Source organism: Lepisma saccharinum, chromosome 9 (genome assembly GCF_977018435.1).
Source record: "Lepisma saccharinum chromosome 9, izLepSacc3.1, whole genome shotgun sequence".
Taxonomy (NCBI): domain Eukaryota; kingdom Metazoa; phylum Arthropoda; class Insecta; order Zygentoma; family Lepismatidae; genus Lepisma; species Lepisma saccharinum.
Genome location: NC_139237.1, coordinates 83,346,322 through 83,490,500, shown reverse-complemented (window position 1 = coordinate 83,490,500; position 144,179 = coordinate 83,346,322). Strand labels below are relative to the sequence as shown.

The window sequence follows — 144,179 nt, the reverse complement described above, 5'->3', positions numbered from 1 at the left end:
TCTCTCTCTCCTCTCTCTTTTTTTTTTTTTGTAAAAGGCTATGGCAAAAGTACCAGTAGGTTGGCAACTTTGCTTTATGCACTGTAACGCAAGTCTCAAGCAAGGTTGCCAGCTCCTTGCTTTAGGTTAGGCTAGGTTAGACCTGGTTAGGTTAGGTTAGGCTAGGTTAGGTTAGGTTAGGTTAGGTTAGGTTAGAGTGGGTGTTGGCAGCTGTCGGTTGTTTAACTCTTCCCTCTCTCTCTCTCCTCTCTCTCTCTCTCCTCTCTCTCTCTCCTCTCTCTTTTTTGTAACAGGCTATGGCAAAAGTACCAGTAGGTTGGCAACCTTGCTTTATGCACTGTAAGGCAAGCCTCAAGCAAGGTTGCCAACTCCTTGCTTTGGGTTAGGTTAGACCAAGAAAAAAAAAAGCTGTAGGTAGACTGTCGGTTGTTTAACTCTTCTCTCTCTCTCTCCTCTCTCTTTTTTTTTTGTAAAAGGCCATGGTAAAAGTACCAGTAGGTTGGCAACCTTGCGTTATGCACTGTAAGGCAAGCTTCAAGCAAGATTGCCAGCTCTTTGCTTTAGGTTAGGTTAGACCAAAAACCTTGGTGATTTTTTTCGAGTGAGGAGTTGGCAACACTGCAAGCCCCACTTCCGGTTGCAGAACTCTCAAGCAAGGTTGCCAGCTCCTTGCTTTAGGTTAGGTTAGACCAAGAAAAACCTTGGTGATTTTTTTCGAGTGAGGAGTTGGCAACACTGCGAGCCCCACCGAGCCCCATTTTCTGACGTTGAACCGGCTAAACTGCACTACTCACCAATTGACGCGAGCGTCTTTTTGAGTTTTTGTCAAATTGTGTGGGATCCAACGAGAACATACCTTTCCCACAGCTAAATGATCATGTAATATTTTATATATGCTGGTGGAACTAATGCCTATGGTTGCCTCAATCTCACAGTATGTCACATGACGATCTTGCAGTATTAGGTTTTGCACAGCATCAATGTTTTCTTGAACAACAACTGATTTTGGACGACCTTCGCGAATCTCGTCGGTGAGTGAATGGCGGCCACGATTAAATTCGTTATACCAGCGTTTCACAGTGGCAAAGGATGGGGCTTCATCGCCAAATGTGGAAGTAAGTTGATCGATGCACTCTTGTCTTGATAATCCACGTCGAAAATCGTAAAAAATCATCGCACTAAAATGTTCACGAGTTAATTCCATTTTATTGTTGTCGCGCAATCTCCAAGGCAACAAAAACAACACAAATGAAGCTATTGACAAAACATTTGAAGTACGTTATGGTCAATAATGCCAGACGATTCCGTGCGAACGTAAAATCGCGCCTAACTTCAATCAGTGTTGCCAAGGCTCAAAATATAAATAGTGGCCCTCGTATTTGTTAAAGTAAGTAGAATGTTCAAGAAAAGCAATGAGATCTCCTGATCTTTCATACTGTATTATTGGTATTTTACCAACTAGGACGACGTTTACAAATACTGAAGTCAGTGACGGCTTGTACCCACACATTCGCACACATTATTAGCATTTTACCAACTAGGACGACGTTTACAAACAATGAAGTCAGTGGCGGCTTGTTTTCACACATTCGCGATTATCTCGAAAACGGCTTGTTTGCAGACCCATGTTTACTGAGACTTTTTTGCTTCTATTATCGTGTACTATTCTGTGTCAGTTTTGCGCTATTACTTATGAGACACCCCGTATATATTTGTGTGAGCGTATGTGTGTTTGTGTGAGAGAGAGAGATTAATATTTCAAATGAGTAATTACTGTTTGACAGAAAGAGTAGGGAAATGGGACAAAGACAAGAAGATCTACGTTTTAAAAAGTGGTGCCAGTTACGTAGAAATATGTATATACTGTATCTTGTATCTGTAATACACCTCATTTCAAATACAACGATACTCTGTCGTATTCAATGGCGTCTTAGTGAAAAGAATTAACTGTATTCAGATCATATGCGTAACTAGCGAAATGTCGTGAGTTCTGAACTCTTTTGACACACAACCGACCCTCTCTTTCCCTGTAAATTCTCACTGGACATTGGAAATCCTCCTTTCACACATACCTAAACAATTTGTACAAAAGGATCTCTCAGCTTGGACACTCCAATGATTCATGTTGACGTTAATTATGATGTAACTAGGAATTATCTTCACGGCAATCGTACTTAAATAAATATTTGATCAATCTTACACAAGAGATTACAAGTTGAGATGCTGAATTTACTTTATCGTGCAAGATAAGCTTTAGGAAACATGACACTGCGTGAATCAATTTTTCTGCGTAAGATATAATAGCGGACGTAATACACACCCAAAAAAATCATTGCATGTGAATTAATAGACAACAATATGTTCGAATACAATACCAGGATATGATTAATGATGGAAGTTTGTTGTTCATTCTTTGAAGCAACACATGATTGGAAGTGCCCTTCTTTCAGTTATTATGAATTGGCCTGAAAAGTTGTATAAAAAGGGTAGTCAATGGTAGAGGCAGTCAGTTAGCTTGAAAGATTTCACAGCTGAAGGGTAAGTATCCGAATTTGTTTTACAAAGTAAATTTTACAAGTTGTTATTCCACACATGGTTATTCTTTTCAAACAACGTATCACTCTATTTCTCTCTACTTTAAGAGTTTGTTTGTAAATCGAAATTCTGACCAAACCTACGGTTTGAAGCGGGATCCGAACAACTATGTACTTACACTGGGTATCGAACTCCGAGCCCCTTGAAGGAGACCACGTTACCACCGCGCCATCGGGGAGGTCCTTCCACTCTTATTTATTTTAACTTGACTCGTGTAATTGTTTGCAATTCATCTCATTTTTCTCAGAAATAATTTTTGTATAGTTCTCTATTCTGTATAGAGTATCAGTTAGACCATTTCTTAAATTAATATTTCAAAAGTAGGGTTTATCCATACAGTCCCTCGCATGCCCCCAAATTTGCTTAAGAAATAATATTACTAATAATAATATTGCAATATAAAACAGACCCTACACAGATGCAAAGAAATGCGTCTTTACTTGATGTCATCTGTAAAAATGGTCACAAATTCTCTATCTGCATCATTTATCACTCACTCTCTCCCATCTTGCTTACTTTTCCCATCTCTCTCTATCTCTCTCTCTCTCTCTTACTCACTCATTCTCTCTCTCTTGGTTGGTTAATGGCTAGCATACAGCATGAAAAACATTAGTACACCATGTTATGTTGTAGAGCAGAATTCAATTTCAACCAACCTTGTTAATACACCAAAACAATACTATTTTTCGATTATTTGCCTCATCTTCTTCTCTACTTCTTCAGGTTCATTACGATGAGAGGGATGAATAATGAACTGATGAAATAGTCCCTAGATTATATAGCAGATACATTGTGGCATTTAGATCTCTAACTTACGAACTTAGAATCATAGGGAGATATTCTAACAACAGAAATGTGTAGGAAATGCTATGTAAGAAGTAAAAGCATTTCTTATATTCACTTCTACTACACAAAATTCTATGTCAGCAGTACTAACAACAATGTATTTAATGTTAATTTATTTCTTCTCTTCCAGTGTATAAGTTTAGTAAACAACAAAATGGCATACAGGAGTAGCATTTGTATCTTGCTTCTACTCGCTTATCTTGTAAGTACACTGCCTAATGTATTTTGTAAGAATAAAAATTCGAAACCTTTACGTAGATACTAGTAATTATTTAACCTTCGTTTGTATTCAAACATTTCTTATTTGTGTTGGTGTTCTTCACTATTTTGTTATTGCTACTGTGTGATTTACAGTATTATTGCGGCAAGTATTTTAAAAATACAATTTCTCATTATATCCCAATCGAAATGTTTCAAGCAAAAGCAATAATCGAAAAAAAAGAGGAAGAGTCAATAAGCTGTGTCCTTGTACATTAGAAATTATTAACTGCATAAATACTGTAAAATACACATTTTGTGAAACGCTATAGTTTCTCATAACGTGGAAGTAGGCCTATGAAAATTGAGAAAAGCATTACATCTATTAAAATTGCGACCTATCATAGAAATATGAACAAATATATAGAAATAGTATAATAATATATAGAAATATCATATCTGAGTTATGGCAATTTTACCAATGAATATTTGAACTGTAATATTACGGTTTATCCACTGCTATGAGTATGATATTTCAATTTCGTATTGGATTCTCTACAGCTTGCTTATGTGGTTTGTTTGTTACGTCAGTGTTGACACTTCGCAGTTAGTTTTATTATCTGATTGGATAGAATTTTTCTTGATACGACCCACTCCCTTGTACTGAATATTACAGGTATCTGTCAAATTGTTCATCGCTGTTTTCATTCTTATTTAACTCACTATCTATACTTGTTTTCAGCGAATGAAATTGTGCTGAAGCTGGTGTAGAGGTTGACAACAATCTTCGAAACTATTATGTTTCTAGTCTTGAACCTTGCATTTAAAAAAACACGGAGGACAATTTGACAGAACATATTTACGATGTATATTCAAGAAGTTTCAGAAATCGTACATTTATGGGCGATAAATTGGGTGTTTCTTCCGGAATGCCTATTGGAAGTGTGACTACTAGCGTTTTGTTTTCGAGTTATATGCAATTAGTAGTTCCCCAACTCTTAAACTCAATCATTCTCAAGAAGCTAGAAACCTGTGATACATTATCCAGATGGTTCCCTTTAAATAATAATTTGAAGCTTGTTTTGATAGCCATTCCGCTAGACATCTTGCTTATAATGAACGCCTTCACTTAAGAAGTACTACCTGTCGCGACTACACGATGCCATCTCATCTCCAGAGCCTTACTTTAGATACGGAAAACTCACACAGGTCCCACACGGGAACCTTCTAGAATTTGCCTCTTCTCTAAATATCTTATACCCGACTTTTGCTTACTTGTATTTTCGTTTATGTTAATGCGGTCAATTTGAAGCCACCCTGGTTTACCTTTTTTTTAACAATAAGTTTTAAATTGCTCATTCTTATTTTAAACCAATTACTGGAATTAAATGCTTAACACAATATCATCCATTTATCACGGTTTATTTTTGATAATGACATTAATATCTGCAGATATTAACAGATTCTCTGAATGGTGTAAGCGATGGAAACTGTCCACAAACCCTTCTAAATGCTCTTACATAAAAATTTCATTGAAACAAAACATTCTTGAAGGTAATTATACACTCACCGACCTCCCTCTAGCAAAAGAAGCACAACACCGAGATCTAGGCATCCTCATAGATTCAAAACTAAATTTCGATAATCACATATCAACCAACCATCACAAAAAAGGCAATGCGTATGCTAGGCCTACTTTACAGATTCACCGAAATCATTAACCCGAAAGCACTTTCCATTTACTTCAAGACATTTGTATCCCCCATTCTAGAATATTGTTCGCCAATCTGGGACATGGCTGCCCATTCTCATACCTCCAAGATCGACAGTGTTCTCAGCTTTTTCCTTTCCATCGTTCGATATAGAATGCCGGTCCTGAGGCACCTGCCTAAGAGAGATCTGCTTGTACATCTGCAATATAGTGTTGTCCACGGGACGAGACGGGACAGGCATTTAAAAATTCGAGACGAGACGAGATTGACCATGTGTCATGAGACAGCATTTCCACGAGACTTCCACGAGACGAGACAAGCCAAAGTCTCGTCTCGTGGGCAACACTATCTGCATATTAATACTTCCAGAAACTCGTAGATACATTGCAGATATGAAATTGCTATATAAGATCATAAATGGAAACTTAAGATGCAGCATTCCACTCCACAAACTCTCACTCAGAGTGCCTAGACATAAAACACGGAGCAAGGAAACTTTCCACACTCCCAGGCTCTCACTCATACAACGTTCACTATTCCATAGGCTACCGAATCAGTTTAATATAATCTCAAACCAAATAGATATATTCACTTCATATTCAGTTTTTATCAGCAACATAGAAAAAATTGTACATAAGTAATGATTTTGTGAAACTGATCTATTTTCCTTGGTAATTTTTTGGCTTGTTTTATTTTTGTTTACTTTCTGTTATCCTTTCTTTTGTGTTTTTAATCTTAGTCTATTGTTTTACTGTTGTTTCTGGTTTGAAATGGCTTCTGCTGTACTGGAAATTTCAATAAATAAAAAAAATTTTAAAAAATAAACTGATTGAACATGCATCACGGATGTTACATCAGTTTCTTCATATATTAATATAATTACCAAATATTTTTGTTTTTTATTTTATTTATTTTACTTGGCCTTTCTGTCACTATTGGATAATCGCGAAGATGAGTATGATTGATGATATGAAATTCATGACGAAACACTCGCACTCCAGGCCGAGATTTGAACTCAGGACGCATGGTGACGCCACGGAAGTCGGCCGAATGGAACATGCTGATTAACGAAAAAATGTGTTAAGGCTATAAGTTCAGTTTAAACTAAGGGTGTGTCATTAAAAATGTATTCTAACACAAAGAGTGGTTATAAAACTACCATTCGGTATTTACTCTCATTTTCTATCTACTTAGTACGCGTTACTAATGCTGTGTTTATTTTATCTTCTCTAGCACAATACGTATGCAGAATTCGCCTTTCCTGCTGTTCATATCAAGAATGATGTTCGACCACCAACCCAAGCATCCACGAAAGAAGATATCAACATTAAATGTGTAATAACTTCGCATCCTGAAGGACAACTGTCAGAATCTACCAACTGTGAAATCGACGTAGTAGCCCATTCAGATGATACTAACCAGAATTACACCATCATGGAACAAATCTCAGTGCAATGCGAATCTAATGTCAGCGTCAGTGTTGGCGAGTTGGCATCCATGGCCAACGTTACAACCAGCTGTAATATTAACTCAACCGTTGTCATCAACGATTCTGGGGTAGTTGACACAACGACGGTGGCTTTAACCGCTAGCTGTTCAACAAATACTCTCACCAAACAAAATCTGAGCCACACACTTCTCTCCGAAACAATACTCGACAACACCAGATGCTACATAGAGTCAGTGGAAGATTCCGTAAAAGAGATTAGCGATTGTTATGTGGAGGAAATCATTCAAGCCGACTTAAGCTCTCAATCAGTCCACGCTGAAACATTCGAAACTTGTGCAACCATTGAGGAAACTAGTCAAACGAGCATAATAACTGACACCAAGTGCTCAGTAGACTCCATTACACAGAAACAATCTGAAATAAACTGCAGAGAACAAACTATTCTTCCAGACAGCACAGTTCATTGTGCCGTACAAGGGGAGGCCACTGTAAATATTGTAAACTCTACGGTGATAGAAGAACAGGAAGCTCTCACAGTCACCTGTCCGTCATCTTCGAAACGACATTTCTACGCTGCAAGTAACCCAGAATTCATAAAGAAGACAATTCACTTCCCTTCAGTTCGTTCAGCTAAGAAGCTCCAAAAAGACATTTTCGAACATTGAAGTGTAGACGTCATTGGAGGGGGGGGGAGTGCATCCTTTTGTTTGGAGAAGATCTCATAAAATATGATATAAGAATACTTTAAAACAATTTAGCTAATTCTTGCGATAAGTCGATAAGTCACAATGTTTACAGCAAACTGAAATAAACAGATAAAACTTACGAAACTGTGTATGATTTTTTTTTGCTCTATTGAATAAGTCACAATTGAATACAAAATAGCAGTACTGTAAACTTTTACTTTGAAAGAAGATAAACATTAATAAAGTTTCTTTAAGTATATTTTTGGTTTACTGAAGGACCTTAGTAAAATATCGAGTATTTCTAAATACTGAGTAATAGTTTCGAGTAGCTGGTAGCATTAAGAAACAAGAAGTTCTCAATTTAACGTGTTGAAATCTTTAGTTCAATGGGTGAAGAATTGCTGCTAAGTATTACTATTTACCTAGGTAATATCTCGTGTCTAAACTTGTAGCATACTTCATATTATTATATTTCATATTAGTAATATTAGACATTCTCTTCACTGGCTACCAAAAATTACATCTCTGTATATATTAATGGTGTATACATGCATCGGCGGATTTAGCGGGAGGGGCGCAATGTAAAAATCATTGTTAGCATTATATTACAAAGTTAAAAAGTGCTACAGGAATACTTTTCCAAATAGTAAAAGAATAATACAAAATCTAGCACAAATGCATTAATCTATTAGATTCAATAAGACAACACCGGAAATCGAATCCGAGATTTGTTGATTACAAGACAATACATTAACTAATGGCAAAAACAAGAGTATTAATTATAAGTAAAATATTTCTTTTTTGTGCCAGTTTCTCCTGAGAAAATAAAATCTCAAGTTTATCTCTATCTTTATGAAATCATTGATGATACAAATAATTTCTCAAGAATGTAATAACGCTATTACCTTATAATGATGGGTTACTAGGTTCGTTTCCTGGTGGAGGTATATTATTGTACTGTGGTTTGGATACCACTTTGATCAGCTTATCTGATTCCACAAATTGGGCATTTAGCACAGCGCACTACGATGCCAGGTGTCCCGGGTTTGAATCCCGGCCTGAGCATGTGTGTTCTTTCTAATTCACGCGGAAAGAAAATAACAAGTATGTTTTTCAGTCGATATCAATTTTAAATTCCAATCCCTTAGTGCTCAACTGGGTTTTTCTACTATATTTCACAACTTCCGTTGCAATTATTAAAACACAATTTAGACTTGTTCCTCTATTATCTTGTTACAAATGAAAAGTTGCATAAGTCTTTCTTCGTCTCTTGTTACTCAACAACAACGAATCTAAATGAACAATTTTAAAATGCTTTACATTTATGCAATGTTCTTGAGCAAAGAGTCCATGTTCATTTTACTTACGAACATAGCTAAACACGTCCAGTCATGAACACTTCTCGGTTGTAACTAGTGTTGGGCGATATATCGTCCAAACAATATATCGCGATATTGAAAAAATATCGTCCAGGCGATAACTACTAGACAATATATCGTCATGATATTTTAGCGATATATTTCGTGTCGGCAATATATCGTCACGATATTTTGGTGATATATATCGTCACGATATTTTGGTGATATATATCGTCACGATATTTTGGTGATATATATCGTCACGATATTTTGGCGATATATGCCGTGGAGACGATATCGCCGACATCACGATACAGAAAATTATAATATCGTATGGTATCCTGTGTGACGATATTTTCTTGACGATATGTCGCCATATGAAATTTCCGATATCGTCCATCTCAACTAGTTTCTTCCTTTTTGGTAAAATGGAGTTATTGTGTAAGTTCTTGTTTTAAGTCCACTTTATACACAGAAGGCTAATCGGGACTAACCCTACAGTTTAAAGTGGAATCCGAAACACCGGGTACCGTACCAGGAACTCAACCCCTTGATCACAAAGCGAAGACGTTACTAATACGTCATCGAAAAGACCAGACGTTAGCCAAAGTGGAAAACGATGGCAAGTTTTGGTTTCAAGAAACCTTGTTGAACCTGGTGGTCTTCTAGATTTCAGCCAATCAGGTTATGAAGGCAGTTTCAAGAATATTAGAATCTTAATCAAGTGTTCCCGAATTCGATACCTGGTGGAGGCATGTAGCGGTTCGGATCACACAGTAAACTGACCAGTCTATCTGTGTATAAGTGGGTATAAAGCAACAACTCAAATTCAATATTACAATCTTTAAAGGCGATGAAAGATGCTAAGCGTTATCATTTTAAGAAAATACAAAAAAAGTTTGAATTTATTATTGAAAAAGTGCTACAAACACAAATACTTGAACAAATGCATTTGGCATCTCAAGTTCTGAAATCAGAAAACATGGACTTGGAAAAAGTTTCGACCTTCTGAAAAGTGCTTCAATTTCGTTATCCGAATACACACATAATTTTCAGAAAGCATTGTCGTTGTCTCATGGGGAATTGAACTGAAATTGAAAAGAAGTAAAATAGTTCGACACGTAAAACGTCATTTTGATTAACTACATGTCTGGATAAAAGACCTATTTTAGAACAACAGTATTTAATGCTTGTTCTGACATGGTTATTGCTCAAAATCAGATTTGAGGGCGTCGATAAAACTTAATGAGGAGTTCGATTTCTGTAAAGAAGAGGTTAAGTGCGTAGTTGTTTTCTTCTTTTGAATTCACAAGTTTATGTCACATTTGTCATATCAAAACCACAAAAAAGCTACTGTTCGTACAACTAGAGATCTTTACACATACAGAGCATTCCCTGACATTCGCTACGAGACTCGGCAGCAAGCGGCCCGGTGTCAGAGCTTGTCTTTCCCGGTGAACGGGGTCCGCGACAGTCGGTAGAGTCGTCTATTAAAATTACATTTTTCATATTGTGTACTAACCTTGACTACAGAAGGTGTTGAAAATGATGTCCCTCTGCTGCAACACATTTCAGACATCTCCGAAGAAAATTGGCATTTACCCGTGCAAGTTCGTCTACTGTAATTCTCCCGATTTGTCGTACAATACTGTCTTTTAACTCACGGATGGTGTGAGGATTGTCTTTGTATACTTTATTTTTTATATTGTCAGCGATTATAAATGCTGTGTTTTTGAAACACCCGTTTCTTGTGAGAGGCGGATAGATTTCCGAGGAGACTGTTCTAACCTTTGTCCTATCTCATCGAGTTTTTCCTGAGTAAGGACACGTGAGTTTTTCCAATTTTTCCAATTTTATTCAGAATTGACCCTGTTACTCTAAACTTTTTTATGAGGTTTAATATAGTGGTCCTATGTGGAACGGGAACACCAGGAGATTTCGTTGCAAAACGTCGTCGCACTTCTCCACAATTCCTCTTTCCGAAGTAACACTCGACAAGATAAATTCTTTGTTGTAATGTAAACCTTTGTGGTGGTATATTAAGCCACAATCTTCAACACACGGACACGACACAACACAACTTCCGAAGGAGGATTATACTGGCGTCAGTCTGCAATGTCAACAGAAAGGGAAAGAGAGCGAAGGCAGGTAGAGCGAAAAAAACATACTGTAGCGTGCGACTGTCGCGGAACCAGTTCACCGGGAAAGACAAGCTCTGATGCCGGGCTGCTTGCCGCCGAGTCTCGTAGCGAATGTCAGGGAATGCTCTGTACTATATCGTTTCTTTAGTATCTTCACCCAACAAAGGTTTTCAATAGCTATCTAAAATTGTACAAGAACCCCTGATTTATCAGTATTCTTTTCGAAAATTTGTTTTCACAACTATCCAGTGGAGAAATTTCTGCATTAATTCACACGCAACAATATCAACATCATTATACTACGCTCATGCTAGTATATGATAGTGCTGTATTCCGCAAATTAACAATGCTTTCAAATTTCCATTAATGATCTAACCGGCACAATTGAACAGCCATGATAATTCTATGTTTGGAGAAAAATATACTTATAAATTAAATTGTACGTATAAGCAACGATTTTTATAATAAATAACATGTCTGTGAATGGGTAACATATTAGCATCACGACTGAAGTTCGGAACAATTTGGGTCAGGGGTTAAAAAGAGTGAACTATCCCAACTAAATCTGATAGCCTTTCATCAATACTCAAAGAACTTAAGTTACTAAATATGCAGACTGCATAGACTCATTGAGCCTGCCTCTCTCCAGGAACAACCCATTCATTTATGCAAGGACAAAACCGAAATTCTTGCCCCATCTGAAAAATTGTTATTTGGGAAAATGTCATAGTTTGGGGGTGGGAAAGGTATGCAGCATATGTATCCACTGGGGTTGGGTGGCAGAACAGCAGCTGGCTGAACCTCACCCTTTAATAAAGTATAATTGAATTGAATTGAATGTATGTAGGTATTATATGTGTGTGTGTTTGTGTGTACATATATATTTGCGTGTGTGTATGTGAGAAAGAGAGAGGGGAGAGACAGATATTAATATTTCAAAAGACTAATTTCTGTTTGACAGAAACAGTAGGGAAATGGGACAAACACAAGAAGATCTATGTTAGAAAAAAGTGGTGCCAGTTAGAAAAAAAAATATGTGTCTCGTATCCGTAACGCACCTCATTTGAAATACAAAGATACTCTGCCATACTAAATGGTGTATTTGTGAAAAGAATTTAGATCATAGGCGTAACTAGCGAAGAGTCGTGGGTTCCGAACTCCTTAGACTTATAAGCGATCCCGTTTCCCCTGAAATTCTCACTGGACATTGGAAATCCTCATTTCACACATACGTCAACAATCTGTACACAAGGATCTCTCTACTTGGACACTCCTCTGATTCAATTTGACGTTCATTATGATGTAACTAGGAACTGTCTGCACTGCTATCGTAGTTATATAGTCTTTGACAAATCTCATCCAAGATATTAAAAATTATGACGCTCAATTGATTTTATCGTGCAAGATAAACTTTGGGAAAGACGATACTGCGTGAATCAACTTTTCTGCGTAAGATATAATAACGCACGTAATACATAACAAAAAAAATAATCACACGTGAATCAACAAGCAACAATATATTCGAAAACAATACCAGGATATGATTAATAATGGAAGTTTTTGTTGTTAATTCTTTGAAGTGTCACATGATTCGAGTTGCCTTCCTTGCAATAATTCTGAAGTGGGCTACGAAGTTGTATAAAAACTGTGGTCAAACGTAGAGGCATTCAGTTAGCTAGAAAGTTTTCACAGCTGAAAGGTAAGTATCCAAATTTATATTACAGAGTATCCACACATCGTTATTCTCCAGTTTTCTTTTCAAACAATGTATCGCCTATTTTTCTCTATTTTAAGAGTTTGTTTTTACGTCGATTATACACACAGAGAGGTTTATCGAGACTGACACAACTGTTAAAAACGGAATTCGAACAACTGTACTTCCACCGGGTATCGAACCCAAGAACCCTTGGTTACAAGTCGACGACGTTACTACAGCGCCATAGGGGATACACTACTTCTGCCCAAGGCCGCTCACATGTTGTTGTTTTTTCTTCAGGGGGAAGCAATGCTTAAAGTGGGGAAAACGTAGAGTGATGCTTTCCCTCAGTTAAGAGAATTCTCATAAAGTATCCACAGCACTAGGACAATTTGCATACGCACGTAATCTGCTGTATTTCACGGCACTCCACGTTTATGTTTTCACGCCACAAAATTTCAAAATTTGAATTATATGAAGTCTCTAGATATCTCATGAGGAGAGGAGTGCCCTCCTTTGCTGCACCCTTGCCTTTGTCGCAAATTTTATTTTTCTACTTTTGGTACTTTCTGAGTTCAAACGAAAGATCAGGGACGACCATTGTTGCAATCAGTACTTTCTTTAATTTTGCTGATAAGGGCCCTCAAAATTATCTTAAATCACACAGACCAATACTTGCTTTCACAGGTGATGATATCTTATCTTCTATCCTATCGCTTCATTAGTACCCTCTCCCCCTACCTCTTTTGGAGTTGGTATATTTTGACCGATAACAAAGAACTCAACCTTTCAATCAAGCGACAAAGTTCTTCCTTTGTGCTTCATCGAATTTACGATTCCGTTCCAAGAGGCATACTTACCGTACGTAACAATCCCAAATCCATGTACAAATTTGCACCATTCGACAAAAATTCAATGTAATACACTCTGTCTCGGAAATTTGTGGGGCAAGGCCGCGCATAACGCTAGAGAACGCGAGAGGGAGTGGGAGGAGCAAAGCAGTGCACGCTGCTGCAAAAGCTGTTAGCTGCAGCTGCGTTTTCCCCTCCATGCACTCACTTTCCCTTTCACATGTTCATTGGTCGAACCCTCCGGAATCACTTCTTGCGCAAACGACTTGTTTTCATGAGCTTGCTCCAAAGAACCCCGGGACAGAATGAAGTGCCTCTGTGTGCTCGTCGTCTCAGAAAAGAATTTCGTGTGGGGAAAGGCATGTTCAAGATTTGTCTGTCTGCTTGACCTTGCAAGTTTAAGCTAATGTATGCACATGATCAATTTAAAGTCATTGTGAAATGAAATGGAATGGTTCATTACGATGAGCAAGATTCATGCTAAGCTGATGAAATAGATCATTGGACAGATACAAATAGAGATATTCTGTTAACAGAAATATGCATAAAATGCTATGTAAGAAGTAAAACTATTTCTTAAATTCATTGCTACTGCATAAATGCAATATCAACATTACTACCAATAAAATATATGTTTGTTCTCTTCCAGTGTACAAGTTTAGTAAACAGCAAAATGGCATTCAGGAGTAACATTTGTATCTTGCTTCTAGTTGCTTGTCTCGTAAGTATATTTTGGAGTGTCAATAATTAGGTAATAGATCCTATTACGTAAATAGGAGTAAATGCTTAAACTAAGCTTAACTTTAAAAAATCTTCTCTGTGTTGATGTTCTTCACCGTTTTCATATTGCATTACTGTATTGTATGATATACAGTATTATGTAATTTGTAAGAACTTTTTCCTTGTGATTATCACAAGTATTTTAAAAATAAAATTTCGTCGATTATTCATTTATTTCTCATTCGAAATGTTTTAATACGAACAATAATCGCATTAGAAATCACTAAATGTATTGCTAAAGTACACATTTAGTGAATGACTAGTATTATCACAATTATTAGCGGGAAGGTAGGTCTATAAACAACGTCGAAAAACATTATACTTCTTAAAATACATTACTAACTGTAATCTATTTAGTTTGAGACCACTATAGAAGATAATGAATTCTGTATGAAACAAAGAGCTTAAATACGCTCCTCGGTGTGAGGAACATATTGGTAATTCTACCGTAACCAACGGATATGTTAACTGTAACATTAGGGTACGCTTATCTGCTGATATGAGTACGTCTTTTAGCCCGACCCTGTGGCCGAGTGGTTAGCACATCGCGCTGCGACGCCAAGGGTCCCGGGTTCGAATCCCGGTCGGGTATGGTTGTTTGTGAATGTCCATTTTCATCCATTTCATCATTTCATCACTCATCCCCATCTTCGCAAATTAGCCAAGAGGCACAAAACGCGAAGTAAAATAAACTAAATCAATCAATCAATCAAAGAGTACGTCTTTTATTTCGTATTAGATATTCTGTAGCTTTCCTTGTGTGGTTTACTTATTACATCACTATTGAAACTTCGGATTAGTCTGAAAATTTAAGGTAAGAAAGAAAGGGTACTGATTATCACATAATGCATGTATTAATGAGAAGGAAAAATAACATCCCAACCATTCAGATGTGATTAATATACTTGCAAGAAAAAAACAAGATATTTGTACTATACAGTGACACTAAGAATGATCTCTATCCAAGTGGCTGGAAATTAACATCTTTCATTTTACCATTATCTGCTTGGGTAGCATTTACCTTCCTACTACTCACTCCCTTGTACTGTACGATTTATGAGTGTTATCAATCAAATTGTCATGTCGCCAATCGTTGCGGTAAAGAGAAACAAGAACATTATTGACAGTTTGGTATGGGGCTTACTCCATACTTCTAAATTTCAATTCATGTTATACCAAACTTCTGTATTGGTTTTGATAAAAAGGACCAGATCTCATATTACTCAAGGCCTGCACACAGAAACCAACCAAGCTAGCAAATAACGTGGATAGTGTATTCCTACCATCTCCCTTACTCAACATTATGTTCCCGATCAAGTGAAAGTTTCACTTAAGCAATGGCCAAATTACATAAATAAATATTAACGAAACGGTAATTGAAGGTACAGGCATAGTATCACAGGGTATACACTAACGAGTAAGATTACCCCTGGCTACACCCCTGCTAATGTACTCTATTTTTATATCTTCTCTAGCACAATACATATGCAGAATTTGCCTCTCCTGCTGTTCATATTAAGAATGATGTTCGACCACCACCAAGTCAGGCTGCATCCACGAAAGAAGATATCAACCTTAGATGTGTAATAACTTCGCATCCTGAAGGACAACTGTCCGAATCTACCAACTGTGAAATCGACGTAAGGGTCCAATCAGATGATGCTAACCAGAATTACACCATCATGGAACAAATCTCAGTGCAATGCGAATCTTCCATCAGCGCCAGTGGTGGCGAGTTAGCAATCATAGCCAACGTTACAACCAACTGTAATATTAATTCAACAGTTGTCGTCAACGATTCTGGGGTAGTTGACACAACGACGGTGACTTTAACCGCTAGCTGTTCAACAAATACTCTCACAAAACAAAACCTGACTGACACACATCTCTCCGAAACAGTACTCGACAACACCAGATGCTACATCGAGTCAGTGGAAGATTCCGTAAAAGAGATTAGCGATTGTTATGTGGAGGAAATCATTCAAGCCGACTTAAGCTCTCAATCAGTCCACGCTGAAACATTCGAAACTTGTGCAACCATTGAGGAAACTAGTCAAACGAGCATAATAACTGACACCAAGTGCTCAGTAGACTCCATAACACAGCAACAATCTGAAATAAACTGCAGCGAACAAACTATTCTTCCAGACAGCACAGTTCATTGTGCCGTACAAGGGGAGGCCACTGTAAATATTGTAAACTCTACGGTGATAGAAGAACAGGAAGCTCTCACAGTCACCTGTCCGCCATCTTCGAAACGACATTTCTACGCTGCAAGAAACCCAGAATTCATAAAGAAGACAATTCACTTTCCTTCAGTCCGTTCAGCTAAGAAGCTCCAAAAAGACATTTACGAACATTGAAGTGTAGATGTAATTGTGAAAAAAAGGTGCAGCCTTTTTGTTTGTTGAGCACCTTTATATCTTATCCAAATATGATGTAAGAATACTTTAAAACAATTTAATCCTTGTGTTGTGATAAGTCACAATGTTTAGAGAAAACTAAAATAAACAGATAACACATTACGAAAGTGTGTATGATTTTCTGCTACATTTGTTAAGTCACAATTGAATACATAATACTGTAATATATATGTACATATAGCCTACATGGGGCATTCCCTTTTGGGGTGGGGTGGGACACGTGGACTACGTTTGTTATATTAAATATTAAAGGAACCGTTCTACTGACTGTTAAGCAACATTTTTCTTACAGTTTCTGTGCAATGAGTTATGAAACTAAACACTGAAAAAAGTTAAAATAAACGAATAATACTTGAATTTTTATCCCAAAATACAACTTTAGATTGTTCACTTACAAGATATGATGAAGTTACAGCATTTCATTTATTTTTGTAAATTGAGGTTCAGGGGTACTTTCACATGGAATGCCGCACATACAAAACAGTGAGCTGTAATTATAAGTTTCATGATGAAATCTGAATCAATCCTGTAAGCACAAAAGTATTTGTCAATGTCGTCCTTGAAATGATATCCTATTACGCCACTGATGTAAATGAAATATTCGTATCGTACGTACATATCTCTCTCTATCTTTGGTCTTGTTCACCCTTAAGATTTGCCAGGAACAACTTATCCTTAAATTGCAGGCCAGTTTACATGTTACAAAAATTATGCAGAAAGTAAGTAAAAATTGCAAGGTTGGGACAATTTTAATAATGGTCACAATGCTCTCACAGTTACATTGCAACATTCATGACAGGGTCTGCACGTTTTATGTTCTTGAAAAGATAAAATGAACATTAAGACAAACGACACCTGAAAGTTATTAACCAATTGAGTGACAGGCTATCATTGCAACAAGACTGTAATTATTTATTTCTCAAAAAACTTCGCAACTGAGGTCATTAATTTTTGCCTGAGTTGTCAAGAGTTTGTTCTGCTTACCCAACATAGGTTCTTGCCACATTTGCTAGAAATATTAGCGGTAGATTCGATTAATCGGTATGGGTCAACAATTGTTATCCAGTGGCGTGCTAAATGAGGTGAGAGTTACCTAAAAAGAACACCAGATCCATCAAAAATATTTAAATTGTGATTCACTCTGCTTTTTAATGGGATTTCTACAGATGCCACAGGTCATGTCGGCGAGCCTGCCTACTCTATCAACATTGTGTGCTTTCCTATATCAAGTGAACTGAAGATTACACTTGCATAGTTAAATGAAAAGAAGTCAAACATGAAGATATTCATATTCAGAGTTCTAGTTCTGGATGCCTAAAGAATGGTTCATTTTGATAATTCAGTTCTGAGTCCACCTTACGCAGAGATAGACTAATCGGGACTGGGTCTGAAGTTTAAAGTGGGATCCGAACCATTGTGTACCTCCACTTGGAATCGAAACCCGGACTTGGAATACTTGAGTTCTGTTTCAAGTTCTCATTAAGCAAAGATGGGGTAATCGGGGCTGGAACTGCAATTTATAGTGGGATCAGAATCAGTGTGTGTGTGTCCACTGGATATTGTACCCAGAACCCCTTAATTGCAATTGTTGCGGCTACTCCATCGAGAGAACCTAATGCTGGATGTTTCCTTGCGTACATACATTCATCTGTATATTTCGCGGTTGGCCGGAAGACAGAAAAAATGACCAATATATTCGTTACACTCTGTCACAATTCTCATTTCGGAAAGTGGTGAATATTAAAATAAACAAGAAGTGTAAGGAAAGAAAATGATGAAACAGAAAAAAGAGCGTGTTGAAAATACCAAACTGAAACGTTGGGTGAAATTTACCCATGCAGTGTTTCTAGGGTCCTGCAAGAAACTAACTAAGAAACTAACAGTCGATTCAGGCTCCCGATACTCAGTAGGGTTCTCTGGAAAGGTACTGAGAAGGGTGGCCTTAGACACTCATCGAGAAATATATTTCAAAATCGGCAGGGTAATTTTTACCCATACGTGCATCGTTATGGGTTAATTTCAGTCCGTGTGTGTGTGCACGTTTGTCCAGTGTGAAAAGCCTCTTATAGATCACATACGTTACCAGTGTTCGTTTTTTCTGTGTAACTTCAGTGTGTGTTTAAAAGTTTGTGTGACCATTGAAATGCCAGCCGAAAAGTTCATGTTAGAACAAAGATTTTTTTTTATGTATGATACTTATGTGAAAACCGAATCAAGTCAGGATGTTTGTAGACAATTTTCACAATAATTTTCCTGTCGTTGCAGCTCCCGATAGATTTTGTTTTGATTTGGTGTTTTAAGTCCACTTTATGCACAGTAAGGCTAATCGGGACTGGACCTACAGTTTAAAGTGGGATCCGAACCACTATGTGCCTCCAGCGGGTATCGAACCCGGGACCCCTTGATTACAAGGCAACGACGCTACCACTGCGCCATCGGGGAGGCCCTAGCTCCCGATAGAGAAACAGGCAACTTCTTCTGAAATTTAAAGAAACTGGACCGTTAAACGCCAGAATTGCTAAGCGAAAACGAAAGATTCTAACACAGTGGTTTTCAATGTTTTTCAGCCCGGGACCCACCTTGAAGGATATTACACTTCAGGAGCTTATATTCTATGCTAGCTAGGATATCTGCGAAGCCTGAAGTCTAGAGAATTAAATGCAGGAGAAAAATCTATCAGAAATTGTAAATAAAATTATTCGTATCAGTGAGATGATGATGCTGATTCTGGAGTTGGCAACCTGATTTCTTGTGAGTTGGTAACCTGATTTCCTATGAGTTGGCAACCTGATTTCCTGAGTTGGCAACCTGATTTGTTACGAGTTGGCAACCTGATTTGTTACGAGTTGGCAACCTGATTTCTTAGGAGTTGCTAAACTTATTTCTATTCGTAGCCTAGGACCTTGTGTCATAGCCCAGACCTTTGACTCATTATACGCCACTGTTACACTTCATGGGACCCATAAGAATGGGCGCCGGCAGAATTACTTGTAAGGGTGTGCACCTAGTATATAATCACATTTTTGCTAACATCGAGTACTTTTTACGCTTGCTTAAACAAATTAAACATAGTTCATTCTATATAAAAAAAAAAAAAGAAAATATGTAATTTAAAGACTAATTTATTCTAGTCTAATATCTAACTAAGCACACGCGCTGAAATTGAAAACGTTCTCTTTTTACTCACTGAACTAATGTGACGGTTGGAGCTGCTTTCTCCTCATAAACTGAGGTATGTGGGTTCAATGGTGGCTATCTCAAGTCGTAAATCTGAGTGCGAGTCAAGTCTATTCCTGTATGCCGGTATAAAGAAATGGTAGAGCGCAAATAACAGAAATGTAGAGTTTAGACTACGTACAGCACGAGTTGAATTTAAATTGTTAAAACAATGTATCTTAGTACTTTAAATGTAATAAGTTTTTAAGACACAGTAAATACATTTTCGAGCCCGACCCACCAAATGCCCTCTCGGGACCCAGCAGTGGGTCGGGCCCCATAGGTTGAGAAACGATGTTCTAACGGATGAAAGACTCGATGTAATTGGAGCACCATTAGAACGCTCTCCAAATAAATCCCTACGTCGTGTTTCACAGGAAGTAGGCGTTTCGACATCAGCCCATACGGCTACTAAACTGTTGAAACTGAAACCTTACAGAGTCACTAGAGTGAAACAAATTACAGCCACGTGACAACTTATTTGTGGGGAACCCTAAAAAAATAAGTCTATAGAAACAATCTCCACTATAGTTGAACTGAAAGACAATATAAGAACAGCACTTACAAGAATTGAGTAAGAGGAATTTTTGCATGTCAATCAAAATTTCATCAAAAATGCCGGGAATGTGCGAACACAGTTGGCCACCACTTTGAACAAGTTTTATAACACAGGTTAATACTCGTTATGCAATATAAATATAATTGTCTGCATGCTAAAGATATGTGCGTGAAAATAAGCGGGACGTTATGGATCGAAAATGCCAGCATCTGGGCCATGCCTCGCCGTCTGCAGTCAGGCGCTTTCTCGGCCCCGAGCCAAAGTGAACGCACTGTATATTCCCCACCTTATACCCTGTCCCAGCTAACTATAGAGGAATTACGCGCATAGCGTCAGAGAAGCGAGGGAAATTGAGTGGCCAGAGCGAAGCAGCACACTCTGCTGGGAAGCCTGGTGACTGCAGTCGCTTTTCCCCTCCACGCAATCCCATTCCCTCTCACGTGTTCACGAGCCGACTCGCGTCACTACTTGCGCAGAGACTTGTTTTCGTTTGCCTGCTCCACAGTTAGCTGGGACAGAGTATAGTTCGAAGCTATGTAATATCTACCTTTACAATTCAAGCCCCTCCTACACAAAAAATCCTGCTTACGCCAGTGAAACTGCATTTCAAACTAAAGAACAAAAATACTCTATTTTTCGAGCCTATGAATACATTTTGCATTTATATTTGCGATATAGGCCCCGGCGTATATTGTATACCCCAGGCCTCACACCCACCAAGGACTGAATCTGAGTGAAAGAAAGGCAGAGAATAAGACAAGCGAAAAAAAAACACGCTTCAAGAACTTTCAGTCCCAATTGTCGACAAATTCATCTGCACGTGTTCATTGCTAGATAACGTAGATATGCAGGACAATGATATTCCTATTCCAGCAAACAACATATGCACGAAAGAACATCCTGTCATTCTAAAACTTGTGACTCGACCTCATCCAAGCCTTCAAAACCGTTCCTATCCTGCATTTTTTTTAGCAAATCCCCACCCTTTTTTTGTGTCGACGCATTTCACATGATTTTTTCAAGGACGTCCCGTCCAACTCATCGCATCAAAGGCTCCTGTTGTTGGACACAATTAACTCGGGTTAAAAAATAAATAAAAACGGACGCATTTTTCCTTGTGACGTAAGCAATCTCGTGACCACAGGAGGGGGAATCACCGTGTCAAAGAGTTCAGCAAGCTGTATATTATAGATCCACAGCACGACGCAATCATTCAGTGTAAACCTTCCGACATCAAGTGCAACATCCAGCAGCTTTCTATCAAGAGTGCAAATAGGTAAGAATACAGTAGTAAGATTGATCGTTAGTAACACGAAAACGGTATGCCGACTTAAGTGGCGGAGTGGTTAGCGCCAGGGATTCCAGCCTGGATATGGTTGTTCTATGCAAGTATATATTCATCAATTTAATCATATCGTCACTCATCCTCATCTTCGCGATTAGTCAAAATGGGCAGAAAAGCGACGTAAAATAAATGAAATTAATCAACAAAAACCGTACAGTGGTGGCTTTGCTAAAGTAGGGACTAGGAAGGGCTGCAGATTTCACGGAAAATTTGCTGGTGTGGATAATTTTAGAGCCAAAATCGTTTTGATATCTGTCATCACTTCAAGAAAATACTACCATAGACACGCTGAGTATTAACTTTTTGAACTTCAGGGAAAATGAAGCACGCACACACACACACACACAGGCATGCAAATTGAATTGGAGTTTTATGCTCAGATATTCAAATCGGGACTGGACCTACAGTTTAAAGTGGAACCCGGACCACTGAGCAATGTGGCTCCACCGGTCGAATCCAGGACTCCTTTATTACAATGTGACGACGTTAGAGTCGAATTACTTTCGGGACATCTCCAGCGGACTACGCGAGTCTGTCTAGCGAGCCTAGTGGGCGTGTACAGCCTGAGCAGGGGGCTTAGTGATAGGTTCTGGGTTGAGATGACGTCAGCGGCTCGCTTCGTTTATTGGCTGCTTTGAGAGTTGTGACTCGTTCCGAAGCTTCAAATGCATAACAGCCAAAGATGTTATGGAAATAATCCCCCTCTACCACTACGCAATCGAGGAGCTCCTTGCTCTGACCCCACCCCCATTCAGCTCCACCTATGAAAAAATATTGTACATATACTGAAGGTATTTATTTATATATTTGCATTATAAACCTTCATAGACAAATATAATTATTTCAATTATTCACTTTACTTGACACAAGAATGTTTGGGCCATCGATGGTGTAGCAATGACATCGTCACCTTGTAATCAAGGGTTCCCGGGATGAATACCCGGTGAAGGTAGGTGGTTCGGATTCCACTTTAAACTGTAGGTTCAGTTCCGATTAACCTATCTGTAACAAAAGAGACTTGAAAATAAAACTCAACACAATAATGTGTAGCAATCATATACAGTAAAACGTCGTTAATCCGGACCCAGATAACCCTGCTTCACTTAATCCGGACAAGCAAAAGGAAAAAAAGAAAAGATAAGAAGAATGCGAGGTTTTAAATGTGGCTAGAAGTCAACAAGAGAACTTTCCAAAGAAAAGGCAGTCAACCACTGATGAATTCTGTTTCCCGCAGACTCTGTACTGTACTAAATAGTGTATTTAAGCCTATGCCCTTTAAATACAACATAATAAACGTGTTTTGTCGCTATAAACGGAATTTTAATGCACTTTCTACTGTTCTTTTAGGTTATTTCAGTTAATCCGGACTTTCCTTAAACCGGTCAACTTATCCCCACCCATTAGTCCGGATTAACGAGGTTTTACTGTAATGTGCTGGTCGAAATGTTCGATGTTGTTGAGTGTTCAATTCAATATTGTCGCCGAAGTTCCAGGATTCAACACACGGAAATGGGTGTTCTTTGTAAGTGTTTCTTCCTCAATTTCATTACCACTCATCCTCATCGACGCGAAAGCAAAAAATGCAGAAGAGCGACGCTAAATATAAATAAAATACAAATACATTTGGCACTAAGTCAGTCTCATCTCGAGTTCACATACACATGTCTTGTTCTTTGTCTCGTCTTGCAGTCAACATCTTCTGCGAGAAGAAAAGGTTCTGATCTGATCTTCCTGTTCTACTGGCTCGCTCTGCTAAAACAAGTTCGCCGACGCTATCGTCAAAATTCTCTTCTCAAAGGGAAACAAAAATTGATTAACAGAGCAGGTGGCACCCTGATAGCTTGGTTCTTGGTTTGTTCAATCTGTTTGCACGCTTTGAATTATCGTGTTAGCAATGCTCTTACACAAGATTGTAGCGTTTTAGCCTCGAACCAGACTTTGCACGCAAGACAGAGGGTTGCATTCATCATCTTGCATTTCGTCAGTTGATGATTTTCAGGTAGGATGTGCATCATTCTTGCTACGCTTTTTTATTTACGTTGGAGCAGTGGCGGCTCGTGGTTCAGAATGTTGGTGGTTGTAGCAAATACTATATATATAATATATTTATATAACTTTAATTTGTATATATTTAGAATGTAATTATATGTATTTATAATTTTATATGTGAGTGACACGTGACACTTTCGAAGAGTACAATTAATAATCATCATACAAAATTTGAAGTTTCCATTTATTCGGCAGCAATATTATGCAGAATTTTGTTTTTTGTGATTACATAAGAAGTACTTTAATGTTCGGATCCCACTTTAAACTGTAGGTCCAGTCCCGATTAGTCTTTCTGTGCATAAAGTGGATTTAAAAAACAACAAATCGAATCAAATTGTTACACGTTTCAAGCATAATTTAAATTAGGTTAAGATTCTTCCCAAAATAAAATATTTATCTTTTGCCTAACGTGGACATTTTGTCTGTTGCTCTACGACACAGGACAGTGAGAACTTGACTGCTGTTCTCTAACGCTGTATGAAAGAACTAGCAATCAAGCGTTTCTTGTTGGTCCGTCCTCTTCTTCCCCCACCCGCCGGGGGATCCAAAATGGGTTTTGCTTTATGAAGCAATGAAGGGCAAAATTGTTTGTTTATGTATGTTCAATATATTTAATAGGAAAACAGATGAAAAAATATACTAACAAAAAGTGTGAAATTTTGTTGTAAAATATCCGGTCGTTGTGCAACACTGCAACAATATCAGTAACCGCCCCTGCGTTAGAGTATCACCAACCGCCAACTTGCCCTTAAAATCTTATCGTATTTCACACCATAATCGTCGCACCCTGTGTTTCAGTCCAAAAACTAGTTTAAAACCTTTCATCACGTAATCGTTCCATCGGTGCATCAGATAACAAGAGATTCAATTTTATAAGTTCGTATTTCGCAACACTGTAGTAAAGTTTCTCAAGTGTAGTCTTTCGACTATAATGCACAAATCAATAACAATTAATGCGTTTTTCAGGCCGGAAAAATGTTCGCTAAACTGTCAGAAGTGATGTGCGTTGATTTGGACTACTCCATTTTAACTTACTCATAACTAGGGCTAGGATTATCATGACTTAGCATTTTTTTTGGCAAGGGTGATGTGTTCCCTAAGAAGGAACTAATTAAATTAAGGCGCTTTTTAAGAGCATATTTAGGCATATTTGGCCATTTCTATGTGATAAAGGAGAAGTTCCCAAACTTTTCGTTTCACGGTGCCCTCAAGTGTTTCAAGATTTTTCCGCGGCACCCAAGTCAGAATGTAGGCCTATTTACCACTTACAACGCTCTGTTAGTGTGGTTTGGTTGCTTTCCTTAAGTTAAGAAATAAACACATATTTCAAATTCAGAAACATTTTACACATGTAAAAAGTACTAAATAAGCACATACTTCGAACAATCATATAATTGGTTGAATTTGCCACAAGTAGAGTAACAAGTAAGTGTAATTTCAGTGAAAATTTTGGAACATTTCGCGGCGCCTCTGTAAGCGCCCCCAGGGCGCCGAAGTGCACACTTTGGGAACCACTATGATAGAGCATAATTTGATAGATTTTCTGTCATATTCAGCTCTTTCAAGGAATATATACAGTCATTTTCGAAGTGGATTCTTCTACTCCCATGCTCATTCAAGTTGTTGAATTTTTGTGTACCATTGCAAAATGTTATAGGGAGAAAAAATTATCTCGATTCTACAGAACTTAAGCGGAATGACATTATTTGCTTAAAATATGTTCCTCTTATGTCAGCCGAAGTAGAAAGAGGCTTTTCTCGGTACAAGGCTTTGCTGGCTGACAATAGGTAATCATTTTATTTGAAAATTTACAGAAAGTATTTACGAGTATTGTACATTGCAACTCAAGACTCGAAAAGTGAACTAAAAATAGTATGTGAAAAAATGTCAGAATGTGTTAAATATTGATGTTTGAAACAGTTCAGTTCCAAGGACATATTTTTCAAATTATAGTCCATATTTTTAAAAAATTAGGTCACAAGAGCATTTTTTATTTTGCATATTTTAGTGCTTTTTACGTCATAAAAATTCTAACCCTATTCATGAGTATTTCGTGCATCTTATTAGGATCAAAGACAGTTCACCTATGTAATAAATAATTTTTAAGTATACCAGTAATGCGGTACAATTTTTCTTTAATATGAAAAAGTTTCACATGATAGTTGCACACACCTTTTTGCAAGAAAAAATGACAAAAGCTGCGACCAATATGCTTTGATATACTATAAATAGATTCTTTGGCCCTTAAATCGTAACAGCGCCAGATTTTTTAGTGCAAGAGCACTAGCATAGGTAAGTGTTTATTAGGGGGAAGAAAATTGTCATTTTTGCATCACTTAGACCGCAATAGTCACTGCATTTGCCTTTTGGTTATGTAACGTCACTTTTGTTTTTACATCTTATGGAGCTTCCAGATCGAAACAACACATAAGCGAGACGGGTGGCAAGAAACATGCGCCCTATCCAGTCTGTGCACCGTCTGCATTATCAACAGACCGAGGTGACACTTGCAGCTTGTATCACTTCAGTACGAAAGGTTGCATTCATTTCTGCAGGTTAGTTTCCAAGTGACACGTGTCGCTTCGATCTGAAAGCTATGTCGATTTTAAACACTTGAAGGATATCGAAATAAGTTATTAAATTATTAATATTTTTAATAATTATGATGGAACATGGGTTGTTTGAAATGGTGTGGAATTATCCTATTTTAAGTAGTTCCTCACCACTGCACACGCGTGCGCGTGAGCGAGCGTGCATGCACAAAATGTTGCCAGTATATATTTGATGCTCTATAGGTTTCCTGACAAGCAGCAGTCAGAAACAGTGTTGCCAGTGTAACATATTTTACAAAATATTATGGAACATGGAGAACATTTTTTAAAAAAATTCTCCCCAGTTACACACAAAAATATTGCAAGGTCTGATTGCACCTACTGCAAGTAGAGTAACCAAAGATTAATTTTTGTTATTTAGTTTCGCTTTTCTGACATTCTTGGCTAATTGCGACTATGAGTGATGATATGATGAAGTTAATGAAGGGACACTCACAAAGAACACCCATGCACAGGCTGGGATTCGAACTCGGGAGCCCTGGCTTCGTTGCGCGCTGTGCTAACCACTCCGTCACGGAGATCGGCGAAAGCTCTTTTATAATCGTGCGTTCGACTGGCGTGCGTGACTGATTTCAGGTGGCAATTTTAACTCCGCCTCTAATCCTTGAGGGTGGAAGCGTAATAGGCGACCGGAGCGTGGTACTGATCACATCACCTGTACAAATGAATTGTGAATGTGTGGAGCCCTACCGTACCCCTCTCTACACATCTACGACACGTTGCAATGTGCAGGAGGTAATTTTACCTTTGTAACTCTTAGGATTACTGACCACGACGAATGATGATTAATTGAATGAACTAGGCCATGCATTAGGCTGGGGTGGCGCAACATTCCGAACCATTTTAGAAAATTAATACTAGGTAGAACGAAATTTAATTTTTTCTTTTTCAAGTCTATGAGGGCTTGTTCAACATGTTTATAAGAATGATTTGTACTTCGCAAAAGTATATTTTCTAGGAGATACCAATCCCCGACTCCTTTGAATAAGTCCCATAGTTTAAGCTCAGTTCAAATTTACGTTGATGACTACTGACATAGTCAAACGTGTGAATTTGATTTGTTTGAAATAACCGTGCGTGATCTCAATTAATGCATCGTCCGGAACAGTAGTTGATAAAAGTACCATTTGATGGATTTCTGTGTGCACTTTAATACTAATGTGTTACTTTAATCAACATATTTGTGTTGACATATTGTGGAATGTGCGCAAGGCTTCGATTTGTACCTCTGGCGCTTATCAGAGATGACCATGACTTTGTAACTGCACCAAATAGCATGTCAGGTGAATTCACGTGGAAACTGATAACGCTGCTATAAAAACGTCCCTTCGTTTACGCTTAAAAGGAAATATACTTCTACAGTTGTGATAAATTATTGGCTGAATCCTTTGTAGCGGAACAGATGTGTGATTTGCTGTAGCAATGTCAAATATATCGCACGTTCAAAGACAATATGTCTGTGAAAGTTAAAGGGGGGAAGTGTACTACGTATAAATACAGAGTCACGAAGTGCTTGGGGATGTACTTATCAACGTTTTAAATCTTAAAGAACATGGTTGTAGTACCTCATGCCCAGCTTTGTCTGCTTTTACCTTTTTAGTTCAAGGGCAAAAAACATTTACTTGTAACTGGATGTTACTGCACTTCTACTCATAGTCTCATACCTCATAAGCTCAACAGCGATGGTGTTGATTCATCCAATTGATAATATAAATTGCACCATAAGGAAATGGGATAGTAGATCACAATTGGTATGAATGAATGAATTGTTGTTTTAAGTTCAATTTATGCAGAGAAAGGCTAATCGGGACTGGACCTACATTTTAATTTGGGATCCGAACCACTGTGCCATGTGCAACCACCGGGTATCGCCGGAACCCCTTGATTACAAGACGACGACGAATTGGTATACGATTACAATTATAAAGTAATATACAATTAGTACGAGTTAGCAATTATAAAAATACGAGAAGATATTAACATAGAAAATAGTAAAGATAATTATGACAGTTTAAGGTTACGAAATTACATTAATTAATGTCCTAATCTACGTAATGAAAACATGGGTATAAATGTACTTGCATGCACTATTTCCCTGAAAAAATGGAACACAAAATACAATTTCAGGAAACTATAAAGCACTTACGGAGGTATTTCTATGAGTTCAAAAAATCTTTCACACTGTGGAACAAATGTTTCATTAGCAATGACTCTCTGCCTATAGCTCAAACAAAAGAAAAAGATAGAATGAAATGATGAATTCATAAAGTGTTTCCAAAATAACTTTTGTATAACTGCTGATGTTTGTGTGCATCTGAAATCCAGTGACAAGACGTGACATCTTTACGTCATTGCAAGATTTCTCGAATATCAGGGTCGATCTTTCAGCCCGGAGGAGAGGGCGGTGGTGGCAATATTTGTCTGCAGTAAACGACAAGGTCATTGTCTCTTCATATGCAAAAGCTCAGTAGTAATACTATAATACGGACCTTACGAGTTACGACGACAAAATACAAATTATGCTATCCATGCGATGAGAATTATGAACTCTCATTAACTTATATTTCTCCTGTAATCAAATACAACAAATTGATATTATAAAGTACAAAGTAAAATAAAATAAAATAATTTAAAACGTCTTGCCTTATTTGTACGTAAAATCGAGCCTCCTTGTTTTCGTGGAGAATTTGTGAATGCCTTGTTTTTGCTTTAACGTAAACACATCTTGTTCCGGTTCTCCCACAGTACATGATATTTTTTACTGTTAATAACATTAACTTAATGTACTTCCTGTATAATGTAACACGAATAACTACACTAAACAACACTTTGAAGTCAGGACACATACACAAAAACACGTCAGTTCACTCCCGTTTTGGTTAACAACACTATCAGACACTACGGCGCCCAGTCGAAGGCTACCAAACACAGGTGATGACTTCGCCTGGATAGGGTGAGTTGGGCACAGGGAGTAGTATTAGGCTCTCATTTCGATGCGCTAAGCTTGGCAATTCCATTGCGTATTTTTAGCTGTTTTATGCTGTCGCTTACGTATCTAATTTCGCACAAATATGTGAATATTCTGACTTGGGAGCAAATTGATTTGTTGTGTCTATGAATAAAGAAGTAATAGAAATATACCCTCCCATTAAAAACGAGCTTATGACTAAGATTGAAGGTTCTGGATAAATTCCTTAAACACATGAAAAGAAAATGCCTACACAAACCCAGAGAAACCTAACTTCAGGCCAATGACTATTAATTCCACGTTATGAATCAACACCCTGCATAGAAAGATAGCTGTTAACCTGTCGGGAACATTTACATTTATTTATTTCATTACTGTTCTTTCATCAATTTAATCTAATCTTTATTCATCCTCGTCCTCACGATCAACCTGCATCGGCACAAAAGCGACGTAAAATAAGATAAAAGTACAAATCTCTCTCACTTTCTGCCGGACCCTGTGGCCGAATGGTTAGCACATCGCGCTGCGACGCCAAGTGTCCCGGGTTCGAATCCCGCTCGGGCTTGGTTGTTTGTGAATGCCCATTCATCAATTACATCACTCATCCCCATCTTCGCAAATTAGCCAAGAGGCACAAAACGCAAAGTAAAATAAACTAAATCAATCAATCTCTCACTTTCTGTCACACACAAAATGTTTCAACATATTCAAATTTAGCAAATTCTATTCAGAGCTGTACTCACTTAAGAGTCAAGGATTGTATATTTATATACACTGTATTTAATCTTCTCATCGGAGTTTTCATGTAGCTCTAAATAATTTTCTAACGGCGTCTAAATTAATAGCTGGCGATAACACTTCATCCTAGACAAATGTACACTATGTGGAAGAAAGTCATTGGACACCCCGGTTTCAACTCTGAAACGAACTCCTCATGGAAAAGAGAGTACAGACGGGTATATATACGGCAGCAGGAGGCTTCTCGGATCATTCGCTGATAAAATGACGGACAGGAAAGAGCTCAGCATGTTTGAAAGAGGGGTCATAGTAGGCTGCTCCATAGGAGGCATGAGTATACGTAGCATAGCTGATGCCCGAAAGGTCCCTAAATCAACTGTAGCCTTTGTCATCAAGAAGTGGAAGGAAAAGGGACACTTCAGCAATGCACCACGAAGCGGAAGACCCATGAAATGGGACGACCGGGACAGGAGAGTGCTGAAGAGGGAGATTCGGAAAAACAGGAGCCGTCCGATGCATTCCATTGCAGAAGAGTTTCAAAGTGCGACTAATTTGACTGTTTCGACGAAGACACTTCGCAAGGAGGCCCATCATGGTCGAGCCGCTGCCCACAAACCCCTGATAACAAAAAACAATAAGCGGCAGAGACTATGCTGGTGTAAAGAGCGGAGAAACTGAACGGTGGAGCAATGGCGGAAGGTCCTATGGAGCGATGAACCACGCTTCACACTGTTTCGATCAGATGGGAGAGTGTGGGTATGGCGATTACCTAGAGAACGTCTGTTACCCGAGTGTGTAGTGCCCACAGTGAAATATGGTGGTGGCGGCATCATGTTCTGGGGTTATTTCAGCTGGCATGGCGTGAGTCCACTGGTACCGGTGTATGGCCACATGACGTCTGCGTCCTACCGAGATATTCTCGACAAGTCCATGCTCCCCACATTGTGGAGTTTCCAAGGAAACGAAGAATGTGTGTTCCAGGACGATAATTCGACTTGTCATGTTTCCAGGGCTACCAGGGAGTAGTATGCAGAAAATAATGTCATCCGACTGGATTGGCCTGCTCAGACCCCTGACCTCAACCCTATCGAACATCTATGGGACGAACTGGAGCGCCAATTGAGGTCGCGATCGCCTTGTCCTTCTACAGTTCCAGGGTTGGTGACTGTACTGCAGGAGGAATGGCGGAATATCCCACTCAGTGTACTACAAGACTTTGTGGCCAGTTTACCACGACGAGTGGCTGCTGTTATCGCTGTCAAAGGCGGACCGACCTCCTATTGATTGCAAGAAAACTGATGGTATCCGCTGACATGTGGTGTCCAATGACTTTCTTCCACATAGTGTATGTGACCATTCTGTTAATCCATTATTGACATTTATTAAGTAATAAAAACATTTATTTTAAAAGTACCAAAGTAAGGTTCAAGAAACTCAGAGTTGCAATTATTCATTTTGAAATGAAACGTATTTTTTCCCGGAAATTGTAAAAAAATATGTAGTGCGTTAATTTTCTAGTCTTATTCGGTATTTAAAAAAGTAATTTGAAATATTTTTGTGTTACTTTAAAATGCTGACATTATTTGTATTCTTTTCTAGTGTCCAATTGAGAAGAATGTTGCCAAAAAGCCTTCTTTACACTTCGCTTTGCATCTTAAGTTTGGTAAGTTACATACATTAAGTGTCACAGTTCCTTAATACGAGGGTTATTTCAAAAGTTTTGCCACTGTACTACCTAGACGGCCCTGTCACATTAGTCGTCAGCTATACGTCAGAATGTTTGTCCTAGTGCAGTTCCAGCTACTGGGTGAACTGTTGAACTGCCATGTGTTGGAAGACCTTGGTAGCCATAACATGAGAGTGCTAGAGACAGCACAACCTTTGTTCTCTGCCAGCAAGAACTTGATCTCTCTTTGAGGGAAATTTGAAAGCTTGGTTGCCACACTAACAGCAGAGGTGAGGGGAAAGCAACGGACATAAAGAGAGCAGGTATGCCAGGTGAGGAAAAGAAATTGCTCTACAAGGGTTCCAATAACTCATTGATATTATTCGCTTGGCCAACAGCCTGAAAACGACAGACTAATTGGTGGCATGTACTGTACCAGGATAAACCTTCTGGCTTATAGACTAGATGGAATTGCTTCTGAAAAACTCTTGCCTTGGAATGGAAAACGAAAATGAGTAATTAAAAATGTAATTTGCCAAGGAAAAACTTGCAAAATTCATGCTTTGCTTGAAGTTTGTGGGGATTGTGTAATGGATCGTAGCAGAGTAAGCAACGAAGACAACCCAATGAGGAGTCAGACGTCGAATGCAACAAAGGCTTACAAGTATTTTTTGTAGTTTTTTATATATATATATATATTACTATGTATGTACAAAACTTGTGAATTATCCTCCTTCCTCAAAGATGAAAAACACTGTACATGTGAGGGCATGAGCAAAAAGAAAACTGACTTGCAGCATAAAGGGTGACCTTCTTCAGAGGCACCCAAAAGGCAACATCACTTGCACGCAGTGTACTCCGGTAACTGCCATGTTGCAGGCCACTGAGGCTCTGGTGCCAGGATTCACATCCAGTATAATCCTATGTGGGGCTTGCATTGTCTCATTGATGTACGTTCGTGACTGTCTCTGCATTCATTTCATCTTATTGCCATTCATCCCCATCATTTCAATTAGCCAAAATTGGCAGAAATGCGATGTTAAACTAAAATCAAATCAGACTACAGCAAATAATAATAATCGTATCCTTTGCATCAATTAGCAAACTCAAAGCACGAAGCAAATTACCACATTGAAGCAAAAGTCACTTCTTCACAACTATGGATATTTATATTTGACAAAGAATCCTACTTCAGTATTAATTTCCTGACATTGAATTTCAATTCCAAGATATTCTTCAACATTCCTTTCATCTTCTGTTGTTATATAGAACTCCACAATAAATGTCACAATCAAATACAAAAGAAAAAATATTTTATGAAGTCATTAAGGTACAACTAGCATTGTGACAATTTGTTTTGTGGTTTACTTCTGAGGATAGGGTGATTGAATCAAATTCATTTTTCAGTATTTTTATGTGTAATTATGATGATTAACAGTAATGTTAATATAATAACTTATAAAGTACTAGACTCTATATCAATATATCTGGGAATCTCTGGAGCAAGGCCTCACATAAGGGCAAAGGTGGGGAAAAAGTGAATTGGCAGAGCTGAAGCAGTACATGCTGCTGCAAAGGCTAGTAACTGCAGTCGCCTTCCCCCCACCCTACAATCCCGTTCCCTCGCACGTGTTTACTGGCTATCTCAAGTCACTACTTGCGCAGAGACTTGTTTTCATTCGCTTGGTCCAGAAATTCATGGGACAGAGTATAGACAAGAATTAGCGCTTGAAGTGGAAAAAATATTAGCTGGGGAGATGAATATATGGTATAACATTGTAACAATGAGACAGCTGAGGGGAGGGTGCTTTACAAAAACTTGGCTAGCTGGGGGGATACGCCCTATGTCCATGTTTAATTAATTGGAAGCAATTCTACATCACAGGGACAATTTAAGGTTCAGCATGATAATGGACATGCTCCAGTGACTCCATCTAAAAAAAAGATATATCATATGATCATCAAAAAATGATGATAACGTTTTATTTTTAACAGAAATAGATCTATTTAGATACCCCCACAGTTCATTTAGGAGAATCTTTAAATGGATTGCATATATTGACTAGATATTTGATAGTTTTGTGTTGTACTAAGTTACAATTGCATGTGCCTACACAATAGCAACTGCAAATCCAAATGAAAATTCTGCAGAATGTTTGGAAACAAATCTAGAGATTGAGAATATGGAATGGGAACCTTCAAAATTAGATACTTTTTTAAAATCTTAAAGCTGTGACAGACTCAACATAAGCAGAATATTACTGAAACTGTAAGGCAGATTTCATGTGACAAAATTTACTTGCAAATGAACGAATCAACAGCAACATTTCATGCTGTAGCAGCATGATAGTCCATACAAACCTGTATTTCATTGGTGAAAACCTCAAGCGACAGCCAATATATGTTGCTTGTCACTTTGCTGTGAATCTCCCTAAGTACTAGGGATGGGGCGATATGAAATTTTGGCTGATGCTGATAAAGTATAAAAGTTACTGATACCGATATTCTACAGATCTAATAGAAAATTCCAAATGGTTCATAAACTTCTTTAATAAATATATGTTAAATGATGCAAAAGAAGTTGCATATTTAGATACTTTTTAAAAATGTAGGGCATGGAGATGTTTATATTCATAAATGTTATAACAAAACGACAGAATACTGCACTAAATTATATGATAGTTATATAGATATTTTGGATCGGTAAAATTATTGGTAATTGTACTGGTGAATGGATACACTAATATGCCTATATTGGTTGACACCGATAGAGTACTGATTAATCTGTCCTGTCCATACTAAGTAGTAATGTCTAGTTTCATGATTTCCACATCAGAAACCATTAATTTCTTTCACTGGTAACAAAAATATCATTGTTCAGTTGACATCATTGACAAAAGGTTCCAGTGTAATTCAATATTATTGCTTTTTTTAAAAAAAAATATTTGGGTTCCTCGATATTTAGAAAAAAATATAGGTCACAATGCTACGTAAGGGCAAACAATGTTTACCACGAAACCATTCAAAAAATATACTTCGATTTCAATATTATGTGAAATAAAAAAAAAATAAAGCTATGGATTATCTCAATTGTAGTGTTAGATATTGGAACAGAAGAGCATGTAATTTTCTTCATCTCTAACAAAATGTTCCATATAGTCCACAAGAAAAAACTGTTGAATATAACATAGTACATTACATTGAAACAGTTGTAGACAAATTATTTCTGACTCAAGAATTTCAAACATTGAAATGTGGGATAAAAACCTGTTCCCAGGACTTTTATCACGACAACGGGACACCTAAATGAAAAATGGAATATTCTAGTATTTTACAGGATGTCTGGAATGCTAATTACTTCTCAAAACAATGACTGCGATACAGTAGCGGCTCGTGCCTAAAATAACAGGTGAAGAAGTATATTTATAGGCAATGAAAACAAATAGTAAGTGCCAGTGCCCCCCCCCCCAATTTAAAACGTCTTTTTTGTCTTCATCCGTCCATCTGGAAAATGGTGTCTGCAACAAATTACACACTAAGTCATTTACTGGGTTCATTGTAGAAACCACAGCTCAACACATGAACACAACACACGATAGGAAACGCGAAACACACACGCGGAACAAGATCTCGCGAGAACGCGAAGATTTTGCCACAAGCACTGGATGCGATGTTTTCTCCGACGAGAGAACTGATTCACGTAGAGGGCGACACCATGTTCAAGGCCAACGCTAGGTGACGTCACCGTTGCCATGACAACCGGCTAAGTCTTCCGCACCCTGGCGAGGTTTGCTCTTCGACGAACTCACGTGCGTAGCGCAGAGCGGCGTAATTTGAGTATTATCGCGTACGTTCTGCTGAGAAATAGTTTAATTTAACAAGCAAATGAAAAATGTCAATATTAATTTGAAAATTAGGTGAAAACATCTGCACTTGTTGCACTTGGCCAGCCGCCACTGCTGCGATACAACCCGGGCAGTTCTACTACCTATATAAATAAGTATTAAGGTTTTAACATTTTTGCAGCCAAGTGAAGAAAAAAATTAAATATGATTTCAGCTTATTTTCCTTGCAAGCAAAAAATTCTTAAAAAAATAATTTCCAGATTTTTTAATCATTTTTTCATCCTTGGCTTTTCCATCCTGTTGATGTCCCCAACTCTTCTCATTGGGACACCCGTGTTAGCTGTTATTCACATCTTTACTTATTTTAAGAAGATTCTCCATGGGATATCAACCAAATTAGTTCTAAAAAGGCTTCCAAGATCTAACATCACTCTAATCTTCATGGACTTAAAAATCACGTTAAACCTTGAAAGCTCGGAAACCTATCTGGAACTAATCTGGTTGATATCTCAAGAGAATCATTTCATTATTGGTAGGTAAACTTATATAATTGTCTAATTTATTTTACTATCATTGATGCCTTGAATGAGCAAATGTATGAAAAAAAAGATTAACACAATTTTTATGGTTTTGCCTCTTTTTCCCCTTAGATACTTCCGATAGTGGAGTTGCGGATTAACATTGAAGATGACGTCATAGGATTTATTGACCCAACTAATTCAGACGAGGTTATGGAAGCTAATATCAATACGGAATGTAAATCAACAATTAAACCCAAAACACAAGATACACTGGCTAATATTACCGTATTAGTGCTCACAGATTGCGTCATCAATGTAACAGCTACTATCAAAGGAAGGACGATTATGGAGAGAAGCACATTAACTTGCGAAACCCAAGACAATGTTGTCGGTGCACCTTCTCTAGCGATCATTAATGCAGCGACAAAGTGCTCAGCTCAGGGAACACTCACCGTTACAAGTACTGACAACACAAACACAAGTAATGAAATTGACGTTGACGTAACTTGCTCTGTAGATGCATTAAACCGTAGACTTTTCAACAACAAAACCACCGGGACTCTTTTGAGTACCAGATGTTCCACTGAAACACGAAGCCAAAACTCTACAAAGAAGCAACTGCTGACTTGTTTTGGGGATGACATCCTATCAGTTGACATCGAACAAAAATATGTGCATGGCAGAGTGAAGAGAACGTGTGCATCCATAGGCGATTCGACCCCAGCAGGCCAGCGTGTCACCAGCACCGAATGCAAGTTTCGTTCTTTAGGAGGTTTCTTACTGTACAAATTCAAATGTCACTCCGAAACTTCTTTGCCACCAAGCAACGCTACTGTTGGTTGTTCCATAAGGGGAACTTCAAAGCTCAACACCGTGAACAGCACATATATTGACAAGGAGGATCAATATGCAATTTCCTGTTCAGTGGAAGAAATGTTGAACCATGATATGAACACCATACCAGAGCTAATTAAACAGAAGGTGAACCTACCTTCTCCACAATCAATTAATACACAGTCAAAAGACATGTTGCAAGAGTACATGAAACAACGTTAAACCAGCTGATGACCAAAGTATGAAATGCCATATATAACACCAGGCATTATTGTTTTAAAATTGTGTAAGCTTTAAGTGTTATTTGAATAATATTTTTGCATTTACTTGTACAAACTTCAATGTTTTAACTGTTACAATTTTGTGTTAATCGAGATTTTTTTTCTCTACATTTTGTTTACATCTTATAGTCTACTTAATAGGCTTTTCAATAAATATTACAAAAAGAAAAGGTGTTCTTATATTCTCCAATTGAAATAACTTTAATGATTAGATACAAAGCCTAAGGTAAAATTCAAACACAATACATACCTTATAATCTTCAATATCAAGTTTTTCGAATATGTAAGAGAGAGAATTTAAATGATGAAACAGGAAGACACTACCATATTCACAAATAAACCAAAACAACAACACTGGCCCTTCAAAAATTTAACACCAGATGGCTCTGTAGTTGGAGGTCTAGTGATGTCACAAAGATAGCAACCAGCACTCTTCTTCTTTTATTAAGTAGTACAGAGGTTGTTCGCTTTATATCCGACCATTTTTGACGGGTACTCACCTTAAGAGATACCGTGCCGCCACCACCGATCATGTTCTATTGGGTCCCCAGCATTGTGGACTATCACCCAGCATCGCAGTTTCCATTGCAGCAAGCTCCGGCGCATGCGTTTTTGTTTTTTCATTGCAGGTGGCTTAAGGTTCGGCTGGGCCATTGTCAAACACGAGGGCAGCTTTTTACACACCATGGTTTTTGCTTTTGAACCTTTTGTTTTTCAATTAAATATATAGATGAGTTAATTATTATGAATATTTATGTTCACAACGTTTTGAAAGCAAATTTCATTCTAGATGAACAAAAACATTTGAATAATGTAAAATTACAATCGGCATCAAATGTGTCTGATGCTATAATCACTTGCATCTAGCCTTCAGCCTAAGGTAACAGAGGCAAGAGATACATTATTTCACATCTCCAGGCCCTAAAAACATCAGTAGTAGTTCATAAACAACAATCTTCATAAATCATACAAAATTTTTCACTTTCTAGAAGATTAAGTCATAGAAAATGCTGCTTTTTGTTTACATTTATGAATACACAGCATCTGGAGAAATTTTTGTTGCATATAGGAATTCTATAGGAAATGCCAAGACTAAGATCTATAAAAAAAGACGATAACCTCCTCTTCACAGTTTCTGATACTTATGATCACATTTGTCAATGTACTTTAGTTATCAATGAGATATCTGGACTACAAGTTTTACTTTGATATTCTTTCTAAAATATAGTATAAAAGAAAATGTATTACTGAAATTCGAAGGAACCGTAATTTTGCACAAGACTGAGAATCATAAGCACGAAAGGAACACATTTCTGAACTGCATCTTTTTTGAGCATGGAATCACAAGAACCGAATCCAGAAATGGAAATAACAGCTTGCTCCTTTTGCAACTTTTTCTCGTGCAGACTCCAAAATGCATGTAAATTCCAGACGATCTGCAAATTTACCTGACATTTCCCTGTTTTCCAGATGCGTAGCAACCTTGCAAAAGAATACATCTGCTTAGAATTTCATCTAGAGCATTCACACAAATCTTCTTGTGGTTTGCTTTCACTGTTGCCCAGATATTCTCAATAGTTTCGTCATTATGTAAGCCTATTAAACTATTGATAATATCTAGGCAATAGTGAAAGTAAACCACATGAATGCTCTAGAAGGAATTCTAAGCAATGTAATTTATTGGACTTTGAAGTATTATAGGTTTTTTTCAAAAGGAGAGGAATATTAGGAAAAAACTGCCCTCGCGTTGGCTAAATGTGTAGCTGAACCTTAACAAATGACGATGTTAACTGGACCCATTTCTCAAAATTTGTTAACTACTTTGGTAATCTGCTTGATATATTTAGTATGACCCAATCAAAGCAGTCTGCTCAAGTTTTCTTCAGTTAACATTGTCATCAATCAAGGCACTTGAAATTACAACTATTCACACATAAGGGCTGTTACATTAACATTGGGCTAACGTTACATTAACATTTGACACACAATTAAGTTTGACAATGTCCCATGTCCACCATTAATAGGGTTACCAGATCTCTGTAAGAGAAATGTAGGACAAAACATTCTCAATAAATAATACATATTTCTATAGAACACTTTAGAAAGTAGTTGAAAAGTTACACTTTTCAGTTTTCAAAAAATGAATTCTTAATGAATTTCTAAATGCAAAATTTCAAAACTTGCAATCATACTAATCAATAGGGATGGGACCGAGTAATCGGTACTCTATCGGTATCGGCCGATATAGGCATATCGGTAAAATTAACGATTATTTTACAAATCCGATATATCGATAAATATCTTATAATTTAGTGTAAAATTCTGCCATTTTGTTGTAATTTTTATGGATAATCTCCATGCCCTTCTTTCTAAAAAAAGTAAATGTCTAAATATTCAACTTCTTTTGCACTGTGGTCACCTCGAAACACACATTTGTTAAGGAGATCAATTAACATTTTATGTTCATCAAGGACCATTTCTTATTTTATATCGGATCGGTAAATTTTATATTGGTACTTTATCGGTATCGGCCAAAATTTCATATCGGCCCATCCCTACTAATCAACGCACCTCTCATTACATGATTTAAGCGGTACTTCTCAGAGGAGACAATTTTTATCAAAATTTCAGGTTTAGTCAAACTATATTTATGTTAGAGTGCAAATTATAGGCACCAGTACCAAACAAACATTTTACAGACTTCATGAATAAATAATTTCTCTCGTGATTCAGTTGTGCTGATGGTAATGAAAGTACGCTCTCAACATTTGAATTATGACCTGTAATGGCAAACAAATATTCAGCAGTTACCGTAATTGAAAATGGTACGAGAAGTTTCATCTTGAGTAGTGTCCAGGGTGTCTACCAAAATAACACATCCAGAATTCTTGACTTTTTCTGGACTTTTCTATACTTTTTTTCAGTTTTTCTTAATGTCTATTTATTCGACCCCTACTTAGGTAAAGTTGAAAATTAGTAATTAAGAAAATAAATATTTATTTAATGAAAAGCCCTACCACAGAGCCAGTTAAGATGAAAACGGAAGCTGAATTTAAGAAGAAAATTAGATCTGCTTTCTCGTATTAATGCATCCTGAACTGTGTTTGGCAGATAAGCGAGGCGTCTGGACTCGCAGCCAGTATAAACTTATGTGGGGCTTGTATCGGTTGTCCCTGTGTGTTTGTGACTGTCCCTCATCCTCATCCCTGCGATTAGCCAAAGGAACAGAAAAAAAGTGAAGTACAATAAACTAAATCAACCAATCAGTCATTATGATAGCAACAATTCTTGACCACAAGAATAATTTATTGCCTTTTTATTGACTCTTTGACCTACTTGTTCATTTCTTTACTTTTTCTTTACTACTACTACTTTCTTGACTGGCAGACACCCTGAATAACTTTGTTCTCTATACCCCTGCTTTACAATCAAATTATATTGAATCAGAATGGGCAAGACCTTGTTCCATCAGTATAAACCCTAAGGCAAGACATTCTGCTCAGGCATTGAACAGCGACGTTATCAGAAAGTGGTCCCAAAACTTTGTTCATTATACCTGCCGCAAAATTAGTTTGGTATTGACGCTTGGGAAGCACGTGTTGAAATCGGGTCTACGGCACTGCGGGAGGGTGGGTTGCTGGCATGCGAGCCAATCAAAATCTTCCCAGTGCTTCACCCAAGCCCTGGTTACCTAGCAACAGACGTTTATCTCAGTGTTGCCGCTTATCGGGCGATTCTTCCTGCGATCAGATTTCATGTTGTTGGGAGAGGACGTGTTGTTTGTTTGTTGCGTTGCTGTGATATTTTAACCGGTCCGTTGTTTAGTGTTTATTGAATTTAGAGTATTCTTTGTTGTATATAGCGTGTTGTTTTAGTTGTTATTTTTTGTACATAATTTTCTGTTTTCTTGAGTGTGTCGTGAGCTTGTGTGAAGAATGTCAAGCACAGGAGGCAATACTCGAGATGACAATGTACCAAAGAGGCCATGCACTAAAAGAAAAAGGAATTCTTCTCAAAGGACAAACGCGGGAGATGGTTTGTTCTGAGCGCAAATAATTTGAGCAAGAGAAAAACAATGGGGCTCCAATCATTTCTGTAAATAAAGTTCTGGACAGGACTGCTGCTGCTTTCGGCGTGTCTAAGAACACTATTGTTACCATAGGAAAGAAAAATATAATGTGGTAGAAATAAATAAATAAATGCGAGGCTTCAAAATTGGAAACCCCAGGAAAGAAGAGGAATATCAATAAACGCGTGACAAATTTAGATACCTTTCAGCAAGATGCTATTCGTCGCCATATTTACTCTTATTATAGGAGGAAAGATTATCCCACTGTTAGGAAACTGCGAGTTTCGTTGAAAGATTCGGCATTTTTTCAAGGTGGGGAAACATCTTTAAGGACAGTCATAAAATATCTGGGATTCTCATACAAAAAAAAAAATAATGGGCGCAAAATAAAGTAAAGTATGTAGGCATATGGGGATGTGGAGGTAAAGCTCCACACATTCTCGACCTCGACCTAGGCCATATTATGGAGGTGATGTGGTTCACCAACCGCCATTACCGCAGGTTTGCTCCAGGTACTCACTTGGGCTGAGTCGACCCCGGAGCCGCTCGGGATATTTGAAAAAGTTCCACAAACCACCGCGGGTCTCACACGTGAAAGTCAGATGCCCCACCAACTCAGTTGCGGTATAATTGAAAGATGGGCAGACTTTAACAGGGACTTCGGAAAGAAATGATTATTGAAAGTGTATATACAGAATGGATTGAAAAGGTAACCTGTAAACAATGCTCGTTTCGTTAATTCGTTCATGTTGTAAGGGAGATGGAAATGAAGAGAGAAAACAATAGCACATTTCATCATTGTTCCTTTTCATAACACGTTTTCCTCGACACAGCGTCAGACGGCTGCACTGCGTACCGTACCGCATGATATGGCAACACCGTGACGCGTGTTCCTTCAGCTCTCAATACCAAACTAATTTTGCGGCAGGTATAAGTGCTTCCGTTTTACTGTTTGTTTAATAGCAGGACAAACTTTTTCTTTTTGGGCAATGACTCAATGACTGAATAAAAATAAATTTCACTATTGAGTTTAGAACCGTAGTAAATAGACTTGTAACTTGCATGATTTCTTCTGTTACCTATTTTCCTAATCAATATTATGAGACTCTCAAAATGTAGGACATGTCCGGGAAAAACCGGACGTCTGGTAACCCTAACCATTCACACTTTTAAATAATGATCACAAACATGTTGGTAACATTTACACAAAATGTTCCACGATTTCTACACTTGTGCATCTCCTTGTATAGTCAATGTACAATGACACAAGTTCTATCACTTGTTAACTCTATATGTGCACGATTTCTACACTTGTGCATCTCCTTGTATAGTCAATGTACAATGACACAAGTTCTATCACTTGTTAACTCTATATGTGCACTATTTACAGTTCTAGACATCAAACTGGAATTCCATAGTGAAGGCAGGTCAGGAACTAGACTTTTTTGTGATGCACATCTTACAGAACCCCAAAATAATCCAAACATGTACATTAAGATTGCATGGTGCCCACCTTCTCTAAATATTGCCATTCCTGGGAATAACTTTTGGTTCATATTTTTGCAATCTCTGCATATGGAAGGACTTTGTTCTGTAGGCACTCGGCATTCTTACTCTGCGAAAATGCACATGTTCCATGGCACATCTGCCAGTATTGCTATCTGGTGGATGTGTAAACTTTAATATCTGCCAATTGACTTACATTAATAGGTTACAGCAATTTTTACATTGTACAAGGGTCATTCAACGTTGACCGATACTTTTATTCCTACAAAAAAAAAATTGAAAGTCCTACAAGCACCAGTGTGTAAGGTCCTTTCACATAATACAGCCCAGAAACTGCAATGCTGCAGGCGTTTGGACCTGCAGCCAGTATAGTCCTTTGTAAGGCATCTGTTGTGTTGTCTATACAGTGTCCCTTCATCCATTTCAGCTTATCACCAATCATCTCATTGTCACAATTAGCCAAAAATGGCAGAAATGTGATGTAACACAAACCAAATAAATAATAAAAATAATAATACTACAAGCACCAAATTATGTCAGTTTTTCAAAGTATTCGCTCCTGAGCATTCAGGCACCACTGCCATTATTGTGGTAGTTCTCCCGATTCCTTTTGTATAGAATGAAGATGGCTGCTGTTGTAACCTCATCAGGACATCATGCTGTAATGCTGCATTTATGTCAAATTCCTACTCTTCTGGATGGTCTTTAAGGGGACAAAACAAGTGGTTATCACTGGTGGCTCAGTCCAGACTGAAAAGGGAACAAGGCAAAACCTCCCAGCGCATGTGGGTTAGAGTGGCCAGTGTCAAAATGGCCGAGTGCAGTTGGGCATTGCATGTAGAAGAATACTTTTCTCACCTGCATGATCCCCGAGCAAGTTCTCAAGGAACTAATTTTCGTTGCATATTGACCTCTGTCTACTTTATCATGCATTGGCATGGAAAGATGGTGAGAATTTCAGTCGCAGTGATTATACGTTCAAGGACACCTGTATTTATTCCAGCTATCAGAAAATTCTCGTCTAACCGTCAAGTTATGTGCAAACATGGCATTCTGTACACTCCTGTTTTCATAGTGGCACTCTCTACATGGTGTGGCACTTTATCTGAACAGGAGTGTACATAAAAACAGCATTGTTAAAGGTCCAGGAATTTTAAATAAATTCAATTCCAGTCCAGTCCAGGAGAGAAAATCGGCAGTAAAATATTTCAGTTCGGTCCACGAACCATCTTTCGGGATCAATTTAAATCCAGTGCAGGTTTATTTTTCAGATCAATTTAAAGATGGTCCAAGAACCTTTTTCCACATCAATTTAAATATCATCCAGGAACCTTTCTTCCTGGATTAGTTTAAATACGGTACAAGTTCCGTATTGAAATGAAACAATATGCAAATTGGACCGAATTTAAATTGTGCGAGAAAATGTGTTCTGGTCCTGTTGAGGAACCCAATAGAAACAAATAGAATTTATGGGTAAAAAAAGGTAAAGTGTTCCCCTGTGCTTAGCACCACGCCATGAAGGCGTATAGGGGGTGTGGGGGTAACGCCCCACACTTTCTTGATCCGGTCGTGAGTGAGGGTGATGTGATCAGCATCACGCACCTGACCGCCTTTACCCCCCAGAGTTTCCCCCAGGTACCCATGTTATTCGACGCTGGGTGGGCACCGGGCCCCCTTCCAACGTTAGAAAAGTTTCCGGATTTGAACCGACCGGGGATCGAACCTGGGACCTTGAGCATGGTAGTCACATGCGTTACCGACTGAGCCACCGCGGCCACAATAGAATTTATGGGTTCATGGACCTTTAATAACCCTGCATAAAAATACTTTTAATTAGGGATGGGACCGATTAATCGGTACTCTATCGGTATCGGCCGATATAGGCATATCGGTAAAATTACCAATTACTTTACCGATCCGATATATCGATAAATATCTGATAATTTAGTGCAAAATTCTTGCCATTTTGGTGTAATTTTTATGGATAATCTCCATGCCCTATTTCTAAAAAAGTAAATGTCTAAATATTCAACTCCTTTTGCACTGCAGTCACCTTGAAACTCACATTTATTAAGGAGGTCAATGAACCTTTCAGGTTCTTCAAGGACCATTTCTAATTTTATATTGAATCGGTAGAATATTGGTTATCAGTAGGGGCATGCATATTTCGTTTTTAACGAAAAAAACAAAATTTGAAAAGCGAAATTAACTCTTAAACACGAAATTCAGGGTTTATTCACCGACGCGACACCTTCTGAGGTGTCCTGAGAGTTATGCAATTCCCGGAAAATTGATTAATTCTGCCATTAATATTGGAGAAGCAAAAATGGACTCCTTTACACAGAAATAACCTTAATACTATGATAACTACATAAATGTGCTATTAGAAGTGAAATGTTAATTCTGTGGAATAAGTGTAGTTTTTAAATCAAATTTAGGATTATATTCACAATTTTGAAACCAACATGTCTTTCTATATACCACTTTTCATCCATTTTTTCACCGCTATAACACCGATATTTTATTTTATTTACCGCTTTTGAACCCGAAATTGATTCCGTTTTTGTACCGAAATTTTGCTTTTTTATTTACCAAAAATATGTGCCTCTAGTTATCGGTATCAGTCAATTTTATATTGTTACTTTATCGGTATCAGCCAAAATTTCATATCGACCGATCCCTACTTTTAATGATAAACATACGAATATAATACAACGAAGAGAAGATTTTATGCATTCTTGAGCAGTTTGTTTTCGGTAGTGAAATGGCAAAAGAATACATGTAAGTTTTTTGCTTTTTAAATGGAGATGAGCAATTGCTGCTTCATTGAGGATTTAATATATTACTTGAATAGTTTTTATGTAGTTATAAGAATATAATAGTGTTACTAAAATTAGACATTTACGAGAGGAGTAAAAAAAACCTAATGGCATAATTTCCAGTGTATTTGAAACAGCGATAAAATGAAAAATGCAAATTTTGAAGAAAAAAAAAAGAAAACATCTAGGCGCAGAGCGTTAATATAGGCAGGATTTTGTAAGAGTACCTAGTACTGTTACTACTTCAAAGCAGTATCACCTCAGTCCTAACGCATAAATAAATGAAACAGGATGGTAATGATTACGATGATTACACTGGGTAGACTACTCTGCCATAGTTGTGCTTTAATAATACAAAAAATAAATATCCATAAGGTATTGTTATTTCTACAGGAAAAATAAACAAATAAAACAATTAGTGTTTTCTTCAATTCTTGCTTTTCTCGTAGATCAATGTATAATACAAATACAAATTCATGTTCATCTCCTTCTTTCCATGTATTCCTCAGCTTCTCCGATCATATATGTTTGCTGACTGGACGACTTTTTCGAAAATATGCTATACAGCAATGCTTTAAAAAAATGCACATCACCAATTTCATAAAATCCCACGTTAATGGAGGAATTTTATATGAATTCAATTCATTCACACCAGGATGGGGGAGGGGGAATTTTTTCACTTAAATTCTAATTTTCTACACTTTTAAATTTCTTGCTCCCCTTGACAATGTTTACAAAGTTTGTTTTATGCTTCTGGACCTTGAGTTTAAACAATGGTTCAGCATCATCATCCCTAACCATCCCGTTTAGCACTGCACCACCAGCAGGTTTAACAATAGTGGAACCTCTTTTACTGTCATTTAACTTAACACTATTTTGAACTTGTTTCTTTTTGCTTTTCTTCACATTCTTCTTTCTAGGGTCGAGATTGTTATTGTCCGAGTCGGCCGTAATGCTGCCTGAATCGTCATCGAGACTCTTGTCAAGATTACTGAAACTGAAGTGTTCAAGTCCTTGAGACGCTATGTCCATTCTGGCCTTCTTAATCTGCTTCCTGCTGTGAGCCGGATTGTGGCCTGCTCGTTTCTCACTCTTGCCTTGTTTCTTCACTGAAACACTTCCATTCATAGAAACATCCCTGTTGACTTTGTCGTCATCACCGTCATCATCATCTTCCCTTGTTTGGCTCACGCTTCTGTAATAGAAATTGGCAACATTACTAACACAGGTTCAAGTAATTACTTAAATATTAGTAGACCCATAGTTCCTAATTGTTAAAGATAGAATACAGATCATGCTTTCGAGTGGCTAACAAGGTTCTTGTTAAAACCAACCAGTCTAAGCAAGAATGTGATGCTTATGGGTAGAAGCATGCATATTTAGTTTTTAACATAAACACGAAATGTGAAATAACAAATTGTAATATTAATTATTCATGTTTTTAAAAGGTGAGAGGTGCATTTTGCTACCATATTTTGTCACGAAATGATGTGGGAAAAAAATGAAAAATAAACCCTCAACCTTTTGGTTACCACGTATCTATAAATAGATATTTTGTCATGTTCGTAGTTGTTATAATGTCGCTATTATTTGCTGGAATTTTAATTTTTTTAATATCATTGTTAACACATATATGTTGGTGTAAGGATTGTTGCACGTCTCTGGAAATTTATTGTTATTCCATTAAAAAAGCAGGAAAATGGCAGTTTTCTTTGAAAAAAAAAGCATTTTTGTGCACAATAAAGGCTGGAATGTTTGTTCCATGACAACAATGCAGACGTACTTGGAGTTTGAAATGTTTCCATAGATACACTAATGCCTGGTTCGCCCAACGTGTGTTAAATTTTAAATCAAGTTAGCACTACATTAGCACATCGAGGCAGGCATTTTTCCAACCTTCATTAAGGCTAACACACCTCTAATGTCGTCATTAAATCTAAAGGCACTCTTTTGCTCCATTAAAATGCTTAACAGTACATTATGTTGTGTCGGAAATAAGATGGCGGAATTGCGTGTGCTAGCTGTTGTGTTGAAAGGTTATCCCAAACTGATTTGAACACATTATTTGCATACCATTGCAAAACGTACACTAGTTTGATTTCTTCCTACAGCAAAAATAATTTTCCCATTTCATATTATAAATTCATATCGAAAATCAGAAATCACATGTAAGTTAAATGAGAAATATTGTATGAATATACTTTTTAAAGTATTGTCAATAATGGCATCGTGATCATCACACATTATTGACATTTTATTAATTTTGCCTGTCGAGCCAGATTATAGTTATATTATACGAACTTCATTCTTTTAAAATGCATATTGAGCTTCCACCTTCAATGCACTGTAACCATAAACACAAAATATCGCATGATGTAACCTCCTTTTACAGTGTGTGTAACCACAAGTGGCTAGCAACAGCTGAAGCAACCTGGAGATAAATGCTAAACCTGACCTGCCTAACCTAAAAGTACAGAAATAAAGAAAACCTACCTAACCTATTTACTTATTTAGCTCGTAGCTGTACTCGAGTACTGTACAATAAAACATGTTATTTAATATAACGTGTCTTAATATAATCACAAAATCAAAACAATTATTATGCAGCATACTGAAAGTGGGATAACTAATAACAATGCAAATGGAAATTAAATCGCATTCATAACAAACTGAAAGAGCACTTAAAACTGAAAAAAATAATGAACCGTTACATGTACAAGGTACATTTACGAATGACTACCATCACATAATATAGACTACTATACATATGTTGTTTCATTAAGAGAAAAAGCTTGAGGTCCTAAGCAGTTTCAGGTATATAGTTTCGTGTATGGACATTGTAACATTTTGACATTGTAGTCACATAAAACACACTACGATCCATTCGGAAATTATTCCTTGTACATATGTACAAGTGGTAAATGTGCACTTGTTTTTTTGTTGTTTTTTTCACCAGTTATGATAAATCATATACAGGATCAAATATAATATAAAAATACATTAATCAACTGTTGCATGTACAAGGTACATTTTCTGAATGACTACCATTTCATCACATAATGAATAACCAAAACATCAGCGGCGTGCATTCGGGATACGCAAGGTACGCTCTGCGTACCCACAGCGAAGTAAGAAAAAATGAACATTTTTTCGTCTTCCCCGAACATGAAAATTCAACAGTTATCGCTCCGAAAGCAGTTCCACTGCAAGAAATTCTGATTTCCGCACGAACACGATGCTGCCTTCCTGAAGGCAGTCCCGAATGATCCTGATTGTGACTTCGGCACCCACCCGATCCGTGTTGCCGATTTCCGCAGAAAGATGCTGTTTCTTCTGCTTGGCACCCTAGAAATTCGGAAGGTAGCCCCATTGGCTCATATCAGCCCCGACCACGTGTTTGGGTCTGCCCGCGCTTATCCTCTCTCCCACTTTTTTCCCGGTTCTAAGCGCCAAGGGTACCCAAGATTTTGACAGCGTATGCAGTGTTGACAGTAGTCAACATATATTTTTTTCTGGAATGCTTAGCTTACTGGCATTTAGCAGCCACGCGTAGATAGATCACTGTTGGGTTGCAATAAAAATACATTATAAAAAGTGATACAGGAATCAGAGAGGAGGGCAAGAATATGTAGTGGTGGAAGATCATATTTAATATACGCGTAAACTATCACATATAAAATATTTATGTGAGGGTAAAGTTACACTAGCAAGGTTTTTTTTTCGTATAGGGAGGTGAGGACCAGACTGGACTGTCACTGTGTCGAGGGGAAAATATGTGAACAACTTTCAAGTTTCGCACAATTCTCAGTGTATGAAAGTATCTGTTTATCTCCTTTCGGGATCAACATTTCCTTTGAGTTCCATAGCATGGGTGTTGATTGGTGACCCAACGATATGAATGAATGATAAAAGAAAAACATAATAAAACACAACACTTACAATGGGATTTGAATGAGCCCCCCCCCCCCCCAAAGAAATTCAAGATGAAGAAAGAGGGATATTATTGGAACTTGAAATAGAAGAAGAAGACAAGTTAAGCTATCTAGATATATTGATGAAAAGGAAAAGAGGACAAGAAATTGAAACCGCTTGGCATCAGAAGAAGTGTGCAGCTGGGGTATTCTGCCACAAAAGAAGTGATGTAAGTGAGGTGACAAAAATAAATTTTATAAAGAATATGGAGGACAGAATCAAGAAAATATGCATGAAAGAATGTGAAAAAGAAGGCAAAATAAATAGCCTATGGAAACAGCTGGAAAAGAATGGCTATAAGAAGCAGGATAGACTGGACATAAACAGAAGAAGTAAGAAAACGGGCAGGGGAGAATTGGAAGAGAAAGAAAAAGAGGAGAGAAGGTTTGGAATAAGGAGTATGGGGAAGACCACAGAAAAGATATGCAAAGTGCTTAGGAAAGCAGGAATTAAAACTTACAGGAAGGGAGGGAGAAGCATCTTAGGAATAGCGAGGAATGCTAACAAGAAAAAGGAAAACAGAGAAGAGGAAGAAGAAGGGATTATCTACGAAGTAAAATGTAAAGAATGTCAGAGTGTGTACATAGGAGAAACGAAAAAAAGGCTGAAAGACAGGTTGAAACAACATAGGGATGATGTACGACTTAAGGGAGAGAGAAATGCAATATTTAAACACACGAGAGAAACAGGACATGACATAGAGTGGGATGAGGCTAAGCAAATAGGAAGGGAGAAGAGAATGCTAGTGAGAAAATGGAAGGAAGCCAAGGAAATAGAGAAGAAAGGCGAAGAAGACACAATGAACTGGAATGGGGGACTGAAGTTAAACAAAGAATGGAAGAAGATGTTGGAAAGAGTGGAAAGGACAAGAGAAAAAGAGGAGAGGAGAAGGAAGAAAAATGAAGGGAAAAGAGCGTGAGATTAAAAAGTCCAACCACATTCTATATGGAAGTAATTGTGTTTAGCCTTTTAGGTGAAAGTAAAGTTGGAAAGTGAAAGTCATCTGCTAGAAAGTTCCAAACAACTTTCTAAATAGTCTGGAGGGAGTAATGTTTGTGTATATATATTACCCTTCTTGTTGTATCTGGTTACTTTTGTACTTGATACAGAGTCTGAAGAAGACCTTGCTAGAAGGTTGAAACGTTACGTTAGTTTATGTTTTTAATAAAATAAATTACTGCCTTGGTCAGCGTATTTAGTTTTTCATAATCATGGAAACAAGGCTTAATGGAGTTATATTTAATTTATTCCAGTGTTCTTCTGCAATGAACGAAGCTTCCCAGACATTCAACTCTGTGTTTCCCGTTAATCTATTTAAAACCCTTCTCCTTTTAATCAAATGCTTCTCTTCGATGATATGAGTTGACAAACCTGTTCTTGGGTTTAGATTTATAATGTCCAAATCGTGTTCCTGCCATCTTATTGCCATTTTCCTTGCTGTTTGTCCTACATAATCCTTTGAACATGAACAACTTATATTATATATTCCTGTGGTTTCCACATCTGGTAGAGAGTTTCTCATTTTGAATTCATTAAATGTACATTCCAAACTTCTTGGTGATTTAAAAACAATTTTGAAATTAAAACTTCTAAAAATTTTTGCAATTTTATGTGAGAATCCCTTGTGGAATGGAATGCACACAAATTTCTTTTCAACAGATTTTTCATTTTTAGTTTTCTTGCGACTTGTTTTTTTGATTTGGTTTATTCTGTTAGTGTGAAAGCCATTTTCTTTTGCTATTTGCATTTATGATGATGTATTGGCAGTCGGCAAGCACGCATTTGAATCTAACTTACGAAATTACAATGTAACAGTTAATCTTAATACATAACATTTTCGGTGTGTGGACGTAAATATCTAACAAACATTCATTTCTTAAAAATATATTTGTGTGTTACACATTACTTTATTTATTTATTGCTGTACCTGGGATTTCATACAGAAAAGCCCAAAACAAATGTTTCGGAAGAACGTGCTTACTCACAGTCCACGGTGCAACCAATCAAAATGTTGCATTTCTCGTATCAAAGTATGAGAATAGCAAGGAATCAAAGCAAAATGCCTGCATTAGTTAACGGGCATATAAAATCGCTTGAGTGAACATTAAAAGTTTAACAGGCTGCTAAGAGTTTTGTGATGCGTTAACTATCAGCTCGTTAAGAACGTTTTAACGATGCTTGAGCGAACCAGGCATCAATGTGCATAAATTGTATATAGTGCGAATCTATGGTTCATTCCGCGTATAACTATACTTCATTCATCCATCTCGGGCAATTAGCCTCCAATATACAGTTGTTTCAAGGTAACTCTGCATTTCGCTGAAATCTGAGGCTTGAGTCAGTGGCATACAGACATGTTGTTTGGGGGGTACAATTCATGTTCTATATGATAATAGTGCAATTATTTTCTTGTTCCAAACATGCCTGCGATCATTTCCATGTGTATTTTGACAATATCCTGTACTTTGTTGTCTAGGGAGGGGTAGGTGGAACCCAATTTTTATACAGAAATATTGGAATTTTCGACTCCTCACCTCGCCCCGCATCCATAATACACCCAATGTGCATAAATTGTATATAGTCCGAATCTATGGTACATTCCACGTATATCGGTACTTAATTCGTCTGTCTAGGGCAATTAGCCTCTGATATACAGTCATCTAAATGAAACTCTGCATTTTGCTAAAAATCGGCTCGGTCACCGGGGGCTTACCTGCAAAATGGGCTCGGCAATCAAAAGGTTACACATGAAACATTAGGTTTGGAAAAGTGCACTCCTTACACAAAATTAAAATTTCCATCCTTATAGGAATATTTATAATCCCCTTTGTATTTTCCATGGAAAACACATTAGATATTTTCACAGTTTATTACTCTTCTAAAGAAGTCTACCTTTCATCCTGTACTGTGATTCAATACTAAAGTGTAAATCACCAACCCTGAGACCTTCTGTAAACAAACAGTCTCACCGATTCGATGTATCACTAAACGTCAGCTGATTCATGACCGCTGACTACCGCATAGAACTCGCCATGTTGAAAGTGGCACTACTTACTTCCTTGCTGTTCACATGATTATTTTTAGAAAATAACCAATGTTATAAAATGTCATTACTAGAGGCACATATTTTTGTTAAATAGAAAAGCAAAATTTCGGTACAAAAACAAAGTCTATTTCGGGTTCAAAAGCGGTAAATAAAAAAAAATGTCGGTGTTATAGCGGTGAATAATCACATCAAAAGTGCTATATAAAATGACATTTTGGTTTTAAAATTGTGAATATAATCCTAAATTTGATTTAAAAACTGCACTAATTACGCAAAATAAACTTATCCCTTCTAAAAGCGCATTTATGTAGTTACCAGAGTATTAACTTTATTCCTGTGTAAAGGCGTCCATTTTTACTACTCACATATTTACAGCAGAATTAATCAATTTTCAGTGAATTGCATAACTCACAGGATGCATCAGACTTCAAAAAGTGTCGCGTCGGTATATAAACGGTAAATTTCGTGTTTAAGAGTCAATTTCGCATTTTGCAGTTCATTTCGCATTATTTCGTGACAAAACAGGGTAGAAAATGCACCTCAGACCTTTCAGAAATATGAAAAATTAACATTGCACCATGTTATTTCATATTTCGTGTTTTCGTCAAAAACGAAATTTGCATGCCTCTATGCCCATTATATATTTTATTTACATAAGATACAATTTACATAAAATCTACAAATTCCAAATACACTCCTATCTATATCAAACCTTAGAAATATACATTACCATGTTATATCATTTTGTCTAAAAAAAATGCAAGTAAAATATATTTTATTCACATGCAAGGAAGAAGCCAAATTTATGGGAAATGATTACTGATTTGCGGCAGTGTATCCCATACTACAAATTGGCCACTGTTTTACCTTACGTAATGAATCCTGTAACAACGCTGGATTTTCGTGTGGATTTTTTACTTCCATGAGTTTGCAATGCTTTCTGCGTGCACGTGGTTTTGTTTACAGAAGGTCTCAAGGTTGGTGATTTGAACTTTAATAATTTCTATTATTTTGCACAACTCATGGAATTCTCCAGATTCTGGAGAAAGGGGAGGGGGCTTCTTGTTTTAAGAATTTGTGCATCACACAAAATGTGGTAGGAAAATGCACTTTCAATCTCTTGAAATCACAGATAAAAATACAGCACGTACAATAACATTCCATTTTTGTCAAACTGAAAGATTAAAATTCTTACAAGTATTACCTACTTTTCCCTTCACCACCAATTTATAGCCCTCCTCAAAATGAAAAGGAAGTCAACTAAAGACATTAATAAATACAGGGTTATTCAAAACAAACTCCTGCCTTTCGTGATTTTATTGTGAAGAATTTATGAAACATATCGTTTACGAGTGTACATCAGAAGTTTGGAACCAACAGTGTGTGGACTATTCAAAGAATCTTGTTGACATACGGCATAGATATACGCCCATATAGTGACAACACAATTTCGTAAGTTACCTGAAAGAAAATCACGAAACGAGGGAGTTATTTTTGAATAACCCTGCACTTTCCTAAATTACTCCATTACACATTTACGCAGAATGGCCAACCCTAATATACCTAGTCATATCATAAATACTGACACAACATTGAAAGTGAATTATGACGAAAGTGTTAAAGATACTTTAATGTCCTGATTGTATAGGTTACTTACAGGTCTAACGAACACATAACACCAATCATTTTTCAAAATGGCCGCCTTTGGCCTTCACACAGGCCTGAAGTCTCTGCGGCCACTCATCTACAGCATTACGCACCGTCTCCGTAGGGAAAGTCGCCACTGCCTTCACCAGGGATCGTTTCAGACTGTCAATATTGGCATGCCTCCTCGTACAGACCATGCCCTCAAGCACTGACCACAATTTGTAGTCTAACGGGTTGAGGTCAGGGCTGCTAGCAGGCCAATCAGCTGGAGCAATGAAGTCCGGGACATTGCTCTTGAGCCACTCCTGTGTAGAGTGTGCCTTATGGGCTGGTGCGGAATCCTGTTGGAAGGTCCAATGTTGGTTCCTGAACAAAGTGTCACTCAAAGGCTTCACAACAGAGTTCAACACAGTATTTTCGTACACTCTGGCTGACGTTTTCACCCCTTTTTCACAAAAATGCAGCTTGGTGGTGCCATCATACCAAACCATGACTGAGGCCGGATGATGACCCCTCTGGATCTTCGGGGCTTTCTCCAGAGCTTCGTGGGATGTTGACGCATACACCCGGTCATTTTGGCGATTGAAAGTTTCCTCAATGTTGAATATCTTTTCATCTGTGAAAAGAATTTTCCTGTGGCCATTGTTGGCGTAACGCTGCAGGAGGCGTTTTGCTTTTATCACCCTCTGCTCTTTCAGACGTGCATTGAGGAAGTGACCTGTACTTCGCCGGTAAGCCTTCAACCCCAAGTCACTTCTTAACACATGAGACACTGACATTTTGGGAATGTTCAGCTCACGAGCTAGCACTGCCTGCTTTCGTACAGGATTTCTCCGAATATGGGCTGCCACTGCTTGCACTAACTTTTTGGTTCGTACGCTGCGTGGGTGGTCTTGCCTTGGGCGATCATCAACTGTCCCAGTCTCCGTGAATCGCTTGATGGTCCGATACACGAAAGATTTGCTGATATTCAACTTTTTAAGTGTTCTGAATATCATGGGGGCTGTTTGACCCACTTTATGAAGCGCTATTACTGCCACACGATTTTCGTAATCGCCCCACTCCATAGCTACACTTTCAAGAACACACTTCCTCTATGACAGCTCAACTCGCAATGGCCCACTCCAGCCTCTTACACAGGAAGGTTGGCCGCGACCTTGAAAACCGGTTGTACACACTGCCTCAAACTTTCTGTCAGTATTTATGATACAACTAGGTATATAAAGAAACAGAAATAAGAAACTTACTTCTTTGACACATGTTCAATCTCCAATTGACAAGCCAGCTTGTTAAACGCAGTTCTCAAATCTGAGTTAAATGTTCTTTCATGTTTGTAACGTACAAGAGCACTTTTTATCGATTCCCAATCCATGTGACTTGTACCCTGATGTAAAGACTTCACATTTCGCAGTAGATTTAGCAACTCCAACACTAATTTCCACGTCACTCGATTTTCCTTATTTTCTGCTAAACTATTGAAAAACTGGAAAAAAAAGAAAAACATTAATTAATTAAAAATCAAAGATTCACGTATTCTACATTCTAAATGCTACACCGTCATTTTTGCCATGCAACGATTGTGTAAATTCAAGTGGAGTACATAAGACCTGCTCTGAAAATAATAAAGAATGAGGTGTGACTTCTGTAAAATGAATGAATTTTGAATTAACATTTTTTGGGTGCATCAGCACTGAGGCTATTTTGCACCCATCACACTATACAGGGTTCAGACTCTTATCATAACAAAAATAATAGTGTGTCCGAAAACTAAAATTTCCTTACCTTGGTTAAAAGCTGAGGCTAAACAGGGCACTCAGCACAAAAAAAGGACAAAACACAGGACGACACAGCATTACACTGGCCATGGGGCCAGTCACCAGAGCCTCGTTAGTCTGCAGTCCAGGGTGCTCTACGTGGAAGTGAGGTTGACTATTGGGTGCACTATGTGGAAGGAGCACAACTCACACCACGTAAAATGAATGATTTTCACAATTGATGTGGGATAAGAAGAAAATTGTGCATAAATTTCAAAATGAGGGTTATCATTAGGGAGCGGAAGTTGATGAAATGTCACCTTTTTTCTGACATCTCGGACACGATGCTCATTAAATATACACAATATTATACTTCGTCTAGAACCCCAAAAAGGTAATTTTAAAGTGCATTTTTTTACATTTTTGGCCAATTTTCAGGTTTTAGGTAATTTTCCCCGATTTTCGGCATTTTTACGTCATTTTTCGCAATATATTCGGTGTATTGTTTCGTCATATTTTGTCACTTCTTTCATTTTGGTAATATTCTTGAGTCTTTTCACCAAGGTGAACATAGGCCTATATATATCTCTCGCAGGATTGCAATTTACGAGCAAAAGAAATGCTGAACTGGTGACAGACTTTGTTTTGTCGGGGAAAACCACCAGGTGCCTGTCTGCGGCAAACTCAGATATTTCAAACAATTTCTGATGTTAAACATTACTTTCCCAACGTACTTTTTCCTGGGGGGGGGGGGGGGCATGTGTATGAACCCTTTTCCGGATGCGTCCCTCATTTTGGTTTCCTACTTTTTATACAATTTGTTAAATTTCTAAACAAAAGTTGTCTTACGTTGATCGCGATAATTTATCTTTCTTTACAGTGCCACAGAAACACACCACACTACATCACCAGGCAAAGTTGCTGGAAATTAATGCATTTTACACCAATTCATTCAGTGTATATGACTTTTTCATTAAATTGTTTTAAAATTATTCGGTTGATTCCATTGGAAATCCTCGTTGCATATGTTAGTTGAATGTGCATGTGGTATCATTTGGTGTATTTTTTTTAAAAGCAAGATCGCATTTTGTTTAATTTCCTTTTCATTTCAATTTTAAACTTGAAACTATAACAAATTTAATGGTCATTTTTGACGTAATTTTTTAGGTCATCAACTTCGCTCCCTTTGTTTAAAGTTTGTGGAACATGAATCTATATTCATAATTGGGAGAAGAGAGGCGGTAGTAAATAAATACGGAGAAACTAGTACTCACTTTATCCACTTTTCCTTCTTTGTTCTATTAATTTCAGTGGCCACTGCCACCATCCTCGTTGATACTTGTTGTACTGTTGCTTGGTGTGCTTCTATTAGAACAAGTTCCAATGAGGATGGTGACAGTGGCCACTGAAATTAATAGAACAATGAAGGAAAAAACAGCTTCGCAGATAAAGTGAGTTTATCCGTATTTATGAATCTATAGTTTTCAAACCACAGAAAGTCCAAATTATGCAGTAATTTCATACTGAAGAGTTAATTGTTAAGTTTTTGCATTTGTAAATTTCAGCATTTTATGTTTAAAAAATCAATGCATACCTGATAATTATAATTATTTAACCTATACTGCTAACATAATCATTTTTTTATATTTTAGTGGCTTAACTAGAAGATATCAATTGAAAAATGGAACATTGTTAAAGCCAGCACTAATGTAATGATTCAAAACAGGTTAGATTGTCTTGTGACCTATGTGACAAGTATAAAAAAACAAACAAGGTTTGAGCATAGGTATAACTGACAAAAAAATGTTCTAAAATAAAAACCAAAGTAAGTAGGAGACAAAACAGGAATTTTGGGAAAGAAGTAACCCAAAAAACAGAAAAAACTGCATGCAACTGTCACGTGAATAGAAGTACATACTCTAGGAGAGAACACAACAGACTTATTATTATTATTATGATTATTATTATTATTACCTGAACTGTGTGGCTGCTTAATTGATCCTCCAAATCTGCAAGGCATTCAGCTGTTTCAGGCTTATGCATCCGTTTATTCTTGTACACCACTGCTAGCAACTCAACAGCCTGGATGCGACGGAATGGCCTACTATCGGAATCAAATATGTACTTCAACAATACAGGAGCCAATAATTCCACTGCTTCCCATTCCAAGGCAAGTATGCGTTTGAAAAACAGGATGCTCAATGCAAAATCCCTGTTGAAAATAGATTACAATTTATTTTATTTTATTTAAACTCGGCAAGTATGATCAAATGGCTTGCATTGATTACAAAAAAGAAATTCTTTTCCAAACTATGTTAGAGAAAAGCACAATACAGTAAATACTCCATAATTCCAAAGATACCACTGAATTTTCATTCATTTTTGGGGAAAAAAGCACTTAAAATACAAATGGTATAATTATATAAATTACTTAGTGAATAAAATTTAAATTAATATATTTACTGATATTAATAATCTGAAAACTACCACCTTATTAGAAATAAAAATAAAAATTTATTGTGAATCTTCATGTGACCCTGTTAAAGGGTGGAAACGTTACATTTTGAGTGTATGTTTTCTTTAATACAATAAATTTTGCCTTGGCCAGCAATTTGTTTTATAAACATGGAAACAAGGCTCAGGAGTGTTATATTCTTACATAAAGCATTCTACCAACTTGCAGATTTTCTTGTATATTAAATTCCAAGGTGAATTACATTGAGTGAAAGTTTATTTCACCTACAAAGAAGTGAACTAGAAGAAAGGGGCTACTAGGACACACACAAAAAAATATTCTTTGGCATGGCACCGCGGTCTCCAGAATAAACGGAAAAATTCCACAATGCAGTGTATGACTGTTGGCAGCAACACTGCTACTTTATTATTTTTTTTTTTTTTTTACAATGAACAATCAACTTATTTTCAATTCAAATTGGCACAATTGTGCAATCATGTCAATATTATCTTTTAGAATCTAACCACTTTAGTGTCATGTGCAGGCCATAGAGGCTTGCAGAAGAGGAATTTTTGTGTAAAGTGTAGTAATACTGTATTTACTCTTGTATAATGCACACTTTTTCCCAAAATTTTTGCTCCCAAAAACTGTGGTGCGTATTATGCACAGCCAACATGAAACCGTACAGGGTCATTCCATGATTTTCGGACACTTGCATTGATTTTTCATCTTACGGAACCCTATCATGTTATATATCATTGTATAGCTTAAATCCTGTAGTTTGAATATGGCAACAGTATTCCATTCAAGATAATGGCACTAATGTGAAATGCGGTTGAAATTAAGTTCATCACAAAATGAAGGAACGTTCTGATTCAGGGTAGCTACGATTTTTTGATTATGAAATTCCCTGACTTTTCCAGGTTTTCCAGACCAGAAATGAAATTTTTCCAGACATATTGTTGTTGTCATGATTTTTGCTTTTTAACCTCATGTTTTTCAATTAAATATGCAGGCACGTTAATTATTATGAATATGAATATACACAGTTATTAGCTGAAAATTTACCAAGTGATTAATATAATCCTATTCAATGAAAAAATAAATAACTATTGTACTTCCCCATTTACTAAGTCATTACAATTAAGGTGGTGTAAAAAATCAATAAAAAATGTGGCATATATCAAAGCTTTACAATGTAACTTGTATACAAGCTCAATTATATCAATACAAATGAGAACCAACACAAAATTAGGTCATGTACCTTTAGAAAATATGAAATAAGTTTAATGATTATATTTTTTAATTTATTGAAAATAGTACATATTTCGGAAATTCAGAACGTGAATGGGGCCGGTGACCAACCATACACCTAAAAGAAATATATATGCAGGCCATACTTTGGAATCAAATATCTCCATTATTTGAGTTTTCCACATGCTGGAACCAATTTTATATTACGGGAAAATATCGAAATCTGTCTACTAAAAGGTAACAGTTCCAAATGTTTTATGTTTTTTTTTTTTTTTTTCAAAGTTTCCTACCAGGAAGACTAATTATCATAGAATTTTGGCATTCATTGTGACACGAAATTTGAGCCTTCCTTAAAATAATGAGCACTATTTGGATTCGAAAAAAGTTATTTATGTTGAAAAAAACAACTTCAAAATGACCTTACGCAATCATACACGCTTCCCACGGAAAAGGTATTCTCCGGTTGACAAGCAACAGTAAGTATCATAAACTAGTGGGATTGAATGTAGAAATAAATCGGAACCTTAGTGCAGGGGCTTTATTTTAATTGTAAGACAACCAAACCTGACCTTCCTAACCTAACCACAAAAGCGTATTTGACAAAATCTTAAGTAATCGCTAAAACTCTGCAGTATGCATTAACAGACATAAATCGAAATCGAACCATGTAAAAGTTGCATTTGTAGCATGATGAAATCGTAATAAAACAAAAGGAACTTGAGCCCATTTTCACCACTTTTCAGCAAAATTTCATTCTACACGCAAAAAATACGTAAAATTACTATCGGCATCAAACCAACATTCCTAACCTAACAATGATGTGTGACCAGCGTACGTTTAATTCCTCTATTTCGCACCAGTTTTTTAAAAAATAAATTCGATCTACATGCACAAAACACGTGCATATTCGAATAATGACGTCACTGATACTGCATAAAATCACTAATTTATCGGGTGTAACACATCTCTGCAATGTAAAAACTATGACAACGAGCAAATGAACCAGTTGATCAGGTTGCTTCTGAACGGGTCGCAAACGAAGGACTCAAATTCACCGAACGGGTTCATGGGGGGAACGAAGTACTGAGTCCCTTTGTTTTTACTCGGCGTCCGCACCCGTCCAGTGTGACGTCAACCACTGAACGGGTCGCAAACGAAGGACTCAAATTCACAGAACGGGTTCATGGGGGGAACGAAGTACTGAGTCCCTTTGTTTTTACTCGGCGTCCGCACCCGTCCAGTGTGATGTCAACCACAGCCAGTTACGTGAAATTCTGCTCTTCAAGCTTTATTGCAGATCCAAAACCAATGAACTGTACGAACACCAACCTGCTCCGCTTCACGTATCAAAAGAGAACGGGTTCCGAACGGTTGTGTTCTTGAAGAAAGAAAATTTCCTCACCACACACAAAGCACACATTTTTCCTTAAGAAATTCTGAGGATGGCTGGTGCGTAGGTTTCGTCGTGAGTAGCTTGTTCTCTAAGGAAAAATCTCATGCCTCTCCAAATTCCGGTCTTGAACAGGTTCAGAAGAACGAGTCGCAAAATGAACGGATCCAAGATCCGAGAGTGAATAAATATAGAATCGAAATGCGAAGGAACCATAATTTTGTACGTAACAGACTAGAAGTTATAATGACGAGAGGAACAAGTTTCTGAACTGAATCTTTTGGGGGGACTGGAATCACAACAACTGAATTCGGAACTGCAAATGAACCGTTTGTTCATTTTGTAACTGGTTCTCCTGCAACTCCAAAATGCTCGTAAATTCCAGAAAATATGCAAAATTCCCTGACTATTCCCTGACTTTTCCCTGACCAACCAAATTCCCTGACTTTTCCCTGTTTTCCAGGTTTTCCAGTCGCGTAGCAACCCTGTGATTTCTATGGTGCTTTGGATGAAAGAAAACATAAGGAAAAAGAAAACAATAAATAAAATGTATTACTGGCCAAATAATAATATATATATATGGAGTGCGTAAATTCCTTAATGGAAGAAATCTTGTGCTGCTAACTGCTAGTTTGAGGGTCCTGAATGTGCATCTATAAATGTTACATTAGTCATGGAAAGAGTATACATTTTGAAGTTCTTTTAGAAATAGTAAAGAAGGAATGAGCAAAACCACGTATAAAAGTATGAAGGCAATTTCACACGACATTTCACTTTGTAATGTAATGTTCTGCGACACCAAGAAAAGCAGTGCAACTCTGGCAGAATTTGAGCCTGCACCTTCCGTCACATGGGATGCATATCAGCAGTATTTGTTGGGCGAGAAATAATAGAAAATAACTTCCTGAGCACTGCAAATCCATAATGTAATTTTGATCTTGCTTTCTACTATTATAGAATAAATAAGGTGGTTAAAGATTGAAAGCTTTGGGGTGCTAAACACAGTGGAGGGAGAAGGGGAAGATGGCATGGGTTGGAGAATTACTGTTTACACAAGAGGATATTCTCCTGTTGGTCCACATAGAAACAGCTCTACGACCTACAACTAAGAAAGACATTTCTTGAACTGGGTTGTACTGCACATTATAAACAAGATATAATTTTTTGTAACATTTACCCATCAAAAACCAGGGTGCGCATTATACACGCATGCGCACTATACATGCGTAAATACGGTAATTCAAAAATTAATTTTCTTCTTAATATTTGATCCCAAAGTACAGCTACATAAATACACAACCTTCCATCTCAGAGTACAGTGGAACCCCGATTTTATGTTCCCCATTTTTACATTATCTCACATTATACATACATCCTTTCAGAGTAGGCCTTGCATGATACAGTAGTGGTAATCATCTGAAAATGCAGTTGTGGTTCGTGCACATGAGATGATATTTTTTTTATATTGGGACTAAAACCACAGATTAAAGTGCTTATAGTGGCCAGCAAAGGAATATCATAGTAGGCTTTACACAAAGTATTTTAAGTGCTGGAGGAAAAACAAATGTACCACAATTAGTTATTTAATCCATTTAATTTAAAAATAATAAAAAAATAATTTAAAATATTCTGCATTTCCATTTACCATAATTTCAATTAATGGCGAACCTGCTAAAAAGACCACGTCAGGAAATTTAAATACATAAATTATGCTAGCAAATGTATTTGAAATTCACACAACAGGGGAGAGGAAAAATAAACCTCAACATAAAGCAAAATGCAATAAAAACTGTAAAAAATACTGAAAAATAACATAAAAGCCAAAAGGGGCGTTAAATGAATTTAAAAAATGCAAAATAAAACAATATTTTCTGGTTCGAACTTAAGGGGAACTGCTTTAACATCTTTGCATTCTTTTCTAGGTTCAGAAAAGAAAATGATTTGAACCCTAACTGTAAACATCTCCGAGAGCTAAAAACAACAGACACACACTATATAATCTGTAAAATTTTACACTTTTTATCAGGGACCAGAGGCTAAAGGGCGACATATTCTCTACTTGGAGAATAACTATTCTCTGTAAAAGTACTGTTTTATATGCTCTATGCCAAATCTGATATACTGGGAATAATATAAAACAACGTACCTTTTCTGGAAGAAACTACAGAATAACTCTCTACACCTGTCTACAATAGGACTCACATCAGTCTTTTTCTTCTTTTTCTTTACTGAGTTTTCAACTTCATCGTACTTGACCCTAAGCTGAAGTGCACATTTCACAATGAACACACACAAATTGGCAGTGTCTTCCGACATTTCTAGGGCCAAAGGAGTAGCTGAAATAAAGAATAGCGCTTAGTCTCTCCAATAGGAAGAAGGTTTAAACTGGAATTATTTACTCGGGATGGGCCGATATAAAATTCTGTCCCATACCGATAAAGTTCAGATATAATATTTACTGATACTATAACCGATACTGTACCGATGCAGTATAAAATTCCAAATGACCCCTGAAGAAACTGAATGAATCATTGACCTCCATAATAAATACATGTTTCGAGGTGACTGCAATGCAAAAGAAGTTGTATATTTCGACTTTTACTTTTTAAAAAGAAGGACATGGAGATTATCCATAAAAATTATAAAATGGAAGATTGATTGATTGATTTGGTGTTTTAAGTCCACTTTATGCACAGTAAGGCTAATCAGGACTGGACCTCCAGTTTAAAGTGGGATCCGAACCACTTGTGCCTCCACTGGGTATCGAACGCGGGACCCCTTGATTACAAGGCGGCGACGCTACCACTGCGCCATCGAGGAGGCATATAATAAAATGGAAGAATTTTGCAGAAAATTATAAGATATTTAGAGATATATCGGATGGGAAAATAATCTGTAATTTTACTGATAAACCGATACACCAATATGGCTATATCGGCCAATAGATAGAGGCATGCATATTTAGTTTTTGAAAACACAAAATGTGAAATAACACATTGTAATGTTAATTTTTCATATTTCTGAAATAATGCGAAATTTAGAGTTTATTTACAGATGCGACACTTTAAGTCAGAATTATCCTACAAGTTATGCAATTCACGGAAAATTGATTAATTCTGCTGTAAATATTTGAGAAGCAAAAATGGACCCCTTTATACAGGAATAATCTTAATATTCTGGTAATGATTTTAATGTGCTATTAGAAGGGATATGTTTATTTTGTGTAATAAGTGCAGTTTTTAAATCAAATTTGGGATTATATTCACATTTTTAATACCAAAATCTCATTATATAAACCGCTTTCTCACCGCTTTAAGAGCGAAATTTTATTTTATTTACCGCTTTTGAACCCAAAATTGACTCAGTTCTTGTACAGAAATTTTTATTTTTTAAATTTATATTAACCAAAAATATGTGCCTCTACCAATAGAGTACCGATTAATCTGTCCAATCCCTATTATTTACAATAAGAAATTTTACGAATGAACAGTAAATATGCATGACGAAAACATGAAATGTGAATAACACTGTAATGTTCTTTTTGCACGTTTTCGAAATGTGTCAGGTGTTTTCCTAAAAGGTTTTGATACAAAATAATGCGAAGTGGAACTGAAAAATAAAATCTTAAGAACAAAGTTTAGAGTTCATTTACTGACAATATTTTCTGACGTCTGAATTTTCCTGACTCATGTAAATTACAGAACATTCATTAACTCTGTTGTAAAAAATTGATAAGAAAAATGCACTTCTTTACACAAACTACATAAATGAGCTACTTAACAAAAATGTTTACTTTACGTAATAAGTGTAGTTTCAAAATCACATTTATGGTTTTAATCATCATTTTAAACCCAAAAATGCCATTTTATGTACCACTTTCGATCCCAAAATGTGCCTATATTTGTACCAAAATCTTGTTATCTTATTCATCATAAATATGTGATCCTACTAAATGGCAAAGTGATGCTTACTTCTAGGGCCCAGTTTGATTTTTTTTAAAAAAAATACTTTTTCCTGAGTAAAAGTATTTCATAGTCTGCAAAAAAGCAGACGATGCAGTCACAGACTAATATCTTGGAAGTTACGCAAAAAAAAAACACATTAAATTGGCACCATCAATGTATGCAGAAATGGATTTTGCGATTCAACAATAGCTACTTTAAGATTTGGCACACACAAGAGATGCACTATGGAGAAATTTCACCAAAAAATGCAGGCTCGACCGGGACTTGAACCCAGTTCCATGGCATTGAATACCATTGCACTACCAATTGAAGGGCACGGGCATAAAACATGGTAAGTGACATTTTGGTAATTTTTGAGTTACAGAGTAAAATATGCCATCCTTCAATTTTCAAGTGAAATTGCCATGTCATACAATTTGCATTGGACTCTGTGAAGCCTTCTTAAATTGGTAAACACAACATGAAAACAATTTATCTACAGTATAGCTACTAATAACCTTCTCTCTTAAACAACTCAGAAATGACCAAAATGTCACTTATCATGTTTTACACCCGAGCTATGAAGCCAGCCCCTTTTGCCTGACTTTTCACTGTCACTGTTTACAACTCTACACTGCCAATGTTATCAGTGTTGCAAAGGCAACAGATTCCGTTATGGTAGTACTGGCAGAGACGACAATCCTACACAAGTAAAACATTGATAGAACAAACGAAAAAACATCTTCGCGGAAAACCTGAGTACTACGTTTCTCTGTAATTATTAAGAATTTCAAATAAGACATAAATAAATATATTAAAAAAAAATAAACTTACATACAGTGCCCTGGCCAACCAACTGATTCAAAACACACACTAAATCAGCTATCTTCACTTTTTGAAGAGATGAAAATTTTTTAACTGTGTGAATTTTACCAAGACAGGACCTAAAAAGAAAGAGAAATTATCTAATAATGTAGTAATGAATTATATTGCAGTATCAACTGTTTCGTATTAAAAAAATTATCACAGTTTTTAATTTTCTCCAAAGCTTAATTCTTAGAAACAGTCTTTGAAAGAGAAACATTTCAGTGAAAATCTGTAACAGATATTGATGATGTGAAATATTTGCAGATCCAGATAAAAATTGTATAAAAAAACTGATGTAAAATTGACATACGAATAAATGAAATTTGATCGATCAGATAAAATTGTAAAATATTTCACTTGGAACCTGATGGTTCATGCATTCTTTTAACTGATGTTTGTATCCAGCAGAGGCATATGCATACCGTATTTACTCATGTACAGTATCATGTGCATTTTTTTCCAAAAACGTTTGCCCCCAAAAACTTCGGTGCGTATTATGCGGGGAAAAATTTGGACCCAATATGAAACCGTACAGTGTCATTCCATTAATTTGTGACACTTGCATTGATTTTTCATGTTTACAGAACCCTATCATGTTATATATCGTTGTAAACCTTAAATTTTGTAGTTTCTGAATATGGCAACAGTATTCCATTCAAAATGGAGACACTAATGTGCAGTGCAGTTGAAATATGTTCATCACAAAATGAAGAAACGCTGTGATTTTTGTGGTACTTTGGATGAAAGAAAAGATAAGGAAAAATAAAATAATAACTAAAATGTATTATTGGACAAAATATATAACATACCGTATTTACTCATGTATAATGTACACTTTTTTCCAAAAGTTTTGCCCCCCAAAAACTGTGGTGCATATTATGCACGGAATAATTCAGCCAGCCAACATGAGACCTTACAAGGTCATTCCATGATTTTGGGACACTTGCATTGATTTTTCATGTTTATGGAACCCTATCATGTTATATATTGTTGTAAAGCTTGAATTCTGCAGTTTCTGAATATGGAAACAGTATTCCATACAAGATAACGACACTAATGTGAAATGAGGTTGAAATAAGTTCATTAAAAAATTAAGAAACGTTCAGATTTTTATGGTACTTTGGATGAAGGAAAACATAAGGAAAAAGATAATAAAAATTAAAATGTATTACTGGCCAAATAATATGACATACATGGAGTGTGTAAATTCCTTACTGGAAGAAATCTTGTGCTGCTAACTGCTATTTGGAAGGTCCTGAATGTGCCTCGTATAAATGTTAAATTAGTCACGGAAAGAAAAAGTACATATTTTGAAATAGAAGGAATGAGCAATTGAATAGGTATGATGTCATTCACTCTTGATCAGCATAGCAACAGATTTACAACCTACAACTAAGAAAGCCATTTCTTGAAACTGGATTGTACTGCGCATTATATACGAGGGTCACTATTTATATTTTGAGCCTAACAATGAAAAAACAGAAATTTGGCATTGAAAACTGCTTTATTGTTTTTCTAAGTATTCTCCTTTATGGTCAATACACTTTTGCATTCGTTCGAACCATTTGTCAAAGCAGTTTTTCCAATCTTCTTGAGACACATCCATAATATGGTTTTTGAACGCATCAACGGCATCTTCCGCCGACGAAAATCGTTGTCCACGCATTTATTCTGACATTCGGGAACAAGAAGAAGTCATTGGGTGCCAAATCAGGACTGTACGGCAGATGACCCATCAATTCGATTTTTTGACTGTTCATAAAGTTGGTTGTTAGACGAGATGTGTGACAACTGGCATTGTCTTGATGAAGAATGATCCGACGGCGTTTGTTTGTTTTCCGTATTTGACCGAAGACCTCTGGCAAACAAATTGTTGTGTACCATTCAGAGTTGACCGTTCTACGTTACACTAAAGGCACATTTGCCACATGACCAGTTTTCTCGAAAAAACAGGCGACCATTTGTTTCGATGTGCTTCGAGCGCGAACAACTTTTGTTGGATTGGGTTCATCTTGAAACACCCATACAGTCGACTGCTGTTTACGTTCCGGCTCATAAGCATATATCCATGATTCATCACCTGTTACAATCTTATATACGTCTTTTGAAGCACCACGATTGTATTTATTGAGCATTTGTTTGCACCAATTGACACGAGCGTCTTTTTGAGTTTTTGTCAAATTGTGTGGGATCCAACGAGAACATACCTTTCTCACAGCTAAATGATCATGTAATATTTTATATATGCTGGTGGAACTAATGCCTATGGTTGCCTCAATCTCACAGTATGTCACATGACGATCTTGCAGTATTACGTTTTGCACAGCATCAATGTTTTCTTCAACAACAACTCATTATGGACGACCTTCACGAATCTCGTCGGTGAGCGAATGACGGCCACGATTAAATTCGTTATACCAGCGTTTCACAGTGGCAAAGGATGGGGCTTCATCGCCAAATGTGGAACTAAGTTGATCGATGCACTCTTGTCTTGAATATCCATGTCGAAAATTGTAAAAAATCATCGCACGAAAATGTTCACGAGTTAATTCCATTTTATTGTTGTCGCACAATCTCCAAGGCAACATAAACAACACAAATCAAGCTATTGACAAAACATTTGAAGTACGTTATGGTCAATAATGCCAGACGATTCCGTGCAAACGTCAAATCGCGCCTAACTTCAATCAGTGTTGCCAAGGCTCAAAATATAAATAGTGGCCCTCGTACAAGATATAATTTTTTGTCACTTTTACCCATCCAAAACCAGAGTGCGCATTATACACGCACGCGCACTATACATGCATAAATACGGTATATGGAGTGTGTAATTGCCTTAATGAAAGAAATCTTGTGCTGCTAACTGCTAGTTTGAGGGTCCTGAATGTTCCTCTTATAAATGTTACGTAAGTCATGGAAAAAGCATTTATTTGGAAGTTTTTTTTTTAGAAATAGTAAAGAGAAAATGAGCAAAATCATGTATAAAAGTTTAACTCCTCTTGGTCCACATAGCAACAGGTGACTCATTGAATAGGTATGTCATCATTCACTTTTGATTGGCATAGCAAAAGCTTTACAAACTACAACTAAGAAAGCCATTTCTTGAAACTGGTTTATATTGCACATTATATACGAGACATAATTTTTTGTAACTTTTCCCCATCAAAATCCAGGGTGCACATTATACATGCATAAATACGGTATTTCGTTTTTGACTGAAACACAAAATATTCATTTTTCTGAATGGTATGAGGTGCATTTTCCTATCCTGTTTTGTCACGAAATCATGAATGTTTGGAATCTACCGATCCGCAAATGGTTCAACAGTGCAAATTGTACGGAAAGACCCGGAAAAAAGATATATATATATTTTGCCGAAATATCGTGACCACGATATATATCACCAAAATATCGTGACGATATATCGTCTAGTTGATATAGCCTGGATGAGATTTTTTCAATATCGCGATATATCGTCTAGATGATATATCACCCAACACTAGATTTTATTCACCATTTTATATACTACTCTTGATCCCGAAAAATGACCAGTTTTGAACCGAAATCTTTAGCTTTTATTCACCATAAATGTGTGGCTCTGCAAATCACCATTAAGAATTCTAGCCGAATAATCAGAAATGAGAGCATTATAGAAATAAAATATACATACCTTACTTTGTTTTTGAGATCTCTCTGGAGAGGATCCTTGATTGAAAACTTCAGGCAGGAAATCAAGGGGGGAATGAGTTTACAGCAAAAATCTAGACGTGGGTAAAAATGCATGCACGTCTCGACCAAGTCCAGGATCCTTGAAAGAAATAGAATCATGATATTCAGTAGCATTACATCAAGATTCATAATACACTCAGCACTCACTCACACAAACAGGTAAGAGTAAATTTTAAAATTACAAATAAAAGCCATCTTTGAAAATAAGATCCTTAGGAAAATCTTTGAACCTAAAAGGGATGAGGAGACAGGTGAGTGGACAAGGTTACATAATTTAGAACTACATAATTTGTATTCATGTCCAGATATTATTAGAATAATTAAATCAAGAAGACTTAGGTGGGCAGGCCATGTGGCACGAATGGGAGAGGAAAGAGGAGTTTACAGGATTCTTGTTGGGAAACCTGATGGTAAGAGACCTGTAGGAAGGCCAAGACGAAGATGGAGGAACAACGTTGAGATGGACCTAAGGGAAATCGGTAGGGATGGAAAAGAGTATATAGAACTTGCTCAAGATAGGGAAAGATGGAAGGCCTGTGTTGCTGCAGCCATGAACCTTCGGGTTTAAGAAGGCTAGAGAGTTAGTTAGTTAGTCAAATAAAAGCCTCTTCCCATCACTTATTAATATTTAATAGTGTACAGGAACGATTCCACATGATTTAATATTGAATATGTAATAAGTATAAATTTGTTTTCTTGCATCTTATTCACAGAGTTCTTTTGACCTACAGAGTACGTAGCCTTGCATGTCTGAATAGACTCTCTGGGCGAGACTTTCAAGTGTGATCTTTCAAACTTGGTGCAAAGTACAAACAAAATATCATAGCTCAGGAACTAATTGTCCTAGAGAGATGAAATAGCCCCCCTCAGAATGGCATTGTCATTCCTTGCATACATTTAGGTCTCACCACTTTCTTATCCGCATTCCTCAAATGCACGGTATGGATAAGACAATGCTGATGTTTTACTAAGAGTTAAAATATGTTGTATAATTGCTACTTTTTCGGAGTGTTTCACTATTATAATTACCTCTTGAGTGAATACACTGTACATATTTTAAAGCACAATTTCAGAGCAAAACACTGATCAAACAAACCTTATTCTGAATTGCATGAGGGCAAGGTCTTCCTTGGATAGTTTTTTACGCTGCTTCTTCTTCTGTTTAGAGGCCTTCAGCATGCTGAAAGCATCAGATAAAGCCCTATCTACTCGTTCCATTTCTTCATCGCCCATTTCATCCAAGTCAATAGACTCCTGAGAATACAAGAATAGATAATAGCAAATTATGGTAATGATGAATAGCTGAATTTTAGTGTCTACGTTAAGAAAGCAACCTAACACAAAATTATCTATTGCTGTGTTAAGGCTCGGCTGGACGTCAGGCAGATGCCAGGGCAGTTGTTTGGGAATTTTCCTCTCATTTAAAAAAAAAAAAAAACACAATAATACAGTGAAATCTCAGTTATACGTTTTATGGGGGACAGAAGGGTAAAAACATATAACTGAGAAAAAAGTATCATTGAAATATAATTAAAATGGTGAAATTAAGTGCACAAAGAAAGAAAATGAGTACTACATACACCAAAGTTTGCTGTATTGCACTAATCTTTTCTAAATCGTTATTTTAAATTCACAAATACACGAGAAATAGACATTGAAGATGTCAGGGCAAGGGGGGGGGGGTGAAAGGAGTACAAGCAAGGTTTACCCACTTAATTCATCCAGCCAATTCCCTGCAAAAAACCATGCTGAACATTAGGACGTTTATCTCGATCTTATGTTTACAGTATCTCTCGTTTCCCTGCTTTGTTGTCCAAACCCCGGCGGACAAAATTTGCCAGAAGCCTGTCCCGTATGCCAGTCGACCTCTCCCTCCCCTCTTCCTTGCTTTTGTAGCAGCCTATTCATTCACTATGCAACCATGCAGCCTTACAATCGGGGAACAAGCAAACTATCTCGAGCGTTTTAACACGTTCTAAAAGCGTGACTCGGGTGTCTTTGTAATGCCTTACCCCACAAAAACGTATGTGGAAATTGAGAACATGGCTCAATCACTATTCCCATTTCTTTATCTACGTAATCGTTCCTAGTAGAAGGGGGAAGGAGAGAGGGAGCAGGGGAGGAACTTGCTTGGAAACCTTTCCTTTCTTGTTTGCCGGGAGAAAAGTAAGAATAGTTTGCCAATCCCGGTTATCCGATATTGGTTTAGGAACGAGTGAAAATAGTTGCTAATCTCCTCTCACAAGAGAATTAATCTGCAACTGCTGTGCATGGCGAGTGGAGTCCCCAGGATTTTTGAAAGGAAGGGGTTTAAGTATACTTTTCTTCAGTAGTCAGCCCTAATTTTGCCATATTTTTCTGCCTACAACGTTCTTTTAGGAATATTGGGCCAAGGGGGAGGGGGGGTATAATCCCACCAACCCCCTCTTAGGAACACCACTGTGCAGGGCTATTCACGAAGCAGCCTTCTTTTTAATGCAGCTATCTCCACACGAAATATTGCTCCTGTATCCCTTACAATACAATAATCCTTCCTCCTTTCTTTCTGTAACTTGGTTCAGGAATAAGCAAGCTGCTGACTAAAAAAACATGAACGCGGTAGTCCAGCTTTTCTTGTCTTCAACAGATGCTTCATCTTTAAAACGTGCAGAACATTCTATTCCGCCACCTGTTTGTTGGTGTCAGTCTGTCTGGGGGGAGGCTGCTACCCGCGCCAGTGTTATGTCTAGCTCTTCCAAAGCAGTTCCTTGCCTATATCATTTCTGACAGCAGGGACTCCTCCAACATAAAGGATGCAATTTTTCGTTCTTGTCTTGCCTTCTGATAAACAAAACCTTAACTCTTATCTTGCGAATAATACAAGATTAATGCTTTGAACACTAGTGTCAGGATTTTTGAGGGGTGTTGGTACGTATAAATTTCTTTTTTGCCTCCCCGATGGCATCGTGGTAACGTCCTCCTTTCGTAATCAAGGGGTTCTGGGTTAGATACCTGGTGGAGGCACATAGTGGTTTGGATCCCACTTTAAACTGTAGGCCCAGTCCCAATTAGCCTTCTCTGTGCATAAAGTGGACTGAAAATCTTTAGGGGACGGAGCCTCGTGTGCCTGTATTCCAACTGAAGCAGGCACCTTTGCAAGCTTGTGCTTTTCAAACTTGCCGCTAGTACAAAAAAATCGTAGCTCGAGAACTAATTGTCATAGAGAAGGAAATTGGTTGTTTTCTTCTTAAAGATCTGGCTTTTAGCAGAGGTAAAATTTATACATTGTGCCTCCCAATAATTTGGGTTAACCAAATTTCGAGGGAAGCAAAACAAAAGACTACTCTATGAGGATAGGTAATGCTTGTGGCACAACTTTGAAAAAACATATAATAAAACTGATATCACGGCATTCGGAAATTTTGCGTAATTACGGAATTTCGCTTCTAGCGCCAGCCCTATGGACGCTGCAGAATACCTGGTTTAAGTGTGTCTCATAATTTTCATGTTTCAAGTGATCCAATTTATGGTTGCAATACTTTTGAGGCACCCTGTAGTGACATCAATACTTACAGTGTCTGTAAGAGCTGCTGACAGGCCAAGAGCATCCTTCACAGATGAACGGAACTGCTCAGCAACGGTTACTTGCTCACATTCAGGAATCGAACTTTCATCACTGCTTGACTCGTCCTTCTCTTCAGCATCTTCAATGTCTTGGTCACAGTTTTCAATTTCTTCATCTTCACCTTCACTTTCATCATCTTCATTAGGACTTTTCAAAGGATTTTCACCAGATTCAGGATCTAATAACTGAAATAGACGGAAATGTTGAGAATCATACATGTAACAGAAATAGCTGTATGAAAGCCCTATCGCTAGAGGCATGCATATTTTGTTTTTCATGAAAACACGAAATGTGAAATTAAAGGTAAAATTACCCATGCATACAGCATGGTACCATGAAGGCACATTAAGGGGATGTGGAGGTAGGGCACCACACATTCTTGATCTCTGTCATTTTGGAGGTTATGTGATCAGCACCATGCTTAGGCTACCTTTGCTGCCCAGGTTTGCCCCCGGGTACCCATTGATGAGCTCCAGAGTTTGTGGGGACAAGGCTGGAAAAATTCCAACCTTCGATCCGGACTCCGGGAATCGAACCCAGATCTCCCGCTTGGCAGTCAGATGCCCTACTGACTAGAACACTACAGCTCTATGTGAAGTAACACCATTTTGAGTGTTTCAGAAAGATGAGACATGCATTTTCCTAACATGTTTTTGTCACAAAAATATACCAAATGAACTGCACAGAGTACATATCTGAACATCATATTTGTACCAGCAAATATCAACTGATTAATCGGAACCGATACTTTCTGACACACACACACACACACACACACACACACACACACACACACACACACACACACACACACACACACACACACACACACACACACACACACACACACACACACACACTGAGTGAGTGAGTGAGTGAGTGAGAGAGAGAGAGAGAGAGAGAGAGAGAGAGAGAGAGAGAGAGAGAGTGAGTGAGTGAGTGAGTGAGTGGGAGAGAGAGAGATAGAAAGGGGGGCAGTCAATCAGTCTTGACATTAAAATAGAAACGTAAGTTACAAATTTTTCCTTACCTTGCCAATGTGTTCTATCGTATGGGATGTTAAAAATGGGCAGAGTTGACGAAACCCAAATGCAACAGAACTCTTTAGGATGAGGGAGTCACGAGACAGCAAGGACACAAACAAGTCAACAATAACATCAATCCACTCTGGTTCGGATTCCGTTTCATTCAAATCCTTCTTCTTGGACTGTCCTTTTCGAACCTTTTCATAACAGCTATGGAGCTCCTAGGGGGTAAAAATAAAAAGTGAAGTTCAATGTAATCACTACTCAAGTCAACCAAACAAGACAGAATTAATACCTACATATTAACAAGATTTCAAGGATGCATTTCCAAAACTTAAAGTTTTTTTTATTAACAGGTTCTCACTTATTTTGTAAAAACCAAATTCTTTTCCAGTACAGAGAAGAAAGAAAGTCTTTAAGCATTAATTGTGATGAAAGATGTACTGGATTCTCTAGGCTATTGATCGAAGATGAGAGTGACGTTACATTTCAAAAACTTGGATCCATTCCACGACTCACCTGGATAGCCAGGGACAGTGTTCGCATATGAACTCTAAATATATTTTCCCCGATAGTTTTCGACAACTCTCATATGTCTGCCAGAGTACTCAGGAGCTAGAATATTATTAAATTTATTTTACATCAGCCTATTCGATTTCACTCCATAATCATACTATGCTCACAATCATTTTTATTATTATTTGGGATGAGACAAATTAATCAATACTCTGTACTGGCTCTTACAGGCATATGATGTACCTCTTTTATCAGTAATATTACCAATCTGATATGTTTATAAATAGCCTGTAATTTAGTGCAATATTCCAATTTTTTATTTTCTTTTAATAAATATGCCTAATTTTCCAAAGCAAAACCCATTGCAGTCACTTAACCTGTCGCATAACAACCAGGCAAGGGTGTCCACAGAGGGGGCACTTGCCTTCCCTGAGATATCTTGAAAGACCTCATATAATTTTGAAATTGTAGCTTGAAAACATATGAAAGACAGCAGATTAAGTGCTTATGAAAATTATCCTAGTGCTGTGGGGATGCTTTACGAGAATTATCTTAACTCGGGGAAAGCATCAGCCTACATTTCCGGCCACTTTAAGCACTGTTGACCCCCCCACCCCCACCCATCCTACCTACCAAATACTGGCCTCACTTCCACATACGTCAGCAGCATTGGGAGATCATCCAAACACTTACATGCAACAACATTTTCTTCATAGTAAGGTTTGTCACCTTCAATTCTCTCAGCTCTCAAAATATATGAACCGTGAATAAATAATGTTTACCTGCAAGGCATCTTCAGCAACCTCACGATCTAGGAATATCAAAAGACCCATGTGCATAAACAGAACACTGAAGGTGAGAAATTTCGTTGATTCGGGGCTGTCCTCCCCAAATTTCTGTAGCTTTTTGGGAACTTTCACTGCATCCTTAAATAAGCCAACTACCTGAATTAAGAAATTAAAAACACATGAAATTAAAATTCAGAAACTAGCCTTTTCTTGTTTCATTTTACAAAATTTATGATCTACTAATGAAGTCTTTTTAAGTGTGGGCTGTAAAATGCTAATTATTTTGTGAAATACAGTAGAACCCTGATTTTACATTACTGGATCATACGTTATCCCTCGTTATACATTCAATCTTGATTATCTCAACATAGCAAAATGTTATAAAGTTTTCCTCCATTTAACATTTTCAGACATTTTAGTTTCTTTGTTGTTTTTTCTTTTAGCTTGATCTCCTGAAAAATGTAAAATCTAGATTCCACAATATTTACAGCTCACCCAAGAAGGTAAAAACCTATGATGATGTCCTTGAATTTGCAACCATAGGCAAGCGAATGGAGAGTGGACAATGCAATTAGCATGTAATCCTATTCCTGTTGTCAAATGTGTGACGTACTCCACATTTTTATTACATATAAATCCCTTCCCTGGTGATGAACTAAAATGTTTTCGGTACAACAGCACATATGGCTCAGTGAATATGAGGAAAATCCTCTTACCTAAAATACTTACTTTATTTTTATAAAACATTGATTTAAATCACCAACAAAATAATTTATAGAATAATGTACATAAGGATTTTGTAAATATCAGAATCACTTTTGGTGAACGTACATGAGTCTCGTAATAATTTAATGGAGTTTATTAGGCTCTAAGAAAGGAAACAAAATATATGTAGTGATGGGGTGAAGCTCATACAGAAGGAAATGTAATATTTAAACACACTCAATTTTATCTTCATTTAAAATTCAATAATTTTTATAGGCAAAAATAGCAACAATTTTTTTAGAAAAATACCAAATACTAATCATGTTAAACTGTAAATAAACATGGCAGATGATATATTGCAAACTATCATTAACCTTTTGGTGCCAGATCGTCTTGATCGAGATGCTCTTAGGTAACCCTCGAGTGTCCGATAGTCTCGATCGAGATGCTTTGTCAAGGTCGTAGTTTTTACATTATAACTTCGCTATTTTTGGCTAGATTCAGATTTTCTTTTTCATATTGTTGTTAACACATGTATTTAACAGAAATGATTGTTGCACGTTTTTTTTTTTCATGAAAATGGCAGGAAAAGGAGAATTGTTTTTTTTGCATCTTTTATGAAGGGAAACATTTTGCCGACAAAGGAAGGCCAGCTTTGTTGTTCTAAAGCAATGCGTTTCCCTCACCCCTGGAAACTGCACTCGAAGGAAGTTTGTTTATCGGTACCCGAGGTCAAAAGGAAAGTTTTCCGTGTGGGTGAAAGCAGGGGGTGGGGGAGGGGGAAGAGAGGTTGTTGAAACTGCATCGTAAGAACGGAAGTTCGAGGTGCACTGAAGAAAAGCCTTTGTTTGTGGCTTTCATCACTTCCCCACCATAGTACGAGAACAGCAGAGATGCCTACAGTGCGGGCCACGAAACCCACGATGAAGTAGATGCTGCTGTATTACCTGCAAGGTGCCCCTGTCTCTCGAGCCATGTTTTATGGAGTACCACCAGTAAGGCATCATGGCTCCAGACCAAGCCTGGGAGCTGGAGCAGCAAAGGTAAGTACAAAAAAAACTTCTTACTTGTACTCCTCTTCCTATTTTTTTTTTTTACAAAATGATATGCCTGCGATGATTTCCATGTGCATGTTGACCTTTTCATGTCCTTTTTCTCAGGTGGAGGGGGGGTAGGGAACACCAATTTCTTTTTTAATGATTTTTTGGGATTCCCCCTCCCCCTCCATATATACGCCGAATGTGCATAAATTTTATATCGTCTGAATCTGTGATTCATTCCGTGCACAACGGTATTTCATTCATCTCTCTAAGGCAATTAGCCTCCGAGCTATAGTCATTTCAATGTAATCCTGAACTTCGCTGAAATCCGAAGCTTGGGACAGTGGCATGCAGGCCTTTCGTTTCAGGGGTACAACTCACGTTACATTGGTCATATGATAACGATGCAAATATTTTTCTGTTTCTTACATGTCAGCAATAATTACTATGTGCATGTTGAGCTTTTCATGTCTTTTTTTTAAGGGGGGCAGGGAAGAAAACCACTTTTTTTTTTAAAAAAAAATGATTTTTGGGGGATTCCCCCTCCCTCCTCCATATATACACTGAATGTGCATAAGTTTTATATTGTATGAATCTGATTCATTCCGCGTACAACGGTATATCATTCATCTCTCTAGGGCAATTAACCTCTGGGCTATAGTCATTCCAAGGTAATGTTGCATTTTGAAGCTTGTATCAGTGGCGTGCTGACCATTTCTTTTGGGGGTACAACTTGCGTTACATTGGTCATATGATAATAATGCAAATATTTTTGTGTTCCTTACATGCCAGCAGATAATTTCCATGTGCATGTACTTTTTTCTTGGGGGAGGGGTGAAATCCACATTTTCCCCCGAAATTTTGTAATTTTGGGGGTTCTCCCCTCCCCTTACGACATATACGCAGAATTTGCATAAATTTTATATAGTCTGAATCTCTGGTTCATTCCGCGTACAACGGTATATCATGCATCTCTCTAGGGCAATTAGACTCCGATCTACAGTCATTTAACATTTAGGATCCCGATCGTCTCTATAGAGGCGCTCGCACGTAACCCTCCGGGGCACGATAGTCTCAATCAAGGTCATAGCTTTTACGTTATAACTTCGCTATTTTTGGGTAGAATTTCGATTTTCTTTTTTCATATTGTTGTTAACACATGTATATAACAAAAATGATTGATGCACATTTCTTCTTTTCATGAAAATGGCGGGAAAAAGGGGACATCTTTTTTGAGTCTTTTTCAAGGGAAAAATTTTGCAAAGGAAGGTCGGCTTTGTTGTTCTAAAGCAATGTGTTTCCCTCACCACTGGAAACTGCACTGGAAGGAAGTTTGTATAACAGTACCCGAGGTCAAAAGGAACGTTTTCCGTGCGGGAGCAAGGGGGGGGGGGGTTGGTAGTTGGGGGAAGGGAAAGAGGGGTTGTTGAAACTACATCGTAATAATGTAAAAAAAAAATGATTTTTTGGGGGATTCCCTTCCCCCTCCATATATATGCCGAATGTGCATAAATATTATATCAACGCGAATGTGCATAAATATTATATCATCTGAATCTCCGATTCATTCCACGTACAACGGCATATCACTCATCTCTCTAGGGCAATTAGCATCCGATCCACACTCATTTAATTGAAACTCTGCATTTTGTTAAAAATCGGCTCGGGCATCAAGGAGGTTACATGTGAAAATGGCCTTGGGCTCCAAAAGGTTAATTGAAACTCTCGATTTTGCTGTGAAAATGGCCTTCGGCTCCAGAAGGTTAATTGCCTAAATTCAACTACAAAGACTACAAAAAATATTTTCAGTTACAATTATAGAGTACATCCAGAATGTTTTATTTGCCATTTTGTTGTAATTTTTATGGACAATCTCCATGCCCTACTTTCTAAAGAAGTAATTGCTTAATTATTCAACTTCTTTTGCACTGCAGTCACCTCGAAACACACATTTGTTAAGGAGATCAATGAACATTTCAGGTTTTTCAAGGACCAAATCTAATTTTATATCGGATCGGTAGAATATCGGTTATCGGTATCGGCCAAAATTTCATATTGGCCCATCCCTAATATACAGTATCAGAAACATAAAAATGTATAAAAATACATTTAATAAAAATTTAGTAAATATTTACTTTTTATTTGCATTAATTAAACTGTTAAAATATTTTACAGGGTGTTTTAGTAGAAAATGCCTTTCTATAAAAAACATATTTCTGTATGTCGGGTGCAAAAACCACACAAGCAATTTTAAACGTTTTTTATAATATAAAAAATTGATTAGAATAAAAAATAAACTAAAATTATTTTTATCCACCCTGTCTAAGAGTTAAAAAAGTGTGTAAAAAGTCCCTTCAAAAACTTTTTAAAAAGGGTCCTCCACAACACATTATAAAGGTGAGGAAACACCAATAAAAATTCCTCAGAGAGAGTGGAAAAGGGTCACTCACCAAACTTGTATTGACTAGGGAACATATGAAGATTGATTTGTTAGCAAGCTTCTTAGGCAGGTACGAAGCTTCCAAGTTACGGGGTCAGTTGCCAACATGAGTTTCCAAGGCTGAAGGAGTTTTCCCGAGATTAAGTATACTGTTTTCTCCAAACCAATTGCAGGGAATTTCAAAGGTCCAAATTGTTAATTACCTCTTTATCCTGTGGGAATACCAATTCAGCACCATCTTCAACATCAAGCAAATAGTTGATACGATTCACAACAGCAGAGAGAACAACATGCATGTCGCTCAATTGATGGAAATTGTGATCCAAACATTTGAACAAGCTTATCATCATTGACTTCGCAATGTCTACTGTTATGGGCAGGGTAGGAACACGGCAAATTTCAGGCGACCGCACATGAAATGGGCCGTAGTTTACAAAGAATTCCATTTGTTCTACTTTCCAATCTAACTCTTTCTCCATGGCCTTATGTTGCACAAGTCTGGAACAAGAATAAGTTGTGATTAAAATGGCTTTACTACTGTACAATATTCAGCAAATAGTATAAGCAACAAAAAAAATAAACAAGAACTACAGAAAATACGATTTAGTGTACCACACAGTGATTATCGGCATAATTATCCACCTTATTTTGCATGGTGTGTGGTTCTATGATTGAAAAACTCTCCAACACAAGTGCAAATTCATCTGTGTAATTGTGGGCAAAGCTAAAGTTTCCATAGCACTATAGGGGATGTGGGAGTAGAATCCCACACATTCTCAATCTTGGCCATTTTGGAGGTGATGTGATCAGCACCACACTCTGCCCACCTTTACCCCCATGGTAAACTTGAAGCTGGGAGCCACTTTATGCAGGGACAAGGCTGGGCCACCCTCCGTGAGAATCGAACACAGATCTCCCTCGTGGTAGTCAGATTGCCGTACCACCGCGGCTCCGAAATTAAAGTCAGTGTAACGGAAAATAGTGGGCATTTGTACCCATGAATATTTAAAGTGAGACAGTACAAGCATACATCCTGACATTCCTCGACAGATGTATGCATCCCTGTTATGGTACTGGTCCTGGTATATAATGACTTTTAGACAAGAGCTTTCATTTATGATGGAAAAACAAAATCTATAATTAAACACAGTTCTTTTTATCTTTCTACTTTTTTCTGTCATATCTTGTCATGAAATGATGTGGAATTAGATGGAAAATGTTAAATCAAATAGGGACCTTTTCAACCAATACAGATATTTAATAAAATGTTCACAATTTCAAATGAGATAATCATTTAATCGCAAGCTTCTAAACCTGCAGTCCTACATTACAAGAATTGAAAGAAAAGATTAGGATAGAAATTAAAGCAGTTTCGGAAGAGGACTGATACATGCTAGTGAAAATTTCCTAAAAATATGCCGTAAACATGTGGATGCAGGAAGACTTGTCCAACACCTCTTCTAACAAGGTTTGTTTTAATTGTAAGTGTCACTGTAATTCTATGAGGTTATTTCAGTACATAGCTAGAGGTTACGTGGATATTGCATCCAGATATGCTCTCACTACCCGCAGGTTACCTGCCTCTCCATGGACGACTGTGAAAAGCACTATTTTATGTTAGTTAATATTAGTTTACACTACAGAAGGTTGTTTCATCCTTATAGTAGTGAAATTCGTACCCATTTTTGTAGTCTGTAAAACCATGTTTCCACCAGCGAGCATGTTCTATGTGAGAGCCCTGTTCATGAACAATAGCACAACAACAGAGCTTCCATTGTAGGAGAGCACAGCCTGATCAAGTTTTGCCCACTCGTCCTTGCACACTTTCCAAAGACCACCAAGCGTAGTTGCGCGACGTTGTTTGACGTTCTGTTTCAGGAGGCCAAACACGCAGAAGTCCATGGGTGCTGCATCAGGGGACTTGACAGGTGTGTGTCTAAATGGGAGAGCCTTCACACCTGTCTCCTGCTCCATACGGGACATGTAGGCCACTGTTGTTCTCGCAGTATGGCTGCTGGCCTTGTCGTGGTGGATGTGCAGTTTGTCGATGTCACTGCCATACAAAGCAGGGGCATGTTGGCGGTATATGGGGTCTAATACGTGCTTCATGCAGCAGGCTGCATTCACCTTCACATTCAATGACACACTGTGCATAGGAAGCTTCCCATTTGCACAGAAACCTGCCACTTCCATAAACCTTTTTGGGAAACTATCTTTGCATGATCCTTCCCATCGATAGAGCGGTAGTAGATCGCGCGTATCTGCTTGGATCCCTGACAATGCATGGGTTGAAGGTGGGTTTGCATTGCGATGGATTCTCTTATCAGACACTGTGAAACCTTTCATCTGGCACTGAATTTTAATTTGGCTATAGCTGTAGCCTATGTCGGAAAGATGGGTCGAGCTTCGGAGGCATGTTGATCACAAATGACTCTTCTTTTCCTCGTTCGTTTGCTGTCTGGCCTTTGGATGCTATATGGATCATGACTGCCGCAAATACAGCACCTCTGGTGGCGATTCGCGAATGCTACCATAAGGATGAAACAACCTTCTGTACAAATAACCATAGAAGTTATATGCCAGGATTCCCATATTATCTCTAAATTAGGGATGGCCAGAAAATCTGAATAACTAATATCCAAGTATTCTGATTACTATTTACTTTTCAGCTTCAGTAAGTTATTCTTGCAACAATAGTTTCTGAAATCAATGCAAAAATTACCAAATAAAGGTTCAAGGATATTCTTTCAAAAATGACCCACACTGAAAAATAAGAACTTAAATAAACCGACGCAGACTATTTAGTTTGAATGTTTTGATGTTGAATCCTATCCTTGTTTGATTTTATCTCAGATATACCAAACCACGACGATCTGTTCCTTTCCTCTGGCACGCTGAAAGAGGAAGTGATGTGAGAGAGGTGAGACAATTGTCAGGTCCAGTAAACATGAACATTCTTCCACCCTCCCCCCCCCCCTCCTTTTCATCGCAGGCAGGATGCAACTGGGGTAAGATGGAAAACTTTGTGAATTTATACTGTACTGAACAATGTAGAGATTTGATAGATATTGTGTGGGTTCATGGCTCGTTGTATACACATAATGATATTCAATCTTGGTTAGAGCTGAGTCAATACCACATTGAACAAACACCGTTGCCAATACTCTTTCCGATTCCCACTGATACACATACCTAAAAATTGCAATGATAAAAATATATTTAAAATATTGATCAATATTGGTGTGTAAATATTCTTCTTCAAATATATGCATGAATTTACCAATGAATTTGCTTTAAAATATTTAAGAATTACATCAGAATATTAAAATACGAGGCACATGTCAAAAAAAAAAGGGTGGCGATAATTTTTTACTTGGGACTGGCAACACTGATGAAGCTGTGCGTGCACGGAAGCATGCTTTAGTATTCTGTGCCTGCAACAGAGGTATATTTCTCAGTGCAGAGGTGCGTACGTGCGAGTAGCAGGAAGTTGAAATGGCTGCCGTAATAGAAAATCCTGCCAAATCAAGGTGAGGTCGGTCATTAGCTTTCTCAACGCAAAGGCTGAGTGCAGCTGACATTCATCGGGAATTGTGTGCCATTTATGGACCAACAGTAATGAGTGAAGGAAAGGTAAGACAATGGTGTCGTGCTTTTCGGGAAGGACGTTTAAATGTTCATGATGACAAGCAGAGCAGCAGGCCTAGTGTTCGGACGGATGACCTTGTGCAACATGTTGATGAGAAAGTGAGATCCAATCGCCGATTCACCATTACTGATCTAGGCAAGGAGTTTCCTGAAGTGTCAGATAAAACATTGAACCGAAATGCAACGGACAATCTGGGTTATTGCAAACTGTGTGCGAGGTGGGTGCCAAAAATGTTGACAAACACTCACAAAGATGAAAGAATGAAATCAGCACGTGATTTTTTGGCCAGCTGGGAGAAAGATGGGGATGACTTCTCACATAGTGACTGGAGACGAAACCTGGATATTGTATGTCACTGGTGAGTCGAAGCAGCAATCCATGCAATGGTGTCCCTCTGGTTCACCGAAACCGAAGAAATTCAAGCAAACACCATCACATCGCAAAATCATGGCGACCGTGTTTTGGGACCAAAAAAGTGTAATCCTCGTGGAATTCCTGGAACCGGAACGAACCATCACAGCAGATGTGTATTGCCAAGCACTGTCTAATCTGCGACGTGCCATCCAAAACTGGCAAAGAGGAATGTTACAGTCTGGAATTTTGCTTATTCATGACAACGCCCATCCACACACAGCTGTCCATACTATTGCGACAATTCAAAAATTCCGATGGGAACATTTTATTCACCCACCATACAGTCCCGATCTTGCCTCAAGTGATTACTTTCTGTTCCTTCCACCTCAAAAAGTGGCTTGATTCTCAACGTTTTGATGATATTGAAGTTCGCAAGACATCAGTTCTCGACTGGCTGAGATCCTAGGCAGCAGATTTCTATGCAGAGGGTCTACGTAAACTTGTTCCACGGTACCAAAAATGCTTGGAGCATCATGGTGACTATGTAGAAAAATAGCCAGGGTACGCACTTGTATAGCATCAAAATAAAAATTTTATTGCTTGATTTTATTCTCTGTAATAACCAATGGGCCCCTTTTTTTACATGCCCCTCGTATATGTTATGTAATAAAAAAAAAGTTTTTCTAAAAAGAAAGTTTGAATTTTGCATAATTTTCAGGATAATTACACTGAAAAAATGCCCACAGCATTTTTCTATTCTCCGTGAAAGACCAATATGTCGGAACAGTATCGGTAGATACATTCCAACCGATACTTTCCGATACCAATACAACTGGTATCGGCCGATACTGATACATCGACATTGGCATCGGCTCAGCCCTATTTTGGTCCATATATTCATTGCATAGGCATGATGCCATTCACTCTTGACCGACATATCAACGACCTACAGATTAGAAAATAATTCCTTGAACCTGAAATGTTATATACAACATGCAGTTGTTCTTCAAAGGCAAAAAACCATTCCAACCAGTTACATGTATGAATTAAGGAGGTGAATGAAGCCTTCCTATTCTTTGAGGAAAATTTGCAATTTTACACTGGATCAGTAGATTCTGTCTTAGATTGGAATCAACCTCGTCACTATTTATACCTCTCTGTGGGGTATGTAGAGAAGAGCTTAATTCAAGCAGACATAGGTTCCTTTTGGAATAAATATCATCAAGAGGATTCACAGTAACAAAGATTTAACATGCAACTTCCAGATCTTTTCAAGATGTCATATATAAATAACTTAACAAAGAATTCAGGTTGATAATCAATTATGACATAACACAATTCAAACATTTTCCACACGTAACAGGTATAATAAGTAAGTAGAAAACTTCTTACGTCACATGGCGGAAACATATTTGTTAAAAACAATAAAGGCACACAAGAGCACGATAAAAAATGCTTTAGAAGTTCTTCCAAGCTTTCGATTCCATCTCGGAATCATCATCAGGGCTGGTCAAGAGGCGACGGAAGGGACGTGGATGAAGTTCCGCTGGCGTTACTCGCTGTGTTGGCATGGTCCACAACAATCCAAACATACAATAACTTACTGTAAGACCGCAACGACATCTTCCGGCAGAACAGCGAGTAACGCCAGCAGAACTTCATCCATGTCCCTTCCGTTGCCTCTTGACCAACCCTGATGATGATTCCGAGATGGAATCAAAAGCTTGGAAGAACTAAAGTGTTTTTTATTGTGCTGTTTGTGTGTTCTTAATTGTTTCTAACACTCGGAATACCAAAGGGGCACATTTTGTACCCCACGCATATATTTCTAGCTGTATTTTTCTGGTTTTTAGTTCCAAAACTGGGATTTCTTTGTAGCTGAATTTTTTCGTTTACAATCAGTAAAAGGTGACCTTTTTCAAAAAATTTGATATGGAAAAAAAAAAGTTGTTTTTTTGTCTGGGGTCCAAAGTGTACCCCATTGGTATTCCAATAATGAAAGTAAATGCAGTGTTTTGGCATTAGAAAAGTTGTTTGTCAACTACATTTTCATTTATTCTTGGATGACGTGTTTACTTGCAGCACGACAGGTGGCTCTGCGCTGCAGATATGATGATAACATTTTTTATTTACTGATCATTCAAAATAATGAAAGCTGCATATAGAACATGAATATAAATGACTGTGTTTATTACATATTATTTATATTTGTAACTGGGGAAATACATTATAAAAATAATCTCTGTAAGTTATTTGAAAAAACCCTCATTTTTAAACTCGAAACAAAGAAACAAATGTGCCCCATCGGTATTGCATGGGTATTGTTTTGGTTGGTTTTTCAAGGGTTAACAAAAAGGTATAAGTTAAGTTTCATGAGTAAAAATTACACCTTGTTTCCAGACATAATTCATGACTAACGTTACAGTTCCTTCTGGGAGTTTTCAAACTGTATTACAGAACACAAAATTAGTCTCAAATACATCATATAAAACACCTTTCATAAACACAACATTAATTAACCTGTAATCCAAAATAAGCATACATCTAAAATACTTATCTTCACAGTAGCTCATGTAAAGCAAGTTATTAAAGTTGTAATTATTAGTACATATTAGTTGTAAATGTTAACATGAGCAGGCAAGAGCATATTATAGTTCTTCAGATGTGCTTCACTGGGACTTTCATCAATTACATGATTTTCCTGGAGAATTCCCAGACATTTTATTTTAATTTCTTATCAAATAACATAAGATTTACAGGTTTTCGTGGGAACCCTGTATACACGTACCTCGTCAAGAGAAGAACAACTGTCGTCCTCTCGTTATTTGTCCAGTGAGACGCTGCCTCCAATTCTGAATGTTTTTCCACTTTCCCAAGAATCACTTTGCGATACAGTTTGGCCAATTCTTTCACTCCGCCAGCATCCAATTTTAAAACTAGTTCATTCACTATATATACCCCTGAAATAAACACACTTTAATCAATGATTTCATACTTAAATAACGATGGTGCCAAATATAATTGGCTTTTAGAATTTTAATTGAAGTTTAATGATACTTTTTGGCTTGTGCAAATTTATTATACTCAAGGCTTGAAAGTATCTTTTTTTTCTTCAGGATTTTGTAGATGACATAGTAGCAGTTCATGTTCATGCCCTTAAAAACAAAGAAACTGTGTGTTTCTTTGTTTCTTTTCTGGTTCATTTTCCACTATTTTTGCAGTTTTGATTGAATGTCAGTCACTTACTTTGAGGATTTTAACTGCTCCTCAATGGTAGAGTGTGTCTTGCAATTATTTTAGGTCTGAGACGTAACCACTTTGAGTGAGTGAGTTTCTGTTTTACGTCTACTTTGCACACAAATAGGATAATCAGGACTGGACCTACAGTTTAAAGTGAAATTCAAACCACTATGTGCACCCACTGGGTATGAAACCAGATACCTCTTGATTACAAGGCAACAACGTTATCATTTCCCCACCAGGGAGGCAAAAATTATGATGCTTTTACAGATTCCCACCACCACAGATACTTGAAAACTGTAACTATTCTAAGTGGTTCAGAATATTTACATTAAAACCTAGATTTTACTTTTTTTCAGGAAAACAAGGTGAAAGAACTTTAAATGCGGGAAAATGTCAAACCGGAGTTCCATCGTATAAAATTTGACATACCAGTTTTTCATTGTAGCTATAGAATAGTAATCTAACAGTTTTGCTTATAGATATTCTTAATTTCAAACAAGATAATTGTTTAATCACATATTAATGTCATGCAAATATAATGCAATTATGTATTCCGAATAGTGGAACTTCGACTTAAAGTCTTTCAGGTGACCAAATTGAAAAAACTTAAAATGCGGGAAAATGAAAAATCTAGGGAAATTTTATAACATTTTGCTATGTCAGGGCCATCAGAATTGAAAGTATAATGGGGGAAAGTGTAAAATTTAGGAACATAAAATTGAGGTGCCACTGTAATTGACACAAGCTATGCAAAAATATTCTTCCCTCATTTTTGCAGACTTCGGAAAAATATCAGCTGACATCAATGCATCATTATTGACTCAGCCCCACGTTTTTTTCCCATATGATTCTCTAAAAATTCTACAATAAAGTTCATTTTTTTGCATTTTTAATGCTGGGCAAGTGACAGAAAAGATATTACGAGCTTGCATTTCATGGAAGCTTAATGATACTTTTTTTGCTCATAATATTTTCTTCTAGTAGTGACAAGATGTGAATCTTGCAAGGAAAGTTAAGTAATTTGTAAAAAAAAAAAATTCTGAACATTCAATCCACATACTTATGGGTATACAGGACAAAATAGATTAAATCAGGCATAACTTACACCCTATGTCATCCTTTCTCTGTGTAGCTGAAGTCCAGCACGTACTTACTTATTTCACTCCAGCTTTCTCCACATCATGTGGCTTCTTCATCAGTTAAGACAAGAATACTCAAAGTTTAAAACATGGGAAGGTAAGTTGGGTTAAAAGGGTTAAAACTGAAGGTAAAATACAATGCACCTGTCACTGCTTCCTGCTACGTCTCTGGCTGACAGGAAGCAAAAATGGGTGTACTTCCTGTTTGCCATTTCTTTATTGTGATATGACCATTTCTTTTCTTGATTCCACATAGAAATGCTGCATGTTTTCTTGGTAGTTCTTCCCAATAAATAAAGGATGGTGATTATTATTTGAAAGAACTACAAGCAAAACATGCAGTGTTTCCACGTGGAATCCAGAAAACCCAATGACACGCATATCGCAATACACAAATAGCCAACAGGCAGTATGGCAATCTTTACTTCCTGTCAGACAGACAGCCATGTTGAATAAGATGGTCAGTTGCCAGCCTGCAATGGAGTAAAAAGTAGTAACATGGGTATCTGCATGGTCTTTTACCTTCAATTTCAACATTTTAACATAACCTACCTTCCCATTTTAAACTCTGCGTATTCTTATCTTAACTCCTAAAGAAGCCACATGATGTGGCAAAAGTTTGAGTAAAAAAAAAAAAAATACATGCAAAAACTGGACTTCAGTTACATAGTAAAATAGATTAAGCATAGCAAAAGAGATTAACTGAATTAGTGTCAAAGTAACACAAACATTAAAACGTAACAAATTTCAAGGGAAAACTATTTAAAAAAACAGGTCTCCTGTTCTTAACAAACAATTATAACTTCTACACATACATACCTGTAGTTTTCTGAAACATCAAATTTCCTGGATTGAACATCAACTTCCTTATGACAGCCACCAATGTTTTGGAAGTCACTCCCTCACTTTTCATGGCTTCAGGCACTGTGTTAATTGCATCCTTGTACTTAGTATACACAGCTGCAGCTTGTTTATTACTTGAAGTATTAATTAATTGGTGGATAAAGGCTGGTGTCAATAGATGCACAACCTATAATTTTAATAATAATTACACTATGGTGACATCAGTACTGTGCAAAATGATGATGCCTTTGAAAATATTTTTATGAATATACAGGTATAAATTATGCAGTCTGATTTTGTGAAGTAAATGTCAAAATATGAAGTTCTACTTTCAATGGTACAAGCTACTCTTTTCTTCGAGTACTTATGCACCTTTCTTGGAGGTAAAAACGGGCAGAAAATTAAGGCGTGCAGCTTATGTAGGTATAAAAGCTCCTCCTAACTGCATCCCAGGTGGACACACAATTGCATTTGAAGTAGGGATGGGCCGATATGAAATTTTGGTCGATACCGATAACCGATATTCTACAAATCCGATATAAAATTAGAAATGGTCCTTGAAGAACCTGGAATGTTCATTGATCTCCTTAATAAATGTGTGTTTCGTGGTGACTGCAGTGCAAAAGAAGTTGAATATTTAGACATTTACTTTTTTAGAAATAGGGCATGGAGATTATCCATAAAAATTACACCAAAATGGCAAGAATTTTGCACTAAATTATCAGATATTTATCGATATATCGGATCGGTAAAATCATCTGTAATTTTACCGATAAACAGATACACCGATATGCCTATATCCGATACCGATAGAGTACCGATTAATCAGTCCCATCCCTAATTTGAAGCAACAGATTGTGCTGAAACTTGGTATAGAGGGTATGGAAACCATGGGGAAGTGAATGCAAATAAAACAAACAGTTCAAATTTTCACCAGCAGGCCGAAATGTGGCACTGAAATTTGGTACACAGTGAACAACTTCCCGGGAAATGCTTAGTGCGACAATTGATCACACTGTCTTACGTTACCAAAGGTCCATTACCGTTGACAGTGAATATTGAACACTGCTGTACCGACATAAATTCATTTCAACCTGGCAGTGAAAATTTAAACTATTATTTTCTTTTCATCAGCACTCGCCTCCCCATACTATCCATAACAAGTTTCAACACAATCTGTTACTTCGAACATGCTCCAGAGGGCTCTGTGTAGCGCAACTTTGATCGTGGAAAACCGGTATAAGTATTTATTTGTCCTGTGTAGGTCCAACATTGGATAAGCTTTTACAGAAACTTCACGGAAAGTCAAAAGCATCGAAATATCGTGTTCTTAGGGAGAGAAAATGGATGTATGTCTACCACAGTCAATACGAACTTCAAAAATAAATGGTGTTTCAGTTTCATTTTAAGTAGATTCTGCTTTTTCTTCTTATGTGCACATACAATAAGGTGACAATGAAATGCAATATACAGTGAATGTTTCTAAGATGTAATACAAAATGCATATGCACAAATACTGTTTACAAATTATGAACTTTGAATGTCAGCGTGTGTTGTGGCATAGGCAGGTTCTGCATAAAACATTTCTAATTTGATATCAGATCAGAGGATATCTGTTAAAATATCTGTTTGGTAAAAATGTTATCTAACTCAATACCTAAATTAAACTAAACGTAAAATTACAACATGTGGGTGGGTGTAAGATACTCCAAAAGATTTTGGGGCTCACTTGGTCACACATAAGGAAAAGTAGAGAAATTCTGAAACAGGCACAAGCTAAAACTTGTAGAATGCGTTGTGCAGAACAAGAGGTCACATTGTTGCAAACTAATGAAGGATAAAGACACGAAAAGTGATCAAAATGAAAGAACGTCATTGCAGAAAGGGTGAGATTTTTAATGAAAAATGAAAGACTAAAGGCTGGCAATCGGATCAAAACTAGTGCAACAATGGCAGAAAAGCTGATATTCCTGCCGACAAATGAAAGATAAAGACTCGAAAAGTGAGCAAGCAGTTGTTTTTACTGAAAATAGTCTGAAACGTGTTTAACTTACCAGGTTCTTGTCATTCATATTCTGTACCAACAACTTGAATACTTTGGCAGCAATATGATCCGTAAGGGAAAATTTTGTCATCCTTGACAATTCTTGTTCCATAGAATTCCAAAATGCCTTTATTATCTTGGGCGAACCCGATATAAGTTTGCAAAATTCTTCATAAACTGGATGTTCCACATTCTCCACAATCGGTACATTCTGGCAAAAAAAAAAAAAAAAAAAAAAAAAGGCAAAGTAATGTAAACTGAATCTGTAAAACGCAAGCATTAAAACCAAAAACTTTAAGGCTAGACTGGACCTTCGACAGCCATCAGGGCAAATTTCTTCAAATTTTTCTCTAACTTCGAAAAACCGCTGTGATATTGAAAATCTGAAAAATTACATCAGCTTAGAATTTCTTCTAGAGCATTGACGTGAACTTTTTGTGTAGCCTGATTTCATTGTTATCTAGATATTATCAATATACTTACGTAATCGCAAAACTATTGAGAATATCTAGATAACAGTGAAAGCAAACTACACAAAATGCATGTTAATGTTCTAGAAGGAATTATAAGCTGATGTAATTTTTCAGATTTTCAATATCGCAGTGGTTTTTCGAATGGAGAGGAAAAATTGAAAAAAAATTCATCCTGACAGCTGCCAAAGGTTCAGTCGAGCCTTAAAAAATTTACCGTTTATATACAGACAACACTTTCTGAAGTCTGAAGTATCCTGTGTGTTATGCAATTCACAGAAAATTGATTAATTCTGCTGTAAATATTTTACAAGCAAAAATGGACCGCTTTACACAGGAATAAACTTAATACTCTAGTAACTGCAGTAGAGTATGACAATAAAAATAATACATTGTCATAACAACATTTGAAAATGGTTAGGCTAAGTTCAAAGTTCCACATTTGTGCAATATTTATAATAATTTAGTCATAACAGTTATTTTGGACTGGCAATATGAAAAACAAATATCTTCAATCATATGTGTTCTTTCAGACAAGAAAGATATGATACATTCAAATTTATAATTAAATATATTGAAATTGTGTACATTTGCATTGGCTTCAAGGTTTATATACAAAGGTCAACACTTTAAAATTGTTCAATGTATAATATGATGTCATACTTGGTATTTTGTATCAACATTCAAAAAATGGTAATTGTAATCATTAGATAAGTATATTGTAATATACATGGTAAAATAGCTGTAACAGAGCAAATATGTACATTTACAACACAAACATTCAAGCTGTTAAGCACTTATGGACAAAAATATAAAACAAAAACAATTGAAGATTGCACATACTAAAAGATTTGGCTTGAACTAGTTGCTCTGATACTAGTTGTCTGTGACTTTGTAAAGAGCTGAAGATGGAACAAGGATAAGAACAGATATAGCAATATGGGATGGTGATATATTTCTACAATAATTGTTGCTTTTAAAGCATTAAACTTGGTAATGTTATAATAACTTGGATGTTTAAGTTATATAGAAGCCTTTTATGACTTGAATGAACTTTGATCATGATATAATCTGATAAAGATTCGAAAGTTATGGAATGACACTGATATGTATAAAAGATGCCATGTTGATTTTGAAGCAGTGAATAGGTATCTGTTTTCATCTTCCTTAACGGGCAGGCTTATAAATATTACAGTTCCTCAAATGAGTGCTTGGAGGAAGGTTGCATAGAGTGACACTTATATGTTCTACGTTTGGATGTGGTTTGGTCAGATGAATTTTGAAAACTGAAGCTCAGAATTGTGGATACAAAGACTTGCTTTATCCCGGAAGGAGATAACAAAGAGATATTTTCTTCTTATGTATAGCATTGATATGTTATAAATGTTCTTGTAAACAAATGCATAATTTGATGCTCTTGTAATTTTTGTTGTTTCTAGTTTTTTTTATCAATTTAATAATTATAAAGGTATTTATTATTATTTGAACATAAGCACTATTCATCAGTATATGTAAATTTAAATTTCCTTTTCAATATAGCACCATAGCTACCTATTGTGCTGATACCGAGTTTGAATTATACTGACTAACAAGGTTAAAAGAGGCATGCAAATTTCGTTCTTGACGAAAAAACGAAATATGAAATAACATGGTGTAATGTTCATTTTTCATGTTTCTGAAAGGTGTGAGGTGCATTTTTTCTACCCTGTTTTGTCACGAAATAATGAGAAATGAACTGCAAAATGCGAAATATACTCTTAAACATGAAATTTACCGTTTATATACACACGCGACACTTTCTGCAGTATCCAGTGAGTTATGCAATTCACGGAAAATTGATAAATTCTGCTGTAAATATTTTACAAGCAAAAATGGACTGCTTTACACAGGAATAAACTTAATACTCTAGTAACTACATAAATGTGCTATTAGAAGTGGTAAGTTTATTTTGTGTAATAAGTGCAATTTTTAAATCAAATTTAGGAGTATATTCACAATTTTAAAACCAAAATGTCACTTTATATAGCACTTTTGATGTGATTATTCAATGCTATAACACCGAAATTTTATTTTATTTACCAAAAATATGTGCCTCTATTAATCAGTAATACACATCTGGGTGTCGTTCACAATTTAATCAAAACAAAATTCCCACACCATTTCATGTTTCCCAGACCAGATCATTAAGGCAGTTAGTTAGATGAACAAGTGTGGAAGAAGGTCACAATTTAGCTACACACACACTTAAAATTGGACGTAATGAAGTTTTAAAATGTTCACTCCACAAGTAAAAGTAAGAGAACCTGAACAGCAATTGCTGTCCAGAGAGAGGGGGAGTAGGAACAGGTATCAGTGATGTGACTCTTGCCACAATGGCAACAGAATTATGTTGATATATACAGGGGATGGACAAAAATATGGAAACGACAACACACCAGAACGGGTAATATCGATGCAATTTTTTCACTTGAAATCAGACACGGTGCGACATTCTTTTGTTTTGCGCCGTGAGATAGGACCCTCTCGGACTGGTAGGAGTCATCAGTTGCGCTGTAGATAGCGTGCAGTGCAGTTGATACTGTCCGAGCTGACAGTGTTTCAAAGAGGGCAAATTGTTAGTGCCCGCCTTGCAGGGTCCTCTGGTACCAAATTAGCCTATTATTTTGCATATCGAGAGGGACTCTAGCCAAGAGCATGATGACATTATAGTGTGTCCGGAAAGACATCATCAGATAAACCTCTGCGTGGATGAAAATGTACACCGAGTGACAGAGACAGAAGGACACTGAGGAGGATTGTGACCATGCTTTGCATGAAGAATGGTGAAAGATCCACCAACCAGGACTTGTATTTGTCCATTCCTCAGAGACTGCAGGCAGTTTTGGAAGCTATAGGAGGTCCTGCACCTTATTAGCTCAGCATTCCGGCTTTTCTTCGCAGGTGTTTCCATATTTTTGTCCATCCCCTGTATCTTCATATTATGCTAAAATCAATTATTTAGTTATTATCAGTTATTTTGTATTATCTTTGTCAGGTTGGCTACTCTAGGACCGTGATAAAAGTCAAGTATAATTCCCGGTTTTCAAGGTGAATTTTCCAAAAACTCAAGGCTACAAGCATATGTTTTCTCTATTTCAACCTTGAGTATTATCGCCTCTCACCACCCACACACACACACACAAATATATTAACATTATAAAGAGTCTGTGTGATTCCAATGCATCCCAAATATTCTAACTACATTCAACTTAACGGTATATATCACTAAAATATATTTAATTTTAGGTTCGGAGTTTACATTGGCCATTTCAAATACACAGACTCGAAATACATCTACAAACACAAGCAAGTCACAAATGTTACAGTTTACATTCGAATCTATGAAAAATTGTTAATTATGAGAATTTCAGACTAAAATTTACCTAATCATCTTCAAGATATTATGTAATAATCTTCAGTCTGTCAGATTGTTCTACAAAGGACACTAACAAAATAAACGGATTAAGAGAATTCTGTTTTATCTTACTCGCTGATTTCTTTTCCTTCCTCGACAAAAGTAGAAGCTAAGCACTGAAAACTTGTCTTAGGACATTTATAAATATGTATAAATTCAATGGGATTTGGATTAATAAAAGTTGCACAGAAAAAAAAAAGTCTTACGATATAAAAAACCTGAACTACAAATGCTAGGACACTACCAAATTTCCTAACTTGTGAGCATTAAATATATTTACCTTAAGGAAATCACCAAAGTTCTTAACAGTATCCTCCTCAAGCAAGTTACTTATTCCTACATTTTCCTTTAGAAATTCATCTATTGTAGGGCCTGGAAACAGCCTGTGTGAAGCTAGGAGAAGGAACAGGGTGTCCAAATTTTGATGTTCCACATTTTTGCTCAATTCTTCATTTATAACAGGCCACACTACTGATAAAAAACATTCTTCGTCTATCTGTTGAAAAAGAAAGATAAAAAACAATTATAGAGAATGAATGCTTCAGTCAGCAATAAGTTTTGCCATCCAATTTAGAGAGAAAATGAGACAATGCACAGGGTGTGATTGGCAATACCGACAACATAGAAAACAAATTTGACTAAATACTGGTAACAAACTTTAATTGGGGCGGAGTGCTAATACAAAGAGGCACATATTTTTGATAAATAAAAAAGCAAAATTTCGGTACAAAAACAGTCAATTTCAGGTTCAAAAGCGGTAAATGAAATAAAATATCGGTGTTATAGCGGTGAATAATCACATCAAAAGTGCTATATATAATGACATTTTGGTTTTAAAATTGTGAATATAATCCTATATTTGACTTAAAAGCTACACTTATTCCACTGAATTAACATTTCACTTCTAATAGCACATTTATGTAGTTATCAGAGTATTAAGTTTATTTCTGTGTAAAGAAGTCCATTTTTGCTTCTCCAATATTAACAGCAGAATTAATCAATTTTCCGGGAATTGCATAACACTCAGGATAATTCAGACCTCAGAAGGTGTCGCGTCCGTGAATAAACTCTAAATTTCGTGTTTAAGAGTTAATTTTGCTTTTGCAGTTCATTTCGCATTATTTCGTGACAAAACATGGTCACAAAATGCATCTCACACCTTTCAAAAACATGGAAAATTTACACTACAATGTGTTTTTTCACATATAGTTTTTTCGTCAAAAACGAAATATGCATGCCCCTACTAATACACTTTGAACTGATAACAATGCTTGATAAATGTAACAAAAGTTGTTCAACATATTATTATTAGCAGGCGAGCATATCATTTCATACAAACATCGGTGGATTATAGAGATGGGTTAATGCCAGCAGATCTGGACGGGGAAAACTAAGACTTGTCATCACTTCAAAGTTCATGGTAACAGCAGCACCTCCCAGCCCTTAGGCACCTAAAATTACCCTAGAAGGCACTTTATTCAGCTTTCATAAATCTAGCTCCTTGAAGTCAACTTTAGCTCCATTTAAGGTGAAATTAGCTCTTTTATGCACATCAGGTTTGGCAATACTGCCAGGATGGCAATAGGGGGCAAGGAGAATGCATTATGCTTATGGGAGTATTATTTTATTTGTTCTCTTGGTAACATCAAACTTCCGATGGCATAGAAAAAGATATCAACAGAAAGAGGACAGATTGACAATATGATTGGCAGGTGGAAAACTTGAAACTTCCATTTGATTAGCTGTAACTTGAAGTTGATGTTGAATTTTTTTCTCCACACATAGGATTCTTATTGTATTTTTCAAATATCGTGTCTAGCTTAATAATGAACATAAAAAAAGGCACCCACTTGCAACATGGGGAGAAAACTCATACTCTCTTGTATGCAGGTGTTTTCTTTCTAGCAGCAGCACCCATTCAGACAATATTGAAAAACGTGGACAACTGTTGGGAAACTGTCACTGTTCACCTTAAATGAATGCACTTGGTCTTTTAGGTTTTAATTCCTCGTCATATTGAGTTTCTCGTACACAGGGTCTGGCAGAACAACCTCCCACATTTTTCAGCCATTCCACCAGTGCTGAGGGAGCAGGGGGTTCGTAGTGGGGCTCTCCGGTAGTGAGTGCCTTGCTGCTTCAGTCGCCACCATGGTTCACACTGTTGCACATTGTGCATTTGTTGTTAAATCATTTATCTGAAATAATAATTCTGCAATCGCCACAGAGAGGGTTCACTTTCACTCGCTGAACAAACAGAATTTCAGTTATTGCATAGAAAAGGTCTTCGCCAGCTTCATCAAAGGTCTCTAAACAGTCCACGTGTTACTGTTTGGTATGGTGTTGCAGATTGTGGTGTTTATGGTCCACACTTTTGTGAGGAAGAAGGTCAAACAGTTACAGACAGTGAATACTGCTCAGAGTGAGCAAATGGTACATCACTTTCTGGAAGCACAACTCACTTGGAGACTGCAATGTGTGGTTTCAACAAGATGGGACCACCTCTCACACAGCCAGAAGCTCAGTTGGTTTTAAGAGAACTGTATGGAAGAACTCTTTAGCGATTTTTATCGTGCTGTTTGTGTGCTATTTTAGTGTTTTAACAAATACCACTGCTTATGTTTTTATTGTTAGCCATTAAAAAATGGGAGGTTCATCTGCCGCATTGTATGCTGAACACACTAGTCTAACAAAGCACAATGTTCACAGTCAAAGTTCACTAACATGGGGACGATTTTAGAAAATAAATAAATTTGCTTCAATCTGCCACTGGCATGTGTTCAATTAGCAGTAAAAAAAAACAACTTTAAAAAAAAATAATAAGCATACCTGTTCCATAAACTCGAAGATACACATATATGCTGATGTTGGTAAGTATGATTTCTTCTTGCTACATCTAAGTAATAAATTTATAACTTCCGCTTGCTCTTCTTTACTTGCTGTCAGAAGTTTCCTTGAACGTATCAGTGCACCAGCTAACAAGAGTTTCCCAAAGCAAACACCTGCTACTTCCTGCCAAAACAAAGAAAACAAATTTTTAACCAATCTACCCTGCTTATTCTGTTCTCATGGACAAACTTATTTCACTAAGGAACCGAAGTCCAGTTTTGGCATGTTCTTACTTATTTCGCTTCAAGCTTTCGCCACATTGCGTGACTTCCTTAAGAGTTAGGACAAGAATAGTACACATCTAAAACGTGAGTAGGTAAGTTGAGTTAAAAAAAAAGGGTTAAAAATTAAGGTAAAAAACAGTACAGTGTCCTGTCACTCCTTCCTACTCCACCTCTGGCTGGCAGCTGACTGTCTCATTCAATATGGCTGCCTGGCTGACAGGAAGTAAACATGGTTGCACTTCACATTGTCATTTGTTCCTTGTAATATGACTGTCATTTGTTTTTTTCTGAATGCCTTGGGAAGACATCTGTCCTCAGTCAAAAAATACCAAAAGACCTCTGAGCACTGTGATACATGTGCGAGTGTGTTTATGGAGGGGAAGGTGAAGGAAACATTTCCAATGTCGCTGAATAACTGACAAGATACTGATGGAAACCTCGTCATTCTTCAGTCAGATATGACACCTACTAAACAAGTCCCAGGTTAAAACTGCAACAACTTTGCAAACTTCCTCAGAATTCATATGGCCAAATATATCAGACCATAAACAAAAATGGTAGACACTTCACAAGTTTTGAATGATGCAAAACTATTCTCCACTATAAGCCCATAAATTTTACTGTATGATAACTACATATATCTAACAAATTCCATTAAATTAATAAATTTCAAACATAACTAATAGGGTAAAAAAACAACTCAAATTTACCTTCTTGGAGAAACTCTCTCCTTTCAACTTCTGCGGATCTTGAAGTGAAAGAATGTCATGTACAGTCAAATGGGGAAATGTTGATAACAGTGCCACGAATGTAGCAAAGAAACTCTTTTGGGCAATTGGACGCTGAGACGACAAGCCTCGAATCAATCGTTCCAAAGAATAGGTAAGCTCATGGCAATTGGTGCCTTCATTCTGTAAGAGAAAATCATTAATTATCAATGCAGACGAGCAACTTAACTTCACTATCTTGATGTAAAAAAAAATAGCAAAAAGTAAGTTTTACCTGGTGCAAAAATCACAATGAAAATTCTTCACAGTCCTTATTACAAGAATGAATTATTACTCCATTAAATCATTACTTGATGTGCTCAAGTTCATAAGCAATAAGCTAGTCAGCCTTGTCAAGTGATTTACACAATTTTACCCTGATATGGTAGTAGATTAGAAATGATGTTCTTTCATTCTCAAAATTTTCATTACATAAATGGTGATCATTTATTTTATTGTTTCCCCTCATACCAATTTTCAGGGTTGGGAAAAACCCTGTATTTTTTTTAACAAAAACATGTTTTTGTTGTTGTTTAAAAGTACATGGCACCATTCTATATGAGAAGTTGTACCTCATAATGCACTTCAACAGAGAGGAGGATAAGTAAGGTTTCAGAATAAGAAATATGCCTCCTATAAACACACTTCTCTCGGCAAGGGGGAAAAATCCACTTACAGAGAATGCACTGACATTTATTTATGATGTTCTCTAAACCAACCGAATTACTTTCTCTTAGGTTATATGTCAGCATTTAGTATTTTCTTGGCCCCTTGTTCTGATTGTGCAATGTTTTTTTCTTTTACAAGATGTACAGAAATATGATGAATGTATTTATAATACTGAAAAGTAAATGCGGAGATTTACTAAAGTTTAAAAAACTAATGTGTGCATGGGCTATGCCATGACAGTTTTACTACTCATGGAAAATGTTGTATACACATGATGAAATACAAATATAATCAAATCTAACAATCTTAACCAACTCAAAATGTGTAATTTTCACTGGTACGAGTGCACGGAGCGTAATTATAATGCTAAGCACCAAACCTAACCCACGCACATTACTCATCTTAGCACTTAAGAACGGGACTGAAAAATACATGCCCAAGAAATGAAGTAAGTAATAAGAAATTCTGTTCAGTATGAGCTTACACAATTGTATAACATTTAATTCATGTGCAAGAAGCATTTGTATTATTAGTATATCAGAACTACACAAATGAAGCTTGAACCAATTAATGTGCTTGTGTTAAACCACAAACAAAACAATGATATTTGGGCACAGCCAGTCAGTCAGCCTTGCACTGAAGCTGACACGATAGCTGTACCTAATAGGCACAACTGTAGTTAAACTGTTGGGATGCTAGCAGTCTTCCTAGCTAGGACAGTCAGTTCTATTTCATTGATACTTTTCCTCAACTCTTGTTGACAAATATGTCAGAGACAATTAGCCTTCAGCTGCTTCACATAGTAGACAATACATGCCACTATGAACTACATAAACAAAAAAATGAAAAATTATTATCTATTCAAATGTGATTGTGCTTTGCTGAAAACTCCCTCCTCTCACACATGACTAACAAAACAAAATATGGGATCTAAACTGATCGTCACTGTGCATATACACAATGGTTGGCTATGACATGATTTCGGTAACAGTATGGTATAGTGAAAACACATTTCTTCAAATTTACAGGAGAAACTACTTACGGAACTGAGTTACTGTACACTTTTGGAACCTCGGGGAAGTGTTTTCTCCCTTCGTTCAACTTATCCGGCCGGTAAATCATGCATTTTTCGACATAAATGTATCTCCGATGCACGATAACTCTTGCCACCATTATAGTTGACTACGTGAATCGAATGTTCCGTGTGTTCGATTATGTAACCCCCTGTTAGTGTAGCAACCACGCGGTAGTTTTACAAGATGACGGGTGAAGGTTGCCTTGTTAATTATTTTTTTCCAATTTAATTTTCTATGTTTGCCTAACCTAACCTTCCATAAATGGTTTGTGGATCAATTTTCGCTTAAAAACCTTCCGTGAATAGTTTGTGCGGCATTTTTCCAGCTCGCGATAGACAATGTGAGTCTAGATTTGGCCGCCATATTGTGTGTAACGAAAGCGAATTAGCAAAGAACAATAAATACTTGTAAAAATGTTCCGCTATGCATAACAGGTAAAACAGGTAAGTACAAATGTAAATAATTAGGAAATAAACGAGTGAAATGTGTTTTCACTATACCATACTGTTACCATGATTTCCTTAAAGGTTCTGTGCTACTTCAACGATGACAATTCATTCTCCACATTAATCCATGTTGTTGAATACTCGATACCATTCCATTCAATCAGTACTGCCCGGTATTAGCACCATTGGAAAACATTTGCCATTGTGTCTTGTCACCTGTAACATGCAGTTCGATACTACTTGTCAACTCTGTCATTGAAGTTAACGTACAAAAAATGGGCTACTTCGTACTCAATTTAGTTGTGAGAGGTTCATCGGTATATATATGGTCCATCATAAATTACCTTCATGAAATGCATTACATGTGCAAGAACTAGGCTATGTTATTTATCAACTATGTTTACTATGGCAGTGGACCACTGTAAATCAACCGAGATGATTATTGTAATCCCTTACAAATCCAAACTCGCATGACAAGGGAATGAATTGCCCATACAACCTTAATGCTAGGTCAAACATTGTGTATTTGGTTTTCAACCTCGATTACGATGGGATGCATGATGATTGAATAAATGGAACACGCATACGTAGGACCTGATTGGAATACGGAATCTTTCATGAGATCGTGAGTCGAACAGTTCACGTTCTCACTTTGTATGTTCACATGACCTCTCACTTGATTATTTCATTGCTTTTCTTTCCTTCGAACTATAGCACTTGAAACGAATTCCTTGACTGGGGTTTCTAAATGTAAACCAAAGCATTATTCGACTGTACAACAGAATTATTTGTTTGCAAACACTACTTACTCGCAATATTCCAAGTACCTTGAGAAACGAATACAGAACTTACTCTACGTTAATATGTATAAAATATATTACAAAAAATATTTACGACACATTTCACGTAGAAAATATAACATGTGCCATGCACTAAGTTTGCCTTTGTACATACCTTAATTTTACCTTGAACCTGTACAAGATACTCCAACAAAGAAACAGCACTTTTTACCCGATCACTTTGTGACGACTTATTCAAATTCCCAAATAACTTAATCACATCTGTATTATATTTACTAGATAGTTTTGTATTCTCACTAGCCATGCGGTTATCTTTGGTGCCCATGTTGCATGTGCTTGGCTACACCACTCGAAAACATGTGATGATACTACACACTGTAATATAGAAAATAAATTTGTGTAATCAGGTTTTTCACAAACAAACAATTATTTTATTATAATTTCACGGCATAACATAGTTTTCAATTTGCATGTAAACTTTAATTGGTTTTATTTTGTAGTAAAATAATCGCTTGGTGCGCCTGGATTCGTCTTCGCATCCAATATGGCTGGGCGAAGTGATTATGATGATCGTGACTCTAGGCAAGTAAACAATGCTTATACAGTACGATAGTATAGTATAAAATAAAATTTTTAATTCCTAAAAGCAAATTCTCTTGTTAGGATTACATTTAAACAATAAAACAGTACTCCTCTATATATAAGATATAATAATTTGCAGAGGAACCATTGGGAGTCGCTTAATTCACCTCATGATAATGTGCCGTCTTAGTTATTTTAGAAATGCATTTGGCGTCGGTGTTATTTTATATACAGCGAATAGCATACGAAAGTAAGATTAAGCAAAGATATTTGATGTGCTATGTGTTAATTTGAAAGAGAGACTATCACCGATGTAGTAAGATTTATTCTCAAAAAGAATAACCAAGAAGTACATAGCCGCATAGAACTTTAATGCAGGTATTACTGTTTACCGGTTCGGTATTTTACTGACGATCATGCTCATTTCATGGAAATTTCTACATTCTTTTATTATACGGAGTAAAAATATACCGTACATTTTTAAACTTCGGCCTTGCTCCTTTCTTTCTGGGCTGTATATAACTAACGACTTGCACTTTCTTGCAGTCGTATACATTCTACTGAAGTCAACAGTTGTAAAGTACAAGGTGAGAGTAATTTACAAATTACCATGTGGGCTTTTGTTTCCTTTTGGAAGTCTTTTGTGAAATTCCTAACATAATATACATAAAAAGTTGTGATAAATACGAGATTCACTTATAATTCGGCCCAAGTTCCTTTTGTTTTATTGCGATTTCATCATGCTATGAATGCAATTTTTACATGGTTCGATTTCGATGTATGTCTGTTAACACATACTGCGGAGTTTTAGTGATTACTTAAGATTTTGTTCAATGTATGCTTTCGTGGTTAGGTTCCCTTAGCATTAACATAAAGTCCCGAAATGCATTATACTAAAGTTCCGATTTACTTCTCCATTCATTCCCATGCTTCTACGATATTTACTGTCACTTGTCAATGGAAAATTTCTTGTCCATGAGAAGTGCGTAAGGCAATTTTCAATTTTTTTTTTTTTTTCAACATAAATAACTTTTTCGAGTCCAAACAATGCTCATTACTTTAAAGGTTCAAATTTCGTGTGAAAATGATTTCCAAAATTGTACAATAATTAGTCTTTGTGCAAGGAGAAATCATAAAACAATCGGAACCCTTACCGAATTTTAAGAAATCATATAACAATCTGAACCGATACCGTTGTCAGATTAGGGATGTTAGGTTTCATGGTAATGGTAAGTTTTGATGTTTGTTAGGTTAGGTGTAATACTGTTAGATCTGCATTTCTGGGTGTGTGTGTGTGTGTAAGGTGAAGGTAAAGTTCACCATGCCATGAAGGCACATTTAGGAGATGTGGGGTTGGTGTCCCACACATTCTTGATGTCTTGTCATTTTGGAGGTGGTGTGAACAGCACCATGATCCAGCCACCCCCCCCCCCCTTCCCAGTGTTGTCACCAGGTACCCATTGATTTGAAGCTGGTTGTACCCCAGAGCCATTCTTTGTGGGGTCAAATCTGAAAGAATTCCAGTCTTAAATCACACACCCCGGAATCAACAATACTTCATTAAAATAAATGGTGAAACTGCTCCAGAATATAAGGTATTGGACAATTGCTGGTCACACTATGGGGCTAAATATCTCAATTATTTGTGGTTTCCGCTTCTTGTAATAAATACTACGAGGGAGAGTCCGAAAATAAGTTCCCCCTGGCGACTGTGGACAGAGATGGGAAGAAAAAGCAAAAAACGTAAATCAGAAAAGGAATAGCATACTTACTTTATTTTTCCACATAGGAAACCCGGGACATTCAGACATTTGTCATACCGCTTGATAAGCTTCAAAAAACCCTCTTGGAAAAAATGAGTGTCCTGTATACGGAAGAAGTGTTGCACGAAATGTGTCACCCTAGCATTGCTTCCAAAGCGCCTTACTCCGAGACCCTTCTTCAAAGCCGGGAACAGATGTTAGTCACTCGGCGTGAGATCGGGACAGTACGGTGGATGGGTAAGGCGATGGGATGGGTTGCGTAGCCCTTGCCAAGTGAGGTTTCGCATTGTCATCCAACAACATCACGCCACATGTGAGAAGACCAGGCTGCCTACGCCGAATATCCTGCTTCAATTTGGACAGGGTGTGACAGTAACTTGCAGCGTTGATGGTTCCTTTTTCCAAAAAGTCCTTTAATCATGTCATCCACCAACCTGGCATTTTCGTCTGTGGTGGACGAACGTGTCCGACCAGGTCGCGATGTGTCCTGCACTTGCTCACGCCCCTCACTGAATTGGCAATATCATCTCCACACCATTTGTTTCGACATCACTTCTGGCCCATACGCTTCCACTAGGCGGTTATGAATTTCTGCTTCCGATACTCCACGTGCCCATTCATACCGCACAACCGCTCTCACTTTCTCCTTTGACCATGAATTCAACATGCTCCTTCTGCCGGGCCACGACTGAGAGACACCTCCCTCGTTTGTATGCACTACGCTGGATCACAGTCGTACTTCACCCACTGGTGTATGGGTGTCTGTTGTGTTCCAACACGGCCTGGTTTGCCCCATTGCTGTAAGATTTCCCTGGCAAAACTGGGGGGGGGGGGGGAATTATTCTTGGACTTTCCCTCATATTTTAAACACTGAAATCTGTCAAATATATTATAAAAGTTTTAGATTTTCAAGTGCGTTCGGTTGGTCAATGTCCCCACTGAATATGAACTCGAGATATTATGTAATAGTTGTGTACATGTGATAAGTAAACAAATGAAGCAGTGCTCTTGTTTCAAGCAAACACATCACCATGTGAGAAGATAAAGTACAAAACAATGATACAGCATTGTTACCTCTGGTCTGCGGTTTTTGGTTGTTTTTCAAAAAATTATAAAAAGAATATTTTTAATTTGTTTTTATTTACCACATATTTCTTAAATCTACAAAACTTCCTCTTTTCAATTAACAAAAATTTGTTAAATTTTCTTTTCATTTTCAGACATTTTTTAATATTTTTTCAGCAATGTTTTGTGAAGAAGAAAAAAGTACAACATTGTAACAAATGTTAATATAGAGATATTTTAAGTTCGTAATCTGGAAATTTCAATAATTAACTACATAAACTATCAATACATCTTTTGAATCTTGCATAAGAATACATCTTATGTGCACATAACAAAAAATAATTACAAATTACAAGTAATTATCTTTTGTATGAAAAAGTGGCTGCAGGACAGGACCAGACGATGTATCAGTTGGTTCTGCGTCATCTGTAAAAATTAAACAAATAAACTAAATAAATAAAATAAATTTTCATTTGACATACACTATACAAAATAAAAAAAAAAAATGGAAAAACTAAAAATACATCAGTGCATGTAGGAGAATCAAGCAAGAGGCAAGATGAATAGACCCAAAAAAATTACCTCTTCTCACTTCATTCATAAAATACTAGAGTTTGCAACACTGTTTATATTGTCGACAATAATTATTACGAATATAACCTACCTTTCAAATCTTCAAATTCATCTCCATCATCAAAATCGTCTCTAACTTCAAACTCTGAGGTGGAATCCTCTATGCAGTCTGGATCTAATTACGCCATTCTAAACAATGCACAGTACATCAACGCGACCACAAACAGTCGCAGGTGCGAGATAAAAATAGCACATGAGTCACCTAGCAGTTGGAATTTCAACAGAGGGGCTTGAATGAATACGCGCATGAGACGAAGTACGAGCTTAGCCCGTCGTTCAATCAGCAAAGCGATTGTATACCGCAGGACGAGTTATGCCCGTCGTTCGTCCACATTGACTTTTAGTGCACTGCGGGCTATGCCCGTCGTGAGACCCCAATGTGTTAATGGTGTACCACAAACAATGAATCACATTTTTTATTTAAAATTTGTTTCTCCTTTAGAATTTATAAGTGCAAATATTTCATTTACAGCTAACGAAGATTAATTGTTACTTTTGATTTTATACATTTTTTGCTTACAGGGATTATGGAGGGCGAAGGGGAGGACCTGGAGGAAAAAGGCCATTACCTACCGAACCACCTTTCACTGCATTTGTCGGAAACTTGCCGCAAGGAGTTGTTCAAGGAGACGTTGAGAAGATATTTCAAAAGATGGGGGTAAGAGAATTACAGATTCAATGCACAGACCTTTTAAGCTGAAGGCGTTAATTTGATATTTCTGCCCAGACAATCATCACTGGAGGGTTACATCTGAACTACTATAGTCTGGAAAACTCGGGGAATTTTACGTTTTCTGGAAAAATCAACATTTTTGGACTAGTACACTAAAGTAGGCATTTTTGAGCAAAGAAAAGAAGTACAAGCAAAAATTTGTTGCGGGCAAACTTCAATACATAGCCAAAAGTCATCTGACACCCAAGTGAACATGGCGATAGTTCATGGTCTGGAGTTGTTTTCCCTGGTTTGAGCTCAGGCCATTATTTTTGGTCAATGGCAACATGAACAGTGGTGTTTATGACGACATTTTAGACAACAGAATGCTGCCCACAATGTGGCAACAGTTTGCATCGTGGTTTGAGGACAATCAGGTGGATTGTACAGAACTTAATGGAAAGCCTGCCCTGAAGAGTAAATGCAGTAATAATAGCGAAGGCAGGTACGACATCTTATTAGTTACCTGGCTGGTGTTTTTGGAATGAACAACACTGGGTGTCCCGTGACTTTTGAGTACATAGTGTATACCCCAATTTGATATACTGAGTATTGCCGGTAGTTACAGTAAAATGGTAACAGTTTGTTATATGGGAGACACATTTCTTCATTTTTACAGAAGAAACTACTTACGGAAATGAGTTTCTCTAAGGTTTCCTACATTCGTCGAGGTATTTTATTTCATCGTGGAATCTATTTGACCGAGAAATCATGTATTTTTCAGGAGAAATATCTCACTGACTCACAAGTGCCATTGCTTTTGCTACGTGAACCAGATGCTGCATATGTTGGATGACGTAACCCCCTGTCAGTGTTTCCAACCCCTTTTTTTAAACTATGCTTGCCTAACCTAACCTTATTGGAAATAGTTCATGGGGCTATCCGTCAGCTACCCATGCATAATGTACAATTTGCACACGTGACGAACACGATAGTAGGTATTTTTCGGTGAAGAAGGTTGGAAACACTGCATACCTACAACGCTAGTCAATCTCTGGCCGCCGTATTGTGTGTTACAGAAACGAAAAAAGGAATAACAAAAACTACTCTCTATGTGAAAAGTTGTGTTTGTTTTCATGTAAAAAGCATAATGGCACCTTGAACTATGTTCCGCAATACACAGTTGGTAAGTACGAACCATACAAAACACAAAATATCCAATTTTAATGTGTCTCCAATATAACGAACTGTTAACCAGTAAAATTGTATGTTACTCTAGGAAAAAGTAGTTTAAACTATTTTCATGTAGAAATTTACTATAGTAAGTGGCTATTGAAATTTCCTATTTTCTTTTGCAATGTTTGGGTTGTGTTTGGTAGATATTAGGATTAATACAAGTACTATTAATAAATTTTTCTATAATGATGTTATGATTTTTTCAGGTATTACATTGAAGCTCGCCCCTTATACCCTTTCCCATCTAACTGTAGAGCAGGGCCACACATAGCAGCAGAGGAGGAGGGAATTTACGGTCCAGACTTTAGTCCGTATGCTAAGTGTACGGCTTGTCAAAATTTGCACTTGCAGTTTTATCCCAAATATTTCACTAAAATTCTTAAACCAAGGGTACGGAGCTGGAGACAAAAGTATGCTCCGTTTGCCATGTGCATACAGTATTATGTTTGCAACACTGCCAGAGCAAAGCAGGGAATACAGGTAACTCCAGTTGTCCATTATGCAATCCCGTTTCTCTCACTGTTTATTGGTGGAGCCATCTCGCGTCACTACATGTGCAGAGACTTCTTCTCGTCCGACTGGTCTGCAGTTAGCTGGTACAGGGTATACTCAATTTCCCTTATCACTTTTACACGTGAAGTGAATATTCTAAAAACTTTGTTAAGGTTTGGCTGGACCTTCGGCATGCGAATGGCGAATTTTTTCATATTTTCTTCTCCATTCGGAAAACCTCGTGGATATTTCAAAATATGAAAAATTACAAACGCTTAGAATTGCTTCTAGAGCATTGACGTGAATTTTCGTGTAGTTTTCTTTCACTGTTGTCTAGATATTCTCAATAGTTTCGTGATTGCGTAAGTCTATTAAACTATTGATAATATCTAGACAACAGTGAAAGAAAACTACACGAAAATTCACGCCAATGCTCTAGAAGCAATTCTAAGTGTATGTAATTTTTCATATTTTGAAATATAAAGGGGTTTTTCCAATGGAGAGGAAAATATGAAAAAAATTTGCCAATTCGAAAGCCAAAGGTACAGCCGAGCCTTAAGTGGGATTCTAAGAGTGGTGTGACCTTCTTACACTCATGTTCAAATACATGAATTGCCCTAATGGCTTTAGTCTGGAAATTTTTAGTTCTTGGTCTAGAAAAGTCAGGGAATTTACTTTTTTATGGAAATATCAGGGAATGTACTTTTTCTGGAAAAGTAATGAAAATGTCAGGGAATTTACTTTTTTCTGGAAAAGTAGTGGAAATGTCAGGGAATTTACTTTTTTCTGGAAAAGTAGTGGAAATGTCAGGGAATGTACTTTTTTCTGGAATTGTCAGGGAAATTTTCCATGTTTCTGGAAAAGTCAACATTTTTGTAGCAGTGCATTAGAGCAAAGAAAAGAAAGGACAAGAAAGACATTTTTTATTCGTTGTGGACAAACTATACTTCACTTTGATATACTTAGTATTACTGGTGGTTATAGTACAAATTGAATGTTAAATACTCTAGATAAAGGGGTCATGTTTTAATCTATTTTCTAGCAGAAATCTACTACAGTAAGTGGCTATTGGGATTTATCACTTTCTTGTTGCAATGTATAGGTTGTGTTTGGTTGATATTAGGATTAATACATATGTTAATAAATTTTACTATAATGTATTTGTGATGTAATTGTTATGATTTTCCATGCAAAAACAATATTCTTTGCTTTCCAGTATTCCATATTCCATGTACATATTACATAAAAGTTTGCACCTGATGCTCCTATCCAACAGTCAAAATCTGTTTTGTTTCTCATTTTTTACTTTTAATATTTGAAGTGAATATTCTAAAAACTTGAATAAGTGAGATTCTGAGTGTTTGTTGTTAGCTAAAATGTAGTGGCCTTATCACACAAATGTTTAGATACGTGAATTGCCCTGAGAACCTGATCTGGAAAATTTTGGTTTTTGGTCTGCAAAAACCTGGAAAACTCGGGGGAATTTTGTTTTTACGAAATTTACACACCTTGACAGGGTATGATTTGTAACTGTACTTTCCGAGATATTAAATTTTATTTAAAACATTGTGCAATTTTAAGTTTCCTGCTGAAAACACACTTAGGTTCATGCAATCACCCGGGAAAACAGCTTGGGTATCATCATCACCATCTTTTGCTGTTTCCTGCCTCTGGCTGGGTCGGCATAGAAGTCAAGCCTCTCCATTTTGTTTTGGGCTTTCGCCACTTCTCTCTTTCCACCGACATCTTGGTCTCCCCCTTGGCTTGATTCCCACTCCTTGTGCATTGCAAGCTCTTACTGTAGTCTTTCTACATCCAGTACGAGCCTCGGCTACTGAACAGGTCACAGGTGGCGGATAGTGAAACCTCCCTCAGATATGCTGGAAATAAGGGAAACCCAAGTTAGCAGTCTTGGACCGAGGCAGCAAGGCTATCAGGGTGTGGAGGGTGTCCAATGGCATGGACATACTCTGCAAATATCGCAGATAACCCATCGACACCCTTGTGGCCTGGAAGGATCCAGAAAGTCTAATGTAGTTGGAACCTTGACAGAAAAACAAGGGTGTACCTGAGAACCAACAGGTGTAGGCTGTAACAGGCCCAATTAGCCGACAGCCGAAAACATAAACAATTTGAGAAAAGAAAGAAGCAAGCTTAAACATCTCAGCGTTAAAAATTGTTTTTTTTTAAATAATCAATGCAGGAGGTATTTACGAGGTGTATTTTCTTTGCAGGTAAAAAACATACGTCTAGTGCATGATAAAGAAACGGACAGGTTCAAAGGTTTCTGCTATGTTGAATTTGATGATGTGCAAGGTCTGGATCAAGCCCTGAAGTTGAATGGGATGGTTAATGTTGAAGGCTGCATGATTAAAATAGACGTAGCCGAAGGAAAGAGGAGCGATCGAGGTGGTGGCTTTGACAGAGGGCGTGGAAATAGAGGTAAATTTCAAGATGCATTTGTTAATTATTTTATGTGCATGGTAAGTGTTTCAAAAGTAGAGAAGTGTTATTTTTTGTACATTGAAGATTTAACTGATGAGAGCAAGAATGAATATACCATCCTTAAAAAATTTCTTTCTTTCTTTTTTTAAAAAATTGAAAATTCTTGATATGAAATGTTAATGTTCATCCTACCTATCAGAGAGAAGGGGCACAAGAGAAAGTGCAGAACACATAGAAATAAAGTTTTAAGAGTTTCGCTGAACTCGTCAAGGATAAAATGGGATAATGACAATGCCAGTAAGTCATTGGAACTTTTAAAAGTTTTATTTCATATTTTTGTATGTTATGTTTCTCTTGTGTTCCTGCTCTGTCACAGGTAAGTTGAACGTGTTCTGCTCCGCACGTGGTATAAGAAATTACTTGTGTTGTAATGTTTGTTTCCTTACAATTTGGCACACACAGGAGATGTACGAGGGGCATATCATGATGATTTACACTTTCGAATGCTCTGCATCCCATGGTATACCATTAGGCATCTCATGGCAGCCACAGGTAGCTAGTACCTTGGTCTGTCACCTGATATCAGCCCTGCACAGAAGTAACCCAATGGGGTTGTTTACAAATAATTTAGACTAATGACACGTACCATGTCGTAGATGGTCCGGTCTCCCAGGTTAGACTTCAGCCCTTTCCACGTATTCTCCCTGAAGAGCGATGCAACGTTGCCACCTCTCCGGTAGCTTTCATATGGCCATATGGTGCCAATCTCTTGAGGTGTCACATACCCACTCTCTGACAGCTGCTTGGAGGGCGTCTTTGTCCGGAAATCTGACACCACGTAGGGGCTTCTTCATTTAATTGAAGAGGACGTAGTCGCTCAGTGAGAGGTCTGGTAAGTAAGGAGGATTTGCCAACAGTGAACCCCAGTGATCTCAGCTTATCCTCAGTGCCGTGGCTGGAATGAGGACGAGCATTCTCATGAAGCAACAGGACGTTCTTGGCCCACTTTGCCTTGCGATGCAACTTCTGTAGGGAAGCACAATACACATCGCTGTTGATGGTCATGTTGGGTGGGAGCCAATCCACCACGAGGATGCCACGTTCATCCGTTGCCATTTGCTTTCCACAGGATCGAGTGGACCGGAACTTCTCTGGTACAGGACTGCCCTTGGGCTTCCATTTCATGGACTGCTGCTTCATTTTTGGCATGTCATGATGTAACCAAGATTCATCACCAGTCACACACTGCACGTAATCTGCTGTAAATGGTTGCTGGCCTGTTCACTTCTTTCCACAGGAACTACACAGTCCACCTCTGCCCGAAAAAGGGCACGCTAGTCACACTTCTCCTGACATCCACTGGCCTCCCGCATCATTATTCACTCTTCAAGGTCAACTATTTCAGACTACTGTATTGTCGCCTGCTTGACTATTCTGGGGTTCAAATACCAGCCCCAGTCTAAATCAATTGTTAACTTCCCTCGTACCTGAGCCACGGTGCATTTGCAACACCCCTGCCAGTGTGTGCACGGACAACATGGAAGGTGATCAGCAAGGATATGGGCTGGACGATGTGGGTGTCCCTTCATCATATCATCCTCATCTTTGTAATTTGCGGAAAGTGGAGTATACCATAGTCGGGTGTGCCTGTCCAGGTTCACTGCTGGTTTCTGTTGGATGATAGCATGGGTTTCTTTGACATTGTTTTCTATGACAGAGCCGGTTGGGTGAAGTATGGATGCGGAGGCGATTGTGTGGTTTGTAGAGTGGAGGTGTTGAGAAAGACCTGATTTTGGTGTGTGTTTTTTGGCATCTTTCACATGTTCATTAATCCATCCTTGGACAGTGCGGATGGTTCTGCCAATCTGCCAATGTAGGTGTTGTGGCATTGTAGACACCAGGGGATGCAAGTTTGGGTAGGTAGTATCTCTTGAAGTTGGGCAGTGCTATTCCGATTTGGGATATGGGTTTGTGTGCCAGTCGGATGTTAAAGGGTTTGAGGGCCTTGGCGAATTTGCCTGATGCGGTGGGGTGGTATGGAAAAGCGACCCATTTGGGTTTGGGATTTTTGTTCTGGTTATCACTGTCTTGTCGGTGTCTGAGCTGGGCTTCTGCTTTTGCACACCACATGGATAGCTGGCATTCGTTGTAACCATTGTTTGGTCTATTTCGGTTACACATGGTATTTCATCTTGGAGGTCGTCTTCTGTGCAGCTGAGTGTGAAGGCTCTTCTGTAGAAGTTTATCCATACTCAAGCTTTCTGTTTTGGTGGGTGGTTGGAAGAAAATGGCCACCTCATCTTTCTCGGCCTAAGCATCCAACAACACCAAGACAAATTCATCACATCCGTATACAGGAAACCAGGTTTGGGCACCCAGTACATCCATGCCAAATCCAACAGAAACTGCACCGCACCGAGCAGCACGACCCAAACCCCCAACCACCACCCAGCAGGTCCACCTGACAACAGAAAGCAGACGACGAAAACCTGGATACGCACACCAGCACCGCTGACCGGGAGAAATTGCAACTACCACCACCCGGGAACAAACAAAGCAGTGACGTGGTACCATCTCTGCTCCAGATGCCGTACCCTTAGTGAAGACAGAGGATCTTCAAAATTAATAGGATTTGACTATTAAATTGTGCAATGCGGAAATATGAAATTTCTGAATTTCATGTAAGTAATAGGCATAGATTCCTATTCCAAAAACTGTAGTATTTCCTAGGATAAAAGCACCATACTCTAATTAAAAGCTGAAGGTGTAAAGGGGCACTTAGCCCAAATAATAACAAGAACAGGACTACGTGACTCCACAGAGGATTATCCTGGCCTTGGGTCCAGACATCAGAGCCTCGTTGGCCTTCAAAAGCAGTTACTGCGGTGTAGTACAGTGTGTCCGAGAAAAAATATACCAATAAAGAATTTAAATAACTCAACAATCGTTAACGACAGAAATGTCAAATAACATTTATTTGTAAGAGAAAATCATAGAATTTTTTTAACCAAAGAACAAGAAAAAAATTTCACCTTAGTAGATCTCAATGTGTGCTCCTTTGGTGGCGCGACAAACATCAAGGCGGTACTCAACCTCCATCCAAGTGTTCTTCAAAATTTGATAAGTGACGGAGCCACATTCATCGATAATTCTTTCACTGTGATCATTGAGGTCTTGCACAGGTGTTTGGTAAACCATAGTCTTCACATAACCCCAAAGGAGACAAATCTGGTGACCAATTACCAGCGAAATTGTTATTAAGGAAGTTAGTAACACATCGGGCATAATGTGGGGGGGCCCCATCCTGCTGAAACATGTACCCATGAGGTATACGAGGTACAGCATACTGTTGCAACATTTGCAGGTAACTTGCACCTGTAACTGTAACTTCCTCAAAGAAAAAGGGCCCAATTACGGAATCTCGTGTCAAACCACACCACACATTCAACTTTGGACTGTCGCGTTCATGTTCAATAACTGCTTGGGGATTCTGCTCATCCCATATTCTACAGTTATGCCTATGCACTTTTCCGGAAATGTGGAAGGTAGCCTCATCTGAAAATGTTACGCGTGTCAGGAATTCATTGTCATCATCAATGCGTGATAGCACTTCACTAGCATAATCAAACTTAGCGGGTTTATCACTGCACTTTAGTTTCTGAACAAGCTGTAACTTGTAGGTTCTAAGCCTTAACCTTTTATGTACGATATCATGCACAGTAGAACGTGGAATTTGAAGTTGAGAACTAGCACGTCTCACAGATTTACGCGGGCTTATCTGGAAAGCTTCCTGAACTGCAACCACTTTATCCTCGCTCACACGCTTCCGACCACTACCTTTCTTCCTCAACAAAGACCCTGTTTTCAGCAATTGTTTATGCCATTTAACAATGTAATGACGTTCTGGTGCTTCCTGTCCATATTGTTGCTGGAATCTTCTTTGTACAGTTACAGGAGACTTCAATTCTGCAAACCAAAAGCAGCACTCAACTTTCTGACGAATAGTAAACGGCGCCATTGTACAGACTACTCATGAACAAAGCCACGTATGCGCTTAATTATGTTACGATTTTTTCCCTTCTGGTGGTAAAAAAAATTCCTTTCTTCCCTCTTCCAAATAAACGTTATTTGACATTTCTATCATTAACGATTGTTGAGTTATTTAAATTCTTTATTGGTATATTTTTTCTGGGACACACTGTATAGGGAAGTGTGGTTGATTTTTAGGTGTCTTATCAGAGAGTTGCCCATTTACTCCACCAGTGTGTGCCTGTATTAGTAGATGTTTTTTGTCATTTGATAGTTGTGCACTGTGTATAGAAATAAGGTTGCGTGAAAAGTTAAACTTTCTTTGTGCAAGTAATATTTCTATTTTGTTATCTATAAACCCCAAATTTGAAGCTTGTTTTTCTCACCAGGTGGTTTCCGTGGTGGGAGATCAGGAGATAGGAGAGGTTACGATGATTTTGGTGGTAAGTTTTCTAACTTTCGAAACTACATTATTGCTTGTATAATGTAGACACGTTTATCGTGTATCTGTCAAACCATCACAATGCTTCATCATTAACGTCGAGTGACAACTGAACCATGCGGCGAGCTGGTTTACGTATGTACCAGCACCTTGGGAAAGCAGTCAACATTCCATTACTTCGTAACTGCAGATAATATTTCAGTTCTATCTTTTTTTATTCATGTACAGGGTGAGTCGTAAATATGACTACATGTTTGAAGTAAATGTAGTGTGTTACTGTACGATGGTGAATGGTACTTTAAACTTGAAATTTTATTTTTTACATTTCAGATAAGTGCCACATGCCTGAGCTTACATCATTAGCCAAGATGGTGCTGAATCAGGGTGACTACTCACCGGGAATTTCTTGAATTCCGGGAATTATGCGTGAATTTTTCTCAGACGTGAAAAATTGCAACTTTTATTAATCCAAATTAATTCATACATTTACAAATGCCCCAAGGCAAGTTTTTCACAGTTTATTTTTATCGAGGAGGGGAAAGAAAGCTGCGTGGAAAATAAAACTGAATTCGCTCAATCCGTTTAGTTAGATTGTTCTGCAAAAGACAGTAACGATCTGACAGACTGAAACTATTGAAAGATATCTTGAAGTTCATTAGGTACATTTGAGTTTGAAGTTCTTATACAATTTTCCATTGATTAGTATTTCCCGTAACACTTGTGACTTGTATTTTTAAATGTTTTTAAGAGTCTGAGTATGTGAAATGGCAAATGTAAACTCTCCACCGTAAATAGAATATTTTAATAGAATTTTTGGGGCAGTAATACATAAGATTGAAATATCAAAAAACATCTGCTTGGACCTTAAATTTTTGGGATGTTTCTTTTGAATACTGGGAATTATACTTGAATTTTATCATGGACCTGCAGTGGTCACCCTGTGAATATGCAGCACCGTGTTACAGTTGCAGCATGGGCAAATATATACCAGAATGATCATGGTGAGATGTGATTTTAACGTAACATTGTTGTCCTTGACCATGGTAAAGTGAAGTAAACGACTGCTTACGTCAAATTGGTGTTTAGTTTAAGTCCATAGCTGCGTTCACGGCTCACAATCATTCTGGTATGCAATTGCCCACGCTGCAACCATAACTTGTGGTGCATGTTCAGCACCATCTTGGATAAGCCCGGGCCCATGACTCTTTTCTGAAATGATAAAATGAAGTTTCAAGTTTAATGTACCATTCACCATTTCCCTATACATTGTACAGTAACGCACTCATATTACAATGTGAGTATAAATTATTTGTCACAAACTAGTTCTATTTATTCATCATCATGAATTTTAAAGTGTTGGCATTTCAAATGCACAGAAATGTCTATATTGTAAGGAATTATGTGTTCTCGAGATCCAGAAATCTTGCTTCCAAGAAGATCAAGGATGTTCTAGAAGAAGTAGACAAGCCAGTAGCTTCATAAGTATTTCGGACTTTTATTCTCTTCGGCCTTGTACGCTGTCTATCATCATTTTTACTTAAGTCAGTCTAACACAGGAGCTATGTTCATTTAGGAAAAAACTTGATTAAACACTTTTTTAAAAAAATTTAGACATCACACAGTGCCTTTTCCAGAATAAGGATGTCAATTTAACTTAATAACAAACTGTGTGATGTGATGGTGCTAAATTCTGAAATAATATGAATTTTTTGTGTTTTTTTTTCTTCAGAACTGTATTCAAAACTGAAGGTGATAATGTTCAAACTGTGTGCGAAGACATTTTGAATAAAGTGCAGTCAGTTTCACATTTCTGATATGAATAGTTGTTGACACCAATACTTATAGATACTAGTTGGTACAAGGGAAATTTAGGCGTTTGCTAAGTGGGGAAATAGAACTACAGTTTGTTTGCATCCTTGTCAAAAATTGCTTTTCTTTTTCATGTAAAGGAGAAGATGGGGACAATTTTCGTCAGCAGAGGGGTGAAAGAGGTATGAGACGGTATAATAATTGGTGGTGGGTGGTCTAGTATTAACACAAAAATTAAAGTGCATAACGATATTGTACTGGATCTAGGAGGAAATTTATGTAATAACTAAGTGTAGAAACCAGTGAATTACTTAATAATGCCAATGGTGGTTTATAGAATAGTCTGGAATCAGAAACTGTGTTGATATTAGGGGTGTCCCAAATCTGGATAACAGATATCTAGATTTCAAATTATCTGATTTGTGTTTTGGATTCAATGGATAGCTGGATTATCTGGATAGTACAGATTTGATGAAGGATATCCATACAGTGAAATACGAGCATGACTAATAAAGGAATATGTGGAATGGATAAACAATGAAACTGCCCAGCTAATGCATATATCTAGACATCTAGGATAATCGTATATACAGATTTGTCCATCCCTAGTTGAAATAATGATTGTTCATATGATATAAACAAAAATTCCATGTATAAGGAATGTAGGATCATGTGCAACAATGTACATTGCCTCTTTGCAATAAGAACATTTCAGATTTAACCTAATTAGCGAGAGGTTTTACATTAGAATGAATGTATTGATTTGAACAGTTAAAGTTACAAAAAAAAAACTGGTTTCGAAATCTGCAATTTATTTTCTTAATAGAAAAGTTCAAAAAATATTTGTGTTTGCTGGCACCATAGATGTATGTGTCCGTGTGTATAGTGATATTGTCATTTTCATACCGATTTGCTACAATCTTATTTTACGTCATCTATTTTTTGGAATTGGTAAAAAAAAATATTGGTCTATTACCAGTATTTTCTCTCTGCTGTTATTTTTGCTTTATGCAAAATAGGGCTGAGCCGATACCGATGCTGATGTATGCGTATCGGAAAGTATTGGCTGGATTTTATTTACCAGTACCGGCCAATGCTTTTCCAGCATTTTGGTCTTTCACGGAGTCTGCAAAAATGCCATGCGACTAATTATACTAGAAATTATGCAGAATTTGAGGTTTCAATTTATTTTGTAATATTCTGCAGAAAAAACTATGTTGTGATTACATAAGATGTATTTTAATTTTCTGATGTAATTATTGGATATTTTGAAGCAATACTCTGGTAAATTAATGCTTATAATTGGAATGCAACACTTACACCCTAATAAAGGGTGTCTCAGGAAAGATGACACATTTTGAAACTAGGGTATAGAGGATAAAATACATAGTTGCAAGAGATTTAATCATGGAGATGAATAGCACAGAGGATGCACTTACATATGCTGAAGAGATGCAATGGGTTTATGACTCGATGATGACGGTCCTTCCTAAGAAATCATTCCTGCAGTCGTCAAGAGGCATCCTGTATAGCTGACGTAACATGTCCACAAGAATCTGGACAATTTCCTCACAGATCCTATCGACTTGACCTGTTACAACTGAAGAATCACTCAGATCCCTATATTACAATTTCCAACCTCTGTACAAGTGAGAATCTGCAAGAATATCTGCATCGGTAAGGGTATCGATTCAGCCTTAAAAATAAGTACAGTCGCCGCAATGTAAATCTTTACATAAGTAAAAAAAGAAAAGCAACAAAAACAAGGAAAGTCTGATTCTTCTTTGTTTTGTGGCTTTCAAAATTTCACATTTTTTTTTACTATCAATATTTTGTCATGTTTCCACGAGCATCTACAACTTCTTGTATTCTTCTGGGCATTGAATCTGCCAAATTTTCAAAATATGTTTTGTCCATTATTACCCACAACTTCTGCAGCAGATCTTGTAACTCTGCGATAGTAGATGGTTATTTTACTTGAACCTCTTTCATTAATTGATTCCATGCATTCTCAATTGGGTTTAAGTAGGGACACAAATTTATGGTAAAGAAAAACTGAGGAGAGCGGTAAATAAAATGTTAGATCAGCAGTATATACCAGCGGTGAAGAAAAAAATTGCACACACTTTTTCATTATGAGAGGAAACAACATACAAAAGAGCTATAAATTGATAAACTACTTCATTTTTATATACGTACACATGCACAAGTACTTAGCGGTCCAACCAAAAAGAAAACATCAACACAAAATCACTTCATTTCTAAGTTGCATATCTCCAGTGATTTATTCATTGTATGTATTTGTAGGATATCCTTGCTGTCCAACAAATAAAATAATCACTACTGCACATACATAAACACATGTTAAAAATCACATGATGATAAACAAAATTCATTCATGACTGAACACCAATGACACCATTGTTTCCCTTGATCTGCGGGAACAGACTAATCTTATCGCTGCTACAGCTAGCAAGTTCAATGAAACTGGAAGTTGAGTAGACATTTGGGGGAAGAAAGGAATGCAGCTTGACAAGGAACGAAGTTTTCGAACTGAGATTATGTGCATGGGAAATCCCAATTTGCAGCGTCTTCCTGATGTGATTGAAGATAAAACGTTCTTCAGCTGCTAGTGTTAGGAAACTTTAGGCAAACGTTTAGTTACAAATCGACAGTTTGCGCGCACAACCTCGATTGCGGGTTTTTGCGTGTTTTCTACTTAATTTGATGATATTTCACCTTTATTTCGCGAAAAAGCGTTCATTTCGTGGAAAAGCATACATTTTGCATTACTTCGCGAATAAAACTCATGCATATTTCATCATTGGGGGTGTAGTTACGTGTAGAATGTTCAAAATTGAATCTTTTTTTCACATTTCGCGATTTCGCACATCGCGAAAATTCAATGCCCCTAGGTTTTAGTCAGGTGAGTTACCAGGCCATTCAAGAACTGGTATGTTGTTGTCATTCAACCACTTTTTAACCGATTTCTTCCTGTCAGATGGTGCACCATCATGCATAAAGAACCAACATTCATGATCGTGGTTACGTTCTTGGAGAGAAAATATAGTCCATCGTTACCATAAGTACCACTGAATGCACCCCATACCATCACACTAGCCGGATGTTTAACAGTGTACCTCGGATCATACCGCAACACATTTTTCAGTCTTCTCACAATTTTTGATACTGATCTAACCAGAAAACATTACATTTTGCGAGTCTTTTGATGTCCGGTGTCCGTATTTTATGCAGAAATTCAGCCTTTTCGACTTCATAGTTGAGGTTACAAGCAGTTTCTTGGCAGCACGACGAGCTTTCTGTAGTCGATGTTGTGTTGTGCAGATGGATACATCACTTAGCAGGACTGGATGCTGCTTCTTCAACTGAGCAGCCGTAATCGATGGATTTGATATAACTTCAAGTTTCAAAATCTTGTCGGTTCGTGGCAACATTTTTCTGGTACGCCCAGAGGCTACTTTCAGCTACTTTCAGTTTAGGTGTTACCACACCAAGTGGTAGACATGCAGCTGGTTTTTTAAGGTCGTAAACACCTGCCTCGAAACTTGCAAATCAGCTGCAACATGAATCGCAGACATACCTTGTTGAAGCAAAGTCAAGGCACGAGTCTTTTCTTCCTCCCCATTGTCTTCTTAAGCAGAAACAATGAAATGGCGAAACTGCATACTTCTGTAACACAGAGAAATTGTTTGCACCAGATGCCACAACCGGGACTCCTCCTTCTCTAGTTCCCTTGTAAAGACTGTTTGCCAATGCATAACCACAACTCACTGAACATTCACAAGATTATAGACCCCTCTCACTTTGTTTATTTCGAAGTATAACAATGACACAGTTGGCATGCGTGATAACAATGTAAAGATATCAATTGCGCTCAAATGTAAAGATTTCCATTGCGGCGACTAGTTTGTTACTTTAGCTGGTATATATTGTATTTCTTAATCAGGATTGCTGCTATGATAGGTCTACATTCCAGGTGGCTTCAATGATCGTGGAAGCCGAGGAGGTCGAGGGTTTGCCGAACAACGTGGTAATCGTGGTAGTTACGGCCATTTTGAAGAACGGGATAGGGAATGGAACAGAGGGGCTGGTGGTGGCAGCGGTGGTGCTGGTGCTGGTCCCGGTCCTGGAGCTGGTCCTGGTGCTTTTGGCAACCGACCTCGTTCAGAAGGAAACAGAAGATTTGAGGAATTCAAGGATCCACAACCACCTGGTAAATATATTATAGTTATACAAGGGGCATGTCAAAAAAAGGGCCGATTGGTTATTACTAGGGCTAGAATTTTGATGCAAATGCATCTTTTTTTTGATAAAGCAGAAACATTGCATAAGTAGATAGAAATGTGTTTTACATGCAAGTGAATTAATTGGGATGCCTTTGTTAGGGCTTTTTATTTTTGCATTTTTTGACCCTTTGTGAAGTAAAGGGCGTTTTTTAAACTTTTTAAACCGTTTGTTATTTTTGGAACTTTTGATAGTTATTTTATGCATTTTTCTACATTTTGGTGAAAGAAGGGGCATACATGCAAATATAACCCTTTGAAGGAGAGATGTTCCCAACTCTCGTCTCATTGCCTTCAATGCAGTTCTGAATGACTGTTTGAAGAAACAAAGAAATTCTGTGCAGGACACAAACTGTTTTGTAACAATTCAGCTCAATGTGATTTCGCCCCCTATCAGTAAATATATTGTCGCCAGACAGATTATTTTTAAAACAAGTGGTACAAAGTTTTGTGCTCTGTATCGGACATTTTGTCAGAGAAGCAATTTGCATTCTATGGAATTGAAAGTGACTTAACAGCAAGTGCTATTGTTCATTTCAAGTACGCTCCTCTTCTGTCGGTGGAAGTCGAGGGAAGTTTTTCCGTGTACAAGGTTCTCTTGTCCAAAAACCGACAATCATTCACTTTTGAAAATGTTCATATGATTTTCATTGTGTACTGCAACTCGGTACTTACAAGTGTAAAAGATGACAAAAAGTGAACTTTCTTACAGGTGATAGATACTGTAATGTTAACTTGTAATTTCTCTTGGTAGTTTATAAATTTGTTTTACAAATATTTCAGAATTTTTAGGTCATTTTTTCTAAGTTTATAGGGCGTTTTCTTGCATTTATTAAGTCATAAATGCATTTTTTAAAGGTATTTTTTTGGCAATTTTAAGGTCATCAAAATCCTAGCCCTAGTTACTACAGAGAATAAAATCAAGCTATTTTGATGCTATAGAAGTACATACCCCAGCTATTTTTCTACATAGTCACCATGACGCTCCAAGCATTTTTGGTACTGTGGAACAAGTTTACGTAGACCCTCTGCGTGGAAAGAAATCTGCCACCTGGGATCTCAGCCAGTCGAGAACTTATGTCTTGAGAACTTCACTATCATCGAAACGTTGCGAAGCAAGCCACTTTCTGAGATGAAGAAACAGAAAGTAGTCACTTGGGGCAAGATCAGGACTGTATGGTGGGTGATTAAAATGTTCCCATTGGAATTTTTGAATTGTCGCAACAGTGTGTAAGCAGGCATTGTCGTGAATAATCAGAATTCCAGACCGTAACATTCCTCTTAGCTGGTTTTGGATGACACGTTGCAGATTAGACAGTGTTTGGCAATACACATCTGTTGTGATGGTTCGTCCTGGTTCCAGGAATTCTACGAGGATTACACCTTTTAGGTCCCAAAACACGGTTGCCATGATTTTGCGATGTGATGGTGTTTGCTTGAATTTCTTCGGTTTCGGTGAACCAGAGGGACACCATTGCATGGATTGCTGCTTCGACTCACCAGTGACCAGGTTTCTTCTCCTGTCACTATCTGAGGAAACAAGTCATCCCCATTTTTCTCTCAGCAGGCCAAAAAATCATGTGCCGATTTCATTCTTTCATCTTTGTGAGTGTTTGTCAACATTTTTGGCACCCACCTCGCACACAGTTTGTGATAACACAGATTGTCCGTTACAATTCGGTTCAATGTTTTATCGGACACTTCAGGAAACTCAGTGCCTAGATCAGTAATGGTGAAACAGCGATTGGATCTCACTTTCTCAACACGTTGCACAAAGACGTTCATCTGAACACTAGGCCTGATGCTCTGCTTGTCGTCATGAACATTTGGACATCCTACCCAAAAAGCACGACACCATTGTCTTACCTTTCCTTCACTCATTACTGTTGGTCTGTAAATGGCACACAATTCCCGATTAATGTCAGCTGCACTCAGTCCTTTTGTGTTGAGAAATCGAATCACCAATCTCGCCTCGCATATGGCAGGATTTTATATTACAGCAGCCGTTTCAACTTCCTGCTACTCGCACGTATGCACCTCCACACTGAGAAATATACCTCTGTTTCAGGCACCGAATGCTAAAGCATGCTTCCGTGCACGTTCAGCTTCGTCAATGTTGCCAATCCCAAGTAAAAAATTATCGGCCCTTTTTTTTTTTTTTACATGTGCCTCGTATATTACAAATAATTCAGTGTCCAAGTTATTGATAACCAGTTCTCACTTTCTTTTGAAATTTGAAAGCCAATGGTTCTAAACACCCTATTTACATTTTAATAATTTTCAGGTAATTTTTAATTAATCAATGCATAAATACTGTCTCAGTATTGCAATTTAAAATAGGCCAGAATTTGTAAAAAAAATATATTTTTTTTCAAGGAGCATTCTCATTCTTTTTTTTTTTTTTTTTTTTTTTTTTTTTTGTTATTGTGAGACATGTATATAATAAAAATTGCTTACACTTTATCATTATAGCTACTTTGGTCTACTCGACATGATCATGCATTTGTAGGCATTTAATTTTGTTTATACCCAACATAAAAAAAAAAGTCCTGGTACAGTGTATCTTCACATAGCACCAGAAAGAAAAATAGACACTGTTTATAAATTATAGAACCTAGGAATTTGAAATTCTACAAAAAAAAAAAGCCTCAATTTTACATTATCCTGCATTTTAAGTTTTTCAGCATGGTCCCCTGAAAAACGTGAAATCTATGTTCCGCTGTATCAACAAATTCTGCAGAACTGTATGATTCTTCTCTCCCCTGCAAGAACTGCCTTGATTCTATTCATATAACACCGACCTGCTTATACTAATTGGGTTCATCTGGACATCTAGAATTAATAATATAAATAGGTAAAATACATTGTTAGTAATAATATGAAAAGTCATGAAAGATTTAAATTCTTGACATCTGTTATGATTTCGTTTATAGATTGCAATATTGTAATAGCATCCTCTGTTCACTTGTATTTTTGCAGTTCTGCCACTGTCACATGCACCTGTACTGATAACTTCCCTGACATCCAAATGACGAACATAATTTTCCATATTACATTCAAAGAACTGCATGTCTCACATCTGCAGTCAGATGAGCCATCTTCCCTGTCTGTATGTTTTGTAATTAGTTACGTTTTTAACTATTAATTGATTTCTTTTCACTGAAGATATTGGTTCATACTACGGGAATGAGAGATGCGATAATAGATAATGCAGGTACTCAAGTTTTCTGCAAAGCTATTTTAAGTAATTTTCTATTCATTTCAGTAGCCACTGCCACCATCCTCGTTGGAATTCATTGTGTGGTTGCTTGGCGCGTATCTTCCTAAATCCCCACTAGGTGTGCTGTTGTCGCCTGTATGTCTGTGTATGTGTCGTCTACTGTTTACCTGTGTTAATTGCTGCATTAAAGGAAGCCAGGCGTGGTGTGCCTGACCACTATCTATGTTGAGTTCATGGTTGTAGTGCATGATGGCGTGTGTTTCTTTGATTTTTGTGTGTATGAGAGTGTGTGCTTTGTATTTGACATGTACTTTTTGATTTTATGGTTGTGGAATTTGATATGCTTTGCAAGTCTGGTGTTGGGTTGGGCAGTTTTTGCATTTGATAGGTGCTGCTGAATTCTCTCACTGATGGATCTGCCGATGTAATGAGCCTTGCACTCGCATTCAAATCAAAAAAGTACATGTCAAATACAAAGCACACACTCTCATAAGACACAAAAATCAAAGAAACATATGCAACCATGCACTACAACCATGAACTCAGCATAGATAATGGTCAGGCACATCATACCTGGCTTCCTTTATTGCAGCAATTAACACCAGTGAACAGCAGATGTCACATACAGACTTAGAGGCGATTTAGGAAGAATCAGCAGAAACGTTCCAAGCAACCGCACAACAAATTCCAACGAGGATGGTGGCAGTGGCTACCGAAAGTACTAGAAAATTACTTAAAATAGCTTTGCGGAAAATTTGATTACCTGAATGAAGATATTAGATTTAACTGTGTAAAGAATTCCAAACTCCTTAACAAGCAAGTGTGTAACAAATTATGAAAATAATAGCCGACGATAATGACAATTACAGAAAGAGATGAAAGTTGTACCTGAATGTACATGTAAGGTTGTGTGTGTGTGTGAGAGAGAGGGGAGGGGTATGCATAAAAATTAAAATAAATTTGTTAGTTGTTAGTACATTGCCAATTTCATTATTTTTATGTAGCGACAATTTACTTACCTAGTGCGGAGGTTCCAAAACTATTTTGTTTCACGGCACCCTTACTGTTTCAAGATTTTTCTGCGATTTTTCCATGGTGCCCAAATCAGTATGTGGGCCTATCTAACACCTGCAATGTTCAGTTAGTGTGGTTAGGTTGCTTGCCTTAAGTTAAAAAATAAACACATATTTCAAATTCAGAAATGTGTAAAAAGTACTAATCACATATTTAGAAGTAAATGTAATTTCAGTGGAAATATTGGAACAGTTCGCGGCGCCCCTGTATGCCAGCCACGGTGTACACTTTGTGAACCACTGATCTACAGGGTGAGTCATAAGTCTTCATACAAATGGTGAAAACGGTGACTAATGTTTATTTTTCCTTTTCAGGCAGGTGAACGAAAGAAAGCGATGCCACTAACGAAGGAAGAATAGATTGACATCATTATGTTGGCTGGGAGTGGTTCGACCCGTCATGTAGTACGTACATTCAATCCAACCCACAGAACACACATAAGCCATGACACCGTGGCCAAACTTATCAAAAGCATTTTCCAGGCCTGCTTTCGTCGGCGAAGGAACCTGTCCTTCTTCATTTCATTATAAGTTTGGCCATGGTTCATGGGTTATCTGCGTTCTGTGGGTTGCATTGAATGTATGTGCTACATGATGTGTCGAACCACTCTCAGTCAACAGAATGATGTCAATCCGTTCTTCCTTCGTTAGTGGCATTTCTTTTTCATTGGTTCACCTGCCTGAAAAGGAAAAATAAACATTAGTCACAGTTTTCACTATTTGTATGGAGACTTATGACTCACTCAGTCGGTAACGCGTCTGACTACCATGCTCAAGGTCCCGGGTTCGATCCCCGGCTGGTTCAAATCCGGGAACTTTTCTAACGGTGGAAGCGGCCCCGGCGCCTACCCAGCGTCGAATAACATGGGTACCTGGGGGAAACCCTGGGGGTAAAGGCGGTCAGGGGCGTGATGCTGATCACATCACCCCCACTCATGACCGGATCAAGAAAGTGTGGGGTGTTACCCCCACACCCCCTATACGCCTTCATGGCGTGGTGCTATGCACAGGGGAACACTTTACCTTTTTTTTTTACCTTTACTTTGTAGTGTATAAAAATTAACCAAATTTTTTAACTTCAAAATCTTTAGGTTGCATTAATCTTTCTCGAGTGTCAAGATGGCACTATTATGTATTTTTTCTTCTTCTTCCCTGATGGAGGATTGAAAGGCATACTCTGAATTTTCGATCTAGGTTTTTCTGTATAAGATAGGTTTGTGTTACGTGATGTATGCATAGGCACTCGACAGCGGAATTCCTGAAGGAGAATGTGGCAGGGGATTTTGTCATTGACAATTTTATATAGATAATTGAAATCATTCAGCAAACAGCACTGATAAGAAGTTTAGAAAGGACAGGAGATGACGAGTTAAAAAATTGCATACAGATACATCAACACTACACAACTTATCGTAATAGATGCGACATAACTTTATAGCCAATACAGTACTAACATGCACTGGTGCGCTCAGACTTTTGGCACAGAACACAGTCTGCAAATCTATTAATTAGGAAAATGTAAGTTTTATCAGTTTAGTTATGGGAGCATCAGTAGTAGTACTCTACTAGAAATGTATAAATTAACACAGTTGAATAAATTTTCCATGCTAGCTTCAAATGTGTAAACTTGTGTGAATTTTGAACCATATGGTGAAGATATGCAGCAAGTTGCCATTCATCCCCATTGCCACTGTCCATAGAAAGATTAGTACCTTCTGTTAAGAAAATAACTTCAGTGTAATGATGATGTGTTGCTTGTTTGCATTGTCTGCTGATCTGTTACCATGGCAACGATCCATCCTGCATTAGCACACCATCACCAGTGCTACCAAGTGTAAGAAATGCAAACGCAGGGCTTACCTGATGTCGTAGTGATAACGTCGTCGCCTTGAAATGAAAGGAACTCATGTTTGATACCAGGTGGCACAAGTGATTCAGATCCCAATTTAAACTGTAGGCACTGTCCCAATTAGCCTTGCTGTGCATAAAGTGTACTTTAAACCTCAACAAATGAGTAGTGTAACACGGTTATTGAAACCTACAACAAAGACTGTGGATTTAGTCGTGCTGACCACACGTCACCATGTAACTGGTTGGATGGTTTTCCACCTTAGCAGGTGCGACTGGCCCCCACAGGCTGTTGCACCGCCAGTTATTATTTAATAACTGATGTATATATTTTAAAATTCTGATTATCGTTAAATTATGAGTATTTTAAAATACAATTCTGGAACATTCATAATGTGTTCCAGTAAGAATAGGGTACTTATACCAGGTGTGCCGGTTAATTATTCTTAAATTGATCCAAAAGAAAACAAGTGTATCGAGGGAGAAAGGTAACACATGCTTTATTCAAAGTATGCGCCATCGCTAGCTATACATTGTGCCCATCTGTCCGTCAAATTGTGGATGCCCTTCCAGAAAAATCGTTCACATGTTGAGGTGATCCAGTCAGCAAGCCATTGTTCGACATCTTCGTAATTGTTGAAGTGTTGCTGGGAAAGTGAGTGAGACATAGATGAAAACAAGTGGTAATCCGAAGGGGCTAAGTCTGGTGAGTATGGCAGGTGGGGCAAGAATTCCCAGCCAATTGCAAAAATGGTGTGTCTGATGCCTTTCGCTGTGTGTGATAAGGCGTTGTCGTGCTGCAAAATCACTTTTCCGTGTCTTGTCGCCCAATCTGGGTGCTTTTCGATCAATGCGTGGTTCATATTGATGAGTTGTTGACAGTAGCGAACGGCATTCACTGTGTCTCCTGGTTTCAGAAGCTCATGGTACGCCACACCCTTCTGATCCCACCAAATGCACAGCATTGTCTTCCTTCCGAAGCGATTCGGTTTTGCAGTCGATGTTGAAGGTTGTCCTAGGTCAACCCATGACTTTTTGCATTTTGGGTTCTCGAAGTAGATCCATTTTTCGTCCCCAGTCACTATCCGATGCAAGAAAGACTTTCTTTCATGCCGAGAAAGCAACACTTCACACACCGTTTTTTGCTTTTCCATTTGTCTGTTGTTCAGATGATGTGGGACCCATTTTCCTGCCTTCTGGATCTTTCCAAGGCATGAAGACGATCAGATATGGTTTGGCGACCAACATTTAACTTCTCTGCCAGTTGTTGTTGCGTTTGCGTATCGTCTTCGTCCAACAGTGCTTGCAATTCGCCGTCTTGGAATTTTTGTTGGCTGGCCCGGGCGATCTTTGTCTTTCAAGTCGAAACCACCACTTTTGAATCGTCGAAACCAACCCACACACGCATCTTGCGTTAGGACATTGTCACCGTATGTTTCCACAAGGATACGATGGCTTACACTCGCGTTTTATCTTTTGATTGAACAAGAAAAGCAGGACGTGCACATGCTCCTTATTTGGTTTGAAGGTTCACACAAACCCAATATCACGATCACTCGCACTCGGTTGCACATCCACGGCGTTTTGACAGGCACTGTCCTGGCAACACACTGACGTAACAGTTGAGACTGTGAACCAACCCTTGCTTCCAGCGCCATCCAGCGAGGAAATTAAGAATTATTAACCAGCACACCTGGTATACTGTGGGATTTTGATTTTACATTTTTCAAGGTAAAGAAAAATTACAGGTTAACTGTAAAATTGAATTATTTTTTTTACATACTGCTTTGTTGGGACCTGAAAGGTTGATTGTATTATGCAGTTAAACAACTGTAAATTGTCGCAATGCTCAGCCATCAGAGTCAGTTTGGATTTTGTAATACCATTTATAAGATAACAGAATCCCTCTGGGTCTTCAGATGAGTGGTGTTAGTTTTCGAAAGCTTGGGAAACCTTTCTAGGAGTCTCCTGTTTGATATTCCAAGAGAAGCTGTTTATCATTATGACCACAAAAGCTTCAATTATATTTCATGTGCTAGTACAGTGGAACCTCGATTTTACGTTTTTCAGGGAACCAAGGTGAAAAAACTTGAATGTGGGAAAGTTTTATAACATTTTGCTATGTTGGAACCATGGTTTTAACGAAACAAACAAATTCAACGAAGATAACTGGGCTCGTGAACCTGGGGAAACCAGTTATTTTGTAGACTTAAGGAAAGATCTAGGTGAAAGCACAGGTATTTTTGTATACAGAAAGTTTCCACATGGCATCCAGTGGAAGGCATGTCCTTCTGGCAGATATAAACTCTACTGCGGGTACCGTAAAAACAGTTAAAGCACACTCATCTTGTGCATGTTGCTTCATATTGCTCTCTGTTAAAGTGTAATGCACTTTCTGAACCACTGCAGTTTGAGGCCATCATGCACGTACGTTGTCTGCAAGCAGCAGACTATTTTCACTGAACAAACCAGACTCCTGACCCATGCGTTTCATGGGAGAAAGAAGTTCATGCATTGCACGAAAATCTGCATTAGGAACGCCATAATGAGTTTCACCAATTACATGACAGGACTTTTGAAACAACCAGTGACCAAAACTCGTTTAACATGTTAACTCGTACTACTTTTGGAATGATTTATGTATAAGATTTAATGTACAGTGTGAGTACAAAGTCAGGAACCATGGTGTTATCCACTTCAAGTTATATTGTCTAGGATGATATGCTCAATATCTTGACCCTCTTCAGGAAGGCACATGTTCAGATGAGGCTCCCAGTTCTTCAGAACACTGAGGATTGTGGCAGGTGGAATTTGCATGGAACATTCCGTTATCCTCCCTTGCAGATGGTGTAGAGTGCGAATCTGGGTGGAATAAACTATTGCCTTCAGGTGACTTCCATAGGTAGTAAGTAATTCATTGCTGTGAGGTTCGGGGAACTTGTGGGCCACTCAACGGTGCCTCGCCAACCTATCGACCGCCCGGAAACTTCAGTAAAGTGCCCTCCACATTAGTCCTATGGTTCCAGACTTTTGACCCACCCTGTATAATGCGAGAAAATGTATTTCTTGCTTTTTAAGAGGTTGGTGAAGGTTATGTTCTCCAATATGTAAGTAGACTTACTTCTTATAATATACTTTCAGCAAATGCAGCTAATCGACCTAGACTACAGCTCGCACCACGAACTGTAAAAGCACCAATAAATGCACTGGCAGAAACCAGTCAGTCGCAGAAAATATTTGGTGGGGCAAAACCACGTGAGGAGAATTTGAATGTGAATGTTAAGGATACTCCAGACTCCTAAGGCACAATTTGAGTGACCATTGCATGTGCAGGTAAGTTCGAGTTATATATACATTCGTGATTTTTACGTATGAAGTTAATTATGAGTATTCTTGTAGTACTAGGGAGTTGATTTAGACATATGTGTTGAAAAAACTCAATCTATGCAAAAGAAAAATAGTTAATATCATTCATGTAATGGAAACAGGTTTCTTGGTGAAAGAGCAGAATGGTTGTAAATGCTATCCTTAAGTTTTGAGGATGAATATTATGATGGATTGTCTTGTGTAAGAGTGTTTAAACAAGAGGTTTACTCATGAGCAAGCGATGTAAGAGGCGCAGTTGTTTAGTGTTCTCAGATTCAAGACATATGCTCTTTAAATGGTTGAGTGTATACTGATAGATGTGTGTATTTTTATTATGCTCGCCTAAACACCTCACAAATAATTATGAAAATGCACATTGTATCATTAAGAGAAAAATCAAGGAAAGTATTTCACGCTTATTTATAAAAAAAATAATGGCTGAGGCCTATCTATCTTCAGGATTTGAAGCTCATCCTCATGCAGATGCCGAGAAAACGGTGTTTTCAGTAGATCGTTAATTATGTCACTCGTTTTAGTTCACAACACTGCACATATGCCATTCACAAAAATATCTATAATTCACATACTAACTCACCACAATATATGCACGATCCGCCTTTAAAGAAACCCGCTCAGTAAGGAAACTAACTTTCTTCAACATTCCTGGTGCGATTTCCACTCGAACTACCCTCCTTGGTTATTTTTAGGTGCAGTCACAAACCATTTCCGGTCAGCTAACAAATCTCCAGAACTTCTCGTCGTTTGCTCTGGTTGTTTCAGAGGTTAATGACCTTTTGTCGTACCGTCTGCAATTGTTCATTGGAAAGTGATGTTCTTGGACCAGAGCAAAATTTCTCTTGTCATAAAAGCAATGCTCTTCTCCTTCCCTCTAATAGTTTTGCTCCAAAATTCCCCCTTGTTGGGAAAATGTCACGCTGGTAACAATGAGTTCTCAACACTAACGGCACCATAGAAAGAAGACTGCCAAGCTCAACTTACGCACCCGCCTGCGGATTTCGAAGAAAGCGGGCAAGATTGCCAACTCTTAAGAAATTAGTGCAACATCTTGTAAGAAATAAGTGTGCCAACTCCTAAGAAATTAGTGTGCCAACTCCTGAAATGCCACCATCGTCCTATTGAAATGAACAATTTTATGGGCATTCTCCGACCAATTTTTTTCTTCTCTTCTGAGCCTGGGCGTCGCAGGGAGCCTAGATAGCCTGGAATATACGCCTCTGATGCGTTGATGTATTTATATTAGGGATGGGCCGATACCGATAAAGTACCGATATAAAATTTACCAATGCTGATAACCGATATTCTACCGATCCGATTAGAATTAGATATGGTACTTGAAGAACCTGAAATGTTCACTGATCTCCTTAACAAATGTGTGTTTCGAGGTGACTGCAGTGGAAAAGAAGTTTAATATTTAGTCAGTTACTTTTTTAGAAAGTAGGACATCGAGATTGTCCATAAAAATTACAACAAAATGGCAGAATTTTGCACTAAATTATAAGATATTTATCGATGTATCGGATCGATAAAATAATCGGTAATTTTATCGATAAAACGATACACCAATATGCCTATGTCGGCCGGCACCGATAGAGTACCGATTAATCGGTCCCATCCCTAATTTATATATAAAGTTGATGAAGACATTGGTCTCTGCTGGTGTACAATTGGTTCGATCATGCATTCTAAAACCAGATCAGCACATGGTAACTGATTGATTGCAGTTAAATACACTTGCATTATGGTGTTTTGGTTTGAGTTTCAACAAAGTCAGGTTACATGTAAAATCCTTATCACATGTTCCTTTGTGATGATTCGTACTCGTGAATTTTGAACACACTGTAAATTAGTGGCAGGAAGCTAGTGAAAAAGAAAGGAGGTTGTAAGATGTATGCCAAAGCGTTACAGTGATTGTGTTTGGCGTGTGTTCTCACTTCAATATATCTATTAACGTGAGAGTTGTTTGGCTTTCTAAGTGTTTTCAGCCTGACATGTTCGACACCGGGAAGACACAGACCACCTGTAGAGGTAAAAAAGGTAAAGTGCTCCCCTGTGCTTTGCACCACGCCATGAAGGCATATACACCTATCTAGAGGTGGGACTATTTATGCAAGTTTCGGAATTGAAATGCATGTGGAACAAGAACACTGTGTGTGTTCATGTTCGTAACCTGCAGGAGGTTTTCAACCTCATTACAAAAGGAGTGATTTCATTTTGCATCGTGTCATTGAGAATCCAGTTTCTAGTGGAACTTTAAGCACAAATAGCAGTTACAGGTATCGGAAAATTGCTAGCAAGTTAATGGTTTGTACTGTAAATGATAGCGAGTGTATATATTGTATAATAAGAATAAATTCTCAGTATAGTAGTAATAATGATGTTACCAAAAAAAGAGAGCTTCCAATGCAAACTGGAAGTTATGCAAAATTCAAAGTTTCCCGTGATTTTGTACCACTGTTATGTGGGGGGAAAAAACAACTATTTTGTGTTTACATAACAGGTACAGTGGAACTTAGATTGTTACAATTTTCAATCATCTGTATCAGTATTAGTATCTGAGAAGTGGTATAGCTCAACCCTAAAGAATAGTTAAACGATATTGAACTTACACTTTAGAGAAATGGTCAAGTGTTTTCTGGTTCAGGACATTGAATTGTTTCCATTGCCGACCTTCTTCGTGGAGTGTTAGCACAGCATGCTATGATGCCAGGGGTCCCAAGTTCGAATTCTGGCTGGGGCTTGCGGTTCTTTGTGACTGTACCTTCATCATATGATCACTCCTTATCTTTGTGATAGCTAAAAGGGGCAGAAAATAAATTAAACAATCTATAATTGTTTTTGTTCACAAATCCATTTCTCGGAGCATTTATTAGAAGAAAGCTTCTTTAAAAATTTTTGCCTCTGATTATATAGGACATCATATTATTGATACTTTGATGTGTATGATTTTATAGTGCTTTTCAAGGTACATACAGTGGAACCTCGATTTTATGTTTTTCAGGGGACCAAGCTGGAAAAACTTAAAATGTTGGAAAATATAAAATCAAGGAAAATTTTATGGCAATTTGCTATGTTGGGAGCATGAAGATTGAATGTAAAATCTGGGTTTTCCACTGTCATTTTTAAACTTCAGAAATGAACTTGTCAGCTAAAACTCAGAATAGTTATCTACCTGATTTTTATATAAAAATTATTTTTGATGATTTTTTTATTTAAATCTTTATTTTTAAAAACATGCTTAAAATTGCTTGTTTGTTTTTTGACACCATAAAGTAAAGTTCTCTCCTGTGCTTAGCACCGCGCCATGAAGGCGTATAGGGTGTGGGGGTAACGCCCCACACTATACAGATTTAATTTGTATATATATATTTTATTATAGAAAAACGACCCTGTGAAATATCTGAACAGTTTAATTAAAGCAAATAAAAAAATATATGCAGATATACATTTTTCTGTTTCTGATACTGTGCAGAGTAATTCAAAATGAAGGGTGCAAATTTACAGTTATTCTGACGCTACTATTTATGCTAGAAAATCAGACAAGGCATCAATATAAAAAAGAACTCTGGAAGTTTTATTCCCACTTAGCGGGTTTATTCTGCTTAGCTGGTGCTCCACCAGGATCGCCAGTGTCACAAAATGACTAATAACCAGTAGAAGGTGTATTGTGTGTTGGAGCTATCGAGAACTGATTGAATCACAACAGTGCAAGGACATTTCCGCATGCGTTTCGGTAGTAGTCCATATGTTTCACCCTTCAGAAAGATTTGCCAATGTTACAACTGCAAATTGTTAGTGCCTTCGAACCTTTGGACCATTTCCGCGTTACACGTGGTTCCCATGTTGAATCTTTATAATGCAAGTCATGTGAGTAAAACTTCCAGAGTTCTTTATATTGATGCCTTGTCTGATTTTCTATCACACATAGTTACGTCATAATAACTGTGTAAAGTTGCACCATTCATTTTGAATTACCCTGTATATATGGAAATGTTTGTTGAGTGTTAGTGAAACTATTATAATTTCAATAACTTTTCTTCTAGTGCAAATAAAGGTGGCCGCGGTGGCTCAGTCGGTAACGTGTCTGACTACCATGCTAAAGGTCCCAGGTTCAATCCCCGGCCGGTTCAAATCCGGGAACTTTTCTAACGATGGAAGCGGCCCCGGCACCCACCCAGCGTCGAATAACATGGGTACCTGGGGGAAACCCTGGGGGGTAAAGGTGGTCAGGAGCGTGATGCTGATCACATCACCCCGACTCATGGCCAGATCAAGAAAGTGTGGGGCGTTACCCCCCACACCTTCATGGCGTGGTGCTATGCACAGGGGAGCACTTTTACTTTTACTAGTGCAAATAAAAGTTTCTGGATGTACTTTATAATTGTAGCTTAAAATATTTTTTGTAGCTGAATTTTGGCATTTTTTTAATGATTGATTTAGTTTGCAAAATATCATGTCATGATAATGATATTATTTACGGTTTAGCATGATTAGTATTTTGTATATTATTCTACAGAAAATGTTTGCTAATTTTTCCTTTCAAAATTATTAAATTTTAAATCAAGAAAAATTTAAGTTTTACAGTTTGCATATTACATTTCTCTTTATATGAGCTTCATATATTATGTTTCTTTTCTTAGAGCCTAATAAAAATAAACACCATTATATGATTATGAGATTAATGTACTTTCGTCAAAAGTGATTCTGATATCTACAAGATCTTTATGTACATCATTCTATAAATTATCCATTAATATTTTTGATCGTAGGTGTGAGAAAGCCCCAGTTGCGTCCATATCGATCAGGCAGGTCACCAGGTATTGGAACGTTATCTGATTTTCCATGGATCACCCTCTCTCAGTACACTCCCATGCTTCGAGGAGAAAATTGCTGTTATTCATTGCCATCATCCATTGAAGATTAATACTGGCTGTGCATGTGAGTGAATTAAGTACTGCCTGTGCTAACAGAACAGTGTGTACAATGCAGTGGACTTCGTTAAAGAAGAGTATGCATGACGTATAAACATTAATTTGTGACCTTGTCAATGAATTTAGAGTTGCGTTTAGCTGAACAGTGTTTTAAAAATAAGTAAAGGATTTGTCATTCAATACCGCGGTGCTGGTACCACATAAAATATCTATTTAAACGAAACTGAAGTGACCATTGCAAACAAATTGTTTAAAAAAAAGAAAAAGGTAATAAAAAAAGGCGTTAAACATGGACGTTCGTGTAAGGGGTTGGTCACTGTGTCAGTGTGTCCCATTGAATGTTATTTTTTTTGTCCCGTGGGAGGTGGTCACTATAGTTGCTGCATAATAATTTTTTTTGCCACGTTATTGTGGGGACTGACGAAAAAAAGGTAACTGCTTTGGACCCTTATTTCTTTGTAATGTTATTTGATGGTGTTTTAGAGCAGCCAGCAAATCATCTTCGATGAATCAGTTTGGTTCTTTAATTTTTTTTCTGTGTGACTGAATTTTTACATTATGTAGATCAGTGTGCTTGTAAGCGAAATGATTTTTGTCTTCTTGGCCTCAGTACGTTCATGTCATGGAAGAATTTTATAAGTGTTTTTTTTTTTTCCTCGTGGTGATATTGGGAATGGATTTACTCTGTGTGTGATGATGGTGCTTGAATTTATCTTCAATACAAAGGGACTCTGATTTTGCAGATGATGCATTACTGTACAGTGGATGATTATTTAAGAAAAAGGGTAAAATATTTTAAAAAAATATCAATTGCATCTTTTGCAATGAAGAAAGCATCAATATTTTGAGACTAATACGTTCATATTTCTTTCATCTATCACTTCCTAGTCAGAGGTTTGCTCTGTAGGTCATTTTTCATCATAGTTGCAATATATGTAATACAAAGCCATTGTGTGTGTTTCTTTGTGCATTGTTTTTTTCACCAGGCATTGCTTAAAATATGCCATTGATGTACTGAGGCTCTTTTCTTTGTTGATAAAGAACAATAATCCTGTGGGGTACTGTATATATATATATGAAAAAATTATATAACTATTTACAAAATACGAAATAAAAATGCAAAGAAATGATCCGTAAAGTAATGTAAAATGTACATGTTCAGTTAAAAGATCATGTAATTGTACAGAAAAGAGTAATATTTTTCATAGATGTTTGAATAAAGTTCAGTGCCCCTTGGGAATCCATAAACTAGTTATTTATGGAATATATGTATGCACAAACATTGTACTTTTGACATTAGATAATGATCTACATTACAAAGTATCTGAACAATATACCATTACATGATAAATGGAATTCAGTATTTCAACTGCAGTTGTGTGAAGAAATGTTTGAATTCCTGGTATTGTATGCCAGTACTGGAACAAAGAACTCATCTTCAGAGTTCAAGCGTATTAGTTAATGTTTTTTGTATGATAAATTTTCCATGTTTGGAAGCCGTAAATTCCTAAGATTTATGTGGAGAAGATGTAATTCACACTAACATTTTTCAACATTTGTGTGCTAAAAATTGCCCTGTATTTGTTAACTAATTCCATGTTATTTTTAAACATGCCTTGTGCAGAATTTATACATCTGTCTAGTGTTTTTTTCTGGATAGATGTATGCAGTGCTTTTTTATTTTTCTGGTGGTGCACACCAGCACCTTTATATAGGTGAGAATTAAACAACTAAGATTTTATTTTAAGGAAAGAATGAGTGTCAACACTATGAAGCCTTGTTTCCATGTTAATTAAAACACTCAAAATGCTGGCCAAGGCAAAATTTATTGTAAAATAAGGCACTATAAACATAACATTTCCACCCTCTAACAGGATCCTTCAAACAAAGATCTACAATAAATTATTTTGTGAATTTATTGTGAATCGAAGGCCTCCCTGATGGTGCGTGCAGTAGTAGCGTTGTCACCTTGTAATCAAGGAGTCCCGAGTTCGATACCCGGTAAAGGCTCATAGTGGTTCGGATCCCACTTTAAAACTTTAGATTCAGTCCCAATTAGCCTTACTATGCTTAACGTGGACATAAAACTTCAACCCAATCAAACTTTGTTGTGAATAGTAGTACATCTCCCATGTGTGCCTAATTTAAGGAATTGACATTTCTACGCTGGAAGAAGCCTGGCAACGTCTACAGTAAAGGCAACAGATCCCGTTGTGGTAGCAGTAAAAGAGACAATTCCACACAGGTAAAACAGCGCCAGCTCAGTGCCAGAGCAATGGCATGGTGTGCCAGAGACCCAGGTTCGAGTCCTGGTCGAGCCTGCATTTTTCACTGGAAATCTACATATTACATTTATAGTGTCTTATTTTACAATAAATTTTGCCTTTTGTGAATTTATAAAATAACTTATTGTAAATCTTTGTCTGAAAAAAGACCGTTAGAGGGTGAAAATTTATCAGGGGTGCCCAAAAGGGGGGGGGGGGGTATTATTGCGCAGGCTGCGCCATCAAGATTTTCGGGGGGGATTTTTTTCCTTAAAATAATATAAAATTTAACATTTATATCTTTTTCAAACATATATGTAAACATTTTACATCTAAAATGCACCATATTTAATCCATTAGACGAAGAAAAGAAAGTGTTTAAGGGTATTATCGAAAGCAAAGGGGGGTGGAGAAATATCCAACTCTTACATATTAGGCCTTAATTGACACGTGGGTTCTGGGGGGATTCTGAATTAAACTTGGGGGGGGGAGTATAAAACTCTAGGTCTTCGATTATGGTGAGTATTTTAGTTAGAGGGGGATTTAGCATTAAATTGAGGGAGATATCCAATTCTTGTGTATTATTATTGTCTTAGACTTTTGCAGAAATTCTGGTGTGGAGACTTGAGAATTTTTTTTTGAAGGAGGCAATATCCACTCTTCAATATCAACAGTAATTCTAAAATTCGCATGGAAATTTTGGTGGTAGTATTGAGTATTAAATTTGAAGGGGGAGATAGGAAGCTCTTGATAAAAGTGTTAAATCTTAGATTGCCAAGGGATTTCTGTAGTGGAGAGATGGTTCGAACATTAAATTTTGGAGTCTGCATTTAGCGATATGGTATCCACACATTTTCGACCCCAAACGTGCCAATGGAGAAGCTGGAAAAGAGTAAATATCTCGGGATCCTAAGAAAGTATTGACACCACATTGAATTAATATTGTTGAAAGCCTGCAAAGAAATCGATGTAAAAAAATTTCTTGCTTGCTTCGTTCGCAATGATGTATTGCTAGGATGCATGTTTGATGCTTTAATGAGGTGAATGTGAAGTTTTTATACTGTAGCTTCATTACAAGGCAAGCAATATTCTTGATTATGATAAACGATTTTAGGGGTGGCCATGAGTAATGGGCACCCCTGTTTAGGGAGGATGGAGCAGATCAAGTATAGTGTTCAGTAAAGCTAAGAAAAAGTTACTTTTGGTAGACACATAATTAAATACTATATAGGCATATCAGTTTTATAGGTAAAATTACCAGATATATCTTACAGATTAGTGCAAAATTCTGCCATTTTGTTATAATTTGTATAGATAATCTCCATGCCCTACTTTTTAAAGTAAATGTCTAAATATGCAACTTCTTTTGCACTGCAGTCGCCTGGAAACAAACATTTGTTAACCTTTTGGTGCCCAAGCGTCTCGAACGAGATACCCAAAAGTAACCCTCGGGGTACCAAGCATCTCGATCGAGACGCTGTGTCAAGGTCGTAGTTTTTACGTTATAACTTTTCTATTTTTGGCTAGAATTTCGATTTTATTTTTTTATATTGTTCCTAACACATGTATTTAACAGAAATGTTTTTTTACATTTTTTTGTCTTCATGAAAATGGAGGGGGAAAGGCTGCATTTTGAAGCTTGAATCAGTGGCGTCCCGACCATTACTTTTGGGGGTACAACTCAAGTTACATTGGTCATACGACAATGATGCAAATATTTTTCTGTTTCTTACATGCCAGCGATAATTTCTATGTGCATTTTGAACTTTTCATATCCTTTTTTTTGGGGGGCGGGGGGCGAAACCCCATTTATTTAAAAAAAAAAGTATTTTCAGGGGATTTCCCCCCTTTCCCCCTCCATATATACGCCGAATGTGCATAAATTATATATCGTCTAAATCTGTGATTCATTCTTCGTACAACGGTATATCTTTCATATCTCTAGGGCATTTAGTTTCTGAGCTATAGTCATTTCAAGGTACCGCTGCATTTTGAAGCTTGAATCAGTGGCGTGCCGACCATTCCTTTTGGGAGTACAACTCAAGTTACATTGGTCATATGATAATAATGCAAATATTTTTGTGTTCCTTACATGTCGGCGATCATTTCCATGTGCATGTCGACACTGTCGTGTACTTTTTTTTTGGGAGGAGGGTGGGGGAACCAAATTTTTTTTCCGAAATTTTGGAATTTTTAGAGTTAGCCCCGTCTCCCCCGCCACATATACGCCGAATTTGCAAAAAATTCATATAGTTTGAATCTCTGGTTCATTCCGCGTACAACGGTATATCACTCATCTCTCTAGGGCAATTAGCTTCCGATCTACACTCATTTAATTGAAACTCTGCATTTTGCTCAAAATCTGCTCTGTACCCAGAGGCTTACTTGTTAAAAAGGTCTTGGGCGTCAAAAGGTTAAGGAGGTCAATGAACTATTCAGGCTCTTCAAGGACCATTTGGAATTTTATACCTGATCGGTAGAATACCGGTTATCAGTATTGGTAAATTTTATATCGGTACTTTATTGGTATTAGCCAAAATTTCATATTGGTCCTTCCCTAATTTATAGTTATTATTTTGCCTTGGTCAGCATTGTAGTGTGTGTGTGTGAGCTAGAGGGAGGCACCGAGACTCGATGAACACAATTACAAACCAACTTGACTACCAGAACCTTTCTTCCCAGGAAAAAAATTGTGTGCTAAACTGAACTAGATATAAGAATAAACTTACCGGACATTTGAGAGAGATTCGAAGAAATCCTATATTTTGAGCATCAAATAATTTGTATTTAAAAATATATCCTTCAGTTGGAGAAACAGAAAATTCCATGGAATTTATTGCTCTGGTGTACAATATAGTAGCTGCTCTAATTTCCTCGTGGATTCTGTAAAAGGTTTGGTGAGTGGGTGGCTGGTATACCATGTTTACCAGCATGTGTATTCTGGAAAGGAAAGATGGACCGCTCGTAGGAGAGGAAGTTCCCCACAACTCCATAGCGTGCCACCAGCTGCTCTCACGCTTCACCTTGGCAGGGAACTAGGGCTTTCAACGGCCACTCAAGCATACAGTGTTGGTGATTATTTTAACATGTTTTTCATGAGTTTTAAGGTTTTTTTTTTAACAAAGGTAGTTTTAAATTGGAAGTGTCGAGCGCCATGAAGTATTTTTAAACCCCATCCTTTAACCTAGTATCCTCGTATGACACTTCTCCGACGTGGCTTGATGTTCCGAGCCTAAAATACGACCACCTGAAGAAGGAAGCAGTAAAGCTTCCGGAACTTAGTTTACAACGAATATATACTCACTTACGTAAGTAGACTAAATTTAATACTTTTAACGTATTTTTGTTTTTTAAACCTATTTTTGTTTGTTTTTTAAACCTATTTTTGTTTATAGATAGTGAGTAATACGCACGTAACCAATGTGCTATCTTGCAAGAAAATTCATTTTTAAATAAAATATTTACATAAATTGTACTTCAAAAAACAACAAACATGTTGTGGAATTATGTGATAAAGTAAGGAAAACCCCATTCATAACATACACCAGATGCCATCATTTCACAAAATACCTGAAATCAAATTTAAGCATGTACAGTACTTACTTTTCAGTTAAGCTTTCGTCACATGTGGCTTCTTCAGGAATCAAAAGAAGAGGAGCCAAAGTTTAAAACATGACGGAAAGTTAGGTTTAAAAAAAGGTTCAAAATGGAAGGTAAAGACTATACAGAGCTTCCTGCTCCAACTAGTGACAGACTGGCTGAGAAAATGTGCTCTCGAAACATGGGTGTTAAAATTGGTACATAATAGTTAAAAGCACTAACAATTGGTAATGGCTACAGCCACATATTTATAATGATTTTGGTACAAAAACTTGCACATTTCGGGAACAAGTATATAAACTGGTATATGTCTGTTTAAATGGTGAACATAGCCCTTCATTTGATGTAAAAAATAATTATACAAATACACTTTTCCCTTCTAATAGCACATTATGTAGTCTGAGTATTAAGTTTATTCCTGTTTAGCACTTAAGAGTGCTCAGGGTGGCGACACCTGGAAAACCGGGAAAAGTCAGGGAATTTGAGGTGTCAAGAAAAGTCAGGGAATTTAGTCTTCATTGACTTTTTTTAAATGTATTTATTTATAGATATCATTATGGAACAGGAAATCTCGTTCGTAAGTTTTGGCCTCAACTTTTAGGCCCCTTTTAAGCACAACACAACCATGGCGCCAGAGACCAGTGATGGCAGGAGAGAGAGAGAAATTTCTCTCGCCCCGGGTTCTCGGCGGGAATTTTAAATTCGAACACTCTTTTGAGGAAAATTGTTATAACTCTGGCACTATGGGAGCAATCTACTTCGGATAACTTTTGTTTTGCAGCTAAAACATCAGCGCATGCAACCGTGTACAATTCAGAACAACGTACCGAGGAAGGGGGCTTGGGGGAGGCACGCCCCCCAAAATTTCAATAGAAAAACAAAAATCTGGAGTTTGCCCTCCTCTTCTCCTGCTATTTTGGGGAGAAGGTGCGAACTTTAGTATTCTTTTCAAAGAATGGACATTTATCAAGAGAATGAAACATGTTTCATGTTCTTAAGTGCCATACAAGTTGAATAATAAGCCAAAATGTGATAATTGTTTTTACGAAAAATAGGTAATTTGCGTTTTTGGAGGAAAATTGTTATAACTCGTGCACTATGGGAGCAATCTACTTCGGATAAGATTTGATTTGCGGCTAAAACATCAGAGCATGCAACCGTGTACAATTCAGAACGCCGAACCGAGGAAGGGGTGTTGCGGGGTGCGACCCCCGAATTTCAATGAAAAAAACATAAAAATCAGGAGTTTGACCCCTCTTCTCCCACTATTTGGGAAGATGGCACGAACTTTAGTATTCTTTTCAAAGAATGGACATTTCTCAAGAGAATGAAACATGTTTCATGTTCTTGGGTGCCATACAAGTTGAATAATAAGCCAAAATGTGATTTTTTTTTTTTTTTACGAAAAATAGGTAATTTGCATTTTTAGAGGAAAATTGTTATAACTCTGGCACTATGGGAGCAATCTACTTCGGATAAGTTTTGTTTTTGAGCTAAAACATCATAGCATGCAACCGTGTACAATTCAGAACACCGAACTGAGGAAGGGGGGTTAGGGGCGCGACCACCGAATTTCAATGAAAAAATCTGGAGTTTGTCCCCCTCTTCTCCCGCTATTTTGGGGAGAAGGTGCAAACTTTAGTATTCTGTCCAAAGAGGTTGGAACATTTTTCATGTTCCTGGGTGCCATACAAGTTGAATAATGAGCCAAAATGTGAAACACTGTTTGGAAATGTGGCATGGATATGTTGCGGAGAGGGGGAGAGGTTGGTCATCAATATGAATTTCCCAGGCTTGCTCCAGACCTATGTCAGAGTTTTCACCCAAACATAAGAGTATGAAGGTCTAAAGAGCACATTAATTTCGTATTCAGCACAATGATACCATATGGTATCATCAGGCCAGTACGACCTTACTCTGATGATACTATATGGTATCATCGGGGGAGTAAAGGTTAAGCCTCTAAATATTACGTGGCAAATGCATTGAATTATCATTTTTTCTTGTCCGTATGGGAGTAGTAAGGGGACCTGTCAACAGATAGAGCGGGTGGCACCATCCGATATTTGTCAGACGTCTTAGTAAGGCATTTTGCTGGGCAAACTGAAGGAACGTGGAAACAAATAGGTTCCATTGATACATACGATTTTTGTCGAATATCGCCACCCGACAAAGTATCTCACTACAACATGTGACAGAATTTGCATGGACTGCAACATCCAACAAAAATCGCATGTATAAACAAGAAGAGCTTTAGACTGCAAATATGCTGCTGGACTTTTATTACTCTTCTGGCTCACTTCACCTTATTTAATGTAGCAGTGCTTACGAAGGTTTTCTTTCATCATCCTGACGTATTACTGGTTTCGCACAAGTTTACAATGAGATTGCACTATTCTTAGA

The 144,179-nt window shown here is 37.4% G+C and overlaps 5 protein-coding genes across 6 annotated transcripts; 4 read left to right on the top strand and 1 right to left on the bottom strand.

The window, feature by feature from the left end:
- Positions 1 to 2,411: 2,411 nt before the first annotated feature.
- Positions 2,412 to 7,597, top strand: LOC145992774 (uncharacterized). The gene is made up of 3 exons (XM_083129168.1): positions 2,412 to 2,538; positions 3,572 to 3,643; positions 6,585 to 7,597. The coding sequence occupies exons 2-3, from the start codon at positions 3,596 to 3,598 to the stop codon at positions 7,464 to 7,466; spliced, it is 930 nt and encodes a 309-aa protein (XP_082985294.1). The 5' UTR covers positions 2,412 to 2,538; positions 3,572 to 3,595; the 3' UTR covers positions 7,467 to 7,597.
- A 5,066-nt stretch (positions 7,598 to 12,663) lies between these two features.
- On the top strand, positions 12,664 to 16,828 carry LOC145992773 (uncharacterized). Its single transcript, XM_083129167.1, has 3 exons — positions 12,664 to 12,685; positions 14,183 to 14,254; positions 15,789 to 16,828. Exons 2-3 carry the CDS (start codon positions 14,207 to 14,209, stop codon positions 16,674 to 16,676), a joined length of 936 nt encoding a protein of 311 aa, XP_082985293.1. The 5' UTR covers positions 12,664 to 12,685; positions 14,183 to 14,206; the 3' UTR covers positions 16,677 to 16,828.
- Positions 16,829 to 21,669: 4,841 nt separating this feature from the next.
- LOC145992772 (uncharacterized) lies at positions 21,670 to 37,613 on the top strand. Its single transcript, XM_083129166.1, has 3 exons — positions 21,670 to 21,787; positions 31,823 to 31,886; positions 36,385 to 37,613. The coding sequence occupies exons 2-3, from the start codon at positions 31,839 to 31,841 to the stop codon at positions 37,309 to 37,311; spliced, it is 975 nt and encodes a 324-aa protein (XP_082985292.1). The 5' UTR covers positions 21,670 to 21,787; positions 31,823 to 31,838; the 3' UTR covers positions 37,312 to 37,613.
- An 8,508-nt stretch (positions 37,614 to 46,121) lies between these two features.
- Positions 46,122 to 102,366, bottom strand: Mybbp1A (MYB binding protein 1a). Its single transcript, XM_083128519.1, has 18 exons — positions 102,159 to 102,366; positions 98,957 to 99,157; positions 97,963 to 98,145; positions 95,417 to 95,632; positions 91,223 to 91,423; positions 89,145 to 89,355; positions 86,732 to 86,903; positions 80,144 to 80,438; positions 75,750 to 75,911; positions 74,457 to 74,672; positions 73,375 to 73,611; positions 70,919 to 71,076; positions 69,764 to 69,901; positions 66,061 to 66,170; positions 63,429 to 63,618; positions 58,158 to 58,395; positions 55,677 to 55,912; positions 46,122 to 46,959 (listed from the first exon to the last, which is right to left on the bottom strand). The coding sequence occupies exons 1-18, from the start codon at positions 102,327 to 102,329 to the stop codon at positions 46,452 to 46,454; spliced, it is 3,843 nt and encodes a 1,280-aa protein (XP_082984645.1). The 5' UTR covers positions 102,330 to 102,366; the 3' UTR covers positions 46,122 to 46,451.
- A 97-nt stretch (positions 102,367 to 102,463) lies between these two features.
- LOC145992197 (eukaryotic translation initiation factor 4H-like) lies at positions 102,464 to 137,538 on the top strand. Of its 2 annotated transcripts, XM_083128520.1 has the most exons (8): positions 102,464 to 102,586; positions 106,570 to 106,705; positions 110,662 to 110,869; positions 115,291 to 115,344; positions 117,293 to 117,334; positions 121,150 to 121,386; positions 130,739 to 130,930; positions 135,751 to 137,538. In XM_083128520.1, exons 1-7 carry the CDS (start codon positions 102,549 to 102,551, stop codon positions 130,897 to 130,899), a joined length of 876 nt encoding a protein of 291 aa, XP_082984646.1. In that variant the 5' UTR covers positions 102,464 to 102,548; the 3' UTR covers positions 130,900 to 130,930; positions 135,751 to 137,538. The 2 variants fall into 2 exon arrangements, with proteins under 2 accessions (XP_082984646.1, XP_082984648.1); XM_083128522.1 differs by lacking the exon at positions 117,293 to 117,334.
- The last annotated feature ends 6,641 nt before the right edge of the window (positions 137,539 to 144,179 follow it).

Excerpts from the sequence above, each read along its gene's own strand:
- LOC145992774 (XM_083129168.1), top strand. The coding sequence starts at position 3,596 with ATGGCATACAGGAGTAGCATTTGTATCTTGCTTCTACTCGCTTATCTT. Across the intron at positions 3,644-6,584 it reads TGCTTCTACTCGCTTATCTT|CACAATACGTATGCAGAATT; the intron begins GTAAGTACACTG and ends TATCTTCTCTAG.
- LOC145992773 (XM_083129167.1), top strand. The coding sequence starts at position 14,207 with ATGGCATTCAGGAGTAACATTTGTATCTTGCTTCTAGTTGCTTGTCTC. Across the intron at positions 14,255-15,788 it reads TGCTTCTAGTTGCTTGTCTC|CACAATACATATGCAGAATT; the intron begins GTAAGTATATTT and ends TATCTTCTCTAG.
- LOC145992772 (XM_083129166.1), top strand. The coding sequence starts at position 31,839 with ATGTTGCCAAAAAGCCTTCTTTACACTTCGCTTTGCATCTTAAGTTTG. Across the intron at positions 31,887-36,384 it reads CGCTTTGCATCTTAAGTTTG|ATACTTCCGATAGTGGAGTT; the intron begins GTAAGTTACATA and ends TTTTCCCCTTAG.
- Mybbp1A (XM_083128519.1), bottom strand. The coding sequence starts at position 102,329 with ATGGGCACCAAAGATAACCGCATGGCTAGTGAGAATACAAAACTATCT. Across the intron at positions 80,439-86,731 it reads GTTGTTCTTCTCTTGACGAG|ACTTGTGCAACATAAGGCCA; the intron begins GTACGTGTATAC and ends TTCTTGTTCCAG. Across the intron at positions 58,396-63,428 it reads TGTAGTTTCTTCCAGAAAAG|GGATTTTGCATTGAGCATCC; the intron begins GTACGTTGTTTT and ends TATTTTCAACAG.
- LOC145992197 (XM_083128520.1), top strand. The coding sequence starts at position 102,549 with ATGGCTGGGCGAAGTGATTATGATGATCGTGACTCTAG. Across the intron at positions 106,706-110,661 it reads AGATATTTCAAAAGATGGGG|GTAAAAAACATACGTCTAGT; the intron begins GTAAGAGAATTA and ends TTTTCTTTGCAG. Across the intron at positions 121,387-130,738 it reads CAAGGATCCACAACCACCTG|CAAATGCAGCTAATCGACCT; the intron begins GTAAATATATTA and ends ATATACTTTCAG.